This window comes from Stegostoma tigrinum, chromosome 26 (assembly GCF_030684315.1).
Source record: "Stegostoma tigrinum isolate sSteTig4 chromosome 26, sSteTig4.hap1, whole genome shotgun sequence".
In the NCBI taxonomy this organism is placed as follows: Eukaryota; Metazoa; Chordata; class Chondrichthyes; order Orectolobiformes; family Stegostomatidae; genus Stegostoma; species Stegostoma tigrinum.
Genome location: NC_081379.1, coordinates 16,235,267 through 16,379,445, shown reverse-complemented (window position 1 = coordinate 16,379,445; position 144,179 = coordinate 16,235,267).

Below are 144,179 nucleotides of genomic sequence, written 5' to 3'. Positions count from 1 at the left end.
GGCAGGGACACCCGTCCCCTGCCACCACCGCCATGAATGTAATACTCACGAACCAACTAAGGGCTGGTCCTCTTACTTTCAGATGTGGCCATTTGTTCAAACACCATACAATGTTTGCTACATAATGAGGTTTGACATTAACCTAGCATGATGTTGTACAACATGTCTGCCTCAACATGACTGTTTAGTACGCTGTTCTATATGCCTGATTCTGTTTCTATCTCTGTGCTTAAAAATCAATACAAGCAAGACAGCCTGGCAGTTCTCCAAACTATGCTACGAAAATAAGCTAAAAGCCACAAGGTACACTGTGTAGATGCATGGTGTGTATGTGTAACTGCATGCAAAGTGACCTTGCAAACATGAGACCCTGAGCTCTGCAGTGAAATCCTGAAGAGTTGAAGTGGTGGATGAATTTGTCCAAAAGGAATGAAAATTAAACAGTGAGGCTTCTACTTTTCTGTGGAAATCAATGTTGTCCGGGGAGCATGCAGGGAATTACAGAGAGGACAGAGGTATCAGAAGACCCGGAGAAGGCAGAAGTGAACTGCTCTACCGTGACAGGAGTTTGTGCTGTGTAGTTTCTCTGCAAAGAAGGGAAGAATTGGGAGCTGATTGGAAATATGAGATTAGCTGCTAACGACATGCATATATAGAAATCAGGTAGTTCTACTCATGAGTGAAATTCTAAACCTTAAACTGTTTCTTTAAGGAAAAAAATCAAAGTGTTTTTCCAGGTTAAGAATCTGATTTTTTTTTCTCTTCACTCTATTTTTTCCCGACTTTCGTGCCATTTCTCATGCCCTTGAAAGCAGTAGAAACTTTTTGTCCACTTTTTTTTCTAAGATGATGGAAAGAAGACTATATATTTGCATCATTTGTGCTTCTCCTCCAATGCACTGCTTTACCTGATGGGGTGGGGGGGGTGGTGGTTGGTGATTACTTCTTTACTAGTAACCCTTTTTACAAAGTATTTTATTCACATCTCTTCCCAATCATCTTAAACAATTTTAATAATGCTTGTTTGTTTAGCATAGCAATTTAAAGCTTCCATTAACTTCTCAGCTCATAGTCTCATAACAGTCGATGTATCACAGGTATAACTATTTAACTAATGGCTCTGTATACTCTCAAATGAATATCAAATATTCAAGATATGCTTAGTTTTGTGGCTGGAATTCTTTACTTCTCTCTCCTTTAGGTGGCTGTACATTTAAAATATTGAAGATTCTTTTAGGATATCAGCACAGTTGCATATTATGAGAAGGTGGTGCCTGCCATTAATGCTATTTGCATAGTGCAACTAATTAAAATCTTCAGATACCCACTTTTCTCAAACATAGAAATTCACCATTCCACTCAGGAATTTCCTTGTTGGGGGGGGGGGGTGGGGGGAGAGGGAGGGGGGATGGGGTGGTGATATCTATTGCCATATCTCGGCATTTTCATTCATAGAACATAGAACACGGAACAAACAGTACAGCACAGTACAGGCCCTTCAGTCCATGATGTTGTGCCAACCTATTATCCTATTCTAAGATCCAAATTAACCTGCATACCCTTCATTTTGCTATCATCCATGCACCTATCCAAGAGTTGCTTAAATGTCCCTAATGCATCTGACTCTACTACCACCTCTGGCAGTGCATTCACACACCCACAACTCTGTGTAAAGAACCTACCTCTGATATCTCCCCTATACCTTGCTCCAATCACCTTAAAATTATGCTCCCTCGTGATATTCATTTCTACCCTAGGAAAATGTCTCTAGCTATCCAGTGTATCTCTGCCTCCCATCATCTTGTACACCTCTATCAATTCACCTCTCATCCTTCTTCACTCCAATGAGAAAAACCCTAGCTCCCTTAACCTTTCCCCATAAGACCTGCCCTCCAGTCCAGGCAGCATCCTGGTAAATCTTATCTACACCCTCTCTACAACTTCCACATCCTTCCTATAATGAGGCAACCAGAACTGAGCACAATATTCCAAGTGTGGTCTAACCAGGGTTTTATACAGCTGCAGCATTATCTCACAGCTCTTAAACTCAAACTCTCTGCCAATGAAAGCCAATACACCATATGACTTCTTAACAACCCTATCAACTTGGGTGGCAACTTTGAGGGATTTATGGATGTGGACCGCAAGATCCCTCTGTTTCTAAACACTGTCAAAAATCCTGCATTAACCCTGTACCCTGCATTCAAATTCTACTATCACCCTCTATCTTCTTTTGGACAGCCATTTCTGTTTCCAGACAGCCAAATTTCCCTGAATCCGTGCCTCCTTACTTTCTAAATGAGCCTACCATGGGGAACCTTATCCAATGTCTTGCTAAAATCCAAATACATCACATCCACTGCCCAATCTTCATCAATGCATTTTGTCACATCCTCAAAGAATTCAACAAGGGTTATGAGGCATGTCTTGCCCCTCACAAAGCCATGTTGACTAATTCTAATTAAATTGTGCTTTTCCAAATAATCATAATCATACAATATCTCAGAATCCTCTCCAATAATTTGCCTACCACTGAAGGAAGGCTGACTGGTCTGTAGTTTCCAGGATTATCCTTATTCCCTTTCTTGAACAAGGGAATAACATTTGCCACACTCTAATCATCTGGTACTACTCCAGTAGACAGTGAGGACGCAAAGTTTCTCACCAAAGGTGCAGCAATCTCTTCTTTTGTGTCCCGTTGAAACCTTGGGCATATCCCATCTGGCCCAGGGGACTTATCCATCCTCATGTTTTTCAAAATTTCTAGCACATCCTCGTTCTTAACATCAACCTGTTCGAGCATATCAGCCTGTTTCACCCTGTCCTCACAAACAACAAGGTCTCTCTCATTAGTGAATACCAAAGTAAAATTTTCATTAAGGACCTCCCGTACCTCCTCCGACTCCAGGCACAAGTTCCCCGCACTATCGCTGATTGGCCCTAACCTCACTCTGGCCATCCTCTTGTTCCTGACATAAGTATAGACTGCCTTGGGGTTTTCATTAATCCTACCCGCTTAGGCTTTTTCATGCCCTCTTCCCGCTCTCCTAAGTCCATTCTTCAATTCATTCCTGGCTACCTTGTAACCCTCTACAGCCCTGTCTGATCCTTGCTTCCTCAACCTTAAGTAAACTTCTTTTTCCTCTTGACCAGATGTTCCACATGTCTAATCATCCAAGGTTCCTTCATCTTATCATCCTTTCCTTGCCTCAGTGAGACAAACCTATCCAGCACTCACAGCAAGTGTTCTCTAAATAACCTTCACATTTCTGTCGCGCATTTCCCTGAGAATATCTGTTCCCAAATTATGCTCTGCAGTTCCTGCCTAATAGCATTGTAATTCCCCCTTCCCCAACTGAATTCTTTCCCATGTGGTCTGCTCCTATCCTTCTCCATGACAATAGTAAAAGTCAGGGAGTTGTGAACACTATCACCAAAATGCTCTCTCACCGAAAGATCTGACATCTGGCCTGGTTTGTTGCCAAGCACCAAATTCAAAATGGCCTCCCCTCTAGTTGCCCTATCTACATATTGAGTCTTAAAAATATTTGAAGACTGTATCTGCGGCCTTTTGAGTAAGGGAATTCCAATAACATTGAGCACTCAGGAAAAAAAATGTTTCTTCACCTCTGCTTTAAAGCATAAAAAACAGGAGCAGGAGTAGGCCATCTGGCCCCTCAAATCTGCTTTACCATTCGATAAGACCATGGCTAATCTTTTTGTGGACTAAGCTCCACTTACTTGGCCACTCACCATAAAACTTAATTCTTTTACTGTTCAAAAATCTATCTATCTTTGCCTTTAAAAATATTCAACAAGGTAACCTCAACTGCGTCTCTGGGAAGGAGTTCCACTGATTAAGAACCCTTTGGGAGAAGTTCCTTCTCAACTCAGTCCTAAATCTGCTCCTCTTATTTTGAGGCTATGCCCTTTAGTTCTAATTTCATCTGCCACGGGAAACAACCTCTCTTGTTTCTGTCTTGTCTAATGCCTTCATAAATTTCTGCTTCTAAAAGATTCCTCCCTCATTCTTCTAAATTCCATTCAGTATAGTCCCCATCTACTTAATCTCTTCCCGTAAACCCGTTGAACACTGGAATGAATCTAGTGAACATCCTCTACACCCCCTCCAGTGCAAGTACACCCTTTCTCATGTAAGGAGGCCAAAATTGCACACACTAATCCATGTGTGGCCTCACCAGCAGCCTATTCAGTTACTTTCATGAGGTCCTGGCCTCTCTATCTCTCCTCGGTCGCTGCTCACGTCCCTTCGGAACTCTTGCTGCTGACCTCTCTCTTGCAATGTCCTGGCCCCTCAATGTCCTGGCTTCCAATAGTTTTAAAAGGGTGCCCGTTAGTTTTTGAAGTATAATCTGTAGTTCTAGATTCTCCCATGAAAGGAAATATCCTTTCAACATCCACACAGTAAAGTCCCCTCAGGATCTTGCATGTTTCAATCATTCTGTTTCTTATTGGTCTGGAAAACTCTCCATGGTATTTACAAACACTTTCAATAGTTTTCATTTACTTCAAGTTTCTAGGGGTAGGCTTAGTATTGTTTTTGCTACTGTAATCTTTTTAGCTGTCTGCTGCATTCACAGAAGCTTATTGCCTCTGTATGCTTTTAAGCGAATATCAAATCTTCAACAGACATTTAATTTTGTTGCTGGAATATTTCCTACCACCTTCAAATACGCATGTATTTTGAAGCATTGAAGATTCTTTTAGGATATCAACACAGTTGCATATCATTAGAGAGTGGTGCCTGCCACTGATGTCATTTGCACAGTGCAACTACATCAAATCTTCAGTGGGCCATTGCTGTCATCTTGTAATTTTGATTTCAAAAATAAGTGGCTGGAATGTCCTGGGTAGATTCAATCCTCCTTGCTGGTATCAATTTAGACTGCTGATACCATGGAAGAAAGGATCTTCACACGTGTTTTGGCAGAAGTTAGGCTCAATTTGAATAAATGGTAAGAAATTAAATAGTTACAAGTATTTCCCCTGTAACGCAATAGTTGTGTTCTTTTGCGACCTCGCACGAAAGAAAATCATCATAGAAAATTGCATTACAAGGAAATCGCTGTAGAAAATCACAATAGTGTACAGTAGAAAGTTTGTGTTATCCATATAGCGTCCACTATTCACCAATCATGTTACAGACAATTTGCATTCACGAAACACACATTATAGCAGAAATACCTGTACACTTAGATCTGTGATACATAGTCTCTCACTAGCCTAACAGCTCAATGTAAGATGAACTACAAATTACTACATTAGCTACATTCTATTAACATCAAACACAATCATTGAAGCACTAAACACCCTCTGGTAAACCCAAAAGAACTCATAGGATATGCATAAAGCTCTGGTTAGCTCCTCCCAGGAACAGTTCCTCATATCCTGATGAGTGGAGTTTATCTCGTGGTTTAATTTAACCCCTACAGATACTAACTACCTTTATAACAAGTAAAGATCATAGAAATTAATAAAGCTTCAGGCCACAAGACAAAGATGTGATAAGACCAACTGATGGTAAATTGGATAAGTCAAATCCCAGTGTGAAATGTGGCTTGTACGACGATGCTCTGGTTTTAAGGAGTATACTTTGTCCTTTTTTTTGAGAAGAGGTTTTAAGGCAGCTGCTGAACTGGCTATAGAAACCCCATAAAAGAAAGAGTTTGGGAGGCCTTGTCTTTTTACCTATAGTAGGAAAAATAGAAGCAGCCTGAGTAGGTGGGGCAAGCTCCTACAGAACCAAGTTTTTTGTTATTTTTCAACAGTAGCAGCTGTTGCCGGGTTTGGAAGCTGCAGTACTTCCTTCCCCGCTACTGGGTTTTCTCGATGTTTTTTCTCTTGGTCTGGAGAATTGCCTGTAAGACAATCTACTTTCTTGAATTTGCTTTTTTCCAGGGTGCATTGTGGAATGTTACTATGTTGCAACAGTTACTGTTAAGTAGTTAAGTAATCTATTATTCTGTTAAGTTTTCCAATATGGTTGTTTATTCCAATCTCTTCTTTTGTATTTCAACTATAGTGTATGAAAAAAGTAGGGAAAATAGAAGCAGCCTGAGTAGGTGGGGCAAGCTCCTACAGAACCAAGTTTTTTAGTTATTTTTCAGCAAGAGCAACTGTTGCTGGGTTTGGAAGCTGCAGTACTTCCTTCCCTTTGACAGATTTCAAATCTGGTAGCTTGACCAATCAAATTGCACCTGAAACAGAATGCCTGGCACTTGCCTTTCAAAATAAGAAAGTTAGGATCTAGGCTACATTAATATATTTTGAGGGGTTTTGGTCTGGTCAGAGAGGTATACAGCATGGAAACAAACCCTTCGGTCCAACTCATCCATGCCGACCAAATGCTCCAAATTAATCTAGTCTCAATTGTCAGAATTTGCTTAGTACCCCTTTCAAACTCTTCCTATTCATATACCCATCCAGATACCTTTTAAATGTTGTAATTGTACCAATCCTCACCACTTCCTTTGATAGTTCATTCCATAAACGCACTACACTCTGCGTTGAAAATGTTGCCCCTTAGGTCCGCTTTAAATTTTTTCCCTCTTACCTTTTGGACTTCCCTACCCTGGGGAAAAGACCTTGGCCATTCACACCCGTCATGATATCAACCTCTACAAGGACATTCCTCAGCCTCACCTGTTCAGTCTCTCCCTATAGCTCAAACCTTCCAATCCTAGCAACATGCTTATAATCTTTTTTGAACACTTCCAAGTTTCACAACCTTTCCTATAGCAGGAGCCCAGAATTGCACACAGTATTCCAAAAGTGGCCTAACTAATATCCTGTACAGCTGCAACATTACGTCTCAACTCCTATACCCAATGCACTGACTAATAAAGGCAAGCATACCAAACGCCCACAACACTTGATACATTTTATTTTTCATTTTGTTTACATTGGAGATATATTCAGAAGCTTTCAAGATACTTAAACAAAATAATAATTTTATAAAAATATAAAACTACATTAAACATAAACCGTTGAAAGATATACTTAGAAAAGCATCAGATTTATCACTTTTAACTCATCTTTACCCTGAAATATTCAGACATCAGTTAAGAATTACTGCCATTGCAAAGCTAAAACTTCTGGCTCAGGTAGGACAGCTGTAATCAAGTTTCTTTGTGAAAATCATTGCACATTCACTAGTCATTTTTCTCAGTTAATGTTACTCCTGGGTTCCTTAGATCAAACTGCTAACTCATCTCACTAACAGTTATAGTGGGCTCCCTACACTAGTGTCTTGAACAGGCTTTTTGGATGTCTTCCTTTCTGTAGCACCCTCACAACCCTCTGCTTCTGCAGCTTTCTTCTTACTGACTTCTAAACACCCCAGGACCCTCCCTGGCCCTGACTCATTAGAGACTACAATAACAGCACCTCTGGTATAGGTCTCCTCCCCATGCATGAAGCTGTTTGCAACTCTCATCACAAAACTCGAGTCAATAAGCATGTGATTAATTATCTCCCCAAGTGGCTCAATGCTTAAATTAACTTGCTGGAGATCTTGACAGGTTTCCCTCTCCATCTTGTGTGACAAAGAAAAGCTGCTTTGAATAGGTATTCATTTCTAGAATAAATAATATTGTCCCCCCAATGTCCATCCAGTGGAGCATGAAGGTAGTTGCACCTCATTGTTGGAAAATAGAGAAATTGCTTATTCATGATATATAACTCAAAGCAGTAACATGTACCCATTTAATTACCTTCTGGTTCTTGGTATGTTGCAGTGTCTGATCTTCTAGCTCTAGCTCTGGAAGTATCTTTTCCATCTGAAATGGGTTTGAAAAGTGGAGTTAGCCTTATGCAAGGCATATAGTAGATTTCTACACTACATTTTTTTGTTCAATATTGTAATCTATTTTAATAACAATTACTTGCATCAATTACATAAATAATGGGTCAAATTTTTAATTTGCCACTTGGGCATAAAGGTAGCAATTACAAACAATAAAATTGAAATGAAAACTAAATAATTTTATCTCAATTGATCTACCCACAGCACCACTTTTGCACAAAAATCTACTCCAATATTACAAACTATTTCTAACTGTTCACAAGATATGGTTTGATCCTGAACAAGTGTATGAACAGCTGAATGCATTGTCCCTGGTAGCTCAGACGTTCTTTTAATTAAATTGTTCAAAGATGATATTACACACACTTTAGAGCAGATAAGGCTCGAACCCAAGCCTTGTAGCTCTGTTTAGGGCACTGCCAACTGCATCACAAGAGTCCCTTGTACATTGAGAACATAAGCCAGGTCCTACTGTTTTCTCCACTTGCTTAGATGAAATGAAAGCAACTAGGTCCAGGTTTCAAACTCGATGTGGAAGTGCTCTAGAGGAGATAAAATATTTCTTCCAGACTAAGGCAGCTCCCTGATAACAAAGTGTGGAGCTGGATGAACACAGCAGGCCAAGCAACATCTTATGTGCTCCTAAGATGCTGCTTGGCCTGCTGTGTTCATCCAGCTCCACACTTTGTTATCTCGAATTCTCCAGCATCTGCAGTTCCCATTATCTCTAAGGCAGCTCCCTGCCTTCTTTTCATCTACATCTATCTACCGTTACCATAGCTGTTTACATCTCCACCAATTCCTATTGTTACATTCTGCACACACCCCCTCCCAAATTGCATTTATTGCTTCCCCCACCTTTCATATCTTTGCAATTTGAACTCGAACTTTATATGCATATCTTCAAACCACTTTCCTAGGCCACAACTAATACACTCAAAACTTCTTTATTGTACAAACATTCACACTATGTGGGAGCAGAAGTTCTGAGCAAAGTAAGACCATACATCAACACTGGGGAAACAGGTGCCTGCCAACGCGGATAGAGGATCTTGAAATTAATAAGGGTGCAAGTCACAAATCATAGTTTCAACAGACCTTACACTTATGCCCTTTCTTCTCTGCTATAATTGCTTGTACACCTTGCATAACTTAAATTGCTTTGAGTAATCATATTCTTGTCAGATGGAAACTACTTCTCTCCAATGCCTGTCCATTGGCTTATATAAAGGACAAAGAGCAGCACTTCCTTAAATATAGTTGACTGGTGAAGAGACCACTTGTAATCACTTAAAGCACTACCACATGCACTATTTAAAGTTCTGATTCATGTCAACTTTCAGTTCTACTACCTTACTTCTATATTTGAGATGTTTCAATAGTGTATTTGGTGGGATGCAATAAGATACTCTACGAGTTAACTGATACTAATTAACAAATTTATTGATTATTTTGTGTATAAAATAGTGAATATATCACATGGTGAATTTATTGAAATAAATGTAGGTATACTCATTAGCAGTAAACTTCAAGGTGGTGCTGAGAGATGATATAGGTTCTGTGGAGAATGAGGTTGAATCTGTTTGGGTGGAAATTAGAATTTCTAAAGAGGAAAAAGTCACTGATAGGCGAAGTCTATAGGCCACCAAATAATAACTTCATATTGGGGCAGGCAATAAACAAAGAAATAACTAATGTCTGTAAAAATGGTACGGCAATCATCATGGGGGATTTTAATCTACATGTGGATTGGTCAAACCAGCTCGGTCAGGGTAGCCTTGAGGAGGAGTTTGTTGAGTGTATCCGTGATAGTTTTCTTGAACAGTATGTAATGGAACTGATGAGGGAGCATGCTATCCTAGATCTGGTCCTGTGTAATGAGACAGGATTAATTAATGAGCTCATAGTTAGGGATCCTCTTGGAAGGAGTGATCACAGTAAGGTTGAATTTAGAATACAGATAGAGAGTGTGAAGGTAGAATCCAATACCAGGGGGAAGATAATAGAATGAGGGAGAACTTGGCTAAAGCAGACTGGAAGCAAAGATTTTATGGTGGGACAGTTGATGAGCAGTGGAGGACTTTCAAAGCGCTCAGCAGAAGTAAATTGCAGTGAAAAGGAAGGACTGTAGGAAAAGGGGTATTCTGCCACGGGTGTCTAAGGAAATAAGGGAGGCTATCAAATTGAAAGAGAAGGCATACAAAGTGGCCAAAAACAACATGAAACTAGAAGATTGGGAAAACTTTAAAGGTCAACAGAAAGCCACAAAAAGAGCTCTAAAGAAAAGTAAGATAGAACATGAGAAAAAAAAACTAGCACGGAATTAAAGACAGATAGCAAAAGAAGGGGAATTTAGTTATGGGATATGATGAAATGGTCGAGGCATTGAACAGGTATTTTGTATCGGTCTTCATATTGGAGGACACCATTAACATACCAGTAATTGACATAAAGACAAAGGTAGGTGAGGACCTGGAAACAGTCATTATTATGGAAGAGGTAGTGTTGGGTAAGCTAATGGAGTTAAGGATTGATAAGTTACCTGGCCCCGATGGAATGCATCCCAGGGTAATAAAAGAGATGGTGGGAGAAATAGCAGGTGCACTGGCGGTAATTTTCCGAAATTCGCTGGACTCTGCAGCAGTCCCAGCAGATGGGAAAACAGCAAATGTGATACCGCTGTTTAAAAAGGGAGGTAAACAAAAGATGGGGAATTATAGACCAGTTAGCTTAACCTCTGTAGTGGAGAAGATGCTTGAGGCGATCATCAAGGAAGAAATAGCAAGGCATCTCGATAGAAATTGTCCCTTTGGGCAGATGCAGCATGGGTTTATGAAGTGCAGGTCATGCTTGACAAATCTTTTGGAATTCAATGAAAACATTACAAGCAATGTGGACAATGGGGACCCAGTGGATGTGGTGTATCTAGATTTCCAAAAGGCCTTCGACAAGGTGCCGCACAAGTGACTGCTGCATAAGATAAGGAAGCATGGCATTAGGGGTAAAGTATTAGCATGGATAGAGGATTGGTTGACTAACAGGAAACAAAGAGTGGGGATAAATAAGTGCTATTCTGGTTGGCAATTAGTGACTAGTGGTGTGCCTCAGGGCTTGGTATTGGGACCGCAATTATTTATAATTTATATCGATGGTTTGGAGTTGGGGATTACAAGTAGGGTGTCAAAGTTTGCAGATGACTAAGATGAGTGGCAGAGCAAAGTATGCAGAGGACTGTGAAACTTTGCAGAGGAACATAGATACCTTGAGTGAGTGGGCAATGGTCTGGCAGATAGAATACAATGTAAATAAATGTGAAGTCATACATTTTGGTAGGAGTAATAGTAAAAAGGATTCTTACTTATATGGTAAAAAGTTGTAGCATGCTGCTATGCAGAGGGACCTGTGTGTCCTTGTGCATGAATCACAGAAGGTTGGTCTGCAGGTACAACAAATAATTAGGAAGTCAAATGGAATCTTGTCCTTCATTGCTAAAGGGATTGAGTTTAAAAGCAGAGATGTTGCAGCTGTACAAGGTGCTGGTGAGGCCACACCTGGAGTACTCTGCACAGTTTTGGTCTCCTTACTTGAGAAAGGATGTACTGGCACTGGAGGGGGTACAGAGGAGGTTCACTAGGTTGATTCCGGAATTGAGGGGGTTGGCTTAAAGGAGAGACTGAGTAGATCGGGATTATATTCATTGGAATTCAGAAGATTGAGGGGGGATCTTATAGAAACATAAAATTATGAAGGGAATAGATAAGAAAGAAGTAGAGAGGATGTTTCTCCTGGCAGGTGAAGCTAGGACAAGAGGACATAGCCTCAAGATTAGAGGGAGCAGATTTAGGACTGAGTTGAGAAGGAACTTCTTCACCCAAAGGGTCATTAATCTATGGAATTCCTTGCTCAGTGAAGTAGTTGACGTTACTTCAGTCAACATTTTTAAAGCTAAGATAGATTTTTTTTGAACAATAAAGGAATTAAAGGATACAGTGAGAGCACGGGTAAGTGGATCTGAGTCCATGAAAAGATCAGCCATGATCTAACTGAATGGCGGAAACGGCTCGAAGGGCCAGACAGCCTACTCCTGCTCTTAGTTCTTATGTTATGTATGTGTATATAGCAGTCAAAGCAGTATAATCTACTGTAATTTACATGTCTTTAATACAGCTAATGAGTGGATCTGTTAGCTTATTCTACTTTAGACATGCTGAATAAGTTTCATTGCCTCCTGCTCAACTGGGACTCTGCTTTACAACGTATGGTCTGGAGAGCCCTAAGTTCCTGGCCTCATTCACAATTCCAGCCCAAGGTGAAGTCCTATGGGGCAATATTCCCCATATTAATACTCATCTGAATCAAGATGGCATGCCATATCATCATTCTGTGGTGCTTTCTTATACATTCCAATACACAGAAAAACACCTTCAGGTAGATCCATGTGATGGCCAAATAGGACAATTCATACAACAGTGCAGTATCACATTCTTCAGTCAAAAGAAGCAGCTTTTGCATTTGGCCTACTTCCCACGTACTTTTCCACTTTATTCGATTGTTTGCTGTTTTGTCCAATTAACCCTTAACATTAATCCTTGACCTGGTTTGAAGATCATTTTTAATCCTACCACTACAGGAGCATATTTTCAATCTGAAATATGTTCTGGATGATGTGTATTTAGCATTGGTAGACAAAATTGTTTTCTCTGCTTAGATGGTTCAGTTTTTAGTTCAATAGCAATAACAGTAACTTATCAATTACTGCAAATAATGTCAGATTTTCAAGATGCCATTCTTAGAATCATAGAATCTCTATACTGCAGAAAAAAGCCATTTGGCCTGTCAGGTCTGCACTGGCCGTCAGAGCATCCTGCCCTATCCCTGTGTTGCAAATTTGGGTAGAATATTTGATGCTTGTAAAATGATAGGGTGAGAAGTGTTAGCCCATTTCAAAGATGATGTGTTTTTCTAGGCTTGGTGATTTTAAAAAAATACACAGATGGGCAGAGCGCTCCTGGAATTGAAACATTGTATCAAAATGCTGCGTGGTTAACCACCTAGTCAGTAGTTTGTTTATGTTACCAGTTTGAATATCAGCCAATTAATTTAAACCAGGCATTTAAAAACTAAAAATCAATTAAATTTAAACGTGATGGTTTGACAACCTAGGACCAATTCTGGTGTAAGAAATTAACAGGTCATAGGGGTACAAAAGAAGAGGGTATTTGAAAATCAGTGTGAGAGTCAACTGTCATCTACCAAGTGAACGGCTCTCAGCTGTAAAAGAATGAATCACTGGTTCTCATAGAATTCTTTAAGCTGTCAGAAAACCATCATCTGAACTAAAGGTACGGCAGCACTCATTGCTAATATTCCTGACACAACGATTCGATGGAGAAAGGTGTTTCTGACAAAGGGTCAGCGGAGAAGATGTGGAGCATTCCGGAAGATGTATCCTGCCGTAATTTGGAGAAATTAAGGTTTAATTTATTTTTTTACTTTGGTTTATATAAATGGGTTTTGTATTTATTGGAACAGCATACCTTTAGAATTTTGGTTTATTTGGAATTCGTTAGCAGTTAAGGGGGAATTGTTTGGTTTGTTAGTAGTTCTGTTATTTTTGCTCACTGTTAGAGTTAGATAAATCAATTGTTACTTGCCGTTTATAGAGTGAAAGGACATTATTTCATTTAACCACTCCTTTATAACCGAAGGGAGGTGACAGGCAGGTGATACCACCTTCCTTTAATAGATTTTGACATGAGGCTAGCATCTCTGGGTGTTTCAGTCTTAGTTAAGATCATAAGACCAGGAGACATAGGACAGAAATCAGGCCATTCGGCCCATCAAATCTGTTCCGCCATTCAATCATAGCTGATAAGTTCCTCATTCTCCCCATTCTCCCACTTTCTCCCCATAATCCTTGATCCCCTTGATAATCAAGAACCTGTCGTCTCATTTCAGTTTTAAATTGACGCCCTCTAATTTTAAGGCTGTGCCCACGGGTCCTAGTCTCCCCACCTTACGGACACAACTTCCTAGCGCCCACCCCTTCTAAACCATACATTATCTTGTAAGTTTCTATTAGATCTCCCCTCAACCTTCTAAACTCTAATGAGTACAATCCCAGGATCCTGAGCCGTACATCATACGTTAAACCTACCATTCCAGGGATCATCCATGTGAATCTCCGCTGGACACACCCCAGGGCTAGTATGTCCTTCCTGAGGTATGAGGCCCAAAATTGGACACAGTATTCTAAATGGGGCCTAACTAGAGCTTTATAAAGCCTCAGAAGCACATCGCTGCTTTTATATTCCAACCCTCTTGAGATAAATGACAACATTACATTCGTGTTCTTAATTACAGGCTCTACCTGCAAGTTAACCTTTAGAGAATCCTGGACCAACACTACCAGATCCCTTTGTACTTCTCTTTGTGAATTTTCTCACTGTTTAGAAAATAGTCCATGCCTGTATTCTTTTTTCCAAAGTGCAACACCTCGCATTTGCTCACATTGAATTTCATCAGCCATTTCCTGGACCACTCTCCTAAACTGTCTAAATTTTTCTGCAGTCTCCCCACCTCCTCAGTACTACCTGCCTATCCACCTAACTTCGTATCATCGGCAAACTTCACCAGCATGCCCCCAGTCCCTTCATCCAGATCATTAATATATAAAGTGAATAGCTGTGCCCCCAACACTGAACCCTGCGGGATACTACTTGTCACCATTGCCATTCCGAAAAAGAGCCTTTTATCCCAACTCTCTGCCTTCTGTCAGACAGCCAATCCTCAATCCAAGTCAGTAGCTCACCTCGAACACCATGGGCCCTCACCTGGCTCAGCAGCCTCCCATGAGGCACTGTATCAAAGGCCTTTTGGAAGTCTAGATAGATAACATCTACTGGGTTTCCCTGGTCTAACATACTTGTTACCTCTTCAAAGAATTCTAACAGGTTTGTCAGGCACGACCTCCCCTTACTAAATCCATGCTGACTTGTTCTAATCTGACCCTGCACTTCCAGGAATTTAGAAATCTCATCCTTGACAATGGATTCTTGAATTTTACCAACTACCGAAGTTAGGCTAATCGGCCTATAATTTTCCATCTTTTGCCTTGATCCTGTCTTAAACAAGGGGGTTACAACAGCAATTTTCCAATCATCTGGGGCTTTCCCTGACTCCAGTGACTTTTGAAAGATCACAACCAAAGCCTCCGCTATTTCCTCAGCCACCTCCGTCAGAACTCTACGATGCAGCCCATCGGAGCCAGGAGATTTATCAATTTTTAGACCTTTTAGCTTTTCTAGCACTTTCTCTTTTGTAATGCCTACCATGGTCAACTCTGCCCCCTGGCTCTCCCTAGTTGTTGGCATCCTACTCATGTCTTCCACTGTGAAGACTGATGCAAAGTACTTATTAAGTTCTTCAGCTACTTCCTTATCTCCCATCACTAGCCATCCAGCATCAATTTGGAGCGGCCCAATATCTACTTTTGCCGCTTGTTTGTTTCTTATGTATTGGAAGAAGCTTTTACTGTCATTTCTAATATTACTAGCTAGCCTACCTTCATATTTGATCCTCTCCTTCCTTATTGCTCTCTTTGTTATCCTCTGTTTGTTTTTGTAGCCTTCCCAATCTTCTGATTTCCCAGTGCTCTTGGCCACTTTATCGGCTGTCTCTTTTTCTTTGATATATTTCCTGAATTCCTTTGTCAGCCATGGCTGTCTAATCCCGCCCCCCCCCCACCCCCCACCCCCGGATAATCTTTCTTTTCTTTGGGATGAATCTCTGTACTGTGTCCTCAATTACACCCAGAAACTCCTGCCATTGTTGCTCTACTGTCTTCTCCACCAGGCGCTGCTTCCAGTCGATTTTCGTCAATTCCTCTCTTATGCCCCTATAATTACCTTTATTTAACTGTAACACCATTACATCCGATTTTGTCTTCTCTCTTTCAAACTGCAGACTGAACTCTACCATATTATGATCGCTGCCTCCTAAGTGTTCCATTACTTTAAGGTCTTTTATAAAGTCTGGCTCATTACATAGCACTAAGTCCCGAATAGCCTGCTCCCTTGTGGGGTCCATCACAAGCTGTTCCAAAAAGCCATCCTGCAAACATTCCATGAATTCCTCTTCTTTGGATCCACCGGCAACATTATTTACCCAGTCCACCTGCATATTGAAGTCCCCCATGATCACCGTGACCTTGCCTTTCTGACATTCTGACATATTGCATTTGCTTTCCTGACTACTGACATAACCTGCAAGTTTACTTTAAGAGAATCCTGGACTAGAACTCTCAAGTCTCTTTGGACTTCAGACTTCTGAATATTCTCCCCATTTAGAAAATAGTCCATTATTCTTCCTACCAAAGTGCATAACCTCACATTTTTCCATGTTGTATTTCATCTGCCACTTTTTTACCCACTCTCCTAACCTCTCCAGATCCTTCTGAAGCCTCCCCACCTCCTCAATACTTTCTGTCCCTCCACCTACCTTTGTATCATCTGCAAACCTAGCTAGAATGCCCACTGTTCCTTCATCTAGATCATTAATATAAAGTGAAATGTTGTGGTCCCAACACTGACCCTTGTGGAACACCACTTGTCACCAGTTGCCATCTTGAGAAAGACCCTTTTGTCCCCACTCTCTGCTTTCTGCCAGACAGACAATCTTCTATCCATGTTAGTACCTTACCTCTAGCATCATTGGCCTTATCTTACTCAGCAGCGTCCTGTGCGGCAACTTGTCAAAGGCCTTCATAACATCCATTGGTTCTCCTTGGTCGACACTGCTTGTTACTTCCACAAAGAATTCTAGCAAATTTGTCAGGCATGTCCTCCCCTTGATGAAACCATGCTGACTTTGCCCTATTTTACCATACACTTCCAAACATTCGGAAATCTCATCCTTCACAATGGGCTCCAAAATCTTACCCACGACTGAGGTTAGACTAATCAGCCTGTAACTTTCTGTCTTTTGCCTTACTCCCTTTTTAAATAGGAATGTCAAGGTGAAAGACCTCAGGTGTTTTCATTGTAACCAGGTGGGACACACAAAGTCACAGTGCTAGTGGTTTAAGAGAGGCACTGGGAAAAAGGATGTAGTAAAAGAAGCTAAACCAGTGGGATTATTTGAGGTAGTGAAGGAAATCTCAAGAGAAGCCAATAGCTGCAGGAGAATGCATAGCCTAGTCACAGGTTTAATAGTAAGATAGTGCCAATCTCTTCAAAGACTTCACCACTTTGGGTAAGATTTGCTCAAGTAGAATAGGGGGATGAGGTAAAGAAATTATTGAGAGATACAGGAGCTGGTCAGTTTCCAATAATAAGAGATAACAATAATTGTACCCCTTCTGAAATACTCCTTCTGAATCTGTGCAATATGTGGACAGAGAATTAGTGTTCGCCTGTGTAAGATAGGGCTAGAAAGTCCAACCAAGCCTGGGGAAGTGACAATGGGAGTGATTGAAAGAGTGGCTATTCCAGGAATGCAGTTTATTTTGAAAACAATATGTCGATATCAAAGATGGGAATGATGCTCATTGCAGCAGAGAAGCAGAAAAAAAACTAGGGAACTGAGGAGTTAGAAGAAAAATAACCTGGAATTTTTCTGCACTGTGCAGTGACAAGATCCTGCAGTCATAAATTACAACAAGAAGGGAAAGCAAAAGAGAAAGTTGAACCAGTTGAGGTAAAGTTAGCTGGCTCCCTATTCAATAAAATGGTAAAGGAAAACCCTAAGCAGATGGAGCATCAGGCAGAGGTATTTAGTTCTGAAAGATTAATGGACCATACAACAAAAAGATTAGACAGTAAAAGATTTATGTTGTAAAGATGACTCAGAAAAGGAATCAGAGCTTCATTATTAGCTTAATAATACAATCCTAAGTGGGAAGTGGAGACCTTGGCAAGTTAGTGCAGAGGAGAAATAGGCAGGCGTTCACTAGATTGTGTTGCCAGTACAATACAGACAGGAAATATTGTGGGTAGCACATGTATTACTTGCAGGAGGTCATCTAGGAGTGAGAAAGACTCAGGCTATGATACAGAAGCATCTATAGGCCTGGATTACAGAAAAATTTGGTTGAATTTTACCTCACTTGTCTTGAGCATCAGATGTTAAGAAAGTCACAGGCAGTAATAAAACCAGTGCCTTTAATGCCAATTCTTGCATTTCAATAACTTTACATGCGGATTATGATTGACTGTGGAGATCCCCTCCCTAAAACCAAAAGTGGGTACCAGTATTTGCTAACTATAATGGATGTGTCTATCAGATTTCTGGAGGCAATTCCATCATGGAATGTCAAGGCAAAAACAGTTGTGGAGGTGTTGCTAGCTATCTTTACCCATTATGGACTACTCAGGGAGATTCAGGCAAACCAAGGGTACAATTTTACTGCCAAACCATTGAAGGAGGTCATGGATAGCTTCAGCATCCAGTATGCACTTTAAATCAAGTGCACACCATCCTGAATCCCAGGGACTATTGGAAAGGTGGCATCACACCTTAAGACAATGCTGATGGCTTATTGCCAGGATTACTCAAATGATTGTCATAAAGGTATCCTATTTATATTGTTTACTAATAGAGATGCTCCAAATGAATTGATTCAGTTTATTATTTGAATTGATATTCAGATATGAAGTAAGAGGGTCTTTAAAATTAATGTAGGAAAAGTTGATAGGTCGGAAGTCAGAGATCTCACAATTGGATTATGTATCTGAGGTGAGAGAAAGATTAACCAGAGTAGGTGAATTAGCTAGATAAGACTTAAAGGAGGCACAGCATCTAATGAAGCAAGAAGCAAATTTAAAAAATCTAAAGCTTGTATATTTGCCTGTGGGGATAAAGTATTGATGTAGTTACCAGTGTTAGGAATCCCTTCAAAGCAAGATTTAGTGGTCCCTGTCAGACTGAGAAGAAATCAAGTCAGATGAATTATCTTGTAAAGATGCCAGATAGGGAAAAATAAAATGGGTATGTCATGTGAACATGCTGAAGCTTTAATATGACAAGGAAAGGGATTCGGAGAAACAGATATTAGTTACTGCCACTCAGAGTGAGGAATCAAATCCAGATGATTTGGATTTTCATTTGCCTCAGAATAAACTGAATAACAAGGAAGTCTTTTAAAAATGGGATGATAGTCAGCTATCTGACTCAGGAACAGATAATTGAATTGAAAGACTTGCTGCAGTGCTATGAGGACATACGTAGAAATAGAATGGGGAGGACTAATATCATAATACATAAGGCTGACACAGGGAAAGCTGTTCCGATAAAACAACATCCCTACAGGCTTAATCCTCTCAAAGCAGCATAGGTACTGAAGGAAGTGGATGCAATGCTCCAAGAAGACATCACTGAGCCAAGTCAGAGTGAGTAGAGTTCACCGATCGTGTTGGTTCCCAAATCCAATGGTACTCAATGATTCTGTGTAGATTATCAGAAGTCAACTGTGTCAGTTGTTTGTTTAGGTAACCAGTTTGAATATCAGCCAATTAATTTAAACCAGGCACTTAGAAACTAAAATCCAATTAGATTTAATTCTAATGGTTTGACAACCTAGGACCAATCATATTTTAAGAAATTAATACGCCATCAATGGTGTAAAAGAAGAGGGCATATGAAAATCAGTGTGGGAATCAACTATCACCTGCCAAGAGAACAGCTCTCAGCTATAAAGGCAGAATCGCTGGTTCTCACAGAATTCCCAAAAGCCTCAGCAGGTGTTCCTGACTAGGGATCAGTGGAGAGGGCGTGGAACATTAAGAAGATGTATCCTGGCTATAATTCTGAGAAATTGTTTTAATTTATTTTTTCTTATTTTGCTTGATATAAATGGGACTTTGTATTTATTGGAACAGCATACCACTAGAATTTTGTTTTATTCATAATTAGTAGTTAAGGGGAAATTGTTTGGTTTGTGAGTAATTCTGTTAATTTGCTCACTGTTAGAGTGAGATAAATTGTTACTTGTTAATTATAGAGTGAGTGAAAGGATTTTATTTTATTTAACCACTCCTCTATAACAGATTGGGAGGTGAGAGGCAGGTTATACTACTTTTCACACTTCCTTTAACAGATTATGAGATGAGGCCAGCTTCTCTGGGTGATTTAGATTTAGTTATCAGAGCAGAGAGGTCTACCTCAGCTTCATAGCATCTGTAATTGTAGATTTACAATGGCTAATCCAGGTAGACTGCACACTATATGGGGAAATTTAGTATGGGCAATCCACCTAACCTGTTCATCTTTGGACTGTGGTTAGAAAGAAAAAAACAGAGCGCACAGTTAAAACCTGATCAGACACTGAGACGATGTGCAAACTCCATACAGACAATGACCCAATGCTGGCGTTGAGCTTGGGCCCTGGCACTGTGAGGCAGCAGTGTTAACTACTGAGACAACACTATACATATGCATGGAATAATTTTAGAATAACTGTCACATCCTTAACACTAGTTCTACATGAAAATCTGTTCTAATTTATTAAAATAATTTTCCAACTCTTGGAAAAAAGAATTAGTTTGATCCTGAATAAGTGCATGAACAACTGAATGCAATTTACATGAATCTTTTGATTGAGATGGGGTCTCTTGTGCAATGGTAGTGTCTCAGGACCAGAAATCCAAGTTTCGGATCCTACCTGCTCCCGAGGTGTCCAATAACATCCCTAAACAGGTTGACTATAACATACCTTAATTCAAGCAAGGTCCAAGACCTATTATTTTCCTTTCTTAATTAAATTAGAAGGGGTCAGTTCTCATTCATATAAATTATTTGGCTATAATTTATTATTTGGTGTAAATTTGGCTGCTTAAGTGGCAAGTAAGTGTTTAGATGAGGGGAGGAAAAGAATTTCTTCTTGACTGAAGTAGTTACACACTTCCAAGCCATCCTTTTCAACTTCCTTCACCCACATTTTTACATACTGTTAACACACTGCAATCCATCTCCACCTGCTGCTCCTGATATAGTCCACATCCCTACAATTATTGTTATTTCTCTCACCTCCTATATCTTCAATTTGTCACACAATCATAGTACCCTAACCTTACATGCAAATCTGTTTTCTTTTTAGGCCACGATTAACATTCTTGCTTCTTTTATGGTACAAGTTGGTAAACAAAATATGGGACACAGAACATCCAAGTCGTCAGGCAACGTGAGGTCCCCATTGGTGGAGTGAATGCTGACTACTGTTGGTAGATAGCATGGAAAATAACAAGGCTACAGGACACAAATTACGGGGTACTTGCAGATTTTACCTTCAATCCTCCACTCACAACTATTTCTTCTCAGACACCTGGATTGGCAAAGTGGAGCAGTGGTATCCTGCCATTCATTTGTAGGATAAATAGTACTACTCTCAAGTGTCCATCTAGTGGCACACGTGAAGGATATACAAAAATACCTCCTTGAATATAATAAATTGGTTACCAATTAAAGATTGCTGTAAATTATTTGTAATTAATATGCGCCGACATCTACACTTTATTTGTACCTTTTTGGTCATAAAGGTTAGGATTTGATATTCTAACTGTGCAGGATTACCTTCTGCATCTGAAATATGTTTTTATTGTAGTTTAACTACTTTTAGGAAGTCACAGAAACATAGCCTATTATCTATTTTTGTCAAATTTCTCAATGAAAACAGTTTTTTATACAGTTGCTTGAAAAATGTGACTGATCGGACAGTTTTAACTTGAAACTCAGGGATAAAATGAACAATAAAGGCCTTTATCCATGATTTAAAAATGAAGAAAGTAAGTCAAATGAAAAATGGATTCTTTTGAGAATGGATGTACCATCCATAATGGCACTTTTCTCTGAAAAGAGATTATTTTTAAATATTCCACCTCTTTGCATTAAGATTAGTTTGCTGAACATATGTGTAAACCGGGATGAATGTATTGTTGTTGGGCTGCATTAGGGTCTAGGCCCAAAACGTCAGCTTTTGTGCTCCTGAGATGCTGCTTGGCCTGCTGTGTTCATCCAGCCTCACATTTTATTATCTTTTCACAAAGCCTTCCCGGTTTTTGGGAGTTTCCAGGAGAGTTTCCCTCTGAGTTATCTCATACAATTCCCCATTGGTCATCTAATTATGTCAGATATCCCTAGTATCAGGGTGGATGAGATGGTGAGCAAAGGTTGTTTTATTCCATAAGACTGCCAGTGAAGACCATGGCACTAGACCCTATCAATCTGAAGTTGCCACGTGGACCAGTGTGGTGACAATGGGTACCTGTCCTTTGTGCAAAACAGGATACAGCAGCATTTCAATTCAAGGTGTTGGTGCGCTCCAAAGTGGTGAACTGCAAGTGAGTCAGAAATGTACTATGAGGATGGGAAGGCAGCTCTGCACACTCAGGCTTCCTTCCAACAACACTGTTTCAAATGCAACCTTATTCTAATCCACCTCCACTTGCCACTACTGTCATATTCTGTACCTCCAACAGTTTCTCATTTATTTTACTTCTTCACTTCCATATCTCTCCAATTTGTCTCTGAACAGTTTTATTCTAGCCTTGCATGTACACCCTCAAGTAATCTACCCAAGGCTCCAGTAACACACTTCCTTTTATTGTGTGCCTAGTACAAATTGGTACACAGAACTTATGAACACCTACATCTAATCGTGGAGTAGATTTTTGCAATTATTAATAGAAGGCATAGGAATTTACAAAGTTGCAGGCCACAACCAACTTTATTTTTAAAACCTAATCCTTCTTTTTCTCTCTCACTGGTATCCTTCCCTTTACATTCTGCGTCACAAATTAAACTGCTCTGAGAAGGCACTGATTTACAGGAGAAAAAGTACTGCTCTCCAATGTTCATCCAGGTGTAATTATAAAGGACACAAAGCAGTGCCTCCTTGAAGGTAACTGAATACACTAGAAAAGAAATTATTTATTAATGACACTTAATTGAAAGCATTAATATGCAACCTGTTTTATTTACCTTCGTATTCATAAGGTTCAGGATCTGATATTCTAGATCTGTTTTTCAGTGTAACTGGCGTGTCTGAAACATGTTTCACAAGTAGTATAATTAGCATTATGTAAGGTGTTCGTAAAGACATCTTTCTTTCCTTTTATGTAGGTGTAGTTTTATTTTAGTTCACTTCATCAGTGGTAATAACTCTTTAAATAAAAGAAAAGGCTACAGATGCTTGAAATCTGAAATGAAAACATGCTAGTGAAACTCAGGTCAATCTTGCCCAATTAAAGTATCCTTTTGTGCATTCACATCAAACAACAAGGTAAAGTAATTAAAAAGTTTTGAGCTGAGGAAGAGTTTAATACCTATCAATTTTGGAAAAATATTGTGATGTAATTTCAAACATTATAGGCGGTCACACGTGCGCAAGTGTACAAGTGTGTTTAGGAACAGGAGTAGGCCACTTGGCTTTTCGAGTCTGCTCTGCCATTCAACAGTACCAGGGTTGGTTTGATAATTAATAAATTCTACTTCACATTTCTGCCTGTGTTACCAAATATTTATCTAGCTTTGCCTTAAAAATATTCAAAGACTGTCCTCCGCTGCTTTGTGAGCATTTCAAAGACTTAAGATGCCTTGAGAGAACAAAAAACCTCTTCTGTCTTCATTGGGGAACCTCCTACTTTAAACAGTGACCATTTGTTACATAGCCTCCTGACAATAGGAAACATTGTCTCCACAACCACCATGTCAAGACCTCTCAAGATTCTGCATCTTTTAATAAAACATATTTAGCTTCTAAACTCTAAACCTGTCCAATGTTTCCCCACAACACTACCAAGCCACTTCTGGTATTATTCTACTCAACTTTATTTGAAGTGGTTACAATGCGATTATATCCTTCCTTAAATAAACAGAACAATATTGTGAATATTATGAAAGGTGTGTTCTCACCAGTGCCCTGTATAAATGAAGCATAACCTTCTGACTTTTGTACTTAATTCCCTTGCAATAAACAATAACATTTTATTAGCTTTCCTAATTACAAGCTGTACCAGATACTGGCCTTTTGCAATTGCCTTGATAATGGGTCACAACATCAAAGTGCTGTGAACATTTATTAGATGTTAACAAATTGGCGAAACTTGCCTAGGGCCTAGTCATAACAAATGGGTGGGCTCTTGCTGTGATTTGAACTCGCAAACAAAACAAAAGACAACCAGCCCAGCTCTTCCCCTCCACCCACTGGCATCCCAAAACCAATCCAACCTGTCTCTGCCTCCCTAACCTGTTCTTCCTCTCACCCATCCCTTCCTCCCACCCCAAGCCGCACCTCCATCTCCTACCTACTAACCTCATCCCACCTCCTTGACCTGTCCGTCTTCCCTGGATTGACCTATCCCCTCCCTACCTCCCCAACTATACTCTCCTCTCCACCTATCTTCTTTTCTCTCCATCTTGGTCCGCCTCCCCCTCTCTCCCTATTTATTCCAGAACCCTTACCCCATCCCCCTCTCTGATGAAGGGTCTAGGCCTAAAACGTTAGCTTTTGTGCTCCTGAGATGCTGCTGGGCCTGCTGTGTTCATCCAGCCTCACATTTCATTATCTTGGATTCTCCAGCATCTGCAGTTCCCATTATCACTAAAAGAATTATAGTGGATAATTGTCACTTTTTGAAATGAATTTTAAAGGGGAAAATTGCAAAAAGGCTTTCTTGAGCTTGCATTACTACAGTATAGAAATGGCTACATTTCTGTGTGATCCAAACAAAATTAGTTACTTCCGAGGAATTAAAAGTTCCATCCCAAAAGGAAAGAACAAGGAGAAAATGATCCAGGAAAAAAATGAAAAGGAAGGAGTTTGGACTAAAACATGAGCTGAGGAGCAGAAACCCTCCTCTGTCCCATAAAGACAAGATTGGGGCAAACCTGAGGGTGGGGGTAACTTGGGTTGCTCATTTAACTTTAAAGTTTAAGGAGGTAGAGATAGAATCATTCTTTTCCTTTTCAGCAGGTAGAAGTGGCGAGTCTATCAGTGGTTGTTTTGCTGCAGAGCACGCTTTGAGGAAAGTGCACAAGATTTACTACCTTTTGCCTGAGATTAAGTGTGACTGACCACAAGGCAGTAAATTCTCTCAAGTTTGTATCAGTTACTGCCAGAGCTACACCATCTAAAATGCCATACCTTCAGGAAATGACCGAGGCAGACATATCTACTATTTGAAAGGCTTAAGGGTAAGGGCACTTTAAACAGAAAACTCCATAAAATAATTTCCCTTGATCTCAAAATCTCCCAATAAGATTAGTGACTAGGTCAAAGCAGGAAACAACAATGGCTGATTGAGCTGATTACACACAACCCTGTTCCAGATGAAACCCTCCCTAATCAACCCAAACAACTGGAAAGGACAGAAGGAAGAACTGTTAGAATACGGAGCACCTAGAGGAGCGAGGAAAATACTAGGAGCCTTCATCAGGACAAAGTTCTTGAGCTGAAAGATGAGACCAAGAATCTGGAGCTTCAGGTTTCAAAGACCGTGCAACAGCTGAAGGCACTGCTGTATTTGCAAGGCTGAGAGTTACATGGAAAGCATACTTAGAGAGGCAGTCACACCGCAGCTCAGGGTACTACAGGAGAGAAGAGAACAGGTGATACCCCAGGCAGGAAATGCAGGAGTCCCTCTGGGATCCCGCTAACCAACTGGCATTCCATTTTGGAAGCTGGTGAGGGTGCTGGAACATCAGAGTGCAGTCAGAGCCAAATGTCTGGCACCACAAGTAGCTACTTGATATGGTACATAGAGGAGGAAGAAGAAAGGAAGATAAATAATGATAGGGGATTCTTTAGTAGGGGTGTAGACAGGTATTTCTGAAGCCAAAGGGGTCCAGGTATGGGATGTTGCCAACCTGGTGCAATGGTCAGGAATGTTACTGAATGGCTGCAGGGCATCCTGAAATGGGAGGGCAATGAGTTTGAGATCGTGTTACATGTTGGTTCCAATGAAATAGGAAAAGTGAAGAATCAGGTCTTGCATCAAGAATTCAGGGAGCTAGGTAGGAGATTAAAAAGCAGGGCCTCAATGGTTATAATGACTGAATTATTCCTGGTGCCATGTTCTAGTGATTATAGAAATGGGAAAATAGGGTAGCTGAATGCACGGCTCAAAGTTGGTGCAAGAGAGAGGGTTTTAGATTCCTAGATACCTCTATTTTCACAGCAGCAGCAGCCAATATGTGGAAGCAGAAGCCTCTATTTTCGCAGCAGCAGCAGGAGCGGTGACGGCGAGGACGAGGGGCCTGCTGGGATAGTAAGTTCTTAATTTCGGCAGTGGAGCTGAGTGTGAGCAGTCAAATTGCGCTCTGGGAAGGTGAGTGAACTGATATATTTGAGCAGTGGCGAAACCCAAGACACTGTGGTGTGTTGATAAGGCAAGGTTTTTCTTTTGTTTTTTTTAATCGTGTGCTGGTAAGTAGAATGATTGGTAAAATTTTTTTCATTTCATTTATCTATTATTTGGTATTATAGTAGGATGAAGCTAAGCTTAAGAGTAAAAATGGCAGGATATCCCAGACCCTTGTTAGACCATAACACCATAAGACATGGAAGTAAGGCCATTCATCCCATTGAGTCCACTCCGCCATTTAATCATGGCTGATGGGCATTTCAACTCCACTTACCCGCACTCTCCCCGTAGCCCTCAATTCCTTGCGAGATCAAGAAATGATCAATCTCTACCTTGAAGACATTTAACGTCCCGGCCTCCACTGCGCTCCGTGGTAGTGAATTCCACAGGCCCACCACTCTCTGGCTGAAGAAATGTCTCCTCATTTCCATTCTAAATTTACCTCCTCTAATTCTAAGGCTGTGCCCACGGGTCCTATTCTCCCCACCTAACGGAAACAACCTCCCAGTGTCCACCCTTTCTAAGCCATGCATTATCTAGTATGCGTCCATTAGATCTCCCCTCACCTTCCAAACTCTAATGAATACAATCCCAGGATCCTCAGCCATTCATCATATGTTAGGCCTACCATTCCAGGGATCCATCTGTGTGAATCTCCACTGGACCTGCTCCAGTGCCAGTATGTCCTTCCTGAGGTGTGGGGCCCAAAATTGGACACAGTATTCTAAATGGGGCCTAACTAGAGCTTTATAAAGCCTCAGAAGCACATCGCTGCTTTTATATTCCAACCCTCTTGAGATAAATGACAACATTACATTCGCTTTCTTAATTACAGGCTCTACCTGCAAGTTAACCTTTAGAGAATCCTGGACTAGCACTCCCAGATCTCTTTGTGCTTCAGCTTTATGAATTTTCTCACTGTTTAGAAAATAGTCCATGCCTGTATTCTTTTTTCCAAAGTGCAACACCTCGCATTTGCTCACATTGAATTTCATCAGCCATTTCCTGGACCACTCTCCTAAACTGTCTAAATTTTTCTGCAGTCTCCCCACCTCCTCAGTACTACCTGCCTATCCACCTAACTTCGTATCATCGGCAAACTTCACCAGAATGCCCCCAGTCCCTTCATCCAGATCATTAATATATAAAGTGAATAGCTGCGCCCCCAACACTGAACCCTGCGGGATACTACTTGTCACCATTGCCATTCCGAAAAAGAGCCTTTTATTCCAATTCTCTGCCTTAAGTCAGACAGCCAATCCTCAATCCAAGCCAGTAGCTCACCTCGAACACCATGGGCCCTCACCTTACTCAGCAGCCTCCCGTGAGGCACCTTATCAAGGCCTTTTGGAAGTCTAGATAGATAACATCCACTGGGTTTCCCTGGTCTAACATACTTGTTACCTCTTCAAAGAATTCTAACAGGTTTGTCAGGCATGACCTCCCCTTACTAAATCCATGCTGACTTGTTCTAATCCGACACTGCACTTCCAAGAATTTAGAGATCTCATCCTTGACAATGGATTCTTGAACTTTACCAACAACCGAGGTTAGGCTAATTGGCCTAAAATTTTCCATCTTTTGTCCTGATCCTTTCTTAAACAAGGGGGTTACAACAGAGATTTTCTAATCATCTGGGACTTTCCCTGACTCTGCTATTTCCTCAGCCAATTCCCTCAGAACTTGAAGATGTAGCCCATCGGAGCCAGGAGATTTATCAATTTTTAGATATTTTAGTTTTTCTAGCACTTTCTCTTTTGTAATGCCTACCATACTCAACTCTGTCCCCTGACTCTCCTTAATTGTTGAGATACTACTCATGTCTTCCACTGTGAAATCTGACACAAAGTACATATTAAATTCTTCAGCTATTTCCTTATCTCCCATTATTAGCCTTTCAGCTACTACTTTTGCCTCTCGTTTGTTTCTTCTGTATTGAAAGTAACTTTTACAATCATTTCTAATATTACTGGCTAGCTTACCTTCATATTCGATCCTCTCCTTCCTTATTTTTCTCTTTGTTATCCTCTGTTTGTTTTTGTAACCTTCCCTATCTTTTGACTTCCTAGTGTTCTTGGCCACTTTTTAGGCTGTCTCTTTTTCTTTGATACATTTCCTGACATCCTTTGTCAGCCATGGCTGTCTAATCCCGCCCCCCCACCCCCCACCCCCGGATAATCTTTCTTTTCTTTGGGATGAACCTCTGTACTGTGTCCTCAATTACACCCAGAAATTCCTGCCATTGTTGCTCTACTGTCTTCCCCGCTAGGCTCTGTTTCCAGTCGATTGTCATCAGTTCCTCTCTTATGCCCCTGTAATTGCCTTTATTTAACTGTAACACCACTACATCCGATGTTGCCTTCTCTCTTTCAAACTGCAGACTGAACTCTACCATATTATGATCGCTGCCTCCTAAGTGTTCTTTTACTTTAAGGTCCTTTATCAAGTCTGGCTCATTACATAGCACTAAGTCCAGAATTGCCGGCTCCCTTGTGGGCTCCATCACAAGCTGTTCCAAACCATACTGTCAACATTCCTTGAATTCCCTTTCTTTAGATCCACCAGCAACATTATATACCCAGTCTACCTGCATATTTAGGTCTCCCATGATCACTATGACCTTGCCTTTCTGACAAGCCCTTTCTATTTCCCAGTGCCTCTTGTGCCCCTGGTCCTGACCACTGTTAGGAGGTCTGTACATAACTCCCATTATGGTTTTTTCGCTTTTGTGGTTTCTCAACTCCACCCACACAGACTCCACATCATCTGACCTTATGTCATTCAGTGTCATAGATTTAATTTCATTCTTAACTAACAGGGCAACCCCGCCCCCCTGCCCACCTCCCTGGCTTCTCAATAAGTTGTAAATCCTTGTATGTTTAACTGCCAGTCCTGAACCCCCTGCAACCATGTCTCTGTGATGATCATTAAAGATGATTTGTCCTGTTAATTCATCTATTTTATTATGAATATTACGAGTATTTAGGTAAAGTGCCTTAATGCTAACTTTCTTATCATTATTAGAGATATTGGAAATCATAAGATGTCCTAAGTTACCCTTAGTTTTTGCTGCTTTCCTAGTCTGCCTCGAACTTAAACACACCTGTACACATACTATCCTGCTGCTTATCTTTCCATTTTACTCCATACTCCCTGTCGCTTTTGCTTTCCCTTCCCCCTGACTCAGAAGTTTAAAGTCCTACTGACCACCAAATTTATCCTTTTCGCTAGAACACTGGTTCCAGATCGGTTCAGGTGGAGACCATCCCAACGGTACAGATCCCCCCGTTTCCAAAACTGATGCCAATGCCCCATGAAATGGAATCCCTCTTTCCCACACCAATCCCTCAGCCACATGTTTACTTCCCTAACTTTCTTATCCCTATGCCAATTGGCACGTGGCTCGGGCAGTAATCCGGAGATTATGACCCTTGAGGACATGTCCTTCAATTTCCTTCCTAGTGCTTGATAATCCCTGAACAGGTCCTCTACCCTAGCTTTGCCTATGTTGTTAGTTCCAACATGGGCCACAACAACTGGATCCTCCCCCTACCGCCCCAATATCCTTTCAAGCCAGTCGGAGATGTCCTGCACCCTAGCACTGAGTGTTATGCTCCTCTCGCTCAATGTGGGAGCTCAGGGACACAGCTGATGCCCCTGACTCCTACACCTGCAGGAAGTGTGTCCACTGCAGCTCTTGTTAGACCACATGACGGCTCTGGAGCTGCGGATGGGCTCACTTTGGAGTATATGCAATGCTGAGGAAGTCGTGGATCGCATGTTTAGCAAGTTGGTCACACTGCAGATTAGGATTGCTGAGGGAGAAAGGGAATGGGTGACCAAAAGACAGAGAAAGAGGAGGAAGGCAGTGCAGGTGTCCCTGCGGTCATCTCCCTCCAAAGCAGATATACCGTTTCGGATGTTGGGAGAGATGGCTCACCAGGGAAGGCAGCAGTAGCCAGATTCATGGCACCGTGGCTGACTCTGCTGTACAGAAGGGCAGGAGAAAGAGTGGAAGGGCTGCAGTGAAAGGGGATTTGATTGTAAAGGGAGTATATAGGCGGTTCTGTGGTCGAAAATGAGACTCCCGAATGGTATGCTGCCTCCCAGGTGCACAGATCAGGGATGTCTCGGATCGACTGCAAGACATTCTGAAGGGGGAGGGTGAACAGCCAGCTGTCGTGGCGCATATAGGCACCAATGATAGAGGTAAAAAATGGGATGAAGACCTACAAGCAGAATTTAGGGAGTTAGAAGCCAAGTTAAAAAGTCGGACCTCAGAAGTAGTAATCTCAGGATTGCTACCAGTGCCACGTGCTAGTCAGAGTAGAAATGAAAGAACAGGCAGGATACATGAGTAGCTTGAGAGATGGTGCAGGAGGGAGGCGTTCAGATTTTTGGGACATTGGGACCAGTTCTGGGGGAGGTGGGACTATTGCAAATTGGATGGTGTACAGCTGGGCAGGACTGGAGACAATGTCAGAGGGACGCGTTTGCTAATGCTGTTGGGGAGAGTTTAAACCAATGTGACAGGGAGATGGGAACCAAATGTGGAGGTTAGTAGACAGTAAGGACTTAGTAACTAAAGCTTGTAAGGAACGAGATAATGAAGTCAGTGCAACTAAGGGGAAGAGTAGGCAGAGAGCAGATGATGAACACAAAGGGACAGGTGGCCTGAGGTGCATTTGTTTTAATGCGAGAAGTGTAAGACAGATGAACTTAGGGCTTGAATTAGTACCTGGGAGTATGATGTTACTGCTATTACTGAGATTTGATTGAGGGAAGGGCAAGTTTGACAACGAAATATCCCAGGATATAGATGCTTCAGGCAGGATAAAGAGGTAAAAGGGGTGCAGGAGTTGCATTACTGGTCAAGGAGGATATCAAAGCAGTGCTGACGGTGGGCACAATGGAGGACTCAAGCAGTGAGGCAATATGGGCAGAGTTCAGAAATAGGAAGGGTGTGGTAACAACGTTGGTGCAATGTTGCCTCCCAACAGCAAGCATGACATAGAGGTCCAAATATGTAGACAGATTATGGAAAGATGCAGGTGCAACAGGGTGGTGGTGATGGGAGGTTTTAATTTTCCCAACATTGACGGGGATTCACTCAGTTTTAGGGGTTTAGATGGAGCATAATCAGTAAGATGCATCCAGGAGGGTTTTCTAGAGCAGTATGCAAATAGTCCAACTTGGGAAGGGTCCATACTGGACCTCGTGTTGGGGAATAAGCCCGGCCAGGTGGTTGAAGTTTCAGTAGGGGATTACTTTGGGAATAGTGATCACAATTCCATAAGTTTTAGAATACTGATGGACAAAGACGAGAGTGGTCCTAAAGGAAGAGTGCTAAATTGGGGAAAGGCCAACTGTAGCAAAATTTGGCAGGAATGTAGATTGGGAGCAACTGTTTGAGGGTAAATCCACATCTGATACGTGGAGGCTTTTAAAGAGATGCTGATTAGAATGCAGGACAGACATGTCCCTGTGAAAATGAGGGATAGAAAGGATCAGATTAGGGAACCATGGATGACAGGTGAAATTGCGAGACAAGCAAAGAGGAAAAAGGAAGTAAACATAAGGTCTAGGTGACTGAAAACAGATGCAGCTTTGGAAGAATGTCAGGAAAGTAGGATCAATCTGAAATGAGGAATTAAGAGGGCTAAAAGGAGTCATGAAATATTTTTAGCAAACAGGGTTAAGTAAAATCCCAAAGCCTTTTATTCATACGTAAGGCGCACGAAGGTAACTGGAGAAAGGGTTGGCCCACTCAAGGACAAAGGAGGGAAGTTATGTGAGGAGTCAAAGAAAATGAGTGAGATTCTTAATGAGTACTTTGAGTTGGTATTCATCGAGGAGAGGGACATGACAGATGTTGAGGTTAAGGACAGATGTTTGATTACTCTCGGTCAAGTCAGCAGAAAGAGGAAGGAAGTGTTGGGGATTCTAAAAGGCATTAGGGTGGATAAGTCCCCAGGTCCGGATGGGATCTATCCCAGGTTACTGAGGGAAGTGAGAGAGGAAATAGCTGGGGCCTTAACAGATATCATTGTAGCATCCTTGAGCACAGGTGAGGTCCCAGAAGACTGGAGAATGCTCATGTTGTCCCCTTGTTTAAGAAGGGTAGCAAGGATAATCTAGGAAATTATAGACCTGTGAGCCTGATGTTAGTTGTAGGGAAGCTGCTGGAGAAGAGACTGAGGGATAGGATCTATTTACATTTGGATGAAAATGAGCTTATTAGTGATAGGCAGCATAGTTTCGTGCAGGGAAGGTCATGTCTTACCAACTTTATAGAATTCTCTGAGGAAGTGACAAAGTTGATAGATAAGGAAAGGGCTGTAGATGTCATATACATGAACTTCAGTAAGGCGTTTGATAAGGTTCCCCATGGTAGGCTGATGGAGAAAGTGAAGTTGCATGGGGTCCAGGGTGTACTAGCTAGATGGATAGAGAACTGGCTGGGTAACAGGAGTTCATTCCAGGCAAATGCGAAGGGATGAATTTTGAAAGATCCAATTCAAGAGTGAACAATATGGTTAATGGACAAGCCCTGGGGAAAATTGATGCACAGACAGATCTGGGTATTCAGGTTCATTGTGCCCTGAAGGTGGCAACACAGGTCAATAGAGTGGTCAAGAAGGCATATGACATGCTTTCAGTCATCGGATGGGGTATTGAGTACAAGAGTTGGAAGGTCATGTTACAGTTGTACAGGACTTTGGTTTGGCCACAATTGGAATACTGCATACAGTTCTGGTCGCCACATTACCAAAAGATGTGGATGCTTTGGAGACAGAGCGGAGGAGGTCCACCAGGATGTTGCCTGGTATGGAGGGTGCTAGCTATGGAGAGAGATTGAGTAGATTAGGATTATTTACATTAGAAAGATGGAAGTTCGGGGAGGCCTGATTGAGGTCTACAGAATCATGAGAGGTATAGACAGGGTAGATGGCAAGAAGCTTTTTCCCAGAGTGGGCGACTCAATTACTAGGGGTCATGATTTCAAGGTGAGAGGGGAAAAATTTAAATGAGATTTGCGTGGAAAATTCTTTACGCACTGGGTGGTGGGTGCCTGGAATGCGTTGCCGGCGGAAGTGGTAGAGGTGGGCACAATAGCGTCATTTAAGATGTACCTAGACAGATACATGAATGGGCAGGGAGCAGAGGGATACAGATCCTTGGAAAATACGTGACAAGTTTAGAGGATCTGGATCTGGAGGCCGTTGGGCCTGTTCCTATGCTGTAATTTGCTTCGTTCTTTGTTCTTGATCACTGGGACTGTTTTCGGGGAAGGTGGGACATGAACAAATGGCCTGCACCTGAAAGTGTCAAGAGAGTAAGACAAGGGTGGGTGGTGTTTATTTTAATGCTGGGAGTGTATTAGCTAAGACTGATAAATTTAAAGGTGTTGATTGACATGTGGAAGTGTGATTTTTTTGCCATCACAGAAACATGGTTGAGGGGAGAGCAGAACTGGCAACTCAACATTCTGAGATTAGGATCCTTAGGCAAGACAAGAGAAGGATGTAAAAAATGGTGGTGGTGTAGCACGATGAATTAAAATCTCAATCTCATTAAAGGAGAGATGATATCTTGGAAGGGTCTTCAAACAAGGCTTTGTGGGTAGACGTTTGGAATGTTAATGGGGTAGTTATACTTCCAGTAATGTACTATAGGCCGCTGAAGAGGCAGTGACACATTTGTAGACATGTCAGAGGTGTGAAAGAGAATTAATCGGTAACTATACTAGGGAATTTCGACTTCCCCAACTTAAATCGGGATAGTAAGTGTTCGGGGCTTAGAGGGGGTGGATTTCTTGGTATGTATCTAAGGGAGTTCTTTTGTATCAATATGTCGAAGGTCCAATAAGGGATGGCACAGTGCTGGATCTCGTTCTAGGGAATGAAGTTGGACAAGTGTTCAATGTAGCATTGGGGACACATTTTGGCAATGGCAACCACAACATGGTACAGTTCAATCTTGTTATAGACAAGAAAGATTGCCTGCAAAAGACACCTTTGGATGTGAGTGCAAGGCAGATTTAAGTAAAATAAAGCAGGGTCTGACCAAAGTAAACTGGGAACAGCTTCTTGCAGGTAAGTCTACAGTGGAGCAGTGGTGACCATTCAAAAATGAGCTGGGGAGATTACAGGTCCATCACGTACCCTTTAGGAGGATATAGAAGAGGAATAAGTTTGGGAAACCCTGAATGTCTAGGATAATTTTGGATTGGATGAGGAAGTAGAGAAAGATGTTTAACAAGTACAAAGGGAGCAATTCAACTGTGGTTCGAGAAGAACACAGGAAATACAACAGGGAACTTAAGAAAGCAATTAAAGCAAAAAGGAATCATGAGAAAGGACTTGTGAACAGGATTAGGAAGATTCCCAAGATATTTTATAAATACATTAAAGGTAAGTGGTTAACCAGATAAAGAGTAGGACTCATGAGAGTCCAAGGGGGCATTCTGTGTGTAAGACTGCAGGATATTTGAAGGGTTAAATGAATATTTCTCTACGGTCTTCATGCTGGGAAAAAGGAATGTAGGTATGGAATTCAGGAGAAGAGACCGGGAGGATTTTGCGCAATTTGACAAAGGAAATGGGAAGGTATTAGAAGCTTTGATGGGAATAAAACAGACAAATTGCCTGACCCAGATGAACTGCAACCTAAACTGCTGTGGAAGGTGAGACAGGAAATTGCACAGGCTCTGACATAAAAATTTTAATTCCTCTCTGGCCACTGGTGAATTTCCAGAGGACTGGAGGATGGCTAATATGGTTTTACTTTTCAAAAAAGGTGATAGAGATGAATCAGGAAATTACAGCCCAGTGAGTCTCCTATCAGTGTTAGGGAAAATAAAGGAGAAATTCCGAAGGAGAGAATTAATATCCACTTGGAAAAGCCATGGTTAATTAGCGTTAGTCAGCATGACTTTGTCAGAGGGATGTCATGCCAACATATTTATGAACATTTTTTGAATCTGTGATCATGTATTGATGAGGGAAATACAGTTGATGTAGTTTACGTGGATTTTAGCAAACATTTTGACCAGGTACTGATTGAGAAGGCTACAGCACATGAAATTCTGAGAAGCTTGGCAAGATGGATCAGAAACTGGCTTTAGTAATTAGACACAAAGGGTAGTGGCAGAAAGCTGGTATTCTGTAGTGGATCACAAGAATTGGTACTAGACCCCTTATTGTTTGTTATATATTGGTACAGATAAAAATGTGGGTGCAGGTTAAGCAAGTTTTCAGTTGACATTGAGATTGATAGGGTGGCTAATAGTGAAGATGGTTGTAGATTACAAGAAGATATAGATGTGGTAGTCAGATGGGTATAACAGTGACAGATGGATTTAACACTTGTAAGTATGAAGTGTTACACTTTGGAAGAAGCAACAAGATGAGAGAGTAATTAATGAATGACACAGGGTAGCTTACAGGAACAAAAGCATCATGGGCAAATTATTCACAGTTTCTTGAAGTTGTCAGAGCATGTGAATAGGACAGTTAAGAAGGCATCTGGAACATAGCTTTCATCAGTTGTGGCACAGAGTACAACAGCAAGGAGGTAACATTGGAGTTGTATAGAACACTGGTTAGGCTACAGCTGGAGTACTGTATGCAGTTCTGGTCACTTCACTACAGAAAGAATGATAGCACAAGAGGGATACAGAGGAGGTTCCCCAAGATGACTACGTAGGCTTATATTGTTTTCTTTACAGCAGAGAAGGTTGACTTGGGACACGATTGAGGTGTATACGATTAAGGAATATGGATGGGGTGTAGGGAGCAGCGGTTTCCCTTGCTTGAAGGGTTAATCAGGAGGGGGCATAGTTTTATGGTAAGGGGCAGGAGATTCAGAGGAGATTTAAGAAAAATCTTTTTAATGTAGGGTGGTAGGAATTTGGAATGCACTGCCTAGGAAGGTATTTGGATGAGCGTTTGAAATATCATAACATTCAAAGATATGGGATATGTGCTGGAAATTGGGAGGAGTGCACCTGTAGTGGTAGTTATTGTCAGTGCAGATGCGATAGGCTGCAGGGTCTTTTTCTGCATGTATGACTCAGTCTCTAAGAAGCCTGTCCATATTAACTGCTGGAATATTGGACATGTCCAGGTGAACTACTGGAAGCTATGGGAAAATTCAGTCAGATTTATTTGGGCTCATACGTTCCATGCAGAGAATGGAAATCAGTTAGACAGCAAAACAGACCTGGCTATGGCTCAGACTGCAGCTGCACTCTAGAGAGTGCAGATGCAGTAATTTCTGAGATAGACTAGGACATTTGCAATGAAAAGGAATGGAAGGTCACATTTCCCCAGGGTGAGGCGAGCTAGCCTGTAGTGATACTGAGGTCAGCCAAACACTGTGGATGAGAAAAGATATGATCATCCGAATGGAGAGTACAGAATGTGCTTTAAATGCTGCTAAAAGGGCTGAAGCAGGATACATGCCCATTCTCCTTTATTGGATACATCAGGAATATGACTTATGGTCAGGATCAGTGACTGCAGGAGTCATGCCTAGTTGTTTGCAGATGTGGTTGATGTTCAATGTCCTGGCAAGATCAAAGGTAATAACATCCCTAGCAATCTTGGAGAACCCCACTGAGGTCAGAATAGCTGCTGAAGAAAGGCCTGGCATCTTCCTGGAGTGACGCCAGACCTTTATTCTGCAGCTATTCTGACCTCGGTGGGCTTCTCCATGATCACTGGGGATGTTATTACCTTAGACTGTAGTGATGTGGTCTTTGGAAAGTCAAGTTTGAGCAGAGGAAGAGGCAGATACACATCCTGAATGATACTCTGCTAAAAATGAACTCTCCTGAGGAAATGGAAACCCTTTCACAGATTGGTAAACTAAATACAAAGGGAAATATGACTAATACATATCATTCTGATGGCGAGGAATATACATCAGCCAAAATTTTTACTGGCCACACTTCCACAAGGATATAGTAAGATTTGCAAATCTGCCATAATTGTTAGGCCGTGGGAAGAACTGATCTAAAATAAGATCTTCATATCTGATTCCATTGGAACCATTGCCCTAAATAACAGGGATTACCAGCATAACCTTAGTGCCATGATTATTGGTTTTCCAGAGGCTGTTCCCATGAGAACCACTTCCCTTACCACTGTCTTGGTGGATTCGACCCAAATCTTCAACTAGCAAGGTCTGTCCATTGACATTCAGTTGGAATATGGTTTAAACTGCATAGTTAAAATATTTCAACAATTCACAGGTAACCTGGGGATGACTCTGCAGTTTTCTTCACACCACCCGCAGTCACAAGATGTGATAGAATAGTGCCAATGGACTCTTGGCCCAGAAAGTGTGCAATACTCTAGATGTAGTCTCATGAATGCCTTGTGCAACTGCAACAAGACATACTCCCTTTATATTCTATTCATTTTATAATAAATTCCATTAACCTTCTTTATTACCTGCTGTATCTATATAATTTTCTCTGATTTTGTGCACAGACACCCAGATCCCCCTGTGCTTATCGCTCTGAAGTTTCACTCCAATTAGACAATAAGTTGCCTTTCTATTCCACAACCAAAAAGGTAACTTCATACTTATTCACATTGGATGTTAGCTGCCAAATTCTGGCCCATTCACCTAACCTATCCGGGTCAATTTGTAATTTTCTTATTTCCTCATTGTAACTTACTTTCTAACATATTTTAGTGCCATCTGCGAATTTGGCTATGGTACCTTCTATTCCTGCACACAAGTCATTAACATAGATTATAAATAGTTAGGGCTGAACCCAGTTGCATCCCAATAATTACATCTTGCAAAACACAAAAGGTTCAATTTATCCAGCTTCTCTGTTGGTTAGTCAATCCTCTATCCAAAATAATACATTTTCTTTACCCTTTGTGATCTTACTTTGTGTACAATTTCTTGTGTGGCCTCTTATCAAATGCGTTCTGGAAGCCCAGGTATACTACATCTACAGGATCCCCATTATCCATATTGCTTGTTCCATCTTCAAAGAACTCAAGCAAATTAGTCAAATATGATTTAACCTTCAAAAAACACAATGACTCCCATGGATTGTATTTTGACTTCCAGATTATCCTGTTTATTACTTCCTTAGTAATGGATTCTGACAATTTCCCAACAACATATCAATATAACTGGTCTCCAGTTTCCTATGTTCTGCTTCTCTCCCTTTTTGAATATGATTGTTATATCAGTACTTTTCAATCCACTGGAACCTTTCCTGCATTCAGGGAATTTTGGAATATTATAATCAATAGGCCCATTATCTCTGCTACCACTTCCTTTAAGACCCAAGGATGTAGCTTATTAGGGACTTGTCTGCCTTCAATTCCAATAGTCTGTTGAGTACTTTATCCCTTGTAGTGGTTTTTATTCTAAAAAGTTCTTCCCTTTCTGCAATTTCTACTACCTGTTATTATTGATATTGGTCTAGGGTCTTCCAGCTTGAAAACTGAAGCAAAATATTGATTTGTGTTGCCACTATTTCTATATTCCCCAACAGTAACTCCCTAGTCTTATCCTCTAAGAGGCCAACATTCTCTTTAGCTACGGCCTTCCATTTGTATACTTACAGAAGCTATTATTGTATGTTAATTTTCCTTCATAATTTACCTATACACTTTTTATGACTTCTGTTTTAGGAACCCTTTGTTCTTTTAAAAGCTTCCCAATCTTCGAACCTGCCATTTGCCTTTATAATGTGGCATACCTTCATTTTTGTCTTTGTTATTTTTAACTTCCTTGCTGAGACATGGGTAGTAATAGACCTAACATTGTCTTTTCTATTCTTCATGACTAATTCAGAGACAGATCGCCTGATATATCTAATCTGTGGTTTTTGTGCTGTATCACTAATTCATTTTGTACTTATTAATTAGTAAATTCACTTGTTATATTAACTCAAGAAAGCCTGGCTATCTTGGCTCCTTTTAAAACATAGGTTAACTTGGGTATGCATGGGTGGTGTGGAAAAAGAGAGCTTTTTCAGCTTGTGTCAATTCTGCAGTGAAAAATTAAATTCTCTTCCTCTGAAGCAACACCTTTGAAATATACAATGAATGTGCAGATGCTTGGAGACCGCTTTGTGGAGCATCTACGTTCAGTTTGTGACAAATGACAACACCTCCCACTTCAACTCCCCCTCCCAATCCTTGGATGACATGTCCATCCTGGGCCTCCTGCAGTCCCACAATGATGCCACCCAAAGGTTGGAGGAACAGCACCTCATATTCCGCCTGGGAACCTTGCAGCCCAATGGAATCAATGTGGACTTTACAAACTTCAAAATCTCCCCAACCCCGACCTCATCCCAAGACCGGCACACCATCTTGTCCCCACGTCCTTGACCTGTCCATCTTTTCTTCCACCAATCCGCTCCTCCCACCACCTCACTGACCAACCCCCACCCCTACTTCCTACCTACTGGCTTCATCCCTTCCTCCTTAAGCTGTCTGTCTTCCTCCCACCTACCAACCCCTCCTTCCTCACTGACCAAGCCCAATCCCAACTCCCTACCTACACTCGCCTTTACTGGCTTCATCCCCGCCTCCTTGACTTGTCTGTCTTCTCTCCACTTATCTGCTCCAGTATCCACCTTCTATCATTGCCTCTCCCTCTCTCTATTTATTTCAGAGCACCCTTCCCCTCCCCCATTTCTGAAGAAAGATCTAGACCTGAAACGTCCTGGTCCTCTGCTGTGCTCATCCAGCTCCACGCCTTGTTATCTCAGACTCCAGCATCGGCAGCTCCTACTATCTCTATAATGAATTCCTGATTCTTGAACATCCAACTTATGAATATTGTGTTTATCAAAGTGACCCCATACAGGGTGTAGTTTTAATTATCCAGTATAAGAACATTTCCTGCATTTACGAATGACTATTTTTACTTTATATTGTCCTGCATCATGTTTTGATTTGCATACAAATTGATGTGCAACAGACTGTAACAGAGGGAACTGCCTGTAAACTTGTTTGTATATTTCCTGTTTATTGGTGATATTTCATCTCCACTGATTCTCAATGATTCAAATGAAATAAGAGATGAGGATTTTTTATATCTCACCAGGTGGGGGAATGTTATGGAGGTAGTTGGGGTTGACCCTTTAAGAGAGCTAGTCAAGTGACTCACAAGGCGTTGAGCTGGAGCCTCAGTCTAGTACCAGCTGTGGAGGTGTGAACATTCGAAAGAAAGGTTTCCCTGTACCTGCTTGATTTGTAACTCCTGTTTGAGGATTCCAGCTGCCTTTTCTCCAATCCATGTTGGTTTCATGAAATCTAGCCACTTGTGTTGTTAGGGGATGCCAGTGTCAATTTTAAGTCACAGATAATGGGAACTGCAGATGCTGCAGAATCCGAGATAACAAAGTGTGAGGCTGGATGAACACAGCAGGCCAAGCAGCATCTTAGGAGCACAAAAGCTGATGTTTCGGGCCTAGACCCTTCATAAAAGATGGGGATGGGGAGATGGTTCTGAAATAAATAGGTAGAGAAGGGGAGGTGGGCTGAACATGGATAGAGGAGAAGATAGGTAGAGAGGAGAGTATAGGTGGGGAGAGGAGAGTATAGATGGACAGGTCAAGGAGGCAGGATGAGGTTAGTAGGTTACCTACTAACCTCATCCCGCCTCCTTGACCTGTCCATCCTCCCCGGCCTGACCTATCCCCTCCCTACCTCCCCACCTATACTCTCCTCTCCACCTCTTCTCTTCTATCCATCTTCGGTCCGGCTCCTCCTCTCTACCCATTTATTTCAGAACCATCTCCCCATCCCCATCTCTGATGAAGGGTCTAGGCCCGAAGCATCAGCTTTTGAGTTCCTAAGATGCTGCTTGGGCTGCTGTGTTCATCCAGCTTCACACTTTGCTATCTCAATTTTAAGTCAGTTCTTTTTTGTCCTTTTTGTTGAAACAATTTCAGTTTAAAATCCCAGGTATTGAATTGTATGATGGAATTTGAACATCAAAAGTCAATATGTTATATTATCATGACAGGGGGTCTGTTGAGTTGGGAGGGCCAGAATTGGGCCTTGATTTAGGTAGCTATGCATTCTTGTGTCTTGCCCCCGCTACAATATACTCAACTATTGTATACCACTACCATTCTACGTTTTATCTCCACTTGCAGCTACTGCGTATTTAACTGTCTGGATTATTTTCCTCTCATCCCATTGCTATGTGATCTGTCATGTATCTTGACTTTAACATGTACAGCCTCACACAATCTTACTCATTTGTTTGTTACTTCATATTTTCACAACAAATCATTTTTCCTTTATGGAGAATAAAGAGGAAAAAGTGGAAGGGTTAGCAGACTGATTAATGACTGATTGAATCATATCATGAATTGGTCCTGGAATGGGGCCAGAGTTTCTGATTTAGAAATAATGGTGCTATCCGAGAAACAAAATTTCCATAATGTTGCACTAGGTTACCAATAAAACACTGCTTTCTTTCTTGCAGGACAAAGTGATACAAATATGTAGAAACACTTATGGGTAAGACCACATCTGGTACATACTCAAAGTACATATTTACCATTGTGTGTAGGGGACATAAAAACTAACAAGGCTGCCAGACACAATCTTCATACCTTACATTCTTTTCCCCTTCCCGTAGCTTTTCCACAAGCCTCATACCCCTTAAATGTTGCAAAATGAATACAGCTTGACCATGCACTTGTCGAACAGACATCAAATGTCTGCCAATATTTAGCCAACTGCACATCTAAAGAAATCAGTGCCTCCTTGAGAATGGTAATCGGAGAGATTGCCTACTAATCATTTGTAATTAAAAGCACTAACATAAATACTTTTATTTACCTCGTTGATAGCAAGGTTCAGGATCTGATATTCTACTCCTTCGTTCGAGAGAATCTTCTGTGTCTGAAATGTAATATAATTAGAATCAGGCAAGGTAAAGAAAGTAGCTTTACCCGTCCATTTTTTCAGTTAATCTCTCATTTCAGCAATGTAGTAATAATTACTTCTATTGATTGTTGTGAATAATAAGATAGATTTTCAACTTTGGCGCATAAAAGCAATGCATATTAATTTCCCATTGGACAAATGTTGGTACCATTGGAAATGAAAATCCCATTTTACTCTGAGAACAGTCATTACTTGCACAACACCAGTTTTACAGGAAAAGTTAACACAGTTATGCAAAAAGAATTCTAATCATTGGTATGAGAATTGGTGCATGTGCCTATTTAAGTGGATATAAATAACATGCCACATCAGTTTCTACTTTTCTAATTGCATTAACAGGGGCTAGTTCCACCCTGACCAGTTGTACACAGTCCCAGGCCAGCGGATCCAAGACAACAACCATCTGGCCCAAGACATGATCTATTTTTCCCAGAGGACTGATCTGTCAAAGGCCTTCCTGTCACTCAATCAGAAGAAGGTGTTTGATAGGATTGATCACGAGCACTGAATTGGGACACTGTAAGCGTTCAGGTTTGGGACATATTCACAGTCCGAATCCGAACTACATAGCCTGCCGCAGAACTTCTCATCAACATTATTGGGTTCCTGATGACACCCCTTCACTTTGGGACAGCAGCGAGTCAGGAATGCCCATTGAATACCTACATTGAGCCTCCTCCCAGATGGTGCGTGCAGTGATGTATCTTTTCCACCAGGTGCATGAACTCAGTTATGACACACAGCTCCTGTTTATTGACCGTGAGTGCCTGCAGGTTATCCTCAGGACACTGCCTGTCTTTTATCAGGGCTTGATTCATGTCCTGAATGTGGTCAATTCACAGTGGGCCTTCCTGCTATTAAGAGTAGCAGCTATTGGCAGACCGTTGCTCGGGAATCTGCAGCTCCTCCTTTGCGAGTGGCTGATGGAGGGGATGGCCATGGCTGCTGAGCTGACCACAGTTGTGGATATACTGGATGGCAGAGGCCTGGGCTGGTCGGTGCTGCAGGAATTGGTGAGCAGCGCAGCAGTGGATACCATCTGACACGTGAAAACATCGGTGCTCTGTCCTAATGTCATGCACATTAGAGGTGTGGTGAAATCCTGTCTGTGCACACCTCTGCTCGGACTGATTTTCATATTGGCTCCAAGGTCCTCAGATTCCCCTAAGGAGCCTGTACTCCACAACCTGAGCCACTTTCTGGATATGTGTTAGGTGTCTTTCCATGTTGCAGTTTTGGTACAGGCAGCTGCTGTATAGCATCCATGTGGAGCCTTGGATCCGCTGAATGGACATGCCTTGATGTGTTTACTTGCCGCCAAGCAGCGGGGACCCCTAGTGGAGGGCACTGTATGCCAAAATCCTCCCTCTTTATATCTTTCCATTTAGACACCGTAATTGCAAATTATGGTGGTTCACACGCTCCCAGACCAACTGTTTATTTTGGAGTACTATGGAGTCTGTGGACCATGTATATATTGACTATGGGTGTTTGTACTCTCTTTTCAGATATTTGATAAACCATCAGTTGTGTTTTTGCTTGCACTTCAGCTCATGCTCTTGATCTTTGGGCACCCACTGCAAACGAGTTTATTTCACCCTTCAAGTCCATTTTGATTTTGTCCCCTTCACATTTTAATGACAGCATTGCTCTTAACAGGCCTTGCTTGTTAATGTTTGATTGGCAGTAGGGGTGTTTGTCCAGCAATGGAAACATCGAATACTAATATATTATACAATGGTGTCTTTTTATTGTGTAGCTGTGAAAACTAAACACCTTATGTGCAGCCATGGGTGATTTGGGGAAAAATATAACAATTACTGGCGGGTGCAGTGGTAGTGGGGGTGGGGGGTGTCTTAAAAGGTAAAAAAGAGAAATGGGGGAGAAAAGAGACAAAATGATAGTGAGAACCCTCATGTGGTGCAGTGGTAGTTTCTTTACTCCCTGAATCAAGAGGCTCAGGTTCAAGTCCTACCTGCTCCAGAGGTTGCTGAAAAGGCTGATCAGAAAAATAGATTTTTTTAAATAAAAGGGCTAGTTATTGGAGTTGTATGGGCATCTGTCTGCTCATCTGATGGGAATTCAATAAAGGGGAAAATGGGCAGAACTGCTCACTGTTTGAGGTAGCTACTCATCCTCAAGTTGCTTCCACCCACATTACCATATTTTAGTCCGTCATCTCTGCTGCTATTGCCATACTCTTCACTTCTTGTTTGTATTAATATTTCTCTCACTTCCCAAATGCCTGCAATCTGTTATGCAAAATTCATACAATTCTATCCTCACAAGCACATTTTAAAAATGTTGCCATAGCCCCACACCAACATAATCCCTTCTTTCTTGTAATCTAAGTTGAACAAAATGTGGTGGTAAGTGAAACCACAGCAGGGTAAGACCACCTCTTGTCCGCTGTGTAAAGAACATGCTTGACGTTCTGGGCACAGAACACAGAATAAAAACATTGGTGGCCACAATCCAGAGAGTTTCTTCACATCTTCCCGACACATTGGAAGGCTGACAATGCACGGAAAACAGCAACGATGATAACTTTATACAAGACAGGAGGGAGGCAGAAATCAGAGAACTATAAGTTAGTTAGCTTAACAGCTGTTAAAACGAAGGTGCCAGAATTTATTATTGAAAATGCTATTGCATGATATTTAGAAGGTCAAGAGTTAATCAGGCAGTGCCAAAATGGTTTTGTGAAAGTGGAAACCTGTTGAACTCATTGATTAGTGTTTGGTCAAGTAACATCCACTTTACATAGATGGGAACTGGTAGATTTCCAAAAGGCATTTGATAAGGTTCCAGATCAAAGGGTTCTGATGTAAGAGTACATGATGTACAGAGTAACATATTAGCATGAATAAAGGACTTGTTAGTTAACAGTAGGCAGAAAGTCAGAACGAATAGGTCTTTCTGGGGTTGACAATATGTCACTTGAGGAGTCCCAAAGGAATCCTTGTTAGGTCCTCAACAATATATATCAATGATTGGGATTGAGAAGCCAAATGGTAGCTAAATTTGCCAATGACAGCAAGTTAGGTAGGTAAGTTCTCAAGGGGAGATAAGAGAGTCTGCAAAGTGATATAGATAGGTTATGTAACTGAGGAAAAAAACTTAGCAAATGGAGTGTAACATAAGTAAATATGAACTTGTTCACTTTAGCAAGAAGAACTGAAATTCAGAATACTATTTAAATGCAGCTTGCAGAACTCAGTTGTGCATAGGGATCCTTGTGTCTGGTAAGTAATGTCAGTTTGCAAGTACAGAAAGTGTCTATGAAGAAAACTAGAACATTGTCATTTATTGCTAGGATACAGCAATATAAAAGTATGGAAATTTTACTGCAGCTGTACAGGGCACTGATGACACCATATCTGGAGTATTTTGGACAGTCTCGGTCTCCTTTTTTGAAAAAAAAAGTACAATCGCTTTAGAATCATTTCAGAGAAGGTTCACTCCACTCATTCCTGGGATGAACATGTTCCCTTATGGAGGATGATTGAACAGCTTAGGTCTAAAATCATTGGAGTTCAGCAGAAGGAGAGGTAAACTTATTGAAATATATAAGGGCTTGATGGGAGACCAGAGGATGTTTCCCCTTAGGTGGGAGATTTAAACTAGAGAACAAAATTGAAGAGTAAGAAGTAACAAGCTGTAGAGCTAGATGAACACAACAAGCCAAGCAGCATCAGAGGAGCAGGAAGGCTGACGTTTCAGGCCTAGACCCTTCTTCAGTTATCTCTATTGAACAATAAGAGGTCTCCCTTTTAAAACAGAATGAAGAGATTATTTTCTCTTAGAATATGTGTGATTCTCTTCCTTATTCAAAGATGAGTTTAACTTTTGTGCAATAAGGGAGTAAAGGATTACAGAATACTGACAGAAAAGTACTGATGAGATAGCAATCAGATAGATCACGGTATTATTGAATTATGCAAGTTGACAGGCTGGATTCTGTTTTTGGCATGTCCTGCCCATACTAAAGCAGTTGTTAATTTATCAATTTGTTGGGCAGCTGTTTTTTTTGATATATTCATTAACAGCATTCATTTCTCTCTCAAATCCTGTTATTAAATATTTTAACAATTGATTTGATTTATTATTATAACCACATGTACTGAAGAAAGTATTTGTTTTGCATGCTATCCAGGCAAATCATACTTTACTTAAGTACATCAGAGAAATAGAACAGAATGCAGAATATAGTGCTTCAGCTCCAATTTTGATTGATTGATTTGACTTATTTATTGTCACGTGTACTGAAATACAGTAAAAAGCTTCTGTTGTTTCTTACAGTGCTGCTCATAGCAGTTGCCATACCAGGCCATTATACATCTGGACAGTATGCTTTCAACTGTGTACCTGTAGAAGTTGGTGAGGGACGTTATGGACATGCCCAATTTCCTGAGCCACCTGACGAAGAAGAGGCATTGTTGTGCTTTCATAACTGTCGCATCTACGTAGGAAGTCCAGGAGAGGTTTTTAGCTACCGTCACTCCAAAGAATTTGACGCTCTTCACCCTCTCAACCTCAGTTCCGTTTATGTACAAGAGGGTTTGTTATCCTCCTTGCTTCCTGAAGTCAATAATCAGTTCTTTAGTATTGCCAACGTTGAGAGACAGATTGTTTTCTCTAAAATTGAAAGGCGCATTCAAAAGTCTGATAACAGTGGGGAAGAAACCTTCTTGAATCTGTTATGTTTTTTCAAACTTTTGTATCTTCTGCCTGACAGTAGATGGCGGAAAAGAGTATAACTGGGATGGGAGGAGTCTTGATTTTGTTGGCTGCTTTCTCGAGGTATCAGGGCCCATAGACAGAATCAATAGATTGAGGGCTGGTTTGTGAGATGGACTGGGCTGCATTCACAACTCTCTGTAATTTCTTGAGCTCTAGAGTTTTCTATAATGTTTCCATAAAAATTAGTAAGAGTCAGTGGGGGCATGCCCAATTTCCTTAGCTTTCTGAGGAAGTAGAGGCATTGGTATTATTTCTCTGCCATATGGGTGGACCAGGACAGATTGTTGGTGATATTTTTATCCTAGGAACTTGAAGCTCTCATCCATCTCCACTTCAGCACCATGGCTACAGACAGTGGTGTGTCCTCCATGGTGTTTACTGAAGTCAGTGGCCAGCTTCTTCATTTTGTTGACATTGAGGGAGAGACTGTTTTCTTTACACCATGATACAAAACTCTCTATTTCTTTCCCGTACCCTGTCTCATTGTTATTTGAAATCCAACCCACTATTGTGTGTCATCAGCAAACTTATAAATGCAATGAGCAGAATTCAGCCACACACTCATGAGTATATAAGGAGTATAGCAAGGGGTTGAGTAAGCAGCCTTATTGGGTACCAGTATTGAGCATTAGCATAGAGGAGGCCTTGTGGCCTATCCTTACTGACTTTGGTCTTTGGTTCAGGGATTCGAGCATCTTTCTGCTGCCATATGCACTGCTAAGCCATGCAGATTCTCTGACTTCTTCAACGATGAATTTTCCTTAGGTGTCAACTGGTGCTCTCAACTCCTTTCCACACAATCTTTCCATTATCGTGCTGTGTCTTTATTGTAAAATACTATTGACAGACTAAATCTAGTTCCTATGTCTATAAAATGTAGAAGAAAAATGTCTTTTATCTTCATCCCATATACTGAGGTCACTTGCTATGATTTCATTAATACCTTCCATCAATGGTAATCTCCCGTATTTTTTAATCAATATTACATTTTTCAATAATATCTTTGCTATAAATGCATTTCTCATCTCGCATCCATGCATCTTTTAACAGAATCATTTTAATCTCTCTTTCCAGATGCTATTAATCCTATGTTAGGATTAACTGTGTAAATTTGAAATCTACAGAATCTGCAAAGACAACTGCTTTATTATGCTGCATGTCCAGGTTTATTTGGGCTTTTTCATTGAAATTAACAGTAAAGACATCTCACTGAAGAAGGGTCCAGACCTGAAACGTCGACTTTCCTGCTCCTCTGATAGTGCTTGGCCAGCTGTGTTCATCCAGCTCTACACCTTGTTATCACTGAATACTGCATTTGAGCTTATTAAGCAATTTAGCCCCATTATCGTACACAGGTTTACTAACTTTTTTCAGAATTTGATTTACAGACATTAATTAGAACTGTGCAATTGAACAAATCTGCTGTTGGGACTTTCATAAACAAACTGAAGCTCTGGTGACCAATACAATTCCTTCTGATTGTTCTGTTTCAGCCTCTTCTCCTTCTGCGCCTTCAATATGTTGTGCCATCTTAAAGATCCTGTTATTCCTTCTTGGCCAGATCTATACATAATGATATTTTGATTTATATGTGAAGCACCTATAAGCTACCCTTTGTTTATAACTGGGGTTCATCCTTCATACATAATTGTCCAACATAATTCTTTTCAAGGAGGTAGATATAGCTCTTGTGACTAAAGAAATCAAAGATGTGGAGGTAGGGTGGGATTAGGGTGTTAAGCTCAATGATCAGCCATGATCACATTGTAGAGGAGCTTTGAGGGGTCAAATGGCATACACTGCTCCTCTCTTCTATGTTGCTACATAATTCCTATTGCTTATTATAGTTGTCGAAAGTGTTTCTATTCTCACTCTTTATTTGTGAATCATTTTACATAAAGCCATTTGGATCCCATGTTTGGAAACCTTGAATTGCTGCTATTGCTTCCTTACCATTGGGATTTCGCTACTGATGAGTTCATTTATGCCATGAAAGCAGCCAGAAATTAGTGTTTTTACAAAAGACGTTTAAAGCTTTGAAAGTCTGATGTAGAAGCATGTCTCTCTCTCTCTTCTAATCAAACTCCAATCAAAACTCAGAACCATGTTTGACATCATTGTGCATTCAAAAATTTGAAGGCCTGAACACATGTAGGAATTTCAAAGTGGAATCACTGTAAAACCAAGATAATAAAATGTGAGGCTGGATGAACACAGCAGGCCAAGCAGCATCTCAGGAGCACAAAAGCTGACGTTTCGGGCCTAGACCCTTCATCAGAGAGGGGGATGGGGGGAGGGAACTGGAATAAATAGGGAGAGAGGGGGAGGCGGACCGAAGATGGAGAGTAAAGAAGATAGGTGGAGAGGGTGTAGGTGGGGAGGTAGGGAGGGGATAGGTCAGTCCAGGGAAGACGGACAGGTCAAGGAGGTGGGATGAGGTTAGTAGGTAGCTGGGGGTGCGGCTTGGGGTGGGAGGAAGGGATGGGTGAGAGGAAGAACCGGTTAGGGAGGCAGAGACAGGTTGGACTGGTTTTGGGATGCAGTGGGTGGGGGGGAAGAGCTGGGCTGGTTGTGTGGTGCAGTGGGGGGAGGGGATGAACTGGGCTGGTTTAGGGATGCAGTGGGGGAAGGGGAGATTTTGAAACTGGTGAAGTCCACATTGATACCATATGGCTGCAGGGTTCCCAGGCGGAATATGAGTTGCTGTTCCTGCAACCTTCGGGTGGCATCATTGTGGCAGTGCAGGAGGCCCATGATGGACATGTCATCAAGAGAATGGGAGGGGGAGTGGAAATGGTTTGCGACTGGGAGGTGCAGTGTTAGAAATTTGGATTTTAAAATAGAAGTAATTCGGTTATGATTTCAGTTTTTTGTAAGTAATTTATTTCTATTTATTTTTATTTCATGACAACAGAAAGACAGGCCAGGGGGACAATTAGGTTTCAGTCTGACAAATGTATACACCGGCAGAAGAACATGTTAATTTGTGGAAGTATAGGCTTTCCGAGTTGGAAAGTTTTCTTAAAACTGTTTTGGCAGCTCTAGTGGACAGGACAATTCTTAATGTTCAATATGAAAAGTTAATGAAGTAGCCTTTAACTATCTGAAAACCCAAAAAACTGTGGATGCTGGAAGAGAGAAACAAAATCAGAAATCACTGGAAAAAAAAACACAACAGGTCTGGTAACATCTATATTTCAGGTCCAGTGTAAAACCATGTGTTCTTAGTTAAGTTCTGTAATGTGTTCTTCTCTGGTAGAATCATACAGTTATCCCATTATCAAAGTCTGATTAAGCCTCAAAGGCATTCAGTAAATGATTCGAAAGATTTGTAATGTATTACTACCATTTAGAAATTTGGATTTTAAAATAGAAGTAATTCGGTTATGATTTCAGTTTTTTGTAAGTAATTTATTTCTATTTATTTTTATTTCATGACAACAGAAAGACAGGCCAGGGGGACAATTAGGTTTCAGTCTGACAAATGTATACACCGGCAGAAGAACATGTTAATTTGTGGAAGTATAGGCTTTCCGAGTTGGAAAGTTTTCTTAAAACTGTTTTGGCAGCTCTAGTGGACAGGACAATTCTTAATGTTCAATATGAAAAGTTAATGAAGTAGCCTTTAACTATCTGAAAACCCAAAAAACTGTGGATGCTGGAAGAGAGAAACAAAATCAGAAATCACTGGAAAAAAAAACACAACAGGTCTGGTAACATCTATATTTCAGGTCCAGTGTAAAACCATGTGTTCTTAGTTAAGTTCTGTAATGTGTTCTTCTCTGGTAGAATCATACAGTTATCCCATTATCAAAGTCTGATTAAGCCTCAAAGGCATTCAGTAAATGATTCGAAAGATTTGTAATGTATTACTACCATTTAGAAATTTGGATTTTAAAATAGAAGTAATTCGGTTATGATTTCAGTTTTTTGTAAGTAATTTATTTCTATTTATTTTTATTTCATGACAACAGAAAGACAGGCCAGGGGGACAATTAGGTTTCAGTCTGACAAATGTATACACCGGCAGAAGAACATGTTAATTTGTGGAAGTATAGGCTTTCCGAGTTGGAAAGTTTTCTTAAAACTGTTTTGGCAGCTCTAGTGGACAGGACAATTCTTAATGTTCAATATGAAAAGTTAATGAAGTAGCCTTTAACTATCTGAAAACCCAAAAAACTGTGGATGCTGGAAGAGAGAAACAAAATCAGAAATCACTGGAAAAAAAAACACAACAGGTCTGGTAACATCTATATTTCAGGTCCAGTGACCCTTCTTCAGAACCCTTTATCTGGGTGTGCTGGGCAGAGAAAGTAATGGTCAGGATCATGTCTGATGAATAAATAAAAATCTGCTGTAAGGAAATGCTCGCAATCCTCTCAGTTAAGTAGGCGAGTAAAGTGTTAAGATAGGAGTGATACTTCACTGTGGTCAGGTGTCTGTAAAGGAAATGCTGGGGAAAAAGCTGAATTTTTCGTTTCACTGTTCTAAATTATCCAGTACATTTATAGCTTTTTGTTATCTTTTGTGCAGTAGAATAGTTTTTTTATTAAAATAACATTGACAGCGTCCTGCAAGTACATTCAGTACCTCACCTCAATATAATCAAATTGAAAAAAAACTTAAAATTTATCAGTTTTAATGCTGAGATATGACATGCTTGTATTATCTTCAGCTGGAATTATAAAAATGTTGAGGCTCTTGAAGAGTCAGAAATTTGTTGAACTGAAGAGTGATCTGTGAAGAATTTAAATAAAATTAGTTTAAATAAACTGACAGACAGTTGAGAGGAGGGGTAATTTTCAGGATGGGAACCTGTAACTGGTGGAGTGTAACAGAAATCAGTGCTGGAACCATAATATTATTGGCAGATTTGAAGATGACACAAAAATGGTGGAAAAGTCAAGTGGTCAAGGTTATGCAAAGATTCTACAGAGGGACATAGCCAGGTTATGAGTGGGTTAAAAACTTGGCAAATGGAATTTGTGTAGGAAAATGTGAGGTCATGTACATTCGCAGGAAGAATATAAGAGCTAAATAATATTTAAACATGGGAAGACTGAGCAATTTGGGTGTCAAGTGCCCACGTATTTTCTTAGCTTTTCTGTCACTGTTAATACTCTGAAATGTTATGCATGGCAAAGTGAAGCAATTTTAAGCCATCATTCTTTTGCAGGCTAGATAGAAACACTCTCCAATGCTCTACCAGTTACAATGCCCAACCACTCAACATTTATAAAAACGAAAAATGTCTCCTAGAATAATGATGAGAAAATAGGCTGATTGCTGTTTAATGATATATAATTTCAATAACTAATGCCCATTTGTGAAAACAAAGGATGGAGCTGGATGAACACAGCAGGCCTAGCAGCATCTTAGGAGCACAAAGCTTGTGACATATCTTTTCGTCTGGGACAAGAATCATGGTCTGATTTTCTAGTTTGCGTTTGGAAGTATCTTCTGTATCTGAAATTTCAGAAGGTATTTAACTAACATCAGATATGATTTTAAAGGGTGAATTTTCTTTCGTTCATTTCTGTTCAGTTTCTGACTCCATTCTGTACGGAGTTTGTACATTCTCCTGTATCTGCATTGGTTTCCTTTGGGTGCTCCAGTTTCCTCCCACAGTCCAAAAATGTGCAGGTTAGGTGGATTAGACATGCTAAATTGCCTATAGCGACTATAGCTATGGGAAATGCAAAGTTACAGGAATACAGTTGGGGTGTGGGTTTGAGTGGGATGCCCTTTGGAGGGGTGATGAGGACTTGTTAGGCAGAATGGCCTATTCTCACACAGTAAGGACTCTATTATTCTATGATTTAGCCACAGGTATTACAAGGATTAGCAACAATTAGCAAGAATAATGTGATAAATTTTCAACAGGCCCTTCAGACGTAAAAAGGACCAGACAGGGATAGGACTTATACAACTAATGGTACAGCCCTGGGTAGTGTTGTAGATAAGTGAGACCTAGGAGTTCAGGGACATAATTCTTTGAAATTTGCATTATGGGTATACAGGATGGTTAAGAATGTGGATAATACATTTGCCTTCATTGCTGAGACCTTGGAGTAGAGGAGCTGGGACATCATGTTGACATTGTACAGGTACATAATTCTTTGAAGTTTGTATTATAGGTAAACAGGGTGGGTAAGAAGGCATATAGCACACTTGCCTTCAATGCTGAGGCCTTTGAGTGTAGGAGTTGGGACATCATATTGACATTGTACAGGATATTGGTAAGGTCTCTTCTCAAGTACTGTATCTAGTTCTGCTCGCTCTGTTATAGGAAAGATGTTATTAAACTGGAGAGGTTCAGCAAGGATTTACCAGGATGCTGCCAGGAATGAAGGGTTTCAGATATAAACAGACTGGATAGACTGACCTTTTTCACGCGACTGTAACAGGTTGAGGAGTGACCAGATTGAGGTTTCTAAAATTATGAGGGGCATAGACAAGGTGAATGACAAGCATCTTTTCTCTAGGGTGGTGGAATTCAAAACTAGGGACATATTTTTAAATGAGAGGAGAAAGATTTGAAAGGGACATGAGGGGCAACTATTTTTTACAGTGTGGTTCGTGTGTGGAATGATTTATTAGAGAAAGTGCTAGATGCAGGTACAGTTACAACACTTAAAAGACATTTAGATAAATTCATGAATAGTAAAGATTTGAAGGAGACGCACTGAGGATGTTACCTAGCAAGGTGATGAAATGTCTGCAATCAAACACAACAGCTCAGCGAGCAAGTCTGCAAGCTCATCTACAACCTGAGCTACAAATCTTCTGAAAAGCTTTAAATTTCTCACTGCTATTACATCCTAGACATTTTTCATGCCAAAACAAAACTATTACAAGCAGAGATAATGGGAACTGCAGATGCTGGAGATTCCAAGATAATAAAATGTGAGGCTGGATGAACACAGCAGGCCAAGCAGCATCTCAGGAGCACAAAAGCTGACGTTTCGGGCCTAGACCCTTCATCAGAGAGGGGGATGGGGGGAGGGAACTGGAATAAATAGGGAGAGAGGGGGAGGCGGACCGAAGATGGAGAGCAAAGAAGATAGGTGGAGAGGGTGTAGGTGGGGAGGTAGGGAGGGGATAGGTCAGTCCAGGGAAGACGGACAGGTCAAGGAGGTGGGATGAGGTTAGTAGGTAGCTGGGGGTGCGGCTGGGGGTGGGAGGAAGGGATGGGTGAGAGGAAGAACCGGTTAGGGAGGCAGAGACAGGTTGGACTGGTTTTGGGATGCAGTGGGTGGGGGGGAAGAGCTGGGCTGGTTGTGTGGTGCAGTGGGGGGAGGGGATGAACTGGGCTGGTTTAGGGATGCAGTGGGGGAAGGGGAGATTTTGAAACTGGTGAAGTCCACATTGATACCATATGGCTGCAGGGTTCCCAGGCGGAATATGAGTTGCTGTTCCTGCAACCTTCGGGTGGCATCATTGTGGCAGTGCAGGAGGCCCATGATGGACATGTCATCAAGAGAATGGGAGGGGGAGTGGAAATGGTTTGCGACTGGGAGGTGCAGTTGTTTGTTGCGAACTGAGCGGAGGTGTTCTGCAAAGCGGTCCCCAAGCCTCCGCTTGGTTTCCCCAATGTAGAGAAAGCCGCACCGGGTACAGTGGATGCAGTATACCACATTGGCAGATGTGCAGGTGAACCTCTGCTTAATGTGGAATGTCATCTTGGGGCCTGGGATGGGGGTGAGGGAGGAGGTGTGGGGACAAGTGTAGCATTTCCTGCGGTTGCAGGGGAAGGTGCCGGGTGTGGTGGGGTTGGAGGGCAGTGTGGAGCGAACAAGGGAGTCACGGAGAGAGTGGTCTCTCCGGAAAGCAGACAGGGGTGGGGATGGAAAAATGTCTTGGGTGGTGGGGTCGGATTGTAAATGGCGGAAGTGTCGGAGGATAATGCGTTGTATCCGGAGGTTGGTAGGGTGGTGTGTGAGAACGAGGGGGATCCTCTTGGGGCGGTTGTGGCGGGGGCGGGGTGTGAGGGATGTGTCGCGGGAAATGCGGGAGACGCGGTCAAGGGCGTTCTCAATCACCGTGGGGGGGAAGTTGCGGTCCTTAAAGAACTTGGACATCTGGGATGTGCGGGAGTGGAATGTCTTATCGTGGGAGCAGATGCGGCGGAGGCGGAGGAATTGGGAATAGGGGATGGAGTTTTTGCAGGAGGGTGGGTGGGAGGAGGTGTATTCTAGGTAGCTGTGGGAGTCGGTGGGCTTGAAATGGACATCAGTTACAAGCTGGTTGCCTGAGATGGAGACTGAGAGGTCCAGGAAGGTGAGGGATGTGCTGGAGATGGCCCAGGTGAACTGAAGGTTGGGGTGGAAGGTGTTGGTGAAGTGGATGAACTGTTCGAGCTCCTCTGGGGAGCAAGAGGCGGCGCCGATACAGTCATCAATGTACCGGAGGAAGAGGTGGGGTTATTACAAGCAGACATTTATTTACAGATAGAGAGTAAAGTTCTCCAACATCCATCCAGTTGCTGATATCAAGGATGCAATGCAGTGCTTCCTTGAGTATAATTACATTGGCAAGAAAATACTGAGTGTTTTTATTGTTGAAACTTGGTTTAAAATACTTTATGTACCTTTTTGTAACTTGTGACAAAGATCAAGATCTGATAGTTCAGTTCCATGCTTGCAAGTGCCTTCACTGTCTGAAATGTGCATATGTAAGATCATAATATCAGGCAGAGAAGATAATGTTTCCTAGTTCCATTTCTGTTCAGTTTCTCAATATATTTCAAGAACAACAATCACACTTGCCTGTATCAATTAGCATTAAAACTATACCATTATTGATTTTCCTGTCAAAATAAATCTAGCAAGGAACATCAGTTGAAATCATTAAATCAATAGAAATGAAAATCAAATATTTTTAGAATAGTTGTGCAATCTGCAATAGAGCTTTCATGTGAAAATCTACTCCAATATTGCTAAAAACAATTTTCACAGAAAAATACTTTTTAAATTGCATGTAAAACGTACCTGCATAACAAAGAACAAAGAAATGTACAGCACAGGAACAGGCTCTTCGGCCCTCCAAGTCTGCGCCGAACAAGATCCTCTGTCTAACCTGTCATCTATTTTCTAATGGTCTGTGTCCATTCGCTCCCTGCCCATCCATGTACCTGTCCAAATATATCTTAAAAGTCGCTAACGTGTCTGCATCTACCACCTCCGCTGGCAACGCGTTCCAGCACCCACCACCCTCTGTGTAAAGAACTTTCCATGCATATCTCCCTTAAACTTTCCTCCTCTCACTTTGAACTCATGACCCCTAGTAATTGAGACCCCACTCTGGGAAAAAGCTTTTTGCTATCCACCCTGTCTATACCCCTCATGATTTTGTAGGCCTCAATCAGGTCCCCCCTCAATCTCTGTCTTTCTAATGAAAATAATCCTAATCTATTCAACCTCTCTTCATAGCTAGCACCCTCCATACCAGGCAACATCCTGGTGAACCTCCTCTGCACCCTCTCAAAAGAATCCACATCCTTTTGGTAATGTACTCCAAATGTGGCTGAACCAAAGTCCTATACAACTGCAACATGACCTGCCAACTCTTGTACTCAGTACCCCGTCCAATGAAGAAAAGCATGCCATATGCCTTTTTGACCATCCTATTGACCTGCGTTGTCACCTTCAGGGAACAATGGACCTGAACACCCAGATCTCTCTATTCATCAATTTTTCCCTAGGACTTTTCCATTTACTGTATAGTCGCCCTTGAATTTGATCTTCCAAAATGCATCACCTCGCATTGACCTGGATTGAACTCCATCTGCCATTTATCTGCCCAACTCTCCAGTCTATCTATATTCTGCTGTAATCTCTGACAGTCCCCTTCACTATCAGCTACTCCACCAATCTAAATGTCATCAGCAAACTTGCTGATCAGACCACCTACACCTTCCTCCAAATCATTTACATATATCACAAACAACAGTGGTCCCAGCACAGATTCCTGTGGAACACCACTGGTCACAGGTCTCCAATTTGAGAAACTCCCTTCTACTACTACCCTCTGTCTCCTGTTGCCTAGCCAGTTTTTTAGCCATCTAGCTAGCACACCCTGGACCCCATGTGACTTCACTTTCTCCATCGGCCTGCCATGGGGAACCTTATCAAACGTGCACCTTATCAAGTGCATCTAGCACTTTCTCTAGTAGATCATTCCAAACACGAACCACTCTGTAAAAAATGTTGCCCCTCATGTCCCTCTTAAATCTTTCTTTTCTCATTTAAAAATATGTCCCTAGTTTTGAATTCCACCACCCTAGAGAAAAGATGCTTGTCATTCACCTTGTCTATGTCCCTCATGATTTTAGAAACCTCAATCTGATCACCCCTTAACCTCTTACACTCCAGTGAAAAAATTCGGTCTTTCCAGTTTGGCACGTGCTGCTTGGCCCATTTAAGTGGATGTAATTTTGAATTAGATTAAAGTAGGTCAACTATCACTGATACCCAGGGATTGGAAGGGTGGAGTGAAGTGAAAAGTGTAGAATTGCTTCTTGTTTAAGGAACTTACATGTTCTCTCATTTTTACATATCTGCCTCCCTTCACCCACTCAAATTACTATAGCATTTCAATTCACTTTCATCTGTTGCCATTGTCACACTGCACTTCCTACCCACTATCATCTAACTTCCCTGAACAGGTATAACTCTACAATCTGCACAGAATATTATCAAAGCTCTATCCTCATAGGGGCAGTCTCAAAATACCTTGCTCGGCCAACAAAGGTATACACTCTTTTCCCTTGTCAAAGAAGTTGATAATATGTGTAGTGTAGGTTAGATGGGCTTCAGATCGGTATGACAGGTCAGCACAACATCGAGGGCCGAAGGGCCTGTACTGTGCTGTAATGTTCTATGTTCTATGTTCTATGTTCTATGTGGCAAAGTAAACATCAGAGAAAGATATGGTCACATTTGTCCACACTTGAAGAGTAAATAATTGTCATTGTGGGAAGAGATTAATAAGAAAGAACAAAGCTACAAGCCACAAGTGTATATTTTCTTTATATCTGACTTATCACTGCATGGCAAACAAAATCTGCTTTGAGCAGCCATTTATTTATGGGATAAACGGTAATACTCTGCAATGTACACCCACCCAGTTGCACATATAAAACATACAGAGCTGTGCTTCCTTGAGCATAATTACATTGACAGGAAAGGCAGCAATTGCCTACTAATAACTTATACTTCAAAACAGTGACTGTTTTAGGTACCCTTTCTTTTGCAGCAAGCATCAAGATCTGATAGCTCTGTTTCATGTTTGCAAGTATCTTCACTGTCTGAAATATATGTTAGACATAGTGTAATTAGCATCAACATTTTCATTAAACCCAGCTATAATTATCCTTTACAGAATAGCTCTGAGTATTGAATTGTCATGTACATAATTATAAAAATATACTGATGGCCTGCTTTTGGTTTTAGTAATGGTCCTTCACAATCCACAAATACTTGACTAAATTATTCTTCAAAAATTGGTTTAAAATTGGTGTTGGTCTGATTGTTGAGATTTTACTATCAACTGATATGTCTAACATGTTCTTCAAACTGCACTGCATCTTTATGAAATCTGCCCCATGTAAGATTCCTGTTTCTCAATGCCTATGTTTTCAATATTCCTGTCTGCCCTGCCATTGGAACTTCAAGTGCTGCCCACAATACCTCCTTACAATATTTGGGCAGGACCACTACTTGATGAACAACTGTCCATTCTTTGTTCCTAAGTCTGTGGGGATGATACCACTTTCTCATCAAAACTCTGTTTTCAATAAAACAACATGCTGAATCTCCTTGAATCTTAGCTTCTGTGTGAGTGTCTTTGCTGACTTATTTAACTGTGGATCTACTTCCTAATCCTCAATTAATGAAGATATGATAAACACCTCTTTGAATTAACTTCATTCTTAAATACACTTTCCCCTATTCTAAAATCTGCTGGTAGTAATATTGTGACCTTTAATGAAGGTTGTTGTTTAGCCATTGCTCTGTTCATTGTACATGATGGAAAAATACCCAGAACCTATTTCTGTAACTGTTCTGTTTCTTTAATCTCAACTTAACTTTCAGTGATTATAAGTGAAGCTATGACTTTCACTTCTGCCAAAGCATTCTGCTTTTAATGTATCAGAAATAATGAGAACTGCAGATCTGGCGAATCCAAGACAACAAAGTGAAGCTGGATGAACACAACAGGCTAAGCAGCATCTCAGGAGCACAAAGCCTGACATTTCGGGCCTAGACCCTTCCCGAAATGCCAGCTTTTGTGCTCCTGAGATGCTGCTTAGCCTGCTGTGTTCATCCAGCTTCACACTTTGTTGTCTCTGCTTTTAATGTAAACACTTTGGCTTCCAATTCTCACCTCTAACTCTTTCTGATCTGAGGTGGAGACCTTGAGGCATTACAAACTATCCATTCCTTATCTTGGCTACTTGCCTTCAATCTCGCATTTTCTATCCCTTTCAAATTTATGAGGATGGTGGAAAAAATGTAGTCTTCCGGGCTAAGTCAGAATATTCAGCCATTATTGCCACAGGTCTAGCAGCTGCAACCCTTAGACCTCAACATGGATTCGCCAGATCTGCAGTTCCCATTATTTCTGATACATTAAAAGCAGAATGCTTTGGCAGAAGTGAAAGTCATAGCTTCACTTATAATCACTGAAAGTCAAGTTGAGATTAAAGAAACAGAACAGTTACAGAAATAGGTTCTGGGTATTTTTCCATCATGTACAATGAACAAAGCAATGGCTAAACAACATCCTTCATTAAAGATCACAATATTACTACCAGCAGATGTTAGAATAGGGGAAAGTGTATTTAGGAATGAAGTTAATGTTGAGGTCATTAATTTTTAAATGCCTCTAGAGAATAACCTTTCTGAAAGCTTCATATGCAGTTTCTCCTTCTAAAGCCCTTAACTGTCTGTCAAAGTTACTTTGCTTAATGCTTTTGAATTCATTATATGTTTGCGTAGGCTGGTTTCTCAAGTTTCAGAGCCTTGTCTATATACCTTACAAACTAATTCATATTCAGCCAAATTAATAACTTTCATTGCATTATAATCCTGAGAAACCTCTGACAGTGAAACATAAATTGCCTGTGTTTTACTTGTCAACTTATGATGCATAAGAAATGTCCAGGCTTCTTTTGCCCAATTCATTTGCCAAGCCATTTTCTGAAATGACATATGGAATACCATCAAATTGTTTTCCTCAAAATTTGGTAGGGCTCGTGTAATCTCAAATATTTCCTTACCAGAACTCAAGTTATTACTCGGATTCTCCCCAAATGAGCTGCATTAGCATCTGACACCTCCAACTGCATCATTTTAAGCTTATACATATGTTCTCTTGCTTTATCTTTCTTTTGCACTTCTCATTCTAGTTTAACATTTACATTTCTAGTCATTTCTCTTTTTCCTTTTATCTTCTCTTTTTGAACTCTTTGCCCTTCTCAGTGCTATCTCTCCCTGTACACTTTATACGACAAAGTAAAAATGCTCTAAGGAGCATTCATTTGTAGAACACATTTTACAAATCCAATGTTCAACTATATAAAGGACATAAAGCAGATCCTCCTTGAATAAAATTAGGAAATATAGGTATTGCTGAATACGATATATACTTTAAAGCAATGACACAAACACTTACTTTACATACCTTTTTGTTTGTGACAAGGCTGAAGATTTGACTTTCCATTGATGTATTTGCAAATATCTTCTGAGTCTGAAATATATTTTAGAAACGGCAAATCGCCATTATGTTAGACAAGCAAAGGCCACTTTCTTTTCTGTTTAATTCTCAATCTATTTGTATCAATTAGCATGAACAACTGAATACACTTTCAACAAAAGGGCACTTGTGGTGCAGTGGCAGTGTCTCTACCTCTGGGCTGAGTGACCAGGCTCAAGTCCCACTTCCTCCACAGACGTATACTAACATCACTGAACAGGTTGATAAGGGAAAAACTCTCAACATCACACTAAGACATAACGATAGGAACACAGATCTGTTGCCCATTTGGAACAACAACATAAATGAAAAATCTACTCTGAAGTTATAAAATAATTTTTTCCCAAACTTTGCCGACAGACTGCATTACACCTGAAATTGTGTGTGAAATTCGCTAAGCGACGTGAAATGCATCTAATTAAATACACACAAGCACTAAGATTCCCTTTCCTAATTAGATTTACAGTTGAACAGAATCTTATGGTGCAGCACACTCCCTATCTCTAGACCAGAAGTCTGAGTTCAAATTCTACCCTTCCTGGAAGTGCAGCATAACATATCCAAGTTGCTTAATTAAAAATAGAGGGGCTAGCACTACATAATTTACATAATGGTTGATGACTTGATGGGCTGCAATAGGGTGGGGAAGAAGTAGAATTGGATCTTGATTTAGGCAACTGTGGATTCTCAAGTTCTTTCATTCGCCTTTAATTATTGAGACCATCTTTCCATAATCTTCTCTTTCTGTTGCTGTTACACTCTTCACTGACCATATTATTACTTCCCTATCTTACCACACATCTGCAATCTGCACACAACATTCACAAAAGTTTATCCTCACACACACTATCTTGTGATACCTCCTCATACCACCAAACAATATTTTAACACTTTTGTAAAAGGAGTTGACACATAATAAGCAGGAGAATGTGAGGACCACAAATTAATCATACTTGTGACATGGATGTTTGTCATTGTATACAGAGGACATAGAAGCAAACAAGGCTGCACAACAAAATGTCAGGGTTTTTACACACCTCACCCCCCATTCTCTGTTCTAACTGTGTAATGGCACGGAGAAAGACAGTTGAATCAAATCAGCTCTTCTATGTCTGTATTTGCAAAACTGTAAAATCAAAGTCACCAAAGAATCTCAAAATTGACCCCAATGATTCCTAGCTAGACATTTTGAATGACAAATCTGAAATTTTGGAAATAATCAACTCTCAAAATTGGTTTATAGCTTAAACCAAAGACTTAATTTATTTATGAATACAATAACTTTATTAATGCAAAATTAATTAACAAAGTAATCTATTTGGTCATGTCTTAAACCCAAAAACCATTGTTTTCAGCCCCATTCACCCAAAAGACAGACAAACAAACAAATTAAGGAATAAATAAAAGAAAATAACAAAGCAGGCCAGATTACGTAGAGATAATGGGAACTGCAGATGCCGGTGAATCCGAGACAACAAAGTGTGGTGCTGGATGAACACAGCAGGCCAAGCAGCATCTTCTAAGATGCTACTTGGCTTGGTGTGTTCATCTAGCTCCACACTTTGTTATCTTAGGCCAGATTATTTAAATGGTTTTCGTGACTTGTTATTCCACAAACATAGATAATGATTTCCTGATTGATTTTTCTGAAAATGTCAGTCAGGGTCATCTTTACAGTTCCTTCAGATAAAGGCAGTTATCCTTACACCTTAGTTTTCTATTCTATGCATTTCCAAGAGCCACTTACGGGAGGTTAGGCCTTCAAATCTTCCTTATGCTGTATCAACAGCCAGACTCCCTTTTGCTTCAAAAATAGTGCAAAACCCAATTCAAAGCCTGATCACTCCCAATCGACCTATCAGCTCATCCACAAGTTACCCATCAACAGCTGCCATCTTTCACCGACCTGATGATGTACTGACCTCATTAATAGCCTACTTCTGCTATCTGTTTAAACATAATGCTCTTCCTCAACCATTTTTTATGCATTCACTGGGTGAGGGTATCCGTGCTTAGGCCAGCATTTATTGCCCATCTCTAACTGCACAAGCGGCAGTTAAGAGTCAACCACATTGCTGTGGGTTTGGGGTCACATGCAGTCCAGGCCGGGTAAGGGTGGCAGTTTTCTTCTCTAAAGGGCATTAGTAAGATAGTTGTGTTTTTCCCAACAATTGGTAACTGATTCCTGGTCATCATTAGACTCTTTCAGATTTTCAGTGAATTCAAATTCCACCCTCTGTCACAGCGGGACTTGAACTCCAATCCCCAGGTCATTACCTAAGCCTCTGGCTGAATAGTTCAGCAACAATACAACTAAGCCATCACTAATGATAGAGTAGCTGCAGGCCCTTTTGATCAGGAATCAGCATGCAAATAAGTTCCAGGCTTGACTTTATGAATAAACAAAAGCTTGTTTGGTCTGTTTCCTTTTACCACAAACTGTTACCTGCAATCCAAAAGTAACCTTTAGCAAACAGTTCCCAGTTCACAACTTCCAACCAAAATTGATAAAAGAAAAAAAGAATACCATAAAAATAATAAAACAAAATCAGTGAGCATTCTAACAACTGCCACATCGACCGAAACACTTTGCATGACAAAGTGAAGTTGCTTTGAGTTCCAGTCATTTGCAGGATAGATACTGCTTCTGTCTCAATATCCATTAAGATGTGTAAAACTCCTCTTTGTATTTCAGCTGTTAAACAGAATCCATTTTCATTCCAGTTTGTAGACCAAGCAAGCAAGTTGTGGCTTCTTACTCAATCTATCTATTAATTAATTAATACTTACGAAAAGAAAGTTTAGGACAATATCTAAAAATTAGAAATGTAACTCTGAAAATTCAGGAATGTATTTCAAGACAGAACATGTTGTTGGGGCAACTTTTAGTTTTTTGAGGCACTCACAGGTAGAGTAAATAACAATACTGCAGTAGGCATAGTTTATCTGGATTTGCAAAGGGCCTTTGATCGGGGCCCCATAATAAATAATGAATAAGTCAGAGAATGTCGAGTTGGGAAAAGTGGAAGATTCAGGAAGCAGAGATAATGGAAGTAATGGGTAATTATTCAACTATGAAATGGGAAAGTGGTGTTCTACAAGAATATGTGCTGGGGCCTTTGTTGTGAGGGATCTCAAAGTACATAATCACGAGAAGTTGTACTGCAAGTTAGCAATGCCATGAAAGGCAAAACAAGCAGCAGGCTTTATTTCCTGGAGAGATAGAACTGGGAAGTGGGAAAGCTATGCTAGACTGTATTGAACTTTGTTTAAACCGTGTGTTCAGTTCTGTTCAGAAACAACGGGAACTGCAGATGCTGGAGAATCCAAGATAACAAAGTGTGAAGCTGGATGAACACAGCAAGCGTAGCAGCATCTCAGGGGCACAAAAGCTGACGTTTCGGGCCTAGACCCTTCATCAGAGAGGGGGATGGGGAGAGGGTTCTGAAATAAATCGGGAGAGAGGGAGAGGCGGACCGAAGATGGAGAGAAAAGAAGATAGGTGGAGAGGAAAGTATAGGTGGGGAGGTAGGGAGGGGATAGGTCAGTCCACGGAAGATGGACAGGTCAAGGAGGCAGGATGAGGTTAGTAGATAGGAAATGGAGGTGCGACTTGAGGTGGGAGGAAAGGATAGGTGAGAGGAAGAACAGGTTAGGGAGGCGGGGACAGGCTGGGCTGGTTTTGGAATGCAGTGGGGGGAAGGGGAGATTTTGAAGCTTGTGAAGTCCACATTGTTACCATTGGGCTGCAGGGTTCCCAAGCGGAATATGAGTTGCTGTTCGTGCAACCTTTGGGTAGCATCATTGTGGCACTGCAGGAGGCCCATGGTGGACATGTCGTCTGAGGAATGGGAGGGGGAGTTAAAATGGTTCGCGACTGGGTGGTGCAGTTGTTTATTGCGAACTGAGCAGAGGTGTTCTGCAAAGTGGTCCCCAAGCCTCCGCTTGATTTCCCCAATGTAGAGGAAGCCACACCGGGTACAGTGGATACAGTATACCACATTTGCAGATGTGCAGATGAACATCTGCTTAATATGGAAAGTCATCTTGGGGCCTGGGATGGGGGTGAGGGAGGAGGTGTGGGGGCAAGTGTAGCACTTCCTGCGGCTGCAGGGGAAGGTGCCAGGTGTGGTGGGGTTGGAGGGGAGTGTGGAGCGGACAAGGGAGTCATGGAGAGTGTGGTCTCAGGAGATTGTATTGGTGCCGCCTCTTGCTCCCCAGAAGAGCTCGAACAGTTCATCCACTTCACCAACACCTTCCACCCCAACCTCACGTTCACCTGGGCCATCTCCAACACATCCCTCACCTTCCTGGACCTCTCAGTCTCCATCTCAGGTAACCAGTTAGAAACTGATGTCCATTTCAAGTCCATCGACTCCCAAGGCTGCCTAGAATACACCTCCTCCCACCCACCCTCCTGCAAAAATTCCATCTCCTATTCCCATTTCCTCCGCCTCTGCTGCATCTGCTCCCAGGGTGAGACATTCCACTCCCGCACATCCCAGATGTCCACGTTCTTCAAGGACCGCAACTTTCCCCCCGCAGTGGTTGAGAACGCCCTTGGCCGCATCTCCCGCATTTCCCGCAACACATCCCTCACACCCCGCCCCCGCCACAACCACCACAAGAGGATCCCCCTCGTTCTCACACACCACCCCACCAACCTCCAGATACAACGCATCATCCTCCGACACTTGCACCATCTACAATCCGACTCCACCACCCAAGACATTTTTCCATCCCCACCCTTGTCTGCCTTCTGGAGAGACCACTCTCTCCATGACTCCCTTGTTCGCTCCACACTCCCCTCCAACCCCACCACACTGGCACCTTCCCCTGCAACCACAGGAAGTGCTACACTTGCCCCCACACCTCCTCCCTCACCCCCATCTCAGGCCCCAAGATGATGTTCACCTGCACATCTGCCAATGTGGTATACTGTATCCATTGTACCCTGTGTGACTCCCTCTACATTGGGGAAACCAAGAAGAGGCTTGGGGACCTCTTTGCAGAACACCTCCGCTCGGTTCGCAATAAACAACTGCACCTCCCAGTCGCGAACCATTTTAACTCCCCCTCCCATTCCTCAGACGACATGTCCACAATGGGCCTCCTGCAGTGCCACAATGATGCTACCCGAAGATTGCAGGAACAGCAACTCATATTCCGCTTAGGAACCATGCAGCCCAATGGTATCAATGTTGACTTCACAAGCTTCAAAATCTCCCCTTCTCCCAGCGCATTCCAAAACCAGCCCAGTTTGTCCCCTCCCCTCACTGCATCACAAAACCAGCCCAGCCTGTCCCCACCTCCCTCACCTGTTCTTCCTCTCACCTATCCCTTCCTCCCACCTCAAGCTGCACCTCCATTTCCTACCTATTAACCTCATCCCGCCTCCTTGACCTGTCCATCTTCCCTGGACTGACCTATCCCCTCCCTACCTATACTGTCCTTCCACCTATCTTCTTTTCTCTCCATCTTCGGTCCGCCTCCCCCTCTCTCCCTATTTATTTCAGACCCCTCTCCGATGAAGGGTCTATGCCCGAAACGACAGCTTTTGTGCTCCTGAGATGCTGCTTGGCCTGCTGTGTTCATCCAGCTTCACACTTTTTTCAGTTCTGCTCACTGTTTTATTGAAAGGACATTGAGGCATAGGAGAAGTTGCAGAAAACATCATAAAGGTGATAGTGGAAATTAATAGGTAAATACATCAGGAAAGGATCAACAGATTCGGTTGTCTTTCATTTGAAAAAAGGCTGAGGAATCACCAAATTGAGATATTTTAAATCATGACAGGTTTCAATTAAAGAGACACATCTTGCAGAGAATATTTCCTCTTATGGGGAACAAAATAACAAGAAGCCATCAATATAAGACAGTCAAATTGCAATGAGACTATGGAACTTGCTACACAGTTACGAGTTGAAACCTATAGCATAGGTGCACTAAAGGGAAACACTAAGAATAATTTTAGGCAGAAACAAATAGAAAGTTATGCTGGCTAAGTAGATAAACACCAGTACACACTGACTGAGATGAATAGCCTGATTTTGTGCTATATATCCATGTTATCTTATGAATTTTATCACTCTGAAAATCCCAGCATTCTTTTCTCATCTTTCAATCCCTGAAAGATGAACAATCAACACTTTTCCTTGATCAATAACCCCCATATACGTAGGATGTTCACTGTCTAAGACATGTAGTCATTATATCCTCAATTACACAATGTATTCTAGCAGCTCAAAAAATTCTGAAATGTTGAGCTCCTGCTTAGAAACATTTTCCATGTGCGAAGCGACATCAACCTTCAATGTCATATGGGTTATCACCCTACTATTTTCGGTCATCCTGCAAACTAAATTAGCCAATATCAAATAAATTAAATCATCTTTTTAAAGATGAATATTATTGAACATGAAAATATACTGGTTTAAAATCTAACAGCAATTCATGGCTGAGTTCCCTCAAATGCTGAATTCATTTCTACATGGTTTTAATTTATTAACAGCCCAACTGCCAAAGTGAAATGAGACTTTTTCAATCGTCACCGCAAATGCATATTATGCACTGCTTAAATCTGTGTTCCCTCTTCTGCACTACTCTCTCATTCCCACCATCCTGATTTACCCCCATTCTCACACCCTGTGCTGAACACCATTTCAACAGCATATTTCTATTCTGCACATGCATGTATTTGCATATGATGTCATCAGAATTCCACATATTGCCTTAATGTTTTAGAAATTTTGTGAAGGCCCATTTATAGATAGGAATGCATATGCAGTTGCAAGGAACACAAGATGTCAGCAGACGTGATCCAAAAAAGATCTCAACAGCTAAATTAGGAGCAAATGCAATTATTTAATTAATCTGTTATTAGCCTAAGAGTGCTTTGTGGAATCAGTAACTTTCTTTACTTATTGAAAGCCAGAAAGTCAAAATCATGTTTACAGAGCTATGGTGGTTCCTGCCCTTCTATGTGCATCTGAGATGTGGATTGGTTACAACAGACACCTCAACACACTGTGGAAATACCACCAACACCGCCTGCACAAAATCCTGCTAATCCATTGGGAATAAATATGCACCAACACCAGTATCCTCGACGAGGCTACTATCCCCAGCATCGAGGCACTGATCACCCTTGATCGGCTACAATGGAATGGGCCCTCAAGGCATCGCTGGCAAAGTGTGGCATTCCCACAGCCACCTGGGAATCATTGGCCCATGATTGTCCAAAGTGGAGGAGAAGCATCTGGGAAGGCATGAGCACCTCAAGACTTCCTATCAGGAAAATGTTGAAACAGGCAAAAGAAGCAAACGGTGTGCACTATCACCATTGCCCCACAACCCATACCCGTGACCACGTCTGCCCCAAGTGCAACAGAGCCTGTTGTAGCTGCATCAGTCTGTGCAGCCACCTATGGACTCATCCCAAGGGTGGAAGAGAATCATCCTTGTCTGTGAGGGACCACCAATGATGAAGAGAAAAATGCCTGTTTTATCATGCTGACATTTGTCAGCCACTTTGAAGGATAATAAAGTAGTTAGTTTTACTGAGTCTCTTTGGTGCATGGATGCATTGTAAATATACATTGCATATTATCCAAGATGACTTGAAAGTTTCAAACTCATCTTCATTGAGGGCTTGCGTATCTTTTCATTAGCAGCGATGTTCTAAAATTTTCAAACAAATCTCACTTCATTTGCTGAGATGGCACAATGCTGTATCTTCCTGCTTAGATTTCCTAAGACACAGTTTATCAACTATTCTCAATTATTGTGTTGAGAATGGTGAATCAATACAGTGTTGTATTTCTTTCTGCCACAAAAGTGAATTTTCCTGCCATTGGCTGACTCCTCTCTCAGTTATAAAGGAGCACTGAGGTCATGATGTTTTTCCAAACATTGTTAAATTACAGCTTTGCTCTGCAGCTGATCATTTTTTTCAAAAATGTTCAATAACATTTCGCTCCAACAGGAAGACTTAAAATAAGCTAATGACAGGCACAAACCAACTACTGGGGCAATATTACAAGAAACATTTCTATACAGATTATACACAATAATCAGCTATTGTTCAAAATGTTTTTCTGTAAATGTCAGAGCAGTAAAAGATTGTTTCTGTTGTGTTGACTGATGAGGATGATTTTGAATAACATTGAAAATTTGTCTTGTGGCTAGACTTTTGTTTTATTTGTATCAACATATTTCCGGCATCCCACTACTAATGAATGCAAGTTGAAAGCTTGGACTACTTATCTTCTTTTAGCAATGTTTAAGTTTTACTCTCAAGCAATGATTTCAGTAACACCACTTATTTTCCAATGGCTTTCCTATTCTAGAACAGAGAACATATAACAGTACAGCACAGTGCAGGCCCTTCCGCCCATCATGTTGTGCTGAACTTTTATCCTAAACCTAAGGTCTATCTAACCTCCACTGCTACCTTATACTATCATCCATATGTTTATCTAATAGCCACTTAAAATGCCCCTCCACTACCCTCTCCGGCAATGCATTCCACGCCCCCACCACTCTCTGAGTAAACAGCCTACCTCTGATGTCTCCCCGATATCTACCTCCTTTCACTTTAAAACTATGTCCCCTTGTAAAAGCTACCTCCACCCGAGAAAAATGTCTCTGGCTGTCTACTCTATCTATACCTCTGATCATTTTGTACACCGCTATCAAGTCACGTCTCATCCTTCATTGTTCGAAAGAGAAAAGCCGTAGCTCTCTCAACCCTTTCTCATAAGACCTTCCCTCCATTCCAGGGAACATCCTGGTAAATCTCCTCTGCCCTTTCCTAACGCTTCCACATCTTTCCTGTAATGAGGTGACCAGAACAGGACACAATACTCCAGATGTGGCCGAACCAGGCTTGTGTACAGCTGGACCATAACTTCAAGGCTCTTGAACTCAATCCCTCTATTAATGAAAGTTAACACACCATACTTCTTCTTAACAACTCTATCCACCTGGGTGGCAGCTCTCAGGGAACTGTGAACATAAACCCAAGATCCCTCTGCTCCTCCACACTGCCAAGAATCTTTCCATTAACCCTGTATTCTGCTTTCAAGTTTGTCCTTCCAAAATGAATCACCTCACACTTTTCAGGGTTAAACTCCGTCTGCCACTTCTCAGTCCAACTCTGCATTCTGTCAATGTCCCTTTGTAGCCAAGAACAGCCCTCCACACTGTCCACAACGTGACCCACTTTTGTTTCATCTGCAAACTTGCTAATCCACCCTTCCACTCCTTCATCCAAATCATTTACAAAAATCACAAATAGAAGATGACCCAGAACAGATCCTTGTGGTACACCACTCCTAACTGAGCACCATGTTGAACATTTTCCGTCCACTACCACCCTTTGTCTTCTAAGGGTCAGCCAACTCTGAATCCAATCAGCCACTTTTTCCCCTATCCCATGCCTCCTTACCTTCTGCGTGAGCTTACCATGGGGAACCTTATCAAACGCCTTACTTAAATCCATGTATACCACATCCACTGCTCTACCTTCATCCAAGTGTTTGGTCACTTCTTCAAAGAATTCAATAAGGTTTGTAAGGCATGATCTAGCCCTCACAAATCCATGCTGACTACCATGAATCAAATTGTGCCTATCCAAGAGATCATAAATCCTATCTCTCAGAGCCCTTTCCAATAATTTGCCCACCACTGACGTAAGATTAACGGGTCTGTAATTTCCAGGGTTATCCCTGTTCCCTTTTATGAACAAGGGAATGATGTTTGCCTTTTGCCAATCTTCCAGCACTGTACCCATGGACAGTGAGGGCGAAAAGATCATCGCCAAAGGCCTTGCGACCTCGTCCGTTGCTTCCCATAGAATCCTTGGATAAATCCCATCAGGCCCAGGGGACTTATCTATCTTCAACTTCCTCAGAATTCCTAGCATACCTTCTTTACTAACAACAACCTCCTCTAGCCTACCTGCCTGTTTTACAATGCCCTCCTCTACAACTAGGTCCCTCTCAGTTGTGAATGCTGAAGAAAAGTATTCATTAAGGACCTCTCCTATCTCTTTAGGCTCTGTTTACAAATTCCCTTTGCGATCCTTGATCAGCCCTACCCTTTCTCTGATCATTCTCTTGTTCTGCATGTGTGTAAAAAGCCTTGGAGTTTTCGTTGATCCTATCCGCCAAGGTTTTCTCATGCCCCCGATAGCTCTCCTAAGCCCTTTCTTCAGGTCCTTCTTGGCTAGCATGTATCCCTCTAGAGCCTTTTCCGTTCCTCTTTTCATAAACCTTACATAAGCCTCCTTCTTCCTCTTAACAAGTCGCTCGACCTCTCTCGAGAACCATGGCTCCCTCACTCGACCACATCTTCTCTGCCTGCTCGGGACAAACGTATCGAGCACATGCAGTATGTCTTCCTTAAACAATCTCCACGTTTCTGTTGCGCTCTTCCCTGACAGCATCTGTTCCCAATTTATGTTACCCAGTTCTTGCCAAACTGAATTGTAAATACCCTTCCACCAATTGTAAACTTTACCCTGCCGTATGTACTTATCCTTATCCATGACTATTGTGAAAGAAACAGAGTTATGATCACTATCGCCAAAATGCTCTCCTACCAACAGGTCTAACACTTGGCCCAGTTTGTTGCCAAGCACCAAATCCAAAGTAGCCTCTCCTCATGTTAGTCTATCTACATACTGTGTCAAGAATCCTTCCTGAATGCAATGGATAAAATCTGCTCCATCTAAACTATTACAACTAAAATGTTTCCAATCAATATTTGGAAAGTTGAAGTCACCCATGACTACAACCCTGTGACTTCTGCACCTTTCCAGTATTTGCCTCCCAATCCACTTTTCGACTTCTCTGCAACTACTACAGGGTCTGTAAAAAAAAACCCCAACAAAGTGACTGCTCCTTTCTTGTTCCTGGCCTCAACCCAAACTGACTCTATAGACAACTCTTTCTCGAACTGCCTTTCAGTAGCTGCTATACTCGCCCTGACTAGCAATGCCACTCCCCCACCTCTTTTTCCACCCTCCCTATTTCTTTTAAAGCATCTAAATCCTGGAATTTTCAAAAACCATTCCTCTCCCCGAGTTACCCAAGTTTGGTAATGGCCACAACATTGTAGATCCAAGTACTGGTCCATGCTCTAAGTTCATCTGCTTTATTTCTGATACTTCTAGCATTGAAGTAAACACACCTCAAATCATCTTGGTGTCCGTAATTACGCTCCATCGACCGTATTTCTTTATAAACCACCTCACTCCCTGTTGTGTCTGTTGGAATGCCAAATACCTCATCCTCTGAATTATAAATCTGGTTCCACACCACCTGCCAAACTAGTTTAAACCATCCCGTACAGCTCTAGCAAACCTCCCTCCCAGGATATTTGTGCCCTTCCGGATCAAGTGCAACCCATCCTTACTGTACAGGTTCCACCTTCCCCAGAATGTGCTCCAATTTTCCACATACTGGAAGCCCTCCCTCCTAAACCAGCCCTGTAGCCACGTGTTTAGCTGCACTCTCTCCCATGTGGCACTGGTAGTAATCCAGAGATAACTATCCTGTTTGTCCTGGACTTCAGCTTCCAACCTAAATCCCTGTACTCATTTTTCACATTCTCAGTCCTTTTTCTACCTATATCGTTGGTACCAATGACTGCTGGTTGCTCACAGTCCCCCTTAAGGATCTTGAAGACACAATCCGAGGCACCACTGATCCTGGCATCCGGGAGGCAACATTCCATCCTTTCATCTCGTTCATGTCCACAGAACCACCTGTCTTTGCCTCTTACTATCAAGTCCCCCACTACAATTGCTCTCCTATTCTCCCTGCTTCCCTCCTTTGCCACAGGGTCAGGCTCAGTGCCGGAGACCTATCCACTACAGCTTTCCCCTGGTAGATCATCCCCCCAACAGATCCAAAATGGTATATTTATTAGTGAGGGGAATGGCCACAGGGAATCCCTGCACTGTCTGCCTATTCTCTTTCCTCTTCCTGTCAGTCAGCCAGCTACCCTGTACCTTGGGTGTGACCACCTCCCTGTAACTCTTGTCTATCACCCCCTCAGTCTCCCGAATGATCCGGAGTTCATCCAGCTCCAGCTCTAATTCCCTAACATGGTTTCCTGACACAGTTTCGATACGATTTGATGTAATTTTATAAACATACGTACTTTTCAGCAGAGAAGCTGCATGCATATATGCACATCACCTGCAGGTAACTGCAAATTTATTTTTAGTATGTTTAAATAATATGGCAACAAATAATTCTATGCCTCCAGTTGAGCTCCATAGGACCAATTTTACAGAATAGCATACAGAAAGAGACTAAGCACATAACGGTACAATTATTGATGAGGTCTCTGTGCTTCTCAGTTCTGTAGAATTAATCATTCTAAACTTGTGAGAATACATTAATCATTTATGATATGCTGCTCCAATGATGTTTCATATTACGCTTATACCTTGAGTGGCTTCCCACAGCAGCAAATTAAAATGTTGATGTCTAAAACTGCCTTCCCATCTATGTGATAAGTGAATAAATTTTAAGAAATTGCTGATTGAAAGTGTTCAATGGATTAATGCATTTCATTGATAACAATGTTCTTTTAAAAATACTTTCTTTTCACCTTTTTAACTTTTAAAATTGACATTATTTAAACATTAGCATTGATTTACAAAAATAATAGGAATCACTGACAATTGTACTGACCTATTTTCACAGATTCTACTGAAGGTTCAATTTTCGGTTCTTCCTTTTCTGGAATTATGGCAGGTCCTTCTTCATATTCAATGCTCCCAGCTGAAATAAATGTAATAATTACCAGAGTCAACTCCAGCTGATAAGAACTTACCCTGACTGTACTTTTTGTCAGTGTGCTGTTCAATCATTAACTAAAGTGACAATTACACAATCATTGAATAATAAAACTGGATAATTGCCATTATAAATTGGTCATGCCCCAAATGGGTATCACCAGTTAATTTGCAAGAAATTGCAATGCTCATATTTTAGGAAATAATAGTGACATAATTGCTTAATTATATCTCTAGTTACTATGCTTCCAGAAATACATAGATAAGCTGCAGAGCTGGGCTGAGTGGTGGCAAATGGAGTTTAATGTAGACAAGTGTGAGGTGATGCACTTTGGTAGGAGTAACCAGAAGGCAAAGTATAGGGCTAATGGTAAGATTCTTAGCAGTGTAAATGAGCTGAGAGATCTTGGTGTCCATGTACACAGATCCTTGAAAGTTGCCACCCAGGTTGACAGGGCTGTTAAAAAGGCATACAGTGTTTTAGCTTTTATTAATAGAGGGATCGAGTTCCGGAACCAAGAGGTTATGGTGAAGCTGTACAAATCTCTGGTGCGGCTGCACTTGGAGTGTTGTGTACAGTTCTGGTCACCGCATTATAAGAAGGATGTGGAAGCTTTGGAAAGGGTGCAGAGGAGATTTACTAGGATGTTGCCTGGTATGGAGGGAAGGTCTTACGAGGAAAGGCTGAGGGACTTGAGGCTGTTTTCATTGGAGAGAAGAAGGTTGAGAGGTGACTTAATTGAAACATATAAAATAACCAGAGGGTTAGATAGGGTGGATAGGGAGAGCCTTTTTCCTAGGATGGTGACGGCAAGCACGAGGGGGCATGGCTTTAAATTGAGGGGTGAAAGATATAGGACAGATGTCAGAGGTAGTTTCTTTACTCAGAGGGTAGTAAGGGAATGGAACGCTTTGCCTGCAACGGTGGTAGATTCGCCAACTTTAGGTATATTTAAGTCGTTATTGGACAAGCATATGGACTTACATTGAATAGTGTAGGTTAGATGGGCTTGAGATTGGTATGACAGGTCGGCACAACATCGAGGATCGAAGGGCCTGTACTGTGCTGTAATGTTCTATGTTCTATGTAAATGTGCACTTCACATAAAATTAACCTGAGTGGACACTGAATATATTGAATAGAGGCAGCAATTTGTGTGTAGAGCCACATGCAAAAAGGAAAATTATGCTGCTTTGACTAGCTTATTACTCCAACGGTTTGGGTAGGAACGCCATCAAATAACTAAAGGTTGCTAATATATCATTGTATGTATAAAAACAGGAAAGAACAGATGTTGATGGAAGAGATTTAACATTGTCATTTACAATGGCACTTTACAATTCCCAAGCATTCAATAAGTTGCCAGAAATTCTTTTGTTAAGAAAGTTATAATCAGAGAATCCATGCATAAGGTCTTAAAAACACATGACAAAGTATTTTATCATTTAGTGAACATTATTTTTCTCATTGTGGAAGGAGGTTACTTTAATCAAGAAATGCTACAACCAAATCGTCAACAGCACTTTAAAACTTTAAGCAACTTAACAAAGGTAGAAACAGAAGTTATCAAAATTGTATGTCTATTCTTCTGTTTCGTATCATTGACACAAATAATATGCTTCAACAAGAGATGTAAATGAAAACTGGCTCTTAACAGCAAAAAAACTCAAAACCAAACAATCAACAGAAAATACTGGCACAAGCAATTAGATTAATACAGAATATCTGGTCAGCATGGAAAAATTGGACCAAATGGTCTGTTTCCATGTTGTAAATCTCTATGACTCTGAAAATGTACTCAAACTCTTAATAAGCTCCAAAAGACATTTATAGCCAATGTGAAATGGAATGATATATCTCGCACTGGCAACGAAAAATTGCATGATGACTGAGATCCTGTTTTGCGATATTGTAATTATATAATGTAATTCTGCAAACATATTTCAACAAGTTGAACAATCTGCAACACATTGTGCCTTATATACTGTCAACAACTATGCAAATATACTGATCATGTACTGTGTTATGATCCCAGCTGATGGTAACATCAGATAACACCGATGCCAGAGTGGAAGCTGGCTAGACAGATCACGAGTTTAACTTTTGCACTTGGTTCCTGTAATCGTTAGTCATAGAAGACAACTTTACTAGAATTCTTCAAAGAAGTTGCAAACAAGGTAGATAAAAGGTAAGCAATAGATGTTTGGATTTTCAGAAGGCATCTAACATAGTTTCACACATTAGGCTACTTAATAAGATAACAGCCCCTGGTGTTGGAGCTAGTATAACAGCATGGATAGAAGATTAGTTAACTAACAGAATGCATCTGGTGTGATAAGCGGGGAATTCAGGATGGCAATCTGTGGTATACCACAGGAATAGGAGTTGGGGCCACAATGATTTAAAGTATATACAGGTAGTTCTGCTTTAACATATGTTTCATTAACGTGAATTGGCTGCAACATGATTGATGAGTAGTGAATGCTGTTTGGATAACACGACTTTCTGCTGTACAGGTATAGCAATTTTCTGTAGCAATTTCCCTATAACATGATTTCCTATGGCGATTTTCTACAGCGTGATTTTCGAGAGTGCGAGGTCACACATGAATGCAATTATCGCATTTTTGAAGAACTACTTGTATTAAAGACTTAGATGAGGAAAATGAATGTACAGTAGCCAAATTTGCAGATGGCACAAATATAGATGGAAAGGCAAGGGATGACACAAAGATTGTGCAGAGGAATATAGACAGGTTACATTAGTGGACAAAAACTTGGATGGATGGAAAATAATGTGGGGAAACATGAGGTTTTGAACTTTGGCAGGAAAAATAGGGGATCTGGATATTATGTTAATTGAGAAAGCCTGCAGAAATCTATGGAACTGAAGAATTGGGAGTCCTCATCCATGAACACTACCATCAAGTTTGGCAGGTAGCAGGGAAGACAAATGGAATGTTAGCCTTTATTTCAAACAAAATAGAGTTGAAAAGTAGAGAGTGAAACACGAAACAAAAAAATCCAAAGAACCGCTGATCCTGCAAAACAGAAACAAAATCAGAAATTGCTGAAAAACACAGCAAATCAGGCTGCCTCTGTGGAGAGAAAGCAGAGTTAACATTTTGGGTCCAGTGACCCAAACATTGTGAGCACAGTGGCTCAATGATTAGCATCGCTGCCTCACAGGACCTGGAACCTGGGTTTGATTCCACCCTTGGGCGACTGTCAGTGTGGAATTTATATGTTCTCCCCATGTTTGCATCAGTTTCTGCCGGATGCTCTGGTTTCCTCCCACAGTCCAACAATATGCAAGTTAAATGGATTGGCCATGCTAAATTGCCCATAGTGTCCAGGGATATGCAAACTATATGGAATAGCCATAATGAATATGGGGTTACGGGCATCAGGTAGGTTCTGAATGGAATGCTTTTCAGAGGGTTGGTGTGCTATTGATGGGCTGAATGGTGTGCTTCCACACTGTAGGGATTCTATGAACCTTCTTCAGTTCTAAAGAAGGGTTACTAGACTCGAAACAGTAACTCTGCTTTTTCTCTACAGATGCTGTCTAACTTTCTGAGCCTTTTCCAGCAATTTCTGATTTTGTTTCTAAAAACAAGGAGGTTTTGCATACAACTATAAAAAGATGCTAGTCAGGCTACAGTTGGAATACTGTTCATAGTTTTGGGCACCTTATCTAGGGAAAAAAATATTGGCATTGGAGGCAATCCAGAAAAGGTTCACTAGGCTGATACCAGGTGTGGAGGAACTGCCTTATGAGGAGATGTTGAGTAGATTGGTCCTGTAATTGTTGAAATATAGAAGAAAAAGGAGCAAAGTTATTGACACACGTAAGATTCTTCGGGGACTTGACAGGGTAGTTACAGAAAAGTAGTTTCCCCCTTGCTGGGGAGCTTAAGACCAGAAGGAATAACCTCAGAATAAGGGGTTGTCTATTTAAGAAGGGGATGAGTAGGAATTTCTTCCCTTACAGGGAAGAATTCTGTGGGATTCTTTACTGCAGAGGAATATTGAAGCTGGGCCTTTAAGTATATTCAAGGCTGAGATAAGACAGTTTTACATCGGTAAGGGAATCACAGACTATGGGAAATGTGCAGGGAAAGGCAGGAATGTAAAATTGAGTACTATCAGATCAGCCATGATCTCAATGAATGGTAGAGCAGATTTCATGGGCTGAATGGCCTACTTCTGTTCCTACATCATATGGTTTAATAATTTCTCATGAGGCTGCCAATAGAATTTAACACAATAAGTTTATTATATGAAAATAAAGAAAAAGAAACAAATCAATGTGTGTAGACTGTTTTGAAAGATTTTAACATAAGCATACACCTGTAACCTGATTCCTGTCAATAACCTTTACAGATACTCAGTTCCAGTGAAATATCATTCCTATCTCAATTCTTTAATTTTTTATTTAACTGACTTATTCTAGTTCTCTTTCCTGGACTGCTGAAAGAGTCTTATGACTGTTTTCCAGTTCTAATGGCCTGAACATCTTAAGTTCTTATGCCTAAACACCTTTTCAGGTCTAACAAGATGAAATAAACATCACAATTAAAACCCTTTTGGTCAGCTGAAAACTGTTCTCCTGAACTGAAAACTCAATTTTTCTGAACCGTAGTCAAATTAAATGAACGGCCCGAGTCTGTTTCCTCTGCTATAAGCTCAGATTGATTTGAAAACAAATTATCATTTAACAATCCAGTTATCTGCTAGGCACTTTACTGAATCCATGCTTTCTTAGAAACGATCTGTTAAAAAGTTATCTTCACAGAACTGAAACCGAAAGATAATAATATGTTACACTCTTATTACAACTGCTTTCTTAATTTCACAGAGATGCTTAGCCATCTAGGATCAGAAAATACGTCCTCTAAAAAAACAAGCCTTGTCTATGCATTATTCCTAGTTGAAGCAAGTAACAGACGAAATATAAGCTGCTAAGCAACAGTTAGTAGGTTTTATTTGTAAAAGCTGAGTTGCATCAAGACTGGGCATCTGTAGGAAACTTTGTTGTCAGTGTTGTAGCTGTTCTCATACAACACAGTTGTGGTTGTGGCTGGCCTGGAGCACAGATTATCAGCATTCAACTGACAAGCAATTAAAGCTCACACCCTTTCTTGTATCCACTGGACTCAGCCATTTATTTATGTTTGATAAAGTGAAGTGATGCAAAGTCAATTGGCTTAAGACTGCAATTAAAATTTGTGTGGACGCAGGGAAGGATCATTCACCTGGCACTTCTGGCTAAAGATGATCCAATGTTCCCATCTTGGGGTTAACAGACAATAAGCATATTTTTAGCCTGGGAGCAAGACTGAGTAGCAACATAAATGGAAAACAATCCATTATTACTTCCAGCAAGTATTGCTCAACTGTTTATATATGCTTACTTTTTCTGTTAAACTTAGCAAAGGAAAATATAGCCTATAATGACATTAAAAATATTTGGATGCATTCCAAACAATACCTTGCAAATGGTGACAAGATCCAATGAGATCAAACATCTGGAATTGTAAAACTGAAAAAAATATTTGAGAGAAACGGTAGTCATCAAATTGGAAACCTTTACATCTAACCATGTCCTTTAGGTTTAATCAGGGATTTTATGTGAAGACTAGTGTCTTCAAACAAAAAAAATCTAAAATGAAATCTGATTGTAAAAAGGTATGTGCAAATACAGCCCTAAATATACCTTTAAGATAATTAGAAGATTCATAGAGATCCAACTTTGCATCTGAAAGACATTTAAGGTCACTAAAGTCAAAAGAATTCTAAACTTCTACACTATGTGTTATTCAGATCTCATCAAAGAAATTAGGTTTGATTTTGTGACCCACAGCTATGCTCACCCATGGTGTGAACACATTCACAGTAGCAGTGGGAAGCCGATTTAGCTAGATTTTATAAAATAAGTCTTCCTGTTCCGTCTGAATACAGTTCTTCCACATGTAACATTACAAGGAGATGGCTAGCATATTGATTTGCTGCAAATTGCAAAATTAAACAAAGCAGCAGCTCTTGAAGTGGTGCTGTAGGCACAGTTGGTGCCAAAGCCATTCAGATATAAAATTACAGGTGTATGCTGAATGAAGGAAGTCAATAAGCAAACGAATGTTAGCTCCCAGGTTCACCAACCCGGAATCAATGAAAAAATGCAACTGGTAACCAGCAAATGCCAGGGTCAAAATCTTCATACTCAGATATATCCTTTCTCCAAACAAGGCATGGTTTCATTGTAATTGTTAGTCTGCTGCGGAAAACATATTGAGACCAATTTGCTACCCTCCTTCATTCAACAAAAACTGCATTGCACATTTGCAATTGACAACATTAATATGCGCATGGCAGTACACAGATAGACAGTAAAAAAAGTTCCGGCTAGGAAAGCACCCCAAAACCACTGCTAATTGACTTGGTAAAGGGAAGTAGGTTGTCAAGATGCAAGGCTGCTACTTGTGATTGTCGGGCAATTGCTAACATTTTTATAGTTTTGCCCCATTAACAGATCAACTGTTGGGAAAAAATAGGATGAATGTAAGCCAGCTTCCAGAAGCAGCTGTCTAGCTTTAAGGATATTGTCCTCAATATTTTTAGTCATGAATGTACAGAAAGTATTGGCAAAATTCAATTTGGACCTTACTTTCAGTAATCAAGGATTATTCTTTATTTGCTGTAATACTTATTACACTGACTTCAATTGTAAATCCTGACATCAGGGAACACTTTTTCAAAATAGCTCCATGATATCCTTAAAAATCTCAGGTCTTACCTATCTTGGAAATCATTGTTTTTGGGTACTTTGCAAATCTTAATCTTTTTTTCTTCTTTTGGCTTCTTGACATATTCATGAAGCTATAGAAAGCAGCATAATCAACCCACATCAACTTCATAGCATCTAGTATCGCATGTCCCACCTGTCTGAACAGGTAGGTGGATGTAATCAGTGAATATTAGAAAAGGGACACATTGAGTGACAAGTCTCAAGTGAAAAGAGGAGAAAGAATAGCAGAGAAAAGCTACAAATGCACGTACTCTGTCAAGTGTTTGAGCAAGGGATTAGCATTTTAGAAGACCTCTATTTAGATAAGTTAGTACAGAGACAAGGATTCTTTAATGTTCACTTTTCTTGAATGAATGTCCTTTAACAGATGCATAACCATTCATACAGGAAAGGTCAGATAACAAAATGTGAAGCTGGCTGAACACAGCAGGCCAAGCAGCATCTCAGGAGCACAAAAGCTGAAATTTCGTGCCTAGACCCTTCATCAGAGAGGGGGATGGGGAAAGGGTTCTGGAATAAATAGGGAGAGAGGGGAAGACGGACTGAAGATGGAGATAAAAGAAGATAGGTGGAGAGGAGAGTATAGGTGGGGAGGTAGGGAGGGGATAGGTCAGTCCAGGGAAGATAGACGGGTCAAGGAGGTGGGATGAGGTTAGTAGGTAGGAAATGGAGGTGCGGCTTGAGGTGGGAGGAAGGGATGGGTGAGAGGAAGAACAGGTTAGGGAGGCGGAGACAGGCTGGGCTGGTTTTGGGATACAGTGGGGGGAGGGGATGAACTGGGCTGGTTTGGGGATGCGCTGGGGGAAGGGGAGATTTTGAAGCTCGTGAGGTCCACATTGATGCCATTGGGCTGCAGGGTTCCCAAGCGGAATATGAGTTGCTGTTCCTGCAACCTTTGGGTAGCATCATTGTGGCACTGCAGGAGGCCCATGGTGGACATGTCGTCTGAAGAATGGGATGGGGGAATTAAAATGGTTCGCGACTGGGAGGTGCAGTTGTTTGTTGCAAACCGAGCAGAGGTGTTCTGCAAAGTGGTCCCCAAGCCTCCGCTTGGTTTCCCCAATGTAGAGGGAGCCACACCAGGTACAGTGGATACAGTATACCACAATGGCAGATGTGCAGGTGAACATCTGCTTAATATGGAAAGTCATCTTGGGGCCTGGGATGGGGGTGAGGGAGGAGGTGTGGGGGCAAGTGTAGCACTTCCTGTGGTTGCAGGGGAAGGTACCAGGTGTGGTGGGGTTGGAGGGGAGTGTGGAGCGAACAAGGGAGTCATGGAGAGAGTGGTCTCTCTGGAAGGAAGACAAGGGTGAGGATGAAAAAATGTCTTGGGTGGTGGGGCCAGATTATAGATGGCGGAAGTGTCAGAGTATGATGCGTTGTGTCCGGAAGTTGGTGGGGTGGTATGTGAGAACGAGGGGGATACTCTTGGGGTGGTTGTGGCGGGGGCGGGGTGTGAGGGATGTGTTGCAGGAAATGAGGGAGACGTGGTCAAGGGTGTTCTCGACCACTGCGGGGAGAAAGTTGCGGTCCTTGAAGAACGTGGGCATCTGGAATGTACGGGAGTGGAATGCCTCATCCTGGGAGCAGATGAGGCGGAGGCAGAGGAATTGGGAATAGGGGATGGAATTTTTGCAGGAGGGTGTGTGGGAGGAGGTGTATTCTAGGTAGCTGTGGGAGTTGGTGGACTTGAAATGGACAGTTTCTAGCTGGTTACCTGAGATGGTGACTGAGCGGTCCAGGAAGGTGAGGGATGTGTTGGAGATGGCCCAGGTGAAAGTGAGGTTGGGGTGGAAGGTGTTGGTGAAGTGGGTGAACTGTTTGAGCTGCTTGCTTTTCAGGGCAATGGCATGTCAGGCTTGTGCAACCCACCTCAAATTCACAACACTGTACAGTAAACGACTATATGCTTGGGGGCACTCAGAACTAAAAAATACAGTTGCTATGGGAAATTCAATAATCAGTTCCTTCAACTGCTGACATGAGACTTATATCATGCATTCTGTTATTGGTAGTGAATTAATGCATGTCATGGAACAAATATGAGATATTTTATGATTGCAATACAGCACTACTGCTGTACTTGTGGAACTAAAATGGCTTGAAGTCTTGAAGTATTGGAGTCATTGGATGGAATCTTGTGCCATCCGCTGTTGGGAGTTTGAAATACAAAATCAGATGGGAGGATGGCAGTTGGAAACTCTCCTACTCTTCCTGTTAAGACTAGCAAGAAGTCTCATGGGTGGCCTTCGAGCACAACTGCTAAGCCCATAACTGGGAAATTCATGCCACTTAATGGCCTCATCCCTTCACCACTGGTATTAATCCAGTAGTGAATGTGGACTCACTATGCAAGGAGTACAATGACTGAAGGCTTTAAGGGGGTTCCTGCATTCAAAGGCACTTTATCTATTTTTTTCAGGTGTTGCAGGCATTACCTGAAAGGATAGCATTTGTTGTCCATCTTGTCCTTGAACTGAAGAGATTGTTAGGCAATTTCAGAAGACAGATCAACCACATTTTTGTGGACTGGAAACACATGTAAGCCAAAATAGATAAGGATGGTATGTTTCCTTCTCTAAATAATATTAGTGAACTAAATGGGCTTTTATGATAATTGATGATAATTTCATAGTTACCATTACTGAGGCTAGTTTACAATCCCAAGATTATTAATTAATTCAATTTAAATTCTGCAAGCTGCTACAATGAGATTTGAATCTGTGCCTCTTGAGAATTAGACTTCGCATCTGGGTTACTAATTCAGAGACATTACTTCTATACCATTGTCTGCTCATGTCATTGCATGATACAGGAACCTGGCTTTGGGAAAGAGTGGGGAGGACGCTGAAATCTGACTATTATCCTTGTCATTGATACCACTCCCACCTTCCCCCAATTCTTACTTTTGACCTGGATTTTTGCTCAGTCTGACGACACAAATTGGTTTAATGGTAGACAATGGAAGGGAAGGAAGGTACACAGGCACCGGATCATGTTGTCTCATCTTAGTGACAACAAGTTCACAAACTGCTTGCATGCATTGTTGGTAGTTAGGATGGAAGTTGGAGTTTAACAAGAAGCTTTACAGTAAAGTGTCAGGGTTTATTTTTCAATATCCTAGGATTATCAGGGAATGCAGCAATTTTAACAGACAAGAACAGGGATAGACAGTTCTTTGTGTTATCTAATTAAATCATTTGAAGATGAAAGGTCAGAAAGTTGGGAATTTGAAAGTGCAGTCGTAAAAAGTAGGGTTAGGATGTAAAAGGGGGATGTGGTTAGAGACCGATACAATGAAGTGATCAGAGAAGGCCTTACATGGTGACAGTAGCCCAGGGCTGCATGAAATGCCACTGAATTAGCTGTGAATATTTGTTTGGCAGCTTCCATGAAGGTACAGATTAAGAGAGAATTAGAGACAGTGTACTCAGAGGAGATGAATTGAGTTGGATGTTTAATGAACCAAAGATCAGAAGTCATTTGATGCAGAGATTGAGGAACGAAAGCAGTAAATATTTCTCATTGGCAAAATAAAAGGGATAATTTCAAAGTCTGTAATTAAAACAAAACTCTTAAAAGTACTAAATATTCATAAAAGAATTCAGCATTGCATACACAGTCTGGTGAACGGGACTAACGGTTAGGAAATTAAAGTCTTGCATTTTGGAAGGAAGAAAAAGGGGGGGCAAAACAAATTGAATGTGACAAATCTAAAGGGAATGCAGGAACAGATGCACTTGGGGTGTGTATGTATAAACATCTGAAAGATTTAGAACAAGCTGAGAAGACAGTTTTTAAAAAAAACTCATATGGGAATCTATTCAGAGGCATCATATACAGAACTGGGCAGTGCCTGAAAACAGCTAAAGGAATTGTGAGACATGATTAAACCACACCTGAGTGTTCTAATGCATGTAGTATATGAATGTTATGTTAGGGCTGTTAAGGTGCAATGGTAACTTCCTTACTTCTGAGTCAACATGGCTGGATTCAAAGTATCACCTGCTTCGGAGGTGTGTCATAACATCTCGGAATAGGCTGATTAGAAAATATCTTCAAATGTTATGCTGTTATGTAATTACAGCATGCAGCCAAATTATATACACTGCTGACTGGCTACATATATTTTGAAAAGAGTTCAAATAATGAGAAGTTAGCAAGAGTTCAAGCCAGATGAATCTCTTAAAGGAGGGACCATTTTGATGACAGTAGATGCTAAGAGTCATTCCATGGGAGAATGAGAGCTGAGAAAAACACAAGAAAAACAAACTTGACAGAAAACTGGCTTGAAGAGTCTCTAACACAACACTAGAGATCCTGAAGCAGAAAGTGGCTTGGAGGAGCTGGATCTTCTGTCCACAGATAAATCAGGGGCCTCCAGAGACATTCTGCAAGTGGCTTGCAATCAAGCATGGAGAAAGAATCGTATAAATCTTCTCACAGAGGATTTTGATCAGGTGACATTTGGAAAAAAGACATGAACAATATAACACTGGGCCTTGATAAATCTGCCAGGATGTCTGTTGTCACTGTCAAAAAACAGAAAGGTCTCTAGCAGCAACCTTGCATGGGACTTTATGCAGAGCTTGGAGGACAACATTTTAGCTTGTGATCAACTCCATGAGAATTCTGGGTACCTAGCCATGGTGCGGCATCTATTCGTAAATGTCTCAACATTCACTGTAGCACAACTAGAAATCAAAGAATTTATGATTGCTGGAGTGCAAGATCAGAAGGCCGCTATCGTGGATGAAGATTACAGTGCACCAATGGGCTTAAGGGTCTCACAACAGGTCTAGGAATCTGTCATTAATCTCTAATAATAATAATAATAACAATAATAATCTCTGACAGATTGCTGGGATTCTTGCTATACCACCAGATTTAATGGCAGTTGCTTAGTGAAGCATGACCCTGCTGGTTTTTTTTTCTCTCTCTTAGGTTGACAGCTTTTGATCTCACACCAGTGCCTTATTGTTGTCTTTCGGGCAACCATCATAGATTATTACTGTCAATGGGTGCATGGTCCAAAGTCTGACCTTCTAGGGACAGAGGTGTACCAAGTCATACTGCAAGGCCATGTGCAGTTTTCCCCATCTGAAAATCAGCAGATCTTTGAGGTATTGTCTCGTAAAGGCACAAAGGGGACAGACAGTATTTGATGGACAAAAGTTCACTTCAGTGTCAAATAATGCATGGCTCACTTGATAAATTTTGTTTGAAATGTTTGATTTTTGTTGGCTTTCGAATTTGGTATTGTCAGTGTGGTCAAGGTTAAGAGGGTAAGAAGAGAGTAATAGAGAAACTTAGGGTCCAGCAGCATCCACGGAGAAAGAAACAGGTAATGTACCAAGTCTAATTTGATTCTTCTTAGAACTGAAAGGGACTGGAAAATAATGCTCTTTATGATGTTGACAACAGTTGTTGGCGGAATCAAGGGTAACAGATGGTGAGGGTCCTAGATCAAAAGACACAAGAAGTGCAAATAGTGGTATAGGAGAGATGTAGATGAATATGTGTAAATAGCAGAAGTTACATGAAGAGTCATATTGGACTCAAAATGTTAACTGTATCTCTCCACCAATGTCGGAAGACCTGCTGAGTCACTTCTGTTCTTATTTCCAAACTCCAGCAATGGCAATACGTTGCTTTTATTAAAGGAAAGGGGTGGCACGGTGGCTCAGCGGTCAGCACTGCTGCTTCACAACTCCAGGAACCCGAGTTCAATTCACCGTCAGGTAACTGTGTGTGTGGAGTTTGCACATTCTCCCCGTATTTGTGTGGGTTTCCTCCAGGTGCTCCGGTTTCCTCTCACAATCCAAAAATGTGCAGGTTAGGGAGATTAGCCATGCTAAATTACCCATTGTGTTCAGGGATGTGTAGACTGGGGGATGGATCTGGGTGAGATGCTCTGAGTGTCGGTGTGGATTCGCTGGGCCAAAGGGCCAGTTTCCACACTGCAGGTATTCTATGAAAACAGATACAGGGGGATCCTACCATCTGTAAGTTCCTGTCCAAGCTACTCACAAGTTCCATCACTTGACTGGACCAAAACCTGAGAACTCCCTGATAGGGTTGTGGGTGTTCACACATCAAATGCACTGTACTGATTCAAGAAACCAGCTCACTGCCACTTCTTTGAGGGGAATTAGACTTTGGTAATAAATGCTGGTCTAGCAGCAAAGTACACAATCCCCGAATGAAAAAAAATATGCTGAGAAGTGCTGCAGGGCTGCTTATGACTATTCCCAGCAATGGAATCATTGCTTAACCATCCTAGTTGGCAGTTTGACAACATTTAATATGGAATTATGGTTCTCATATATAAGTATGGAACGTTGTGCATATGGTCAGCAGATTGTCTTTGTCACCCAGTAAACGTCACTTGGTTTCTCGAGGTGGTCTCAAATATTGATGGGACAGAGGACTGACACCGAATAAAGACATCATAATTGCTGCCAAAATGCTGAGATTGAAAATCATAATGCACGGATTATGGGCACACCAATTGGAGACCAAGTGAGCAGCACATGTTGCAGTTGCATCATATCTTTGAATGTACATGCAATGCTCTCAAAAGCAGTGTGGGTGCAGTTCATGGTGGCGTGTACCAAAGGAAACCCACTATCCAGCGAAATTAAATGCATGCACTTTTACATACAAGAATGTCAGTTACCTCCCTTATATAGCAATGGAAGTAAAGCTGCAAGCTATTAGAAATACAATCTGCTCCAGCCTGCTCACTGCAATGGAGTTTGTGGCTATGGTCCCCTTTATATCCAATGGCAATGATAATCTTACCCTGGTCTGAAACTGAAACTGTGGCTTCAAGATGGTATATTTCAGGGAAAGGCTCTTTTGGGACATGGAGATGTTCCTGCATAATTAAAAAGGTAGAAGAATTACACTTGCATGCCTGAGTGGGACATGGCCTCCTGTTAAGAAACATTCTCCGCTTTTACCTCCTCTTTCAAACAGCTTATCCTCCTCTTTCACCTCAGTTCTTTCTTCCAGGCTTGCCACAAGCCAACAGGAATGAGATCCATAATACCTGTGACTAAGAGCAGAAGTCATTCCACATAGGTCCATGGTTGATTATCCCTGATTGAGGAGTCCTTCCTGAAATCCTGAATGGATGTTCAGTTGTGTAAGATTAAAAGGATACCACAGCTGGAGTGTTGAACCAACTCAGTATCAGGTATTGACAGACATCCTCATTTGCCTGTCTGCATACTTCAAGTGTATGCTCCCACTGCTGACAATATCAGCCTACCAAAAATGGTACTTGCCACAGCATGTACCAAAAATATGCACAGCCTGCACAATAATTTTGCGCTAGAGAAATATTCAGTCCTGAAAATATTGCTGCCAGTAAAATGAAATTTGCAGCTTTCAAATATGAAAGCAAGGAAGCCAAAGGTAAATTATTACTGATCATCATTTAGGTTCAAGCTAGCTTATGTAGTCCAGTTCTGCTCACCATCACTTTAGGAAAAACAACCAGGCCTTGGTTATTACACAGAGGAGCTTTACTTCACTGATATCATGGTTCTGAGACTTCAGGCATGGGAAGATCTAAGGAGAAATTACTATAGCAGAAAAAGTTAAGGGGAGATTCAATCATGAAAGATTTTGCTAGAATAAATACATAGAAAGTATTCCAGTGGTAGAAAGGTCAGAAATCAAAGCACAGAGATTTAAAGTAATTGACAAAAGACTAGGAGGTGAGATTAAAAAAAAAGGGAACTAGAGGTAAAATGATGGCAAATTCTTTTATGTAGCAAATATTACGTTCTGGAATGCCAGTTCTGTAATTGTGATGGAAATAGATTCTGTAGGGGAAATGGATGAGGAGAAAAAGTTGTATGACTATGACGAAAATGTAGGGAATAGAACTAATTGGATAACTCTTTCGAAGACCCAGAATAAGCACAATCGGCCAAATGGCCCTTTTTAGGGTGTACTGTTCTGCAAATCTATGAAGTGAGACACATATTTTCCCACTGGCAGTTGTATACAACTCTAAAATATATATTGAAGAACTATCAATTGAGTGCACCAGACTAAAGAATCTGTTTCTCTGACACATGCCTGTCAGGGGTGAGGCTCTGCACTACTAAAGTAGCTTCTGAAAGTTGGAATTTTTAAATTGAAGTAACTGAAACTAAAATAAACACAAAAAAAACGCACTCACATATTACATGCAAAATATACCTGACACGATGTGAGAAGGTCCAAAGAGAGCCAATTCTGCCTCTTCTCCATCTGAAAGTCATTTAAGAGCTAACTGCAGTCAACAGTTAAATTGATAACTTACTTGGCTCATTACATGTCTTAATGCAATTAAAACTTATTTAACATGTAACTACATACTTGGTAAGACTTAAATGAGAATGCAGTAGGTATGCAAAGGCAGTAGGACAGCTGTTCGCAGTGCGCAAGTAGTAAATGGAGCTGAAAGTGGCTTTGTAGCATTTTGCAAAGTTACCTCATTCTGTTCCTTTTGATGGTACTTCCTGCAGAAATTATCTTGTGCAAAGTGAATTTATTAGGTCCCTTACACATGGTGCTGTCTAATGTTTGTTTTATGTTGCCTTGGAAAAATAATGCTTGTTTTACCAGTGACAATTTCATTTACAAATAGTCCATTATCAAAATGATGTTATAGAGTCATAGAGTTGCACAGCACAGAAACAGACCCTTTGGTCCAATTCATCCATGCAGTCCAGATATCCTAAATTAATCTAGTCCGATTTGTCAGCATTTGGCCCATGTCCTTCTGAACCGTTCCTATTAATGCACCCATCCAGATGCCTTTTAAATGTTGTAATTGTACCAGACTCCACCACTTCCTCTGGCAGTTCATTCCATACAAGCACCACCCTCTATGTGAAAACATGGTCCCTTAGGTCCCTTTTAAATCTCTTGCCTTAAACCTATTCTCTCCAGTTTTGTACTCCCCGACTGGGGAAACAACCTTGGATGTTCACCCTATCCATGCCCCTCATGATATTATAAGCATCTATAAGGTCATCTCAGCCTCCGATGCTCCAGGGAAAATTGCCTCAGCCTATTCAGCCTCTCCCTGTAGCTCAAACCCTACAACTCTGGCAATACCATTGTAAATCTTTTCTGAATCCTTTCAAGTTTCACAACATCCTTCATATAGCAGGGAGACCAGACTTGCATGTAGTATTCCAAATATGGCCTAACCAATGTCCCATACAGCCACAACACGACCTCCCAACTCCTATACTCAATGCACTGACCAATACAGGCAAGCATACCAAACACCTTCTTCACTATCCTGTCTACTTGGGACTTCGCTTTCAAGGAACATTGAACTATGTGATTTAGCAAATTAATTTTGTTTACACGGAATTAGGAAAAGCAGTCACACTTCTTTTCCATAGTAGTCTTGACAACCAGTTTGGCTATGGCTCCTTATCCATTCATTTCTTGTCCACCATTCCAATCTTGGCCCTCACATGAGACTGCTGAGTATTCTGCAGGAGGACAGAGATGGCTATATGTTTGCCATCAATGATAATGATGAAAAGAATAATGGTTTGGAACAAGATGCTAAAATATATTCTTAGCTGGAATGCTTGAAGTATTTTAAACATCACCAACTATTTTATGAATCAGTTTATATATTGCCATTTGGCCTTGACCCTTCTTCAGAGTGAATGACTGGTGGTGTCATCTCAGGCTGATTATGAAACAAAAGTAAACTTAGCTGAGGGTGTGGTGTTGAGTGATTCACAAAGCAGGGTAGCAAGAGGATTAGGGAGTGCACAAGGATAAGCCACATTTCAAGCTAAGAAAGATGTCCGCAGCTTCAGAGTTGTAGGACCTAATCTCATATGGGTTCAACTGAAATGCAGGATATTTGAAAAACACTCTACCTCCCTAAGGCTCAAATGTCAGTGCTTAAGGAAATGAATGTTCTGTTAGTTTTGCTATTAAGAAACATCCCTTATTTGTAAGAACAATCAAAAAGGACTTCAGAAAAATATCTCAGCATTTCATTGAAATTTGTACATAATTTTTCAAGAATTTCTGTAGTGTTTTCATTTACAGGTGAGTGGGAGATTCTCAAAGGAATTATAACCCCAGTGTATACTACATTAACAGTGAGCTGGAGAGTGGCATTCATTGGTGGGTGCTTCCAGGTGCTGTTTTACATTGTTGCATTAATTGAGATAATCTCAAATGCAAATTTGGACGATACATGTTTCAACTATGATGGCATATTTGAAGCTCAGTCTCCTACGGAGGATAGGATTACCACTAGACAGTTTGATAACGTATTGGGAAAGGGCTAAGGAAACTTTGGAATTTCTTTGCTGCTAGTAACATTTTGATGCAGGTTAAACTTGGAAGTTTTGAAATTTCTATAGTGACAATATCCTGATGAGATCCTATATTTGTGCCAGAATGGGACATTCAAGACTCCTAATATATTGAGCATCAGACAACATTGTGTTGGATTCAGTATAGCTCAATGGCCCAGCAACAAAAACTAAAGATGGAATAAAAATCATCTTCTGACGATCAGTGAGTCTGAGAGTTCTATCAGAGCCATAGATTGGGTGTCATAATTGGGAATTGTGGGTGTTGACTCGACAACTGAAGGACAGGGCTGGTGGTACAATGAGTGGCCAGGCTAAACAATAGCAGGGATTTATAGTGGTGTCAGAAAATTACAATCTGATCCTTTAATAGGAAGTTAGGAGGACCTCTTGTAGTTGCTCTGCAAGCGTTCTGTAGTTATTTTCCCTTAGTGCAATCTGCAATGGCGGTAACCTCAACTGGTATTAGGCCTCTTAATTGCATGTACTAAAAAGTTGGTAAAGAAACATTTTGTTTATCTTTATCTAATACAATGGACAGTTGCTTCAAGCAACTGAATTTAAAAAGGCCAAAGTGCAAGGAGACTGGCAGTGATAATCATGAGCCATCAGCACCCAGAAGCATAGAAGCATATCCCACTCCAAAGTCACAAAGCCTTAAGTGCCAGCACACAGACCAGCAAATGTAAAAAGTTTACAAACTGTGAGGCAAACTGTTAGGTGGAAACTGAAAAACAAGAAAAATAACTGGACCAGGATCCTGGACTTTACTGGCATCACATGTGAGCTGAGATTGTTTAATTAAAATTGTGTACTCAAATTATATGGTGTGTAAGAGAATCACAACCAATATGAAGAAAGAACTGTAAACAGCAGCTGACAAAAACTTTTTAAAAGGAGTGATGCATTCATTGGCTCACATCGGAATGGCTAAAGCTATTATTTTATTATTTAAATGTTGACAGCTAGTATATATATCTTCTTTTGGCCCTTGTCACCATTATGTACCCAGACATCATCCATTGCTGATGAATGATAATCAGATCTGGCCAACCTTTATTGGCGCAAATTAAAAAGGGAATACAAGATAATCCTCATTGTCAATTGGCTGGCTCTGCTAGTTGACACCAGTCAACACCTGAATGGTTTGGCCCTGTTGAGAATGAATGTTGATCTTGACTGGAACCAGAGTCAAGTGACTGCTGTTGACTCAATAAAGCTACCATGTGAGGCTTCAATGACACTTCACGGTCAGATGGTTCTAAGTATGCACTTAGTTGGTTCAGATATGCAGTGGTTGTCTCAGATCACAACCTGTATCCAAGTGGTTCTTTTTAGATTTGGATAAATATAATTTACAGAAGGTTGACAACAGAAATGTGCTTAAATATACCTGTTTATTAAATAATAATACTGATTATAGTGGTAATAATAAATGGAAGAGAAAAAAGTCAACAAGTCTCACGCCCTTCCAGGAAAAGCAACAAATCTCATGCCCTCCTGCCTGTCAGGAGCCCCTTGATTGATGGCTTTTCTAGAGGCTTAAATTCAATCCTGGCACTGTCCGTGATTCCAAGCTGAGACAAAATCCAGCAACATGGAACAGTGTTATACAGTGTAACAACAGCCAGCATTAAGAAAGCTGATACAGAAGAGAAAACACAGTAACAGAAAAACAAGGTGTTGTCTTCTGCCATAAAGGAATGTTAACAAGACTCATCCAAGGTCATGCAGCTTGTTGAGTATCATCAATTTCGATCATTCAGCCCATCCTATACAACCCATCTTATGCAGCTGTCTAATATCATCATTAACTTTTAGCCCATCAGCCCATTCTATACAAAGGCATGAGATCGACTGAGGAAAAATGATGTCTAAGCTGAAATGGAAGACATTTATTAAACGCAGCTACATTTACTGAAACAGTGCATGTGTAGTATGCCTTAAGTAAATGCAACAGATATGACATTCTCAACTGCAGGACTGTGGCAGGAAAGCCTGTGGTTGCCCTTCCCATGTGCTGTTAATTAAGGTCTTTAAGTGGCCATTAATGATCATTAAGGATCTCATCCTTTAGTCCCTGACTTTAACTCAAATGTACCCAAAAAGCTCACCATGCTAGAAGCATGACAGTCAAAGCCCTCTGGGTTGGTTGTAAAGAACCTAGAACGAGAGATGCAGCATTGGAAAGGGGTGAGGTTAAGATGCACTCCTAGCCCTTGCTGTTAGCACAGTCCATTTTCCACTCCTCAAGACCCTTATGCCATCACTTAATTGACCTGGCTTGCTCAGTTCTTTGGGGGTCTAATGGATGTTGTTCTGGCAGCAACTACCACCTTCCCGGTGTTGCTGTTTAGCAAAACAGCTGACATCCTCTTGATTAGCTAGCTGCTTTCAGTAGATACAATATTCTGTTCCTGATCCTGTGAAAGTCCTGTAATGGTCTCTTAATTGTCCAATTGTTTTGTATTTCTGAGGGCTGTCCTCATACAAGACAACAAGAGTCTCTCATCTCCAATTGGCCATCAAATCAACTCACCCCTCTCCTCTCCATAAAATCCACCCCCAGCTCCTCCTTTTAGTTCTGTTACTTTCCGCAAAGGCATTCTGACCTGCTGAGAATTTTTAGCATTTTCCATTTTTTACTCAGTATATTCAGATTTTAGGTGATTTTGCAATCATTCTAACAAACATACCACACATGATAAAGGTTCATAAGAAAGACCAATAATATTTCAAAATCATAAGGGGCAAATAGGCAGAGGCACAAGAAAGCAATAAATCAATAGCTGACTGTTACATGACATATCTCATGAAATACTACTATTCTGCTCCTGCATTGGAGTCCAAGTTCATTTCCTTGCTTGTTTCAGCAGGTATTGAGGAACACTGTCCAACTCAAATATTAATGGGGTGCATACAAAGATAGTTCTATATTGAAGTAGCTTGTCATTGGCATTCCTATTCATTACATTCAACAAATGCTCAGATACAGATAATTCCCCTGTTTACCAAATATTTAACCTTCACTTAAAATAATAAAATGCAAAGAAAAAGAAATATCATTCCACCATTGAAAGGCAGCAGTAATTTTATATAAAAGAAAGTTTTCAATAAAACCATACCTAACAGAACATTGAAATATTCCTGTTTCGAAATGCTCAAATGTTCAAAGAAACTGTAAACCTCTTTGGCCTAGAAATTCAATTCCTCTTGCTCCATTTTACAGGTGTGAAAAGAATGCCAAATGATCAAATATGATAAGTGAACTGCATGTGTTCATTCTATGCCCACAATTCACTACCTGGCATATTGGATTATGCTCCTTGGTAGGATATTCACTGGCAATATTAAAAATAATTCTATACTTGTTGCAAGGTTCTATAAAACTGGTGTTGAAATAACTGCACAGAGGACAACACTCTGTCACCAAGTCACCCTTTATTTATGTGTGCACAGTATACTGGCTGCTGCCAAGCTGCTCAGAGTCAGTCCCTAAAGTCAGGAGATTCTCTGAATCCCCTGTTTATATCTGTCAGCCAGGGCTCCCTGATTGGCCCACATTAACAACCCCAATCGGGGATTTCATAGTCAATAAGATCCACCTAGTTCCAATCACTATATCTCTCATAGCACCCCCTCACCCCTACCCTGCGTCCAGGGATGTAGGTTTGGTCTTTCTCCAGTAGTTTCCTTTGGGACATTCCTTTATGAGGAAAGGCTGAGGGACTTGAGGCTGTTTTCATTAGAGAGAAGAAGGTTGAGAGGTGACTTAATTGAAACATATAGAATAATCAGAGGGTTAGATAGGGTGGATAGGGAGAGCCTTTTTCCTAGGATGGTGACGGCGAGCAAGAGGGGGCATAGCTTTAAATTGAGGGATGAAAGATATAGGACAGATGTCAGAGGTAGTTTCTTTACTCAGAGAGTAGTAAGGGAATGGAACGCTTTGCCTGCAACGGTAGTAGATTCGCCAACTTTAGGTACATTTAAGTCGTCATTGGATAAGCATATGGACGTACATGGAATAGTGTAGGTTAGATGGGCTTGAGATCGGTATGACAGGTCGGCACAACATCGAGGGCTGAAGGGCCTGTACTGTGCTGTAATGTTCTGTGTTCTATGTTCTATGACATTTTCGCACCAGGTCTGGTTCTTCTGATTTGGACACAGGTGGTGTGTATTGGGCCACAGCCTGTCTCTTGCATCCAGAGTGCCTTGGGAGAGTAGTAATATTATTGAGGCTGCACCCATCTTGAACTCTAGACGGAGGGGAAGAACTTATGGTTTCTGACAAGTCTTCTGGTTGTTCTGATTGGAGAGATGTGTTTTGCTCCTGCCTTGTTTGCGAGATGGTAGCCTTCAGGTGATCCACATGTTTATTCAAGATAGCCTCACTTATCTGAATTTTGTATGTCACAGGACCTGACCTTGTCTCATACCCATGCAGGGCCATTTTCACGGTTCTGGCACCAAACTTCGTCCTCTACTGTAAACTGTCTCCCTCATTTAGAGGAAGCATGGGGTTGGCAATAACATTCCTGTTGCTGTTGCAACCTCGCCAGTCAGGTAGGGAAAGATCAAATTTAAATTGACGCAGAGCCATCACCCCATCAATAGCTCTGCTGGAGTTATCTCTGTTGTTGCGTGAGAGGTGGTCCTATAATCAAACAGGAACTGGGACAGTTTACGGTCGAGTGAAGCTATAGACTGTTTCTTTAAGCCTGCCTTCAATTTTTGGACTGTTCTTCCCTCCAGACAATTGGACAATGCATGGTATGGAGGTGTCCAAATATGCTGAGTGCATTTGACTTTAGGATATACCTGAATTCCCTGATGATAAATTACTTCCTATTACCCATGATCAATACTTCCAGGAGTCTGTGAATCGCAAACGATGTTTGCAGCTTTTCAACCATCATTCCTGAGTGTGCCAAATGAACTTTATCCAAATCCAACCATTTTGAATGGGCATCCACAGTGACCAGGAACATTAGTCCATGAAATTTCCAGCATGGCCAACATGTAACTGTGTCTAGTGTTGCCACAGCCATTCCCACGAATGTGGAGGTGCTTGCGGCAGCAACATTTGTCCTTGTTAGCACTCTGGGCACTGGCCCACCAACACAGCATGTCAGCATATAATCCTGGCCACTCTCAGACATAACATCTTTCCACCATCTTTATTTTGGAAACCCCTGGATAACTGTGGTGGAAATCAGCCAGTATCTAGTGACAATCCTTACACAAGACAATCACTATTGCTCCCATAGTAATATGCCATTGTCTATGGTGATCTGGTTGCACCAGGTCCAGAAAGGCTTCAATCCTGTTGTGATGGCCCTTCTGTTTCCCCCAGTACAATCTGCCATTTTAGTTTTGCCAGGGTAGGATCTTTTTGTGTCCACAGTTCAATATGCATACTTGCATACAGGTCCTTTATGTGAGGGATTGGGTGTTTATCCAGTGCAATAAGTGGCTTACCATTTGCCTAAAATCCCCACAAAAGCGATCTGAACCATTAAGATTCACAGTCAATATAGCCAGCACAGTATCGGTTTGATGATTCCTTCGCTTTCCAGCCTCCTGATTTTTGCCTTTACTTTTGCCTGCAAGGCAAATGGCACAAAATCGCGGAATTGTTCCTTGGCTAACATGTAAAATAGCTTTGACCATTTGATAGTCCATCGCCCCTCCTGAAAAACTCCCAGGTATTTAATTAGGACTTCATTGAGGCAGCCATTTTCTAATCGAAACATGTTCAGCCAATTAGGGTGAATCTTTTTCAACCAATACTGCCCCAATAGACTTGGGCCCATGACTCTTACTGAAATCAGTGGTAACTACACCAACTGTTTCTCAAGGGAGACCGGAACCAAAGTCGTACACTTAATCTGTTACAGTTCCATGGTGTATGCTCTCATGTCTTTCACAAACTTATGGGTTGGAATCCAGACCAAATCGCATTAAAGACAGGTCTGCAAACACTGATACAGTTATGCCAGTATCGACCTCCATGAGAACTGGGCGACCATGTAACCAGATATTAATTTTTATCGGAGATAGTAGGAACTGCAGTTGCTGGAGAATCCAGGATAATAAGGTGTAGAGCTGGATGAACACAGCAAGCCAAGCAGCATCAGAAGAGCAGGAAGGTTGATGTTTCAGGCCTAGACCCTTCTTCAGAAATGGGGGAGAGGGACAGGGTTCTGAAATAAATAGGGAGAAAGGGGGAGGCGGATAGAAGATAGATGGAGGAGAAAATAGGTGGAGTGGAGACAGACAGATCAAAGAGATGGGGTTGAAGCCAGTAAAGGTGAGTGCAGACGGGGAGTTAGGGAGGAGATAGGTCAGTCCAGGGAGGATGGACAGATCAAGGGGGTGGGATGAGGTTGGGGGTAGGAGATGGGGGTGGGGTTTGAGGTGGGAGGAGGAGATAGGTGAGAGGAAGGACAGGTTAGTGAGGCGGGAATGAGCTGAGCTGGTTTTGGGATGTGGTAGTGGGAGGGGAGATTTTGAAAATTGTGAAGTCCACATTGATACCAATGGGCTGCAGGGTTCACAAACGGAATATAAGTTGCTGTTCCTGCAACCTTCAGGTGGCATCGTTGTGGCACTGCAGGAGGCCAAGGATGGGCAGGTCGTCTGAGGAATGGGAGGGAAGTTGAAATGGTTCGCGACTGGGAGGTGCAGATGTTTAGTGTGAACTCCCTAACTTGTCTTTCCTCCCACTTATCCCCTCCTCCCACCTCAAGCCCCACCCCCATCTCCTACCTACTAACCTCATCCCACACTCTTGACCTGTCCCTCCTCCCTGGACTGACCTATCTCCTCCCTAACTCCTCTAACTCCCCACCTTCACTCACCTTTACTGGCTCCATCCCCACCTCTTTGACCTGTTTGTCTCCTCTCCACCTATCTTCTCCTCTATTAATTTTTATTAGTTCTGATTTGGACACTGCTGAGCAATTTAACTGTTCCAAACCACACACAGGTGGACTTTCTGGGGTGTGCGCTCTCCTGGATACCGGCCTACAAGTTTTCTTACTCAAGTCAGGCCTTGTAAGACTCCTTTTCTGTCTCAAATCTGCAAACCGGCAGCAACTACAGTGGCTTGCCAGCTAAGATTCTGCAGAAATGTTTAGTGATTTGGCCGAGGCTCGACTTTGTTTTGGGGTTTTCCGTTAGGATGGTCTAGGGTTTATCTGCTCAGGAAAAGCCCTGCATGAAATTCTGCGATTGCCTACATTCAAGTGGTGTTCCCCAAGCTGCTTCAGATGGGTGAAGGTGTCTACTTCCATTAGAATGCCCTGGAACTCCCATGCTCCACTTACTGCATGTTCTAATGATAAGACCAGCTGCAGTGCCTGTTCGAAGTCCAGATGGGCTTCAGCTAATAGGCGCTTTTGCATGGGGTTATGTCATTAACCCTACAATACTGAACTGCCTCTCAACATCTCATTCAGGGCTAACCTAAAGTCACATGCCTCTGCCAGTCGTCTTAACCTTGTCAAAAATCTGATACAGAGCTCCCCCGTTCTTGAACTGCCGAGAAAAGCCAATAGCATCTCAGAATTAGAGGAGATTTGGGGTGATAATATTCCTTAACTAAGTCCGTTAACTCTTTGAAGGTTTAGTGTCTGGTGCCTCAGGGCAAGTTAAGACCCTAAAACCTGATAATGCTGCGTGTCCACACGCAGTCAGAAGGATTATTCATTATTTTTCATCTGTTCCAATATCATTTGCCCTGAAAATATATTGCATTCTTTCTGCATACTGGGTCCAGTCTTCTACGGCAGGATTGAATGAATCAAGCTTCCCTAATAACGACATGATGCCAGAAATCCTGACCCCAACTCAAAAATGACTGTTGCAAGCCAATCTTCTTCAGGCATGTTTTCTCCCGTCGCCACTGAAATAATTGCACAGACGCTAATATCCCGTCACAAAGTCACACTTTATCTACATGTGCACAGTACACTGGCTGAGCCCAGCCAGCACGGAGTCAGTCCCTAATGTCAGCGCACTCTCTGAATCCCGGTCTTTTTTTGACACGGAATAGTTTCAATCCGTGCACAAAGCAGCCTCAACCCACATGCACAGAGCCATTTCGGCCCACACACGCAGAGCAGTTTTGGCCCACGTGCACAGAACATCACCGGCTTACACACATGGAACATCATTGGCTTACACATACAGAGTGTCTTCGATTTACATACACAGAACGTCTTCAATTTATACACATGGAACACCTTCGGCTTACACAGACACTTTCGGCCTACACACTGTGCTTTCAGCCTACACACGATGCTTTCAGACTACACATGCACTTTTGGTCTGCACACAGCCCATGCATGCTGCTTTTGGCCTACACAGGGCACTGTCAGCCTACACATGACACTTTTGGCCTGCACATGGTGCCATTGGCATACACACGGCACTGTCAGTCCCCACAAAAAGGCTCAGTCTGAACTAATGGCACAGAGCCTGGGTCCCGTTACCAAGTCACCCTTAATCTTCTCAATGGCTGTGGTCACCCGGTTGAAGTCAGTCCCTGACATCAGTAGACTCTCTGAATCCAGTTTGCTTCAGTCAGCCATGGCTCTCTGATTGGCCCTGGTTAACAACCCCAATCAAGGATCTCATAGTCAATAAGATCCATGTGTTCCAATCACTGCAGGCATATTCCAGACCTGGTAAATAACCTTAGGAGGACTCTTGCGGTGCAGAGGAAGTGTCCTTAGCTCTGAGCCAGGAGACACAGTTTCAAGGCCTATCTCTTCAGAGACTTGTAATAACACGTTTGAATAGGTTATTAGAAAATATCATACCAAACACTCTCAACAACAGTCCAATCCCAAATACCGAAATGCACACCTCCCATAGTCTGACCAGCACCATCTAACGATTCACTCCTCCCTACCACTGGCTTCCTACAGACATACCACGGCACAAGCAGTTTCGAACATTTAACAAAATTTGGGCCTGAAGAAAGGCAGTTGGCCCTTTAAGCCATTCAGCAAGAATCATAGCTAATCTTCTACCTTAACCCTACCTATCCGCATCATCCCTATATTCTTCAGTACCCAAAAATGGCTTCACTAATTCCAAGGCTCTGTTTAACCTTAGAGGTGTGACGGTGCCCTAGAACAAAACGTTTACGTATCATTACCTGTCTCTGATGCCTCACAGTGCCTACTGTTCAGATTTGAGCTGAATGACTCAGTTTAGTTAATAAGTTGCCTTTGTTTTTCTGACTAAAATTGATAACCTCTCCCTGATCCACATTAAGCTCCATCTTTTGTGACTCACTAGTAAAAGTCTTACTTCTTTGTTCCAGATTTCTTTCCCATCTATTATAGTGTCATCTGCAAATTTGGCTATCATACCTTCTTTCCCTGCATCCTAGTCATTAATATAGATTGTAAAGAGTTGGGGCCTGAGGACTGAGCCCTATAGTTCCCTGCTGGTTACCACTTGCCAATCAGAAAAGGACCCAAAAATGAACATGACTTTGCAAGATATCAGGGCTGTATATGCCATTGTCACTCCTGGTACCTTGGTTTGTGCAGGTTCATCCATTTTAGCTGATATTGTGGTGGTTACAACTGAGTGGCTTACTGTACAATTTCAGACGACACTTAAGGTCGACCATTTCTGTGGGTCACCAATTTGGAGCCAGACCAGGAAAGGATAACACATTTTACTTCTCTGAAGGATATTTGTGAATGAAATGCAATGGATGTTTGAGACTTTTAATTCAGCATTACTTAACTGTATCCACATTTCAACATCTGGTAGTATGGTGAGAGTTGAATCTACAGCCCAAGGACTCAAAGTAGCTTTTGAATCCCAATAAAGTTCATGGTTAAAGTCACCTCATTTACATTGTACTGGTTTAACATTGTTAATCAGATAGTAACAATAACTTTGTTTAATGAGTTTCAGTTTGACAATGTCTGACTCCCTGTCTGGCTTGCCTCCTCTCCAGATCTTTTTGTCGTATTTCCACTCCTACATTCTATGCCTCCGAAATTTGTCAGACTCTTTCCCCAGCCAATAAGTCTCTCTCCTCTACTTTGGCTACTACTTCTGTTCTCTATTCTTACTTTTAAAGTCCAGGTGTCAGTTTCTCTCCAGACTCACTTCATCCCATTTTGAACTTCTGCTGACATCTTGGGCCCCCATCTAGTGGAAGATGTTGGTAAGTGCAGGTAGTTGAGAGGACCAGGAAAACTGACGATTCAGGGTCCCGACGTGAAAAGTCAGCTTTCTTGATCCTCTGATGCTGGCTGCTGTGTCCTTCCAACTCCACACTGCGTTATCTCTGACTCTAGCATCAGTTCTTATTGTCTCCTAGTTCTGAAATTAGTTTTGAAGAAAAATCACTGGATTTCTTTCCAAAGATGCAGACAAACTTCTTGTGTTTCTCCAACAATTGATATTTGCTATCATATGGACATATTTTTAATTAACCAGGATTCTTGACTATTAGATGGAACCTGGTCAATTAAAACTTCATCAGATGAGTTTAATTCAATGTTAATTTTGGTAATTACATTTAAAGGCTCTTGTGCTGCAACGGTAATGTCCCTACTTCTAAGCCAAGAAACCAGTTTAGGTCCCACCTGCTCCAGAGTTGCGCATTACCACTTCTGAACAGGTTGATTAAAATATCTAGCAATTACACTTACATTGCATATTTTCCATACTTTTTAATTCATTTTATTTTAGAGGTTATTTTGTTTATCAATGTAAGAATTTAGGAATGTACACCAATTCAAAGTAACAATGTTTTAATATCATCGTCTGCTGAGAAAGATCCTAAAGTATTTAACTGCACAGTATTTCCTTAATGTTTAGCTACGTAGTTTAATATATTTTATGTATTATTTCAGTTAGAAATGCACAGTACTGTACATGTATCATATAGTATTTCAACCTATACATATGTTTTCTGGGCAAAGAAATTCCATGGGGAACCAACTCTCACTTTAACATTGATTCCTATTGAAAACCATATTTTCCCAAAAGTTGCAATTTTCACTAATATAGCCAGAACTATAAATGAGGACTAATGTGCTAGTCCGACGGCAATACAACTACGCCACTATCTTCCTATGATAGTGTAAATAACATCAACTAGACAACAATTAGTGCTGGAGGAGGAAAACAAACGTTAGAATAAAGAAGATGAAAAGCAAAGCAGCAACAACCTCTTAACTACATATAGAAACTCATCCAAGATCACTTTCTGTGAAACATCATTCCCATATCTAAATAACAAATAGTCACACAATTTTAATCAGACATAATAGGGTATAGAGCTGGGTGAACATAGCAGGCCAAGCAGCATCAGAGGAGCAGGAAAGCTGACGTTTCGGGTCGAGACCCTTCTTCAGAAATGGGGGAGAGAAATAAATAGGGAGGTGGGGAGGCAGATTGATGAAGGAGAAGATAGGTAGAGAGGAGATAGACAGGTCAAAGAGGTGGGGTTGGAGCCAGTGAAGGTGAATGTAGGTGGGGAGTTATGGATAGGTCAGCCCAGGGAGGACGGACAGGTTAAGGAGGCGGGATGAGGTTGGTGGGTAGGAGATGGATGTGGGGCTTGAGGTTGGAGGAATGGTTAGGGAGGCAGGGACTAGCTAGGCTGGTTTTAGGATGCGGTAGTGGAAGGAGAGATTTTGAAGGTTGTGAAGTCCACATTGATACCCTTAGACTGCAGGGTTCCCAAGCGAAATATGAGATGCTGTTCCTGCAGCTTTCGGGTGGCGTCATTGTGGAAATGTAGGAGGCCCAGCGTGGACATGTCGTCCAAGGAGTGGGAGCGGGAGTTGAAATGGTTTATGAGTGCATGCCTTTAATCCCAGGAATCAGTTAAGTGAAACTTCTCCTCTGCTTTTAATACAATGAACACTTTCTTACAAAAAAAGAGACCAAAATTGTATTATAAGTGTGATCTCTCCAATACTCTGTACAATTGTAGCAAAGTTTCCCTACTTTTATATTCTCCCTCTAATAAATAGCAGCATTCCATTTCAGTTCCTATTCACTTGCACAGCTGCATTTTAATTTCTTGTGATTCATGTACTAGGATACCTATACCCTCTGCAACACTGTTCTGCAAATCTCTCACTCTATTTAAATAATATGCTACTTCTCAACTCTTCCTGAAAAATTAGGCAAGTACATATTTTTGAAATTATAATCCATCTGCCAAATTTCTGGCCAGAGTTTTGGGTGTGGCCTTCTTTCTCTTTTTACATCTGAAACCTCCATGCCCTTTCCTTACCTCTTCGAACTAATTTAACCATTTGAGAATATGCAGCTGCTGCATCCAGACAGATTACATCTCTCTCTTAAGATGCTGATTACCTTTATGAGGCATCAGTCAAGTATGATTTCCCAAACAATCAACAAAATATTAAATATTCCTGACTATATGCTTGCATACAGTGCTTGCATGACGATTTTCAAACATAGTCAAATTTCTGGGCCATTGGTTTGTTTACTGAAAATTTATGATAATAATGCAAAACCAATACAGGATCTACAGGATCTAAGTCAAGAAGTACTGAAAACATACCTGAAAGAGAATCAGAAGATTTAGCTGGCCCAACATTCTGAGCAGGTTCAGTTTCTAAAAGATACAACACGTACACATATTTCTCCATACATATTTAAAATACATTTAAGTTCAAAATTAAGTGTTTTTTATATCATAAATTAACTATATGATCAATGAGTATCTAGAAGATACTAGATTACATACAAATGGTATGATTTGTTGAGCCATGAAAGAAATTTAATCATTACTTTCAAATAATCTCAAATAATTTATTAAATGTTAAAGCTTCATTGTAACAGAAAAGTTAAAATAATTATCATTTGTCCAGTGATGAACTGTGAAGTGATGCAGGAAGTTGAGCAGTAAGAATCAGGTAACTGTAAAGATGCAATCATTGTACAAACAAATGCGGGGATTCAAGCTTGTGAGGAGTTGAAAATTGCTAAGCAGCAAGCAAACATGAATCTGCATATGACAGAAGTCAAATTGTGGGAATGGGATAGTATGACATTAAAGACGTGCAAGGGCTCATAAAAAAAACAAGAATTCTTAAGGGAAGGGGGTATTAGGTAGAAATCTGGGAAGAACAGATCAAGGAAAGACATTCACAACAATGTACTAATGGGTGACAAGAATTCTCTCCTCCACATGTTAACGCACAGTGCTTCTTGCCAATTGTATCTCTCTCACGATTAGCCTTCCTACTAACTGAATCTTCAGGGCAATAGAAGATTATTGATGCTCAAATGAAAACTATAATACTTCTATTTAGCAACTGAGTCAGGTGGCTTTCTAGAACAGTGATGAACTGTAATTGAGGAATTGACAGACATTTTGTCATCCTCAAAAAGGTGATTCCTGTTATAGCAGTGTTGATTCTATATCATTGGAGTAACACTCCCACTCATATGCAGGAGACCTGTAATAGAAGCCCCAATCAAATCATTCACCAGTTTTTAAAGATAGTTGTGATAAAGTCCAAAGCTTGAAAGATTTTGAGTGTTAGAACTAAGGACCAATTCTGCATGTTTGAGTGAATGACTGAAGCATCCATAGGAATGACTTTATACTTTGCTGCAAACTGCAGTGTTAATGTCTTGAGATAGACTAGAGACCCTATGTCTATCTTAAGGCTTTAACACTGCACTTCATAGTAAAGTATAAAGTCCCTGAGCTACAGAGCCAAACTAGCCACACAGACATCTGCTGTTTATGGCAAGGCCTACATGACACAACAGACTAGAAAGCAAAGCAGAACAGAACAGTGGACAAAAATACATCCCTCCCTAATGCACTCAATGCATTTTATGCTTGTTTTGCACCTGTTCCCTCAGTCACTGCTTCAGATATCAGATCGGCCTTTTTAAATACGATCTCAAGAAAAGCAACTGGCCTAGATGGAATACCCAGCCATGCACTCAAATCCTGTACATACAACCGTTGGAAGTTAATGCTGATATATTTAATGTCTCCTTACTACCAGCTGAAATCCCCACATGCTTTAAGAAAACCAACATCATCCCAGTACCAAAGAAGATTCCTGCAGCATGCCTTGATGGCTACTGCCCAGTGGCTCTGACCTCCATAATTATAAAGTACTTCGAGAAGTTAGTTATGGCTCTTATCAACCCCAGCCTCCCAGCTCGCCTCCATCCCTTGCAATTCACCCACTTTTGCAACAGGTCCACAATGTCATCTCCCTGGCCCTACACTCATCCCTGGAACATCTGGATAACAAGGATATCTATGTCAGGCTCCTACTCATTGGGTATAGCTCCACCTTCAACACTGTAATTCCAACCAAGCTAATCTACAAACTCTGAGAGCTAGGTCTCTGCTCCGCCCTCGGCAACTGAATCCTCCACTTCCTGACCCACAGACTGCAATCAGTGAAAATAGGCATAGCACCTTCTTCACGACAATCCTCAACACTGGTGACCTGCAAGGCTGCATACTCAGCTCCTCAGTGTACTCCCTGTACACTCACGGCTGTATGGGAAAATTTCATCCTAACTCCATCTACAAGCTCGCTGACAACACCACCATTGCGAGCCAGATGTTAAACAATGACAAGGCAGAATACAGGACAGAGATAGAATGTTTGGTGCCTGTTATAGAGATAACAATCTCTCTCTCAGTGTCAGCAAAATGAAACAGCTGGTCAATGACTTTAGGAAGCAAGGTGGAGGGCATCCCCCATTTGCATAAATGGCACTGAGGTGGAGAGAGTCAAGCATGTCAAGTTCCGAGGAGTGACGATCATCAATAACTTGTTCTGGTCCACCCATGTTGAGGCAATCATGAAGAAAACACAACAACACCTCTACTTCCTCAGGACACTTAGGAAGTTCAGCATGCCCATAAAGACTCTTACCAATTTTCATAGACGCACCATAGAAAGCATTCAATCTGGATGCATCATGGCTTGGTACAGCAACTGCTCTGTCCGGGGCTCCAAGAAACTACAGAAAGTTGTGAACATAGCCCAGTCCAGCATGCAAGCCAACCTTCCATCAATTGACTCCATCTATACTTCTCACTGCCTCAGAAAGGCAGTTAACAAAATGAAAGACCCTTCCCACTCTGGTTATAACTTCTTCCAATCTCTGCCATCAAGTAGAAGATACAAAAGCTTAAACAAACACACCAACAGATTCAAGAACAGCTTCTTCCCTGCTGTTGTTAGGCTTCTGAATTGACCTCTCGAATTTCAAATTTAATGCTGACCTCGCTGTTTGTGTACCTTCTCTGTAGCCATAAAATCGTATTCTTTGCTCTGTTCTATTACCCTATGCACTGTTTGACTGTAGTGCACACAAAACAAAACTCTTCACTGTACTGAGGTACATGTGACAATAATAAATCAAATTAAATCAGAGAATCGTAAGTTCACTCAGCTCCATATCTCAGAAACAAGGACTGGAGCTTCTAATACCGCATACAAATGCAGGACTGCAACGAGCAGTTTTCTTTTGAGGTTTGGGCTCCAAATGTCAATGAGTGAGAAACTGAATTCTGGGTGAAAATATGCATGAAAGATGGTAGTGGCTATATGGACTACCAATACTAGTTGAACTGGTTGAACTGAATTAGCCTTAATGTCACATGTACTCAAATGAGTACAGTGAAGAGTTTATAAGTCACCATTTACTGCGCCAGCTTAAGTACACAGGTAACTAGGTACAGATTCTTCAGTTAGAGACTAGTTACAGTGTAACAATATCACCAACACATACTATGATCTTAGGTACAGAATACCGAGGTACAATCCTTGGTTACAGATTAGAGAAATGATGAATAAGAAAATGTACATTACAGCAATGCGCACTAAAGCCGTAGGTCAGTAAATCAAATAGCAGAGTTAAAAAGACAAACATCACAGTCTCTCGCCAAGAGCTCTCTGCAGTAGACCAGTGCAAGGGCCTCCATGCGGTCTGACCACTGGCTGCTGCCATGCTCTGCACCGGGCAGCTGCTGCCACCCCACACTGCCTTGGGCCACTGCCCTGCTTCACACTGGGCCACTGTCCCTGTTTCACACTGGGCCGCTGATATTCTGCTTTGCGCCACTGTTCACAGGCATTCCCACTTTGGAGGCCTGGGGTGGGTATCTGAGGCAGAGAGCAGGGATGAAAATAGGAGAAAAACAGAAAAAAAATGGGTGAAGCAGATGAGTTCCAGCTAAACACTCCTACTCAGCCACCATCCCACTGCCCAATTTGGAATTTGTCCAGGTAGCACACAAATTATTATTATTCATATAAGAGCCAGTATTATCCTTGTTGTTTATTTCAGTATGTGTCACCAGTGAAATAATGCAATCCTAGGAAGACAGTCAATTATTTGACTGAGTTGTCAAGGTGAAAGGACTGATCACGTTCTTTCTCATCACAGTCTCATAATTTGCAGCCTCATTCAGTCTCGTCAACTGCCTTTTGCCAGTGACCAGAAATTTGGCTTTCTTTTCCCCGCTTCCTCATTTACTGAGTATTAAATCAGATTTCACAAAAACAACTCATTATTATTCCTAATAGCCACATTCTCCAAATAACTTGTCAGATTTTCACTAATACACTTCATCTTTCTGTAGAAGGAGAAAACCTTATGGCTGGTGAAATTAGACGAGGACAAGTACATTGATTTGCCCTTTCTTCCACTGAATATAGCAGCCTGGCAATATAATGAAGGGCTTGAATGGAGAATCATTCAGGAGGGTTTACTTATACATTATACACTCTGTTACTACTCAGTTTTCTCAAAATCCACACATTTTGCATGAGAAATTACAGATTTTCTCATCTTCTTCCTTCCTGCAGTACCTCATACTGCAACTTAGCACATGTCTCATTTTAGAAGTTTAAATATTGAGAATATTGCCACATTGGAGCAAGCAGAAGAAGGTAAGCACAATGCAATAGAAGGTGCACTATTATTCGATCTTGCTTGTATAAATACCAACTCAGTTACCAAAGCTGTGCACTCTCACACTCTCTCTCTTACACACACACACAAACACACACACACACACACACACACACACACACACACACACACACACGATAGACAGTCAATCAATATGGAGTTTTACAAATTCCTACTTTAGAAATAAAACCAGTCGATTCCAAACTAAAACGCAAACAGATTCTAAACAAGGTCTCACGCCTAACATGCATTGTCTGACCTAAAATGCGACCTCTTCTGTACATTAATAAAACCTTTAGTTCTCTCAGGACCGTGACTGGAAAGGAATTTGGAGATTTACATCTACATATTAATCAATTAAAACCTTCTAATTGATTAAAGATTTAACAGCATTTTAGGTTTGTTTAGTACATCCTCATCAACGGTGTGAACCTTTGATCTTTCACTTATAAATTCAGTGTCTGATGCTACCTCTCTTACTATCACCTGAAGAAGGACTGAGACTCGAAAAACTTGTGTTTTCAAATAAACCTGTTGGACTATAACCTATTGTCGTGGGATTTCTGACTTTGAAAGAAACTTGAGGTTGCGAATACATATTTTATATAGCTATATCATTAAAATGCCATGAACAGCTATGGAAAACAATTGCAAAGGCTAACTGAGTGCTGGCCTTTAATTGTAATGAAATAGAATACAAAGGAATAACAATCATGCTTTTGCTGTAAAAGCCCTTGTTAATCTACACTGGAGCTCTATGTGCAATTGTGGGCACTGGACTTTAGGAAAGACACCTTAAAATTTAAAGAAGTAGAAGGTTATGAAATGATCTGAATGAGATTTTTAAGAGAAACAAAATAGATTAGGGAAGACATTTCAATTAGTTAAAGTGTTCAAGGGATGAATGTTCACAGTCCAGTGATAATAGATTTGAATGTAGCTGGGAAGGGTTGCAGGGGAATTACCAGGAAACCCATTCTCCAGAAAAAAAGGCAAAGACGCCAATTACAGGCCCCATCATGGCAGATTTCCCACAGGGCTGCAACCTCTAAAGTGTCACAAGTGGTGCTTGCTTCGTCAGCTGCCCTTTTGCCAGGACATTAGGTGACCACATCAGAGGGACATAATGCTGACGGCGGTCCAAAAGCAGCAACAAGCACTTTTTTGAAAATTTCAATTCTACTTCCTCATTCTCCTTACAATATTTTGGCATCTTTTTAATCACTGAAGGCCTTTACGAACACCTTCATTCTGAGGCACACCCAAGGTTTTTCTCTTCTCCAGCGGCACTGATATCAGACATTGTTGTACGCCCTCCTTTTGGACATCTGTGCTGAAGGTCCAACTAACATCCTTAATTCAATACCACAAGACCATAAGATATAGGCTGTGAATTAGGCCATTCGACTCATTGGGTCTACTCCACCAATCAATCATGACTAATGTGTTTCTCAACCGCTTTCATGGGTAGCAAGCATGGAAGGACCAGTCAAGAGATCCTTTCACAAAATGTTGCTTTTATAAGGCCTGAATTTCAGGGCAATTCAATCCTAGGAAATGGGGCTAGAGTCTAAAATTAGAATCAAATCTTTCTAAAGATAAAGATGCATAAGGCCATCAGACAAAAGAGCAAAAATCAGCCACTTAACTCATCATACCTGCTCCACCATTCAGTCAGATCAAGACTGATTTGATAATCCTCAACTCCACTTTCCAGCCTTTTCCCTAAAACTTTTGATTCCCTGACTGATTAAAAATTTATCTATCTCAGCCTTGAAAATACTAAATGACCAAGCCTCAACAGTCCTTGCTGGTAAAGAATTCCACAAATTCACAATGCTCTGAGAGAAGAATTAAATCCTCATCTCTGTCTTAAATGTTCAATCCCTTATTCTGAGATTCTGGCCTCTCATCCTCGGCTGTCCCACAGAAAACAACTTTCTCTATCTACCCTGTCTAGTGCTCTGAGAATCTTCTGTTTCAACAGGGATACTTCAACATGCAATGAGTTATAGACTTTGGAAATCTCTTCCATTTACACTAACAGTCAATTGTAAAATTTAGGTTGATTATCTCATGTTTACCAAAGCTATTAAGATATTTGGAACTAAGATGGATCACTACATGAGAGTTTTAAATTGCAGTTGTGCAGCAGATCATGTGTTGCTAGCCCGTTCCTAGGTTGCTCTGTCAGTCAGACATTCAGCAGTGTCACAAGAAGGTCTATACTTTGCAAGGGTAACTGCAAAGAACTATTTTATATTAAGTGTCAGCTGCATTTGTAATTAGGATTACAGGGGAGACAGCAGCATTAAAATATTTGCAATCATTGAAAAATGACCATGCAACTCAGGTCTATTGAATATTCACAAGGGAATCATTCCAATGTTACTTTGGCCTGCTGCACAATAGGATGGTTATGTAATTGATCCCACATACCAGATGGACACAACATCTCAGATAATAAAGTGTGGAGCTGGATGAACACAGCAGGCCCAGCAGCATCTCAGGAGCACAAAACCTGACGTTTCGGGCCTAGGCCCTTCATCAGAGAGGGGGATGGGGAGAGGGTTCTGAAATAAATAGGGAGAGAGGGGGAGGCAGACCGAAGATGGAGAGAAAAGAAGATAGGTGGAGAGGAGAGTATAGATGAGGAGGTAGGGAGGGGATAGGTCAGTCCAGGGACAGTCCACTTGCCCCCACACCTCCTCCCTCACTCCTATCCCCGGCCCCAAGATGACTTTCCATATCAAGCAGATGTTCACCTGCACATCTGCCAATGTGGTATATTGTATCCAATGCACCCGGTGTGGCTTCCTCTACATTGGGGAAACCAAGCGGAGGCTTGGCGACCGCTTTGCAGAACACCTCCACTCGGTTCGCAACAAACAACTGCACCTCCCAGTCGCGAAACATTTCAACTCCCCCTCCCATTCCTCAGACGACATGTCCATCATGGGCCGCCTGCAGTGCCATAATGATGCCACCCGAAGGTTGCAGGAACAGCAACCCATATTCCGCTTGGGAACCCTGCAGACCAATGGTATCAACGTGGACTTCACAAGCTTCAAAATCTCCCCTTCCCCCACTGCATCCCAAAACCAGCCCAGTTCTTCCCCTCCCCCCACTGCATCACAAAACCAGCCCAGCTCGTCCCCTCCCCCCACTGCATCCCAAAACCAGCCCAGCCTGTCTCTGCTTCCCTAACCTGTTCTTCCTCTCACCCATCCCTTCCTCCCACCTCAAGCCGCACCTCCATATCCTTCCTACCACCTCATCCCACCTCCTTGACCTGTCCGTCTTGCCTGGACTGACCTATCCCCTCCCTACCTCCTCACCTATACTCTCCTCTCTACCTATCTTCTTTTCTCTCCATCTTCGGTCCGCCTCCCCCTCTCTCCCTATTTATTCCAGTTCCCTCTCCCCATCTCGCTCTCTGATGAAGGGTCTAGGCCCGAAACGTCAGCTTTTGTGCTCCTGAGATGCTGCTTGGCCTGCTGTGTTCATCCAGCTCAACACTTTGTTATCTTGGATTCTCCAGCATCTGCAGTTCCCATTATCACGGACACAACATCTCATTCAGGATTAACCTGAAATCACATGCTTCTACCAGTTGTTTTAACCTCATCAAAAATCCTGGTACATATTCCCCTGGTTCTCGAACTGTTGAAAACTGATAGCATCTCAGAATTAGAGACAGCTTGGGATTGTAATATTGCTTAACTAAATCAGTCAACTTGTGAAAGGTTTTAATTTCTGATGCCTCTGAGAAAGTTAGGCTCCGAATCACTGAAAATGCTGGAATTCTGCAAGCCGTCAGAAAGAGTACTCATTGAGCTTCATCTGCCCCAATGTCATTTGCCCAGAAAAATACTGCATTCTTTCCACATACTGGGTTCAGTATTTGACAGCAGGATTAAATGAATAAAGTTTCCCAAATGGAGGCATGAAGCCAGAAATGTTTACCACAACTCAAAGATGGCTATTGTAAGTAATTTTTCTCAGGAGCATACTGTATTCTGTTGTTGCCACTGAAATAACTGCACAGATGCTGGTATCCTATCACCAAGTCACCCTGTATATGTCTGTACACCATATGTGGACTCTGACCAGCTAGCTCAGAGCCAGTCTCTAGAGTGAGGAGACTCTCCAAATCTCCTTATTATATCTGTCAGCCAGGGCTCCCTGATTGGCCCAGGTTAACAGCCCCAATCTGGAATCTCATATGAAAATGAGATCCACATAGTCACCACATTCTAATCACGACAAATAAGTGAGCAATCATGGAGTTCTGATCAAAGTGGCCTGGCGGCAGGCCCAGAAGAGCAGGCAATGAGCAGATGACTGCTTTGGCATGCTCGTTGGAAATTGTGCCATCCTAATTCTCTACCACACATGGGAGAATGGGAAATCACATATCAAGGAGGCAAGATTGGGTTCTAATGGGATATTAATGCAAGCAAATAGGCACCTTGCCACTTACTAGTTTGATTTCACATTGACATTCAACAGGTGGCTGCAGAATTGTATTTTTTTCTTGGCAATCATTTTAATGGGTTCACCACTATTTTGCCAGTCACATAGCTATCCCAATATGTGATGCCACTGCCTTGCAGCAAGCTGGGAGGATTATCAGAGACAAAGGTTCCATCCGCAAAAAGGATTTTCTGATATTTAAGGTTGCACTTGCAGTTCAAGTGGTACCATGGAAGTATTTCCCTCTGCTCCAAACAACTTATCTGTTTGGCCACTCTAACAATTTGCTTCTTTGGGCATGAGGGCACCTTCATTTTGGGGCAACCTTGATTTCTCCTGTCTTCTTCAGCAATGGTCTCCCAAAGATCTTAGAGCTGCCAGCCCTGCAATAGGGTCAACCACTTCCCAGGAGTGGGAATGCATTGCGGAACCGATCCAACGTTGCTTGGCAAACTATCTTCCTAACTTCATTGTCCAAAAGCATCTGCCCTAATTTTTGATTTAGGAAAGATTGACTTTAATAGATGGTACAATGGAACATGAGATCTAAATGTTTAAAAAAAGATTTAACATGATACAAATCAGTTTCCATCTCTAGGAGGCAACAACTTTACCTGTTAGAAAGACATTTGTGGATAACTAAAAAGATAAGAAGACTGAAAAAGCATTAACCTTTTAAAAGTGTCTGAAAGTGAGAAAAAAGTTAGATCTCAACAGCAAAATGTGACAAAACAGATAGGAAAAAGGTATAGAAAGCAAATATGAAATGCAAAACGTAAGGGATATCAAAACCAACAAACCTTCTCATACAAAATTAAAGCTAAAAGAATTGCAGGTGGTATTAATCAGGAACAAAAACTGAAATTGCTGGAAAATCTCAGCAGGTCTGGTAGCATCTGAGAACAGAGCGTTTTGGGCCCAATGACCATGGCATCACAAATGCTAGTCTTCAACATTTGGTTTACTCCACCTGATGTGAGAAAACAGCTGGAAGTTCTGGATAACACAAAGACTATGGTTCCCGACAGCAAATCAGCAATTTGTGCTGCATAATTAGGCTTTACCCTAACCAGATTGTTCCAGTAAAGCCACAATATTGGCATCTACCTGAAAAATTGTAAAATTACACAAGCATGTCTTCTCCACACAAAATAGGACAGATAGAACATCAATCTATTTTCGATTATAAGTAAAGTGATGAAAGATGTTGTTGTCAATGCTAAAACCAAAGCAAAAACCTGCACACAAGAATTCATTTTGGGTTCCACTAGGACCATTCAATTCATTCCAACCTTGGGGGATTCACACATAGAGGTGAACTCCAGAGATGAATTGAAAATGACTGCCCTTGCTATCAAGGTGGCATTTGACTGCGTATGTCATCAAAGACCCCAAGTAAAACTGCAGTCAATGGGGAGGAAGATTCTCTGTTGACTGTAGACATATCTATCACAAAGGTAAATGACTGTAGTTGTTAGAAGTCAATCATCTCAGTCCAGGAAGACCATTGCAGGAGGTCCAAATGGTAGCACCCCAGGCCTAACCAATTTCAGCAGCCTCATAAATAACCTCCCTTTCCTCCATCATAAGTTTTGATGGAGGAATAGTTGATGATAATTACACAGCGTTCAACACCATTTGCAATACACCAGATATTGAAGCAGTCCGTTTCCATATCCAACAAGGCCTGGTCAAACCCTGGGCTTAGAAGTAGTGAGTAACATTCATACCATAGAAGTGCCAGGCAATGATTATCTCAAACAACAGAGATTCTAATCATCTTCTCTTGAAGCTCAATGTCATTACCATCACCGAATCCTCCACAATCAACGTTCTGGAGGCTATCATTGATCAGGAACTGAGCTGAGCCAGTCTTATAAATACTGTGGCTATGAGAGCAGTTCAGAGGCAAAATGACTGGTGTCCTATCTCTTCAACACCTGCCCACCATCTATAACACATCAGTGAAGAATATGATTGAAAACTTTCCATTTGCCTGGATAGGTACAGTTCCAACAACACTCACAAAGCAGAACACCATCCAGGACAAAAGAGCACTCATTTTTGGCAACCCACTCACCAACTTGAATATTCACTCCCTTCACCACTGACACACGATGATTGCAGTGCATATCATATATAAATGCATTGCAATGTGCATTGCAACAACACAAATTGACAACGCTTTACAAATCTGAGACTGCTATCATCTAAAAGGACTAGGGCAGCAGATGTGTGGTAACACTACCTGCGAGTTCCTCTCCAAGCCATGTAACATCCTGACTTGGTACTATTCCTTCACTGTTGCTGTCCTGGAATCATTTTCCTAAAATTTTAGGTGTCCCTAAATCCCAAAGTCTGCTACATTTCAAGAAGGCAACCGACCACTACTGTCTCCAAGGCAAATAGAGGTGGAAAATAAATGCTGGCCTGGCCAACAACATCCACATACCATGAACAAATAAAAAAAACATTTGATTGCGCATATGCAGAGAGACGGCAGAAGTGAATTGCAAGCAGGATGAGAGTGTAAATGGCACTTATGTAGAGTGTGGTGATGCAGAAGACTTAGAAGAAGTTAATGACTGTTTTCGTTGGCAGTCTCTCAATCCAATAATGGCATGTACTTAGGGTTGTGTGTTTTTGTTATGTAACTGAACAAGTCAACCTTTGAACACATGAGGCAGAATGTCCCATGAGGTAACGTTCCTGATTATCGGATTTTTTTTTCTGCTTCATCATGAAGAAGTTGTCACACAAAATGTGATGCAGCTCAATGAATAGGTTGTTGCCATTCTGAACAATTGTTAGCAAACCCCTCCCAGTTTTTCATTTCAATGTTGATGTTGCACTTCAAAGAGAGCTTAACAATGTCTTTGAAGCATTTTCTTTGAGCTTGTCCTGAACGTTAGCCATTAGAAATTTGGGAAAATAGCATCTGGTGAGCAAATTGCTTTTTGGTCATCCAGCCACAAGTCCAGTCCATAAAAGCTGATTTTTCAGGAGTTCTGCTTAAATGCTTGACTTCAAGAGGGACCACTAGTGTTCAATAATTCTTCTGTTAAATCCAGAGGATGCAGCATAGCATTGCATGCGGAAATTCTATTGCACTCTTAAATATCGGTGATACATCATCCAGGTCAGACTGCTGAGCAGAAACATGATGACAACAATTGCTTTTGTTGATTGTGGAGGTTGTTGCACTACCAAAATGAATAATCACATCACCAGTCTATTTGAGATAGCATGGTGTGAAGCTGGATGAACACAGCAGGCCAAGCAGCATCAGAGGAGCAGGAAAGCTTGACATATTGGGTCGGGACGCTTCTTCACACCGTGTTATCTCAGATTCTCCAGCATTGGCAGTTCCTATTATCTCTGTACCAATCTGTTTGAGTTTTTTACCAAAACAAACTAGCAAGTGAGAGGCTTAAATTAGCACGAAAGGTTGTCTACTGTGTCTTTCTACTAGGTAATGAAGTGATGGAACAGAAAGTGTTTAATCTGCAGAAATCATTGCCACAGATGCTGTGGAGGTCAAGTCATTGAGTATATTCATGTCAGAAACAGACAGGCTCTTGATTTGTAAAGAGATCAAAGGTTACTGAGAGAAGGCAGGAGAACGGGATTGAGAAATTTATCAGCAATGTTCAAATAGCAGAGTAGACTTGATAATTCTGTCTAATTCTGTTCCTATACCTTAAGGTATTATTAAAGTTTTGAGAGTGGTGAGGGAGGAATCTAAAAGACCACTGCCATCTCTTATAGAGAGAAGGTGATAAATGAAAAGAAGTACATACCTTTCCAATTTATGGGAGATCATTATTGCACTTTATGTTACATCAAATTTCTTAGTGACACTTTGTAGATGGTGACTTCAAAAATCTCTGTGAATGGTGTGCTGACTGTGCTTTCATTCTCAGCTTTTGTAAAAGGGTCACATTGGGGCATTTGAGAATCTGTGAATGTGTTGTGAAAAAGACTAGAGCTTTTCTGCAACTTACATTTCAGACAATTTATCCTCCAGCACTCTGTAAGCAAAAATAAGCCACAAAAATTGTAGTCTCCCATTAAGATGTGCTGTCTGGATGGCCTTTCTGAGTCATCAAATTCAACCGGAAACTCCTTGATGAGATTTCGATGAAGCAAAGTTGAAATAGTCTTATCCTGATTTAATTATAATTTGAGGTTACCATGAAGGTCTCTCTTTCTCTACCTCTCTCTTCACCTGAGACACAATGACCCTCAGGTTAAAACACAACCAATCATCTCTTTCTCTCTCGCTCTCTCTCTCTCTTTCTCCATAACGAGACAGCAACCCCATCGCCTGGAAAAGCAATAGCGGCACATCTTACTTTACCTTTTTATGCGGAAACTTAACTACCCAATATGACATTGAATGAAAATTAAAGAATCAACACAATTAATCATTCGCTCCCTGTAGCGTTCATACCTGACCCTGTATATTTAATACAACCGCTGCAGAGTCAATATTTAAAATGGAACTAATGCAGATAAAATTAGCTAAGTAGCCTCCTTCTATGCCGTCGCAATTCTGTAATTCTGAATTATATACTTGTCTTTCATTTGCTTGCGGGACATGGGCATCGCTGGCCAGCATTTATTGCTGTCCCTAGTTGCTCATGAGATTGTGATGGTGAGCTGCCTACTTGAGCCATGTGCTGTTAGTAGACCCAGAATGTCTTCAGGGAGAAAATTCCAGGATTTTAACCCAGCCAAAATGAAGAAATATTTCCAAATCAGAATGGTGAATGAAGGGGAACTTGCAGATGGTGATATTCCCATGTATCTGATGCCTTTGTCATTCTAGGTGGAAGTGGTTGTGAATGTAGAAGGGACTGTCTAACGATCTTTGGTGAAATTCTGCAGTGAATCTTGAGGATGGTACACACTGCTGCTAATGAGCGTCAGTGATAGAGGGGAGTGGATGCCTGTGAATGTGGTGCCAATCATGTGGGCTGCTTTGTCCTGATGGTATCAAGCCTCTTGATTGTTGCTGAAGTTACACCCATGCAGGCAAATTTACAATAACAATCACTTAATCTGGTTATCTATCTGTTACACTTACATCATGTAGCTCAAAGGAAAACATTTTGCTCGAGACAGGTAATGGTAAGGTTGAGGACAAATTGCTGACCCATACAAAAAATTGAAACTCTAGGCCTGGAGTTTGTGGGGCTTGGGGGGTGGGGGGGGGGGGGGGGGGGGTGGTGGGGGGTGGCAGAAATCATGGGGAGCCTTTGTCTATTATCTGGGAAAGGCCTGACTGAATTAAGACCATGACAGCCAGTTAACTGGCCACCATCAGGCCACTGCAATTGAAGTCTCTTCCAGCCAACAAGAAACTAGTAGCTCCTTTTGCTACCGTCAGCTAAAGTGGTAGCTGCAGGCAACACTAATCTAATCAAATCTCAAGATTGTGGAGGGAACCTGGGCCACAAGTTAGTGAAGTAGGATAGGTGGGCTCAGGACAGGAGAATGGAGGAGGGATACAACGTCAAGAGTGGGGAGGTGTTTTCTGCAGCCACCCAGCTGTGGAGGATTAGATAGGGTGGACAGTCAGTGTCTTTTTCCAAGGATGATGATGTCAGCTTGTACAAGGGGGCATAGCTACAATTTGAGGGGTGATAGATTTAAGACAGATGTCAGAGGCAGGTTCTTTACTCAGAGAGTGGTAAGGGTGTGGAACGCCCTGCCTGCCAATGTAGTTAACTCAGGCACATTAGGGGCATTTAAGCAGTCCTTGGATAAACATATGGATAATGATGAGATAGTGTAGGGGGATGGGCTTAGATTAGTTCACAGGTCGGCGCAACATGGAGGGCCGAAGGGCCTGTTCTGTGCTGTATTGTTCTATGTTCTATGTGGTCTTCAGCAGCAACACCCCTAACAAATGAAGGGCCTTTCAACAAATTAGAATAAGAAACCAATCCTAAATAAGTGAGAGATTGGTGTGGCTTCCATTTAATCTTTGAGCTGCCACTAAATTGAAGTGAGTTCAGAGGGAACGAGTGTCAGTTGGTGCAAAATCAAAAGCCATCAGCATCTAGGAATCCTGTTTTAATCCCTTCTGCCTTTCTATTTAATTGGGGAGGTTTGCCCAATCCTGTGACTGGCATAAAATCCAAACCCTGTGCTGTTCCAATCTCTCAGTATCAATTGCTCTCAACAGACTAGATAATTGTTTTCGAATTATGCCAGCTATTATTATGATTCCACAATTAAATAATCACAATGCAGATACACAGCAGAGACATGTGGAATGTATATATCTGGTATTTCTAGCTCTCAGAACATAGACACATACCAGCTCTCTAACATTTTTCTTCGTGTTCCAAATTGGGATACTGCAAGATACAAAACCAAGAGTAAAGAAAGCAAGAAAGAAAGCCAACCAGTTCCCTCTCCTCATCCTCCTCTCTGATGAAGGGTCTAGGCCCGAAACGTCAGCTTTTGTGCTCCTGAGATGCTACTTGGCCTGCTCTATTCATCCAGCTCCACACTTTGTTATCCAGCAAAAAAGAAAGCTTTGGCAGAACTACCTCTTGTGATGATAAACATCAAGGTGCACTCAAAAGAAAGATTACAATGTCCGACAGAATACATACGTAATTATCTAAAGAGACGTAATGTTAAAAAGGGGTTGAATTGATGTTATCCATTTCATATTGAGAAATTTTTACTGCTACAGTGTGTTGCAATTTAGCCATTCATTTGGTGCTCACATCCTCAAAACAAAATTTCTAATTGGCATATAAATGTTGGAACAAATTTGGTTTAGACATTTGTTGTTATCATGTCTTACTTTAAGTGCAATTTATATTTTGAATTTTGGTGTGTCAAGAAGACGAAAACTTGGTAACTCCTTTTGAGAACCTTATTTGTGAGCTGTCTGGTGATATGATATCAGGCAGGCCTTTTCGTTAATGAGTGTTTTAAAGTGGATTTATAACTTTGAAATAGAGCTAGAAGTGGGTATTCACTAAAACAGATAGACAGAACAATCCAGAAAGTAATCGGATTAGTCTCTGTGTGGTTCATGCCAGAGAATGAAAGCAGATGGATACTGAGCTTAGGGAACTCATATATTTGCTCTGATGTTAAATTGTTAGTTTCTTTAGTTTGTAGCTTGCTGTATGTATCTTGGGAGACATATGGCTGAATGAAATGAAACAGATATTTGCTAGAAGGAATCAGCTACAGTTTGCCAGCCTGAGTGATAATCCTTAGTGTGGAGGAAATGGTGACTCTTCACTGACATTTGGGTAATTGTAAGGATATTGCTGGGATTAAAGAAATAATATGAATTTAAATTTTTTATCTGTTATTTCTAATTAAGTCGTTCCATCCTTTTTATACTTAATGTTCATGTTTATATAGTTCATGCTTCTCCCCACCATTTAATAAATGTTTTATTCTTTGTATTAAAAGTACACTGCAGCCTGTTAGGGCATTCAGTATCTGTCTCTACAGTTAAAAATAAATCAAATCAAAGTTAGAATCTAACAAACCAGGTTTAACTCTTGGATCTGACTTGACAAGTATTAACATCAGTTAGAGAAATAACATTGTTAAGGTCCCAGCATGAGTATTGGGTTAAAAGAATGTGAATATTTGAAAGTGGATAAAGGTCTGCTTCTCAAAGGTGTTTTTCTTCTTCAACTGCCATATTTTGCAATGACAGTGATCATGGTTCTCTAAATCATATGCAGTTTGATAATGGCAAATATCTTGTCTTTGTTGTCAAATTGTGCACAACTGTTCTGCTTCTTAAGCAATCTATAACTTTCCTCCTTCGTCTCCCACTTTCTTGGCTGGCCCAGTTTTACTATTCAATAACTGATGTTCTAGTTTCTTTTTACTGGAATCTAGGAAGAAGTGAATTCAGAGATGAGTCATGCCATGATGCCTTTGATACCAATCAAAGCAGTGTCTGCTGAATGCTAGTGATTGTGATGTTCATTTCTTTTTTTTGTCTCTCCCTAATGAAACTCTTGCTACTTCCCTAAAACTGTCCAAAACCAAGTCTTTTTATACACAGACATTCTGCAAGGCACAGAAGGATACATTGACATATATTGTTGTGAAACAGGAGTATAGTAGTCTCAACTGGATTTTTTATTTTAAAGTAGAGGTAAAATACATGTGATTTCAGTGGATAGAAACCGGTAACGTGGGGGTTCTGTGCACAGCGGACATAATGGTTTTGTTTTAAACTGCTCAGAATGTCATTTGGAACAGTAAACTAAAGACAAAAGGATTACTTTTCACATTTTCAGGTAAATCATTTTCGAGTGACATTCATGTTACCCTGTATGCTGGGGAGACTTTCAAGGGGAACCAAACCAGTAAGCTTCATTGTTGCTCAGCTTTCCCATTACCACTAACACCAATTCATTCTTAAATTGCATAAACTTTTATCCATCTCATATAATTGATTCTCTTTCTTCTCTTGCACTTGTGGCATCCAGCGAATCATCCAAGAAGAGGCCATCACTGAAAACCCTCAGCTATACCTCTGCTTCTGAGGAGTAAGCCACTCTACCCTTTGAGGATGCACCTGCAATGATTTTATCTGCAAAAATTAGCGTTTAATCTGGATTAGAAGAAGTAGATTAGATTACCACAATCTACAAGTATATCATTGACATGTTACAGAGTCATGGAACTGTACAGAATGGAAACAGACTTTTGGTCCTTGCTGACCAGGTATCCTAAATTAATCTCGTCCCATTTGTCAGCAGTTGGCCCACATTCCTCTCAACCCTTCCTATTCATATGCCGATCCAGATGTCTTTTAAATGTTTTGATTGCACCAGATTCTACCACTTCCTCTGGCAGCTTATTCCATACACACATCACCTGCTGCATTAAAGTTGCCCCTTAGGTCCCTTTTAAATTTTTCTGCTTTCACTTTAAATTTATACCCTCTAGTTTTGGACTCCCCTACCCTGGGAAAAATAACTTGGCTTTTCATCCTTTCTATGCCCCTCATGATTTTATAAACTTCTATAAGGTCACTTCTCAGCTTCTGATGCTCCAAGGAAAATAGCCTCAGCCTAAAAAGCTTCTCTCTATAGCCTAAGCTGTCCAACCCTAACAACATACTTGTAAATATTTTCTGCACCCTTTCAAGTTTAACAACATCTTTCCTATAGCAGAGACCAGAACTGAACGCAGTATTCCACAAGTGGCCTAACCAATGTCCTGACAGCCTCAACATGACATTCTAACCCCTCTACTCAACGTCTCTGCAGCTAGTTGAGGAAGAAACTTGCCAAGTTTCTAGTGTTCGGAGAATTGTCAGAAACAATACTGCTCAACCCCAGGAGGCAGTCTATAAACTGGAACAGAAGGACTGAGAAGTCCACCAGCATCATCGGTATTGACAAAACAAAACAGAGGAGAAGTCACTGGACCCAAAAGGTTAACTCTGATTTTTCCTTCACAGATGCTGCCAGACCTGCTGTGCTTTTCCAGCAACTTCGTTTTTGTTCCTGAATTACAGTATCCGCAGTTCTTTCGGTTTTTATCATCAGTATTGTGTTGACTCCAGCATGCCTAGCTGTGTTCACGGAGAAACAAACACCCATCATGGAAAATCACATCTAACACATGTAGTACCAACTGGGTATGAGCATAGATCTGCACTCTTTCTGTAAAGACTGTATCTTTTTATTTTTCTGGATTGTGAATTGAAATGGAAAAATAACTGTTTAAAACCAAAAGCTTTGAAAGATTGTTACACTTTTAAAAAGCATATAATATGACATTTATTGTAAGTACTATTTACACAGCTGCTTGTTCAAGCAGTAGTGGAGATCTAGTGGCAGACAAGGTGGAGCCAGGAAACTGTACAAATGTTGCTTCACCTGGCAACAAATACCTAATTTTTCTCAGACTACTGGCCAATTATTGATGACAAAAGCCTTCCGCTTATCAACAACTATGTGATTGGTATGCATATTGCTGAACAACTTAAGAATATGAATATTTGGGAAGAGCAGGAAAGGCAAGAACAGTCTCTTTCCTCTACTGTAATAAACACATTAGACCTGAAGAAAGCCAAGTTATTTTTCCTTCAGCAGTTCCTGAAAGTTGTGGCTCTTAACCAGTAAGTCAGAAGCTGAATAAGTCGTAAGTGTTCAGCATCAATTGAAAGGTAAGCAGTAGTGGGGGGTGATTGTTACTAGGGCCCTGATTTTATTCCATGCTATTTCCTCTCAGAAAACCGGGCTGCTTGTGCAGCCATCCATAGGAAGGAGATACATGAAACCCCCACAAGCATTCTCTAATAAACAGTCCAGAGATGTGCAGAGAAGTGAGCCTGAATCTGGGCAGGACATTCTTAGCAGACTTGTACTCTCTAACCCTGAACCCCACTGGGAACAACCGTCCAAGTCTTCCGGGCTAATAGGACCAACAACAGAACAAGCTCCCTTCACCCTGGAAGTGGAAGCCGGGACTACACATCTGGAAGCAGAGGTTCATTCTGTCTATCAGACTTTCAAGGGATCACGCTGTTATCAAGGCTGGGAGATATAAAATGCACAGTTCACAAGTCTACTCTCCCTCACTATGCAACTCCACTCAGCAGGCCACTGCACAACGTCCTGGCTCTCTCAGGATAAATATTGCTTGAGCATTGAAAGGACAATTTAACGTCTATGCAAACTCTGAAACTTTGAAGGCTAATCAATGATGAGTAAATAGAAGATAGATATTAAAATATTTATTCAGCAACAAACAGGTCAAGAACTACAAAAATAATCAGGTCTAAATGTTCTTTGCACTAAGCAGGGGTCACTTGCCATTTAAGCAAAATAAGGTTACATGAAGAAAGGAAGTCCAAACTGAACTCATTAACCTGAAAATGGCTTTCTCGTACATGCTTCCTTGGGTGTCTCTTCTAGTCAATGTTGTGTCCGCTTCTTCATCATCAGAAAATTGCTGTCAATACCCAATTTCCTCTATTTCCACAACAATCATCTTTTGTTGGCTCCAGATGTGAAGGGAACAGCATGATATAATAACTTGGTACACCATTTCTGGGCTATACAGCAAGGCTCTACCAGAGCAGTCCATGCATCTGAACCTCAACTTAAGCAAATCTATGGTTTATTCTACTATTACCTTGGTGGAAGCATAATTAAGGTGAACTTGCCAATTGGATACATAATTGTCTGAACAGCAGGAGACACAGAGTGGTGGTGGAGGGTTGTTTTTCGGACAGGAGGCCTGTGACCAGCGGTGTTCCACAAGGATCAGTTTTGAGTCCTCTGTTGTTTGTTATTTATATAAATGGTTTGGATGAGAATATAGAAAGCATGGTTAGGAAGTGTATGGAAGGCACCAAAATTGGTTTTCTAAGACTACAAAGGGATCTTGATCAAAGGATCAGTAGGCTGAAAAATGGCAGATGGAGTTCAATCTTGATAAGTACAAGGTCTTACAATTTGGTACAACAAACAAGGATAGGGTTTATACAATTAATGGTAGAGCCTTGGGTAGTATTGTAGGACAGAGGGCCCTAGGGGCTCATGTACATAATTCTTTGAAGTTTGCATCACATATGGGCAGCGTAGTTAAAACACTTTGCCTTCATTGCTCAGTCCTTTGAATGTAGGAGTTGGGACGTCATGTTGAGGTTGTACATGACATTGGTGAGGCCTGTTCTGGAATACTGTTTCCAGTTCTGACGACCCAGTTATAGTTAGGATATAATTAAATTAGAGAGGGTTCAGAAGAGATTTACCAGGATGTTGCCAGGTCTGGAAAGTTTGAGCTATAGAGACTAGATAGGCTGGGACATTTTTCACTGTAGAGGAGGAAGTTGAGAAGCAACATTACAGAAGTTTACTAAAAAATGAGGGGTATAGAAAGGGTTAATGGTAGTTGTCTTTTCCCTTGGATAGGGTATTTCAAGGCTGGGGCACATTTTTAAGGTGAGAAGAGAGAGATTTCGAAAAGACGAGGGGCAATTTGTTTACCCAAAGGATGGTTCGTTTACGGATTGGACTTCCTGAGGAAGTTGTGGATGTGGGTCCAATTACAACGTTCATTCTCTCTACCATTGCATCTAAGAACAGAAGCTGTTTGTTGTTTTCTTCCCGAGTATACAGGAAGGCAACAAATATGGATCAAATCTTTAACTTCAATAGCAACCCCACCATACACAAACAGAGCTGCATCAAGACACTAGTTAAATGAGCCGCATCACACTGCAACACCTCAGAACTCCGGAGATTGGAACAGGCACACCTGCACAAAGTTTTCACCGACAATGGACACGCATTTTCGTCCGCAGATGCTTACAAAATAAACGAGTCAGAGGACACAATACAACAGGTGGCACGAGCAATGCCACCTATATCAAAAACTTATCAGAAGTGACTACCAGACTCCTAAGACCACATAAGATCATGATTACACCACAGCAACACTGCACCAAATGTTATCAAAGACTAAAAACCCCATATACCGACGACAAACAAGACTAACATGATATACAGAATACCATACAGCAAGTGCAATAAACATTACAGTGGACAAACAGGGAGGAAACTGATGGCCAGGATACATGAACACCAGCTGGCAGTAAAGACACACCACCAATATTCACTTGTCTCAGTACAAACAGACAATGAAAGCCATCAGTTTGACGGGGACAAAGTGACCACACTAGGACAAGCAAACACCAGAGATGCAAGGAAATTTCTTGAAGCCTGGTTCTCAACACGGGATTCCATAAAAAATACATAGAAATAGACCCCATATACAGACTGCTGCTAAAACAACAGAACCGGAAGAAACAAGACCATTACACGAGGGGATCAGATAAATCTGGAAGGAAGCAGAACACCAAAGCTTCGATTAGAGGTCACACTGATAATGTTGCCTTGAACAGTAATGAACAGAACAACTGGCTCAGCAAGCTAACAAAAAACTACAGACATATGGATAAGTATATGATTAGGAAAGATTTAGACGGATATGGACCAGGAGCAGGCAGGTGTAATTAGTTTCAATTGGGATTATGTTTGGCATGCATTAGTTGGACTGAAGTGTCTGTTTTCGTGCTGAATGATTCCATGACTCCATGGAGTGTTGTATCTTTGTTCTCCATCTTCTGACGGCTTCATGAAAGTATCATCAGCATGTTTGGACAGGATATCCCTTGCCTCCAAGCAATGATCCCTCTGGCGTTGACTCTTGCAAAGCCTCTGTGAAACACCATGTCAGGGTATAATATGACACTTCATTATGACTAATATGATGGTGTGGAAGCATCACGAGTAAAATGGTATTCTCCTTTGGCATTCTCCACAGATTATCTATTGATGGATCTGTCATGTCTAGAATCCTTGTAAAGTTGTTTCAAATACAAAGGCAATGTTGAAGATGAGAGCAAGAACAACAACCTCCACTGGCTGCCATACACTCTCCAGAGGCAGGAGCAGCAAGTGAAAATCCCCAAGGAGGCAAAGGAGAATGTATGGCCTGAAATCTTTGAAAGGACACAATTGTCTGAGAACTCCCCAAGATGTATGGATCATGAGAGGTCCCAGGATATGTGGCATAGGGCTCCAAAACCCTACATTGATGATCACATACAATTTGAACACTGGCAGTGTGGAAAACTTCTTTCATTGACAAACGCCGCATGTTGGTAGTAAGGCCCATTCAAAACAGTTTGCATGCAGTTGTTAGTGCCCTACACATGAGGAGAAACAGCAGTGGTAGATAATTCATTTTTTGGGCGGTTTGATTAATTTCATCATGGTGAAAAGATATCAACTGGTGTGATCTGAAGAAAATGGCATCAGTGGCAACCTGGATGCATTTGTTGAGATGGTTGAGAGATGCCAAAAAGGTCTCTATGTGATTCTTTAAACAAGTGAATAGCATACAAATCTAGTGTAGCTGTAGCCACCCAGCACAAGATCTGCTCCAGCAGATGATACAGTTTGGTGTTGATGCCCAAAACATCTTTAATCTCCAAATGCATTATATTTCCAGGAGTGTGAAAAGTGACAGCTAGGCTGTAAATTCGGGGTCTAGTCATTCTCCTCAGCCTCCTTGGAGATTTTTACTTGCTGTTTCTCCCACTGGAGGCTGCACAGCCAATGGAGGTTGCAGTCCTTGCTGTCTTTGTTGATGTTAGTTTTGCTTCAGAAGTGGCATCACAAGGATACTAATCATAATGACATCCATATCAGATCCAAAAAAGAGAAGCTGTGGAGAATGCCAAAAGGAAAACATAATTTCACTGATAGAGCTCTCAATCATACATATTCATTATAATGAAATGTCATGTTAGACCCTGACACAGGTTTCATGGGGGCTTTGCAAGGTCAATGTCATGCCTTGATAAGAAGCTCTGGAATAATGAAGCTTAGCTAAATGTGTATTGCACAACCAAAGTGTTCATGCTACATTAGGGGAATGAAATTCTGGCAGTAAGTCACCGTGTCCAAAAAGGGCACCTTTGAGCAATCTATAGCACTGTCTTCTATTGTTAGCTGTGAAAAATGTTTTTGAAAAGTCAAACCTAAATGACATTTAAGTTACGGTCTCATTCATTTGTCTAGCTGATATGGAAAGAATCAATTAGTATAAACAATTAATGGTCATGATTGCTTCAGGTCATAATTTGTAACATTCATATTTATAATATTTGTAATGTCTAGAGCTAAAGATGACTTGGGCTGTGGGTAACAGCTTGTGTTAAAAAGAAAACAGACCAAACATGCTTTTGCTTATTCATGAGGTCAGACCTGGAAGTAAATTGTAGATTTGTTCCTGATCAAGAGGTTCTATAGATGCTTTGTCACTGGTGAAGTGATTATGTTTAAACAGGCAGCAGAAGTTGGCCATTAAAGACATCATTACTAGGAATTGGTTACAGCAAGTTTAGATAAGACCCATACTTAAGCAGATGCCAAATGTTAAATGGTAACTTGTACGTTGCAGAGGAATCATCAGTTTGTCAGGTGCGGTCAGAGTTTGAATTGAGTTTTAACTGTGTTTTCTGTAAAAAAGGAATCAGGCTGCAGGTAAGGTCCTTGCCTAGTCTCCCATGAACAGTTCTTAGAAGTTCAAGGCATGGAAAACAAAGTTATAAGTATTACTGCATTTATCTGAGTGAACTGCAAACATGACCCTAATTGACATCTTCAGAAAATCAACCAGGAATTCGTAATCCATGCCCATGGAATAATGCATCATGAAAACCACACATGCAATCTGGCCAGCTTTGTTATTTTCTTTTATTTATTCTTCAACTGTGTTTGTTTGACTGTCTTTTCACTGAATGCGCTGAAAACAAAGGCTTTTGGGTTCAAAATTATATTATATTGTTGTTTAATTTTGCTCCACTAAAGTTACTATGTTGTTAATAAATTGCTAAGTCATTTTAAGATACAAACCCATGTCTGGAATTGATTATTCACAGAGTCTGGGATTGATTATTGAAAAATCTAGCTAGGGGAATCACTGGGGTCTTTTAGAGGGTTTTTGAAGGTTTGGTGAATTTCTGCTGTGCATTTTGCAAACAGTGCACGCTGCTGCTACTGAGCATGCAAATAGTGGAGGGTGAGATGCTTGTGGATGTAGTGCCAATCAAGCGGGCTGCTTTGTCCAAGATGGTGTCAAGCTTCTTGAGTGTTGTTGGGGCTGCACTCATCCAGGAAAGTGAGGAGTATTACACCACACTCCTGACTTGTGCCTTGTAGATGGTAGACAAGCTTTGAGGAATCAGGAGCTGAGTTACAAGCTACAGTAGTCCTGGCTTCTGTCCTGCTCTTATAGCCACTGTGTTTATGTGGTGAGTCCAGTAGAATTTTTGGTCAATGATAACTCCCAGGATTTTGATAGTGGGGGTTTCAGTGGTGGTAACACCTTTGAATGTCAAAGAATGGTCATCAGATTGTCTCTTATTGGTGATGGTCATAGCCAACCATTTGTGTAGCGCAAATGTCACTTGCCATTTGTCAACCCCAGCCTGGATATTGCCCAGATCTTGTTGGATTTGAACACTGACTGCTTCAGTGTACGAAGAGTCACGAATGGTGCTGAAAATTGTGCACTCATCAGCAAACTTCTCTACTTCTGATCTTACAATAGAGGAAAGGTCATTGATGAAGCAGCTGAAGGTGGTTGGGACTACGACACTACCCTGAGGAACTCTTGTAAAGATATCTTGGAGCTGAGATGATTGACCTCCAACAACCACAACTATCTTCCTATGTGTCACGTATGACTCCAACCATCAGAAAATTTGCCCCCTGATACCCATTGATTCCAGTTTTGCTAGGACTCCTTGAAGCCACACTCTGTCGTATACAGCCCTTGATATCAAGGCCCTGGCGGGACCCAAACTAGGCATTACTTTGCAGTTATTGCTAAGTAAGTGCTACTTGATAGCGCTGTTGATGACACCTTCCATCACTTTATTGATGATTGAGAGTAGACTGATGGGGCAGTAATTGGTTGAGTTGGATTTGTCCCGCTTCTTGTGCCCAGTCTTGAGTTGCTAGATCTGTTCGAAGTCTGTTCCATTTTAGTACGGTGATAGTGCCTCATCAAATGATGGAAGTTGTTCTCAATGTGAAGACAGGACTTCATCTCCACAAGGACTGTGCGATGGTCACTCTTACCCATACTGGCATGGATGGCTGAAACTGCAGCTGGCAGATTAGTAAGGTTGAGGTCAAGTATTTTTTTCCCTCTTGCTGGTTCCCTCACCATCTGCTGCAGATCCTGTCTAGCAGCTATGCCATTTGGGATCCGACCAGCTTGATCAATAGTACTGCTGCTGAGCCACTCTTGGTGGTGGAAGACATTGAAATGCCCCACCTAGAGTACAATTTGTGCACTTGCCATCTCCTGTGGTAGATAAAGGTGCATAAATCCCCGGGACCTGATTAGGCATATCCCAGAACTTTGTGGGAAAGTAGAGAAGTGATTTCTGGGCCCCCTTACTGAGATATCTGCATCAACCTTAGCCATGGGTGAGGCACTGGAGGACTGGAGGGTGGGTAACGTGGTGCCATTATTTAAGAATGGTGGAAAGAAAAAGCCAGGGAACTATAGACCAGTGACCAGTGGTAGGTAAGTTGTTGGAAAGGATTCTGAAGAACAGGATTTAAATGTATTTGTAAAGACATAGGCTGATTAGAGATAGTTAACATGACTTGCGTGTGAGAAATTGTGTTGCACTTGATTGAGTTTATGAAAAAGAAACAAAGAGGATAGATGAAGGCAGATCAGTAGACATTGTCTGTATGTACTTCAGAAAGGCGTTTGACAAGGTTCCGTATTGTAGGCTAGTTAGTAAGGTTAGGTCACATGGAATCCAGGGATAGCTGGCCATTTGGATATAAAGTTGTCTTGAAGGTAGGTTACAGAGACTGGTGGTGGAAAATTAATTTTTGGACTGGAGGCCTGTGACCAGGAGTGTGCCACAAAGATTAGTGCTGGGTCCACTGCTTTCTGTCATTTATATAAATAACTTGAATGTGAATATAGGAGGAATAGTTAGTAACTATGCAAAGGATACCAAAATTGGAGATGTAGTGGACAGTAAAGAAGGTAACCTTGAGTACAATGGGACCTTGATCATATAGGCCAATGGGTTGAGGAGAGACAGATGCAGTTTAATTTACATAAATGTGAGATATTGTATTTTGATCAGGGCAGGCCAGGCCCTGGCGAGTGTTGCTGGCCAAAGTGACTTTGGGAATATCAGCTCACAGTTCTTTGACAGTGGATCGCAGTTAGACACAGTAATGAAGAAGGCATTTTGTATGCTTGCCTTTTTGATCAGGAATTAGGATGTCATGTTGCTACTGTACAGGACATCGTTAAGGCCATTTTTTTGAATACTGCATTCAAATCTGGTCTCCCTGCCATAAGAAAGGTGTCGTTAAATTTGAAAGGGTTCAGAAAAGATTACCAAGGCTGTTGCCAGGGTTTGAAGATTTGAACTATAGGGTAATGCTGAATAGGCTGGGGCTATTTTCCCTGGACCATCAAAGGCTGAGGGGTTGCCTTTATCGAGGTTTATAAAATAATGAGGGGTGTGGATTGGGTGAATGGCCAAAGTCTTTTTCCACGGGGTAGGGGAGATCAAAATGAGAGGGCATACATTTAAGGTGACAGGGACCTAAGGGGAAATCTTTTCAGGAGAAGGTGGTATACGTTTGAATGAGCTGTCGAAGGAAATGGTAGAGACTGGTACAATTGTAACAGTTAAAAGCCAACTGAATGGCAAGAGTTTACAGGGATATGGGTCAAATGCTGGTAAATGGGGATAGATTAATTCAGGATATCTGGTCGACATGGACCAGTTGGACCAAAGGGTCTGTTTCTGTGCTGTGCGGCTCTATGACTCTTAAAACTCCCACTGTCAACATGTTTGGGAGTCAGCACTGAACAGGATGTGAACTGGGCCAGGCATATAAATACCGTGGCTAAGGGTAAAGAAAAGGCTGGGATTTCAACGGCAAGTAAACCAACTCCTGATTCCCCAGTACATTTTCTCCAATTATAGCACAATGTAGGAGCGTGTCATATTCACTTTTTTTACCAAAATTCACATTCACATGTACTAGGAATTCACTTGAGCCCTATAAAAGAAGAAACTGACTGAAACAGTTGTTATTGGGTAAGGAGATGGATATTTATAATTTATATCTTTACGTATTTTTGTATGCATTTATTTGTAAAAATTAGCTCTAGTTCTATTTTTTGCTAACTGGCCTTGAAGATTATAATAGAATGTAATGGGAAGCTCTCTTTTGCTCTTACGAAGGCAGCTCCAACAGTAGTCAAGAAGCTTGAGTACCATCCAAAGTGTAAACAATCTTCTCAATTGGCACACCATCCATCAACTTAAATATTCACTTGCTTCACCAACAATACATACTGGTATCTTCTGCAATATGCACTCTATCAACTTTCCAAGGCTCCAGGTTGAAGCTTTTTGTCTTGCACACATCAGGACAATTTGTAAGCATTACCAACATAAAGGAAAAATAACATTGAGACTGTATGAAAATATAGTATTGATTTGTTGGCAAGTGATCAGTAAGAAAGTTGCCATGGAGTAGGCAGATAATCTGTTAACTGAGAGCCATTATCTAACTAATTTGCACTTAGAACATAGAACATGGAAAATTGGAGCAAAGGTAGGCAATTCAGCCTTTCATGCCGACTCGAGAATTCGAAATGAATATGGCTGATCATCCAACTCAGTACCGTGTTCTGGCTTTCTCCCCATAACCTTTGATCTCTTTAGACCTAATGACTATATCAAACTTTGTCTTGAAACGTTCAATTTTTGGCATCAACTGCTTTCAGTGGCAGAAAATGTGACTGCCTCACTGTTTTCTAGAAAGCTCTCCATATTCTCCTCCTCCTTTGGCTACAGTGCCCAAGAGCATGAAGCATTAAACAGAAATTAATAAGTCCATCTGGCCTTCAACAAGGGCCTACACAACTTGAATGACACAGATATATCTTAATTCATGTCCATTAATAACTATTCTTGATTATATCACTGTTCATGATGGTATATAATACTAACTACAGATTTCAGTGCACTAACCACCCCATTCAAACTCACTCAGAATCGCGTTACCATGTCAGGTTACAACCCACTTAAAGGTGTGATAACTTTCCACTTGAAAGAGCACATTATGCATGACTGCTATGTACACAGCTCTATTTAACAAGGCCAACATTCCACCCAAAGGTGCATTCATATGTAATGACTGATCAAAATCACATAAATACCACAGAATAAAACATTTTTACACTTCCACACCAAAAGTAGCATTTTTTTCATATTAAACTCTAGCTTTGAATAGGTGCATTCCCCAACCTTATACTCTAAATCCCTCTCCAGCCAATATGGCTCCAAGAATCAGTCAAAGATGACAACTGGATTAGCCCTCTTCTTTAAAAGTAAAATGCTACTTTTTTGCAAACTTCTTGCATGAGGTTATGTATATTATGATCTGTAGGTGACAGGATTTACTTTGCCCCAAGTTTATATTCAATGTCATGTATATAAACCATCTTTAACCTGCTAATGAAACTAACAGCACTATGTCCAGAACCACACAACTTTGAATGAATGAAGGTATGAATGAAAATGACAGTGCTACTATAACAGATGTGACTGTGAAACTGAATGAATGAGTGAGCAATAGTAAACAGAACCCACAGATAGACACAACCGTGAAATAGGCGATAGTAAATAAAAGCCACTGACAGCCACGATTGATAGAAATCCAAACTTTTATTTAAAACAGATACATTTTTACCAACTTTCTAACTTTGGAAGTAACAAGACTAACACCTTTTGAATTATGAGAGGACAAATCAGGCAAATGCCCTAATCTCATTAGAATAACCACTACACTTAGCAATAACTGGCTAACGCTTTGCAAGTGTTTATTAGACCACCTTCTATTTCCTGCAAGACAGTTTTTGTACAATAGCCATTATTTAGCACTCAAGTGTTAGAATGTTGATGTATGCTCAAATTCTGTATAAGAGAATCTATTTGCGAGCAACAATTTTGGGATTCTGTTTTCACCTCACATTGTGCTGTTGTGAATGTACAATAGGGAGGCTATTTTCGCCACTCACTGATCTTGGTTGTCTGGTTCTTTGAGCGTGATCTCATACCACCTTCAAAAGTTTAAGCAATACTTTCAGTTTGGCATTTCAGTATCTCACTGCTATACACTAACTGTTCACCTGCATAATGGCAGTAGGGAAGTGCTGCTGAGCAATGACAGAATAATGGTGAAAGGGTATGGAAGTCTCCACTCCAAGCACTTCTACTTCTCAAAAGTTGCCACCACTTCAGCCAATGCCTGACATGTTCCTTGCATCTGATGGCTTAGACTGCTCCAGCAGTGGTTCACTTCAGCCTTCCTTTACCACAGGTAAAACTGTGCTGGATTTATGCTATGTAGAAGCAATAGGAAAAGCAATATTTGATCTAGTGTCTAGCTATTAAAAAAAACACAGGTGTTTTATAGATTTTATACAGTTGAGATACATAAATATTATTTTGTGCTACTTGCTCATGTCAGCCCTATTTGCTGAATACTAAATATTCCATTTTGAATGGTGTTATGTGGAATGCACAGTTGACTGTTTGCAGGATTGCTGCGCGGAAGTATTATTAGAGCAGGGTATGGGGCAGTGTGGATGGTGAGATTGGTAGTTATGGTGCAAGAGTGACTTTTCCATAAGGTTTGAGTTGTAGGCTGTGTCAGACTCCAGTTCTGAAGAAGGGTCACTGGACGTGAAATGTTAACTCTGTTTTCTCTCCACAGATGCTGCTAGACCTGGTGAGTCTTTCCAGCAATTTCTGATTTTGTTTCTGAATTCCAGCATCTGCAGTTCTTTGGTTTTCTTTCGTCTTTAGGGGTGGGTCGCCAAAGGACAAAAGAGTCAGGCAACTGCCTAGGGCTATTACATTTAACCACGTAATTATCCTTCTGTGTTGCCAAAAGGTGCAGAGATTCATTGTTGTAAATATTTCCATTAGATGATGCATGGTATTTGTAGGAAGTCAACCAGAGCCAGTTCATTTAGAGTGGTTTCATCACTGGAAAAATTGACATAATTCATGGCCCCAGTGAACAAAATATTAGTGATACATTTTATGTGTACTATGCATTTGTGGAAATCCTGTAAATATAACTGACAGAAACATGGAAGAATCCAAAGAAAAAAGATTGGCTACAATGATCACTTTGATAACAATTGGAGATGTTTGATCACCAAATCCAACTGTCAGCCGGTCGTGCTCCAGCAGATAACAAAGATCTGCCAACATCTGAAGTGACATCCTGAGCCTCTTGAGACACTAGTTATTAGACAAACAGTGCAGGTATTATCCTCTGGCGACTTGCAATGTATGAATCTGCTGACTGCATCTCTCCATTGGGAAGCTACAGGTCTGTGAGCAGTATTCTGCTGCTGATTCTGTTACTGCTCATCCTGGACCTTATTTAATGGTCCATACTTAAATACTTAAAGTGGAAGCCATGCAGATTAGATAGATCAAACAGGATTTCCGAAGCATTGGAAAAACATTCAGAGCATAGATGACACATCCTATGTGTTGAAATGTGTAAACTCAATATAAATATTATGAATAGAAGGAGATTAAAAAAAAGTCATTACTGATTACTTATGAGCTCTTTCTCCCAACAGGGCTTCAACCTTTTTGATTGCTGATAAGTTGGCAAGAGGGTATAGAGAGCCTGCAAAGGGATACAGGCAGGTAAATTGAGTCAGCAAATATTTGGTACAATGTGAGAAAAGTGAATTTGTTCAATTTGACAGGAACAATAGAAAAGCAGTACTCTATTTAAATGGAAAAAAATTGCAGAACTCTATTGGAAAGAGGGATTGAGGTGTCTTGCTACAGAAATAACAAAGAATTAGCGTACAGGTGAAGCAAGTGACTGTGAAGAGAAATAAAATGTTGGTGCTGATTGCAAGGGAGATGCAATGTAAAAGTAGGAAAGTTTTACTGCAAATTTGGAGACATTTTAGCTGGAATACTGTTGAGAATTTCAGTCCCTGTATTTGAGAACAATTACTGTGTTCGGGCATTCAGAGAATTCTTATGGAAGAAACTAGAACTAGAAGCCATAGTTTCAAACTAAGTTTCCTGTTCTAAGATGGAGCTGAGGATCAATGTCATCTCCCAGAGTTTCATTAGTTTGTGGAATTCTTTTCTTCAGGAAACAATGGAGGCTGGTTCATTGAATTTATTCAAGACAGTGTTGGATAACATTTTGATAAACAGAGGAATTAAGGGTCATGGTAGGCAGACAGGAAGTGGAGTTGAAACCAGAATCAGTTCTGCAACAATCATATTGAATAATAGTCCTAACCCAAGTTCCTATAACGATACCAATTCAATCTGAAACTGTAGACTAAGGCTGCCCTCTGGAATTAGTACAATTCTGAAAAGGTAAAATTGATTCAAGCAGAGTTTAAAGGAAAATAAACCAACTGAAATAGACAAATCAATATTTATTTTATAATTTATTCCAGCAAGGTGGGCACTATTGGACAAGCCATCAATTACTGCTTATCCCTGATTGCTCTCGAATGTGTGGTAATAGCTGTCTTCTTAAACTGCTGCAGTCTTTGGAGTGTAGGGACACTGACATTGCTGAAACGAAGGGAGGTAAGATTGTGACGAAGGAACAGTGCAGGAACGACTATATAGTTCCAAGCTAGAATGTCAATGCCTTGAAGAGGAGTTTGCAGGTTATGATATTCCTGCACATCTGCTGCCTTGTCATTCTAGATGGAACAGGTTGAAGGTATGGAAGGTGCTATGGAAGCAGATTTGGTGAGTTATTGCAGTACATCTTGTATATAGTATATATTGCTGCCACAGTGTGTCAGTGAATAAGGGAGGGTATTTTGAAGATGGTGGATAGAGAGCCAACCAGTGGGATCTTTTGTCCTGGATGATGTTAAGCTCCTTGAGTGTTTTGGAAGCTGCAGTCATCCAGTTAAGTGGAGAATATCCATCACACTCCTGACTTGTGTCTTGTAGAAGGTGTACAGACATTGGGGTCACGTGAGGTGAGTTACGTGGCGCAGCATTCCTAGCATCTGAACTGCTCCTGTAGTCACAGTACATAAATGGCTGATCCAGTTCAGGTTTTGCAAGCCTTAGGATGTTAATAATGGGGATTCAGCAAACATAATATATCAAACATCAAGATAAGACGCTTAGATATTCTTTTCTTTGATGATTGTTTCAATTTACTTCTGTGGCACTAATCTGGCTAGAACTCAACTGGTTATGAAGCACATGTTTTCTGTAATATTGCTGGAATGCTGTTGGGCTCATTACCTTTTGTAGTATTCACTGTTTTCAGCCATTTATTAATGTCAGTCGGATTGAATCAAATTGACTGAAAACTGGCATTTGTGATGTTTGGTCCTCAGGAGGAGACAAATCATCTGCTTGGCACTTTTAGCTGAAAACTATTATAAATACTTTAGCCTTAATGCTGGGCTCCCACATTGTTGAGGACAGGACTGTTTGTGAAGCCTCCTCCTCCAGTGTGCTGTTTGATTGCTCATTACCTATCAGAAATGGGAGGACTGCAGACCTTAGATATGATCTATTGGTTGTGGCATCAGTTAGCCCCATCTATTATTGTTGCTTCTCCAGTTTCGCGTGTAATTAGCCCTGTGTTACAACTTTACCAGATTGACATCTCATTTTTAGGAATGCCCGGTGATGCTCCGAGCTTGCCTTCCTTAACCAGAATTTACTCTCCAAATTAACGGTAACGGCAGATTGGGGGATGGCCAGGCCATGAGGTTACAGATTATGGATAAATACAATTCTGTTGCTGATGATGACCTATGCTGACTCATGAATATCCATTTTACAGTTGTAACATCTGTTCAAAATCTTTCCCATTTGACACGATTGTAGTGCCATATAATAGAACAGAGGACATCCTTAATGTGAAGATGTGGTAGAGTATTTCAGCGTGCTAGTCTAATAGACTGTCAGGAAGTTCTCCTAATTTAGGCAGGCGACCCACATTATTCATAAGGTACCTCGGAAGGTCAATAGAACAGTTGTGCCACTGTCATTTCCAAAGTTCAGGTCGATACTGAGCTGTCCTTCCAGTTTCATATCATTCTGTAGATTTTGGAGTGGCTTTGATACAATTGAGTTAGTTGCTAGGCCACTGCAAAGAGCAGTTAGGAATTTCTGGGTTTTGTATTAAATGTAGGCCAGAACAGGTATGGCAGGGACAGAAATCATGGGCCCAGTATTGTTCCTGGCCCTGGCCCACATCGTGATGAAAGCCCAAGCCCGAGCACACCAAGTTCCCTAGAGCCCCAAGTCCTTGCTTTAAAGCCCTGATTTAACTTCTTTCCCAGGTCCTGAGACCAAATAAGGATGACAAATTACTTTGTAATTACAGAATTTTTTATATTTAATTCAGATTTAAGCATCTACCATGTTGGAATTCAAACCCATGGTCCTAAGGACATTAGCCTGGAGCTTTGGATTACTCATCCTGTGAAAAAACCATTATGCCGTTGTCTCTCCTAGTGATGTGGTAAATAATCAGTGAAAAAAGATACAGAAACTATGAACAAAAGACCTGCTGTTTTAAACACAAAGAATTTATAAATTAAGTAATAATTTGCATTGAATCATTCGGATTTAATTGAACTGTGCAGAGCAACTATTAGATATCAATTTTTAACAAATACACTATTAAATGAAAGGATATTGTTTCTTTTGGAGATTTTAATGTTCTTGCCTACATTTAACAATGAGAAGAATATGTTTTGATTATCAGAAACCTCAATACCCCCCAGTGCTGTTTTTTGATAGAAATTCTGAAATGGCAGGATCTGATTCACACCAGTTAATTTGGATATAATAACTTTGAAACGCCATTATACATGCAGATATGGTGTTTGTGGCCTCTAAACTTTTATGGTAAAATGCCTCAATGATGGAATAATAATTCATTTGAACACTGATAATACTACTATATGAAATGGTGGTAATCTAGGAAATAGAATACACATTATGGCCGGGATTTTTCCCCACTTTGATACCAAAGTGGTAGTGTAGCAGTAAGAACAGAAGTGGGAGCATGATATTGTTAGGGTTTGCAATGAATGGCCATCAGGGTGGAAGCAAACCATTTCAAAGGCAGCGATTCAGGCAAGGTTGATGCATCTTCACAGAGCAGCCAGGAATAGGTTTGTAGTGACTGGAATGAGGTAGACCTTGTTGACTATGAGATCCTTGATGGGCCCAGGTTAACAACCACAATCAGGAAGCCCATGCCTGACCAATATAAACAGAGCATTTAGAATCACCTCAGCGTATTGTGCACAAGTAAATAAAGGGTGACTTGGTGATGGGATACCGGCTTCGGTGCAGTTTTTATCAGTGGCATAGAGAGTGGGATTAATAATGTGACCTTGCAAAAGTGCCTACAGTTGAAGTCCAACTGGAATTCAAACAGGTACTATAATTGGCTCTGTCATTAGAATATGTGGCAAGTAGAGCACAGGAACTACAGGGCATTCCAATGGAAGCGGACATCCTATTCATCCATCTGAGCTTGGGAAACACCACTTGAGAGTATGCACTTGAACTGCCTCACACAGGGCATATCCTGAGCAGAGAGACCCTTTTGCAGAGCCCACAGTAGAACCCCATAACAAAGCTGAGCCTCAGTCAAATGGCTAAAAATGTCTTCAGGATCTGGACCAGTGAGCCATTGTTCTTGATGCAAAGGAGTCCTACAATGCCTGAGTTGAGTAAGAAAACTTGTAGGCTGGTACCCAGGAGACTGCACACACTGGAAAGGCCCCCTACATGTGGGTTGGAACAATTAAATTGCTTTGCGACATCCAAATTGGAACCGTTTAAAATTAATGTCTGATTAAACAGTCACCTAATTCCCATGGAGGTCAACACCGGCGCATCCGTATCTGTAGGTGCAGAACCTGTCTTTAATAAGATTTTGCTCTGATCTCCAATCCTTGGTTTGCACAAGGCATCAGCCAGGATGAGAACTTACCCTGGGGAACCGTTGCAAATTAAGAGTGCAATTTTGGTTCCGATCTTCTATGAGAAGTACATTTAAGTTGTCATTGGACAAGCATATGGACATATGCTGAGAGAAGACTCCCCACCAGGTTAAACCTCATATTCCCAGACCTTGGGAAGGGGCAGATGGTGAAATGGCAGTAGGAAAGCCAATGTTGGTCACAAGCGTCCTTTAAGCAAGTTCGACAATTTATTATTTCGGGGGTCAAATTTTGGTGCTGGAACAATAGAAATGGCTCTCAATGGGTATGAGGCGAGAAGGAAGTGAGGTCAGGTCCCATGAATCACAAAGTGTGGGTAGGTGAAGTGGTCCTGAACAAAAGTGGATCATGTGAAAGCTGTTGCCTCCAAAAAAGTGACAGGAACAAAACACCTGACCCCTCAGAACAGCCGGAAGGCTTGTTGGAAATCATAGGCTCTCCTCCTCTGTCTAGTGTTGAGGAAAATTTGGTGTCCAAGATGGACACAGCTTCAATATCAGTGCTGCTGTAAGAAGAGGAGGAAACCCTCCCAAAATTCCCGGGATGAAAGAGATGGGCTACGGTCCGGGACATGCCGCCTATATCAGAGGACCTGAACCTGAGACAAAAGCATCGCGGAAAAAACTACAAGAGTAAGACCGAGCCTACATCCCTGGACTTAGGGGTGGGTGGGATGTAGTGACTGGAACCAGGTGGACCTTGTTGACTGGGACCCTTGATTGGGGTTGTTAACCTGGACCACTCAGGAAGCCCTGGCCAACCAGCATAAATGGTGGAATTAGAATCTCCTCAGTCCAGGCAGCTGACTCCTGAGCTAGCTGGGCCACAGCCAGTGGTTCAGTGGATTCTTTGTCACTTTTTGGGATCTGATTTCTTGGCTGACTGGTTCGCAGGATTTTAATTCTCAGCGGGGAACTGCTTTTTTTTTGACACTGGCTGGTTACAGGCAGTGTATTGTTATTTTTGGTACAGAAGCAAAGGTGGCTTGGTAGCAAGGCTTGCTCATTGCACCACAGTTTTAAGTACTTGCATTTTACTTGTGCATGTGTTTTCACCTTTTGGTGTCTAGACTTGAACCTCCATGCGTCAGCTGTGCCTTTGCGAGTGGACCGTGTTTCTGTGAGTGGATTAGACCTCTGTGGATGGACCATGTCTTCTGTGGTGGATAGGCCCTCCATGGTAGGCCGTATCCTCAGGTGGAGGCTTGATCTCCAGGAGCCTGATGTGCTTCTGCAAGCAAACCAGGCCTCAAGGACGGATTGGGTATTTGTACGTATGCTGTGAGGTGTGTGTTTGCTGCTTTCGGGCATGGGCTTGGCCTTTTATTGTTTGGATTGTTTCACATGTACTGTGTTTTGCAAGTCCTTGGATCTAGCTGGCCTTTCTGAGTGCTGAAAGATGAGTAGGTTGTCCCAAAAGCCAGATGGTGCATTGGTTGTCCTGAAAGCAGTTGCCCTGAGAGTTGGACGGTGGCAGGTTGCCCCGAGAGCCAGAAGATGTGTAGGTCACCCCAGAAGGTATAGGGATGGGCTGTCCTAGCTGTGATTGGAAAGGGAGTAACGATAGGCTAGGAGCTGGAAGATGTTTGGGGGCAGGCTGAGAGCTGGAAGGTGCATGAGGGCAGCCTGTCCTGGATGTGGTTGGAAGGTAAGTAAGGACAGGTTGATTGCTGGTTTACCAGGGATGTCAGTTATTTTATTGTTTTGTTTTTTATGGATTTATCTCCTATGTACTTCTATCTAAAGATTTCTCCACTGGCGAGTTATGATAGGATTTAGGATTCGGTTACCATCCCCATTTCCCTATAAATTGTTGGCTGACTTGTTAACTGATTGCACGATGGGATTTGGGGTTCGTTTTATTGTGCCCATTTGCCTGTAAAGTGTTGTTTGCCTTGTTGACTGTTACCTTAACTTGTTTTGCTTTTTTTGTACAGTTTAATAAAATGAGTATAAATAGTGGAATTACAATGTCTTCAGTTCAGGGAACTGACTCTGAGCTGGCTGGCCACATCTAGCGTACTGTGCACAGGTAAATAAAGGGTGACTTGGTGATGGGATACCAGTCTCTGTGCAGTTATTTCAACTTTTAAAAAGGCAGCAGCCCTGTAACAATCAGAGGTTGACTCTAGAAATGGTACAGGGCAGGAAATGGCAGAAGGCATGGCTTTTCCAGGTGGCATGAACTTGGAAGGATGTCCTTATTCTCAGAGGTAAGATTCAGCTTACCACAGAAAACAGCATGGATGGAAGTAATTGAAAGGGCAAGCAGCTCAGAGGTGGTATCCTAACTATAGTATCACAAGGTGATCAAAGACCTCATGAGTTCTTGCAAGGTGTGTGCAAGGCATAATATGAAGCTTATCAGCTTAAATTTGAGGTCTGATGAGTCTGAATGTAGCAAAAAGCTCCCCACCCAGTCAGCAGGAAGGGTGACGTTTCAAACCCAGACCTTCTTCAGAAATGGTGATTTCTGAAGAAGGGTCCAGGCCCAATATGTCAGGCTCCCTGCTCTTCTGATGCTGCTTGGCCTGCTGTGTTCATCCAGCTCTACACCTTGTTATCTCAAATTCTCCAGCATCTGCAATTCCTACTATCTCTGTTTTATCACTGCATCTTTAAATTAAAGTCAAATGAAAGTGGTTATTTGACCTGATCTGAAGCCTGCCATACTGTAAACCTAGGAGATGTGGCTGTTGGAGATTAAAGGGGGCACAGAATGTTTTCAAGGTTCATGGTACAAGGTTTTTGAGTTTGGAGGTTCTGGCAGCAACGGGTATACTAACAGTGGGTGAAGTATGAGTTTCCAGAGTCCCATAAAAGTACTCACATGGTCGGATTGCAAACAGTTGTGCTTTAAACTATCCATTGCTTCCAAGATAAAAGAGAGTCAGATCTCAAGCATAAACAGTCATCATTTCTATGTGGATGCAAGGTCTAAATGATCCACTTTGTCACAGAGATGGGGTTTGAGGATTCCCTAGAAACTCAGACATGGTTAATCTGCGAGGATCCTGGGGAGTTAGAGCAACTACAAGCAGTCAAACACAATGGTTCACCATGCATAAATGCAGCTAGATTCTCATGTTCAAATTGAAAACAGCAAAATCATGAGGATTTAAAATGAGACTGCAAGTTTTGCCAAACTTGTGCTAGATTAAGATCATCAAGGGAACAAGTATCAGTCTGACAGGCATTAACGAAATTAAAAATTTCGAAGCTAAGAAAATAACTGAACGCTTTGGAACTAAGAATTATGTTGAACTGGTTCCAATTATCTACTGAAAGAGTACTGTAAAATGTATTTGAGAAGTGTGTTTTTGGTTGTGCTGGAAGAGGAATGTTTTGTTCTGCTGGTATATGTATGAGTTGTCTACAAAGATCATGTTTACTTAATAGTGCTTCTAATACTTTATGACAGTAACTCTTAAGATATGCAATCTTCTCTTGTCACCCTCAAAGGGCTGAATTACCTATTCCTGTTCCTATGTTTTCAACCATTGGCTGGAAGTTATGTAAGACTTAAGACCAAGACATGTCTAAAAATACATTTTAAACACCTTTTCTGAGTCATTTCATAGACTTACCAGTGTGGTTAGTCTTAGGAATTTGTGTGCTAATGCTTTGTCATGCTTCTAGATATTATCTAATGAACCTGTTTTGGGATGTTACGACACACCCGTGAAGCAAATTAAACATGGACTTACACATCCTAGCTCAGGAACAGGGACACTACTACAATATCTCTAACAAGCTTATTTTATTATGTTTGCAAATCAACCTGGTCAGAGATGCTCTCGTACATTTCTAGGACTTGAATACGGTCTGGACCAGTGGTAGGGGCACTACCGGTACATCACAAGACCCTTCCCACTAAAATACTTTTATTTCTCTTTCTTTCTTATTCAACCTGTTCAACACGGCTGAGACAGGTTGCATTTGAACTAGACCTCCACAGATAGGGACACTACCTTTGTATCACAAGTGAATCCTCTTCAACTGACTTTTTTTTAGATTCGGCTCATTTTGTTTTTATATATCCAAAAGTGCTCTTATACACAACTGAAAGTATTACTGGGCTCATTTTATACTCATACTTTAAATTATTGACAATCTTGTGTGCAGGTAGACTGGGAAGGGAGGTGCAGAGAGTAAGGTCACAGTGAGTAAAGAAATACACAATGATCTACTTAGCTGCAGAAGTATTTCTCTGTTGTAAATAATCATTTAAAAATGTGTTATTCCAACCGGGCTTGACAAGACAAAAACTGACACTTCACCATAAGAACCTCTTAAACGTAAAGTGCCAAAGTTGCTTGTTGATCTCAAAAGTTGAAATTGTATGAACTTTGGAAAAGTTGCCTTAAGATTGGAAAAATCCATAAGATTGGAAGGGACAAAAGCAAACACAACAACCACACCTGATACAGGATTGGATAGATAAATATGCCACCATTGTCTGACATCCTGAAGGGAGTACAAGTATCACTATGAGTAACATAATACACATTGTAATCATCAGGAGCTTCAGGGATTCGTTTGTAAGGGGAGTAGATTGGTGGTTCTGTGGTCGAAAACGAGACTCTGGAATGGTATGTTGCCTCCCAGGTGCACGGGTCAGGGATGTCTCAGATCGGCTGCGGAACATTCTGAAGGGGGACGGCAAACCGCCAGTTGTCGTGGTGCATATAGGCACCAATGATATAGGAAGAAAATGGGATGAGGTCCTACAAGCAGAATTTAGGGAGTTAGGAGCCAAGTTAAAAAGTAGGACCTCAAAGGTAGTAATCTCAGGATTGCTACCAGTGCCACGTGCCAGTCAGGGCAGAAATGAAAGAATAGCCAGGATGAATGCATGGCTTGAGAGATGGTGCAGGGGGGAGGGGTTCGGATTTTTGGGACATTGGAACCGGTTCTGGGGAAGGTGGGACTATTACAAATTGGACGGTTGACACCTGGGCCAGACTGAAACCAATGTCCTTGGGGGTGCTTTTGCTAATGTTGTCGGGGAGGGTTTAAACTAATGTGGCAGGGGGATGGGAACCAAATATTGGACAGGTTATTGGACAGAAAGGAGGTAGTAACTAAAGCCTGTAGGGAACTAGATAATGAAATTAGCATGACTAAAGGGAAGAGTAGGCAGGGAGCAGATGATGAACACAAAGGGACAGGTGGTCTGAGGTGCATTTGTTTTAAAGCGAGAAGTATAGTAGATAAGGCAGATGAACTTGGGACTTGGACCAGTACCTGGGAGTATGATGTTATTGCTAATTACTGAGACTTGGTTGAGGGAAAGGCATGATTTACAACTAGATGTCCCAGGATATTGATGCTTCAAGAGGGATAGAGGGGTAAAAAGGGTGGAGGAGTTGCATTACTGGTCAAAGACAATATCACAGCTGTACTGAAGGAGAGCACAATGGAGGACTCGAGCAGTGA